A 129,317-nucleotide genomic window follows, 5' to 3' on the forward strand; every position below is an offset into this window, starting at 1 on the left:
AATCATGTATGTGGAACCACAGGAATACCAAAATATGATTTTCCAAGGGCGCGGGAATACCTAAAATTAAAACCATGGCAATACCAAGTTTTGGTATTCAAGCAATGTTCAAAAATCCAGAAGACCTCAACTTGGTATTGAAATGGTTTTATTTTGAGGTATTATTTTACCCTTGGAATAACATGGTTTGGTATTGTTGTGCCCTTCCACATACAAGACTTTGGTATGATTTCATGGTATTTCATCTATTACTGGGCAACCAAGGGCACATTTTGGTCCTGTTATTTGCCCAAGTAATACCAAAATTTGGTATTCCGTGTTATTTACCCCTGCTCGGGTATACATTCTGTACCATTCTTAATATTTGACGAATCTTTTCGCACTTTTCGGTTCCCTGGTTGTTCCTGGGTTGTTCCCTGGAACACGAACTATGAGCTCGTGAGGTTGATGAAAAATTCAAAAATCATTAAGGGACTCAAAACCAAAACGCACCGATTATACGGGTTTAAATCCCATCTAAATTTTAAAGTCAAAGCGCCAGGTCCTGTACATCCAGGGGATCATGCCCGCAAAATTCACCCATTTTGTTACATCCTACCAACATATACTCATTAATATTACAAGGTGAATATTAACAAGTGGCGCTACTTCCATTCAAATAAACACAAAAGTGAGATTTTTATTTGAAATGTTAAGCATATCCCGAGCATGGGTAAATAACAAAGGAAATGCGTAATAATACCTTTCTCTGGTATCAATACCAATTTTGGGATTTCTGGACCCTTTAAAATTTGTCTTAAGGATTATGCAAGAGCAAAATGTGGTACCATACCAATTTAAGGTATTGTTTTGATATTGCTAAATTGCAGAATTTGTCAATGGTCGAACACCACATTTTGGTATTCTTTTGGTATTACAGTATTTTATCAAATTCCTCTGAAACTATGGTAAAGTGTTGACCAATTTTACAAAATAATTAATTTTGCGCTAAAATGATGTCTCAAAGCGAATGCCTTCATTGAAAACCGGAAATTTCAAACTTGATTTTAAACATTTTTAATATACCCCCTAAAGAAATGACTTAAAATTGTGGAAAATTCAGGAAGGCACATTTTGGTATTATTTTGGTATTAAAGTGTTTTATCAAATTCCTCTGAAACTATGGGAAAATTTTGACCAATTTTGACAAAATAATTTATTTTGCTCTAAAATGATGTCTCAAAGCGAATGCTTTCATTGAAAACCGGAAATTTCAAACTTGATTTCAAACATTTTTGATATACCCCCTAAAGAAATTACTTGAAATTTTGGAAAAAAAATTCTAAGTCAGGATGCCACATTTTGGTATTATTTTGGTATTGAAGTGTTTCATCAAATTATGGGAAATTTTTTATAAACTTTGACGAGATAAATAATTTTGCGCTAAAATTACTTAAAACTCAAAAATGTTAAAGCTGATTTTAATTTTTTTTACTAACCCACAAAGTTTTGCCTTTCTTACTAAAGAAAGGTATAGGTTTTACTTTAAGCCAGGACGTCATTTCCATCTTCGTAAATATGTCGATTCAGCATGAATTTTAATCGGAAAAATCGTCAAAAAATCACACTGCATCGATTTTCGACGCTCTATCGATTCACCTTGACAGAACTCGTCTATCTCCAACCCTCGAATTTTGAGAAAATAAATTCCGTCGAGGTCGAGTGATGTTCGTATGTGGTAAAATTTTGCTAAATTTTGTGTCGCGCCGTTCTCAGCTCCCATATATCCGATTTCGATTCTTCTAAATGCAGACGAAAGCTACCCGAGCAGGGGTAAATAACACAGGAATACCAAATTTTGGCATTACTTGAGCAAATAACAGCGACCAAAATGTGCCCTTGGTTGCCCAGTAATAGATGGTAAAATACCATGAAATCATACCAAAGTCTTGTATGTGGAAGGGCACAACAATACCAAACCATGTTATTCCAAGGGTAAAATAATACCTCAAAATAGAACCATTTCAATACCAAGTTGAGGTCTTCTGGATTTTGAACATTGCTTGAATACCAAAACTTGGTATTGCCATGGTTTTAATTTTAGGTATTCCCGCGCCTTGGAAATTCTTATTTTGGTATTCCTGTGGTCTTCCACATACATGATTTTGGTATGATTTGATGGTATTTTACCATCTATTACTGGGCAACCAAGATCACATTTTGGTCGCTGATATTTGCACAAGTAATACCAAAATTTGGTATTTTCATACCATTTTTAGTGCAGCAGTTGCAGTTAGTGAAAAAACGGAAATGATCCATACGAGCAATTCTCTGAGTTTTCGGTCATTCGATTTTTTTTGTATTTTTTAATCCGGCTGAAACTTTTTTGGTGCCTTCGGTATGCCCAAAGAAGCCAATTTGAATCATTAGTTTGTCCATATAATTTTCCATACAAATTTGGCAGCTGTCCATACAAAAATGATATGTGAAAATTCAAAAATCTGTATCTTTTGAAGGATTTTTTTGATCGAGTTGGTGTCTTCGACAAAGTTGTAGGTATGGATATGGACTACACTGAAAAAAAATGATACATGGTAAAAAAAATTTTGGTGATTTTTTATTTAACTTTTTGTCACTAAAACTTGATTTGCAATAAAACACTATTTTTAATTTTTTTTTATTTTTTGATATGTTTTAGAGGACATAAAATGCCAACTTTTCAGAAATTTCCAGAATGGGCAAAAAATCTTTGACCGAGTTATGATTTTTTGAATCAATACTGATTTTTAAAAAAAATCGAAATATCGGTCGCAAAAATTTTTCAACTTCATTTTTCGATGTAAAATCGAATTTGCAATCAAAAAGTACTTTAGTGAATTTTTAATAAAGTGCACCGTTTTCAAGTTATAGCCATTTTTAGGTAACTTTTTTGAAAATTGTCGCAGTTTTCATTTTTATAATTAGTGCCCATGTTTGCCCACCTTTGATAATAATATTTTTGAAAAGCTGAGAAAATTCTCTATATTTTGCTTTATTGAACTTGTTGATGCGACCCATAGTTGCTGAGATATTGCTATGCAAAGGCTAAAAAACAGGAAAATTGATGTTTTCTAAGTCTCACCCAAACAACCCACCATTTTCTAATGTCGATATTTCAGCAACTATAGGTCCGATTAACAATGTTAAAATACGAAACAGTCGTGAAATTTTCCGATCTTTTCGAAAAAAATATTTTCAAAAATTTAAAATCAAGACTAACATTTTAAACGGGCGAAACATTCAATATTACGCCCATTTGAAATGTTAGTCTTGATTTTAAATTTTTGAAAATATTTTTTTCGAAAAGATCGGAAAATTTCACAAATGTTTCATGTTTTAACATTGTAAATCGGACCTATAGTTGCTGAGATATCGACATTACAAAATGTTGGGTTGTTTGGGTGAACAGAAAACATCAATTTTCCTGTTTTAGCTTTTGCATAGCAATATCTCAGCAACTATGGTCGCATCAACAAAGTTCAATAAAGCAAAATATAGAGAATTTTCTCAGCTTTTCAAAACTATTTTTAAGGTGGGCAAACATGGTACTAATTATAAAATGAAAAACTGCGACAATTTTCAAAAGTTACCTAAAAATGGCTATAACTTGAAACGGTACTTTATCAAAAATTCACTTAAGTACTTGATTGCAAATTCGATTTTAAATCGAAAAATGAAGTTGAAAAATTTTGCGACCGATATTTCGATTTTTAAAATCGTATTGATTCAAAAATCATAACTCGGTCAAAGATTTGCCCATTCTGAAATTTCTGAAAGTTGGCATTTATTTCCTCTAAAACATATCAAAAAATAAAAAAATAAAAATAGTGTTTTTGCAAATCAAGTTTATTGACAAAAGTTAAATTAAAAATCACCAAAAATTTTACCGTGTAGCATTTTTTTCAGTGTAGTCCATATCCATACCTTTTGTCGAAGACACCAACTCGATCAAAAATCCTTCAAAAGATACAGATTTGAATTTCACATATCATTAACAGCTGCCAAATTTGTATGAAAAATTATATGGACAAACTAATGATGCAAAATGGCTTCATTCCGAAGCACCAAAAAAGTTTCAGCCGATTAAAAATACAAAAATTAAAATTAAAGAAAAAGACCGATTCCGTAGAGAACTGCTCATATGCAACAGCCAAATCTACTTCTCTGATGATTCCATGTTGTTCTTAGTGATATTCTTCACCACACCGAATGCATTTCCCGCATAAAATTATATGATGATTTGCATTGTCAAAACCATGCAGTTACAATAGATATTATAATATTTATGGTTAGTTTATGGTTGATTTTTTTGAACTTCATTGGAATGACGATAAAGCTATCGTAGATTTCATGGTTACAGTCAATTTCATGGTTTTGTTATTGGAAATGTTATAAATTGAAACAATAAAACTACCGTAAAATTCATGAAGATAGCAAATAACATGGTTTTGTTATTGGAAATCTCATAATGCATTTTTTCAAATTTTTGTTACAGTAAGTTTAACTGTAATGTTATAGTTGCACAGTGTGAACTTTTTTGAACGATTTTTTAATAATGCGAATCATGTAATAAAAGTATTGAAAATATAAAATATAAAAATGTAAAAATATTAAAATATTAAAATATTAAAATAATAAAATATAAAAATATAAAAATATAAATATTAAAATATTAAAATATTAAAATTTTAAAATTTTAAAATATTAAAATATTAAAATATTAAAATATTAAAATATTAAAATATTAAAATATTAAAATATTAAAATATTAAAATATTAAAATATTAATATATTAAAATATTAAAATATTAAAATATTAAAATATTAAAATATTAAAATATTAAAATATTAAAATATTAAAATATTAAAATATTAAAATATTAAAATATTAAAATATTAAAATATTAAAATATTAAAATATTAAAATATTAAAATATTAAAATATTAAAATATTAAAATATTAAAATATTAAAATATTAAAATATTAAAATATTAAAATATTAAAATATTAAAATATTAAAATATTAAAATATTAAAATATTAAAATATTAAAATATTAAAATATAAAAAATATTTAAATATTTAAATATTAAAATATTAAAATATTAAAATATTTAAATATTAAAATATTTAAATAATAAAATATTAAAATATTAAAATATTAAAATATTTAAATATTAAAATATTTAAATAATTAAACATTTAAACAATTAAACATTTAAACAATTAAACATTTAAATATTTAAACATTTAAATATTTAAACATTTAAACATTTAAACATTTAAACATTTAAACATTTAAACATTTAAACATTTAAACATTTAAACATTTAAACATTTAAACATTTAAACATTTAAACATTTAAACATTTAAACATTTAAACATTTAAACATTTAAACATTTAAACATTTAAACATTTAAACATTTAAACATTTAAACATTTAAACATTTAAACATTTAAACATTTAAACATTTAAACATTTAAACATTTAAACATTTAAACATTCAAACACTTAAACATTTAAATATTTAAACATTTAATCATTTAAACATTTAAACATTTAAACATTTAAACATTTAAACATTTAAACATTTAAACATTTAAACATTTAAACATTTAAACATTTAAACATTTAAACATTTAAACATTTAAACATTTAAACATTTAAACATTTAAACATTTAAACATTTAAACATTTAAACATTTAAACATTTAAACATTTAAACATTTAATCATTTAAACATTTAAGCATTTAAACATTTAAACATTTAAACATTTAAACATTTAAACATTTAAACATTTAAACATTCAAACATTTAAACATTTAAACATTTAAACATTTAAACATTTAAACATTTAAACATTTAAACATTTAAACATTTAAACATTTAATCATTTAAACATTTAAGCATTTAAACATTTAAACATTTAAACATTTAAACATTTAAACATTTAAACATTTAAACATTTAAACATTTATACATTTAAACATTTAAACATTTAAACATTTAAACATTTAAACATTTAAACATTTAAACATTTAAACATTTAAACATTTAAACATTTAAACATTTAAACATTTAAGCATTTAAACATTTAAACATTTAAACATTTATACATTTAAACATTTAAACATTTAAACATTTAAACATTTAAACATTTAAACATTTAATCATTTAAACATTTAAACATTTAAACATTTAAACATTTAAACATTTAAACATTTAAACATTTAAACATTTAAACATTTAAACATTTAAACATTTAAACATTTAAACATTTAAACATTTAAACATTTAAACATTTAAACATTTAAACATTTAAACATTTAAACATTTAAACATTTAAACATTTAAACATTTAAACATTTAAACATTTATACATTTAAACATTTAAACATTTAAACATTTAAACATTTAAACATTTAAACATTTAAACATTTAAACATTTAAACATTTAAACATTTAAACATTTAAACATTTAAACATTTAAACATTTAAACATTTAAACATTTAAACATTTAAACATTTAAACATTTAAACATTTAAACATTTAAACATTTAAACATTTAAACATTTAAACATTTAAACATTTAAACATTTAAACATTTAAACATTTAAACATTTAAACATTTAAACATTTAAACATTTAAACATTTAAACATTTAAACATTTAAACATTTAAACATTTAAACATTTAAACATTTAAACATTTAAACATTTAAACATTTAAACATTTAAACATTTAAACATTTAAACATTTAAACATTTAAACATTTAAACATTTAAACATTTAAACATTTAAACATTTAAACATTTAAACATTTAAACATTTAAACATTTAAACATTTAAACATTTAAACATTTAAACATTTAAACATTTAAACATTTAAACATTAAACATTTAAACATTTAAACATTTGAACATTTAAACATTTAAACATTTAAACATTTAAACATTTAAACATTTAAACATTTAAACATTTAAACATTTAAACATTTAAACATTTAAACATTTAAACATTTAAACATTTAAACATTTAAACATTTAAACATTTAAACATTTAAACATTTAAACATTTAAACATTTAAACATTTAAACATTTAAACATTTAAACATTTAAACATTTAAACATTCAAACATTTGAACATTTAAACATTTAAACATATAAACATTTTTATTCAATAATAAAAACGGCAAAAAATATTAAGGATCACAAAACGAACACACCATGACACCTAAACTGGGCGACGCTCCCCTAACGAACGCACCATGACACCTAAACTGGGCGACGCTCCCCTAACGAACGCACCATGGCGAGCTGTCATTTGTTTTCAATCGCGCGTGTTCGATCATGTTTGTGTCCATCGTGTTTGGCCGCTGTTTAATCGAAAAGTGTTAGTGAAATCGCGTGTGTTCGTGAAAAAGGCAACATCCGGACAATTTTCAAAAAAGTTACCTAAAAATGGCTATAACTTGAAAACGGTGCACTTTATCAAAAATTCACTTAAGTACTTTTTGATTGCAAATTCGATTTTAAATCGAAAAATGAAGTTGAAAAATTTTTGCGACCGATATTTCGATTTTTTTTTAAAATCAGTATTGATTCAAAAAATCATAACTCGGTCAAAGATTTTTTGCCCATTCTGGAAATTTCTGAAAAGTTGGCATTTTATTTCCTCTAAAACATATCAAAAAATAAAAAAAATAAAAATAGTGTTTTTTTGCAAATCAAGTTTTATTGACAAAAAGTTAAATTAAAAATCACCAAAAAAAATTTTACCGTGTAGCATTTTTTTTTTTCAGTGTAGTCCATATCCATACCTACAACTTTGTCGAAGACACCAACTCGATCTAAAAAATCCTTCAAAAGATACAGATTTTTGAATTTTCACATATCATTTTTGTATGAACAGCTGCCAAATTTGTATGGAAAATTATATGGACAAACTAATGATGCAAAATGGCTTCTTTGGGCATACCGAAGGCACCAAAAAAGTTTCAGCCGGATTAAAAAATACAAAAATTAAAATTAAAGAAAAAAGACCGATTCCGTAGAGAACTGCTCATATGCAACAGCCAAATCTACTTCTCTGATGATTCCATGTTGTTCTTAGTGATATTCTTCACCACACCGAATGCATTTCCCGCATAAAATTATATGATGATTTGCATTGTCAAAACCATGCAGTTACAATAGATATTATAATATTTATGGTTAGTTTATGGTTGATTTTTTTGAACTTCATTGGAATGACGATAAAGCTATCGTAGATTTCATGGTTACAGTCAATTTCATGGTTTTGTTATTGGAAATGTTATAAATTGAAACAATAAAACTACCGTAAAATTCATGAAGATAGCAAATAACATGGTTTTGTTATTGGAAATCTCATAATGCATTTTCCAAATTTTTGTTACAGTAAGTTTAACTGTAATGTTATAGTTGCACAGTGTGAACTTTTTTTGAACGATTTTTTTAATAATGCGAATCATGTAATAAAAGTATTGAAAATATAAAAATGTAAAAATATTAAAATATTAAAATATTAAAATAATAAAATATAAAAATATAAAAATATAAAAATATTAAAATATTAAAATATTAAAATTTTAAAATATTAAAATATTAAAATATTAAAATATTAAAATATTAAAATATTAAAATATTAAAATATTAAAATATTAAAATATTAAAATATTAAAATATTAAAATATTAAAATATTAAAATATTAAAATATTAAAATATTAAAATATTAAAATATTAAAATATTAAAATATTAAAATATTAAAATATTAAAATATTAAAATATTAAAATATTAAAATATTAAAATATTAAAATATTAAAATATTAAAATATTAAAATATTAAAATATTAAAATATTAAAATATTAAAATATTAAAATATTAAAATATTAAAATATTAAAATATTAAAATATTAAAATATTAAAATATTAAAATATTAAAATATTAAAATATTAAAATATTAAAATATTAAAATATTAAAATATTAAAATATTAAAATATTAAAATATTAAAATATTAAAATATTAAAATATTAAAATATTAAAATATTAAAATATTAAAATATTAAAATATTAAAATATTAAAATATTAAAATATTAAAATATTAAAATATTAAAATATTAAAATATTAAAATATTAAAATATTAAAATATTAAAATATTAAAATATTAAAATATTTAAATATTTAAATATTTAAATATTAAAATATTAAAATATTAAAATATTAAAATATTAAAATATTAAAATATTAAAATATTAAAATATTAAAATATTAAAATATTAAAATATTAAAATATTAAAATTTTAAAATATAAAAATATTAAAATATTAAAATATTAAAATATTAAAATATTAAAATATTAAAATATTAAAATATTAAAATATTAAAATATTAAAATATTAAAATATTAAAATATTAAAATATTAAAATATTAAAATATTAAAATATTAAAATATTAAAATATTAAAATATTAAAATATTAAAATATTAAAATATTAAAATATTAAAATATTAAAATATTAAAATATTAAAATATTAAAATATTAAAATATTAAAATATTAAAATATTAAAATATTAAAATATTAAAATATTAAAATATTAAAATATTAAAATATTAAAATATTAAAATATTAAAATATTAAAATATTAAAATATTAAAATATTAAAATATTAAAATATTAAAATATTAAAATATTAAAATATTAAAATATTAAAATATTAAAATATTAAAATATTAAAATATTAAAATATTAAAATATTAAAATATTAAAATATTAAAATATTAAAATATTAAAATATTAAAATATTAAAATATTAAAATATTAAAATATTAAAATATTAAAATATTAAAATATTAAAATATTAAAATATTAAAATATTAAAATATTAAAATATTAAAATATTAAAATATTAAAATATTAAAATATTAAAATATTAAAATATTAAAATATTAAAATATTAAAATATTAAAATATTAAAATATTAAAATATTAAAATATTAAAATATTAAAATATTAAAATATTAAAATATTAAAATATTAAAATATTAAAATATTAAAATATTAAAATATTAAAATATTAAAATATTAAAATATTAAAATATTAAAATATTAAAATATTAAAATATTAAAATATTAAAATATTAAAATATTAAAATATTAAAATATTAAAATATTAAAATATTAAAATATTAAAATATTAAAATATTAAAATATTAAAATATTAAAATATTAAAATATTAAAATATAAAAAAATATTTAAATATTTAAATATTAAAATATTAAAATGTTAAAATATTTAAATATTAAAATATTTAAATATTAAAATATTAAAATATTAAAATATTAAAATATTAAAATATTAAAATATTAAAATATTAAAATATTAAAATATTAAAATATTTAAATATTAAAATATTTAAATAATTAAACATTTAAACAATTAAACATTTAAACAATTAAACATTTAAATATTTAAACATTTAAATATTTAAACATTTAAACATTTAAACATTTAAACATTTAAACATTTAAACATTTAAACATTTAAACATTTAAACATTTAAACATTTAAACATTTAAACATTTAAACATTTAAACATTTAAACATTTAAACATTTAAACATTTAAACATTTAAACATTTAAACATTTAAACATTTAAACATTTAAACATTTAAACATTTAAACATTTAAACATTTAAACATTTAAACATTTAAACATTTAAACATTTAAACATTTAAACATTTAAACATTTAAACATTTAAACATTTAAACATTTAAACATTTAAACATTTAAACATTTAAACATTTAAACATTTAAACATTTAAACATTTAAACATTTAAACATTTAAACATTTAAACATTTAAACATTTAAACATTTAAACATTTAAACATTTAAACATTTAAACATTTAAACATTTAAACATTTAAACATTTAAACATTTAAACATTTAAACATTTAAACATTTAAACATTTAAACATTTAAACATTTAAACATTTAAACATTTAAACATTTAAACATTTAAACATTTAAACATTTAAACATTTAAACATTTAAACATTTAAACATTTAAACATTTAAACATTTAAACATTTAAACATTTAAACATTTAAACATTTAAACATTTAAACATTTAAACATTTAAACATTTAAACATTTAAACATTTAAACATTTAAACATTTAAACATTTAAACATTTAAACATTTAAACATTTAAACATTTAAACATTTAAACATTTAAACATTTAAACATTTAAACATTTAAACATTTAAACATTTAAACATTTAAACATTTAAACATTTAAACATTTAAACATTTAAACATTTAAACATTTAAACATTTAAACATTTAAACATTTAAACATTTAAACATTTAAACATTTAAACATTTAAACATTTAAACATTTAAACATTTAAACATTTAAACATTTAAACATTTAAACATTTAAACATTTAAACATTTAAACATTTAAACATTTAAACATTTAAACATTTAAACATTTAAACATTTAAACATTTAAACATTTAAACATTTAAACATTTAAACATTTAAACATTTAAACATTTAAACATTTAAACATTTAAACATTTAAACATTTAAACATTTAAACATTTAAACATTTAAACATTTAAACATTTAAACATTTAAACATTTAAACATTTAAACATTTAAACATTTAAACATTTAAACATTTAAACATTTAAACATTTAAACATTTAAACATTTAAACATTTAAACATTTAAACATTTAAACATTTAAACATTTAAACATTTAAACATTTAAACATTTAAACATTTAAACATTTAAACATTTAAACATTTAAACATTTAAACATTTAAACATTTAAACATTTAAACATTTAAACATTTAAACATTTAAACATTTAAACATTTAAACATTTAAACATTTAAACATTTAAACATTTAAACATTTAAACATTTAAACATTTAAACATTTAAACATTTAAACATTTAAACATTTAAACATTTAAACATTTAAACATTTAAACATTTAAACATTTAAACATTTAAACATTTAAACATTTAAACATTTAAACATTTAAACATTTAAACATTTAAACATTTAAACATTTTTATTCAATAATAAAACGGCAAAAATATTAAGGATCACAAAACGAACACACCATGACACCTAAACTGGGCGACGCTCCCTAACGAACGCACCATGACACCTAAACTGGGCGACGCTCCCTAACGAACGCACCATGGCGAGCTGTCATTTGTTTTCAATCGCGCGTGTTCGATCATGTTTGTGTCCATCGTGTTTGGCCGCTGTTTAATCGAAAAGTGTTAGTGAAATCGCGTGTGTTCGTGAAAAAGGCAACATCCGGCGTTTGTCCAACACGGTCTTGGACAAATTTGCCGGGTGACCGAACCGGAACGGCTCTGGGATGGCGGAATTTTCATATTTGGGTGAGTATAAGGAGTTTTGTTGAACTTGGAGAGGGCGGAATCGCACCCGCAACAACAGCAGGCATTTTCAGGCAAATTTCTCAAGCTATTGGCTGATGCACAAAGTGATTTGTTTACCTTTTTTTGGTACCCTCCGCAAACTTCAAGCCATACAAAATTGTTGCCGGATCTTTTACGGAAGAGATCCGGAGAAAGATCCGGCAGCAATTTGTTTTGATTTGACGTTTGCTGAAGATGCGGACAAGTTTGGTTATGTTCAAAAGAGAATGGTCAAGGTCAAGTTTGCGAGAGCAATGGTCTGAACAAACTGTGTTGTTCCTCTTTTACAGGGACTTCTTCTACCAGGCCCGGCGCCTGCTGCGGACACTTCCGGCCGGATTTGTTCAGGATGGTCGTTTCGTCTGGAGGCGAAAATCGTTAGGTAAGTTGTGTGTTGATGCTCAACGGTGAACGTTCAAACAACAGTCAAGGAAAAGGTCACGAAAGAATTTTGTTGAGTGGTACGCAACTGAAAATAACAGAAACAGAAAGTAGCGTTTGACGTTTATTGGCACGGTGCCAGTGTTAAATTTGTTTTGATGAATAAATGAAATAATAGAATTTGCAAATTTGAATGCCACTGATAATTGCAAATCTCGAGTTTTTTTGAAAAGGTCCTATAAACAAATTTTCACTTTTTGCTTTTTGGGTGTTTTTGAATACCCTGACTCAAGGCAGTTCTAAAAACACTCAAAATGCAAAAATTAAAATTTTAAAAATTATAAAACTCGAGAAATGTTCACATAATTTTGTATTTAATGTAAACATATAGAGCTGCTCATCAGACCGAATCTCAAAATGCTGAATCTTGGAAGGAAATTAGGCAATTAGGATATTTGGAATTGGAAATTCGAAATTAGGAAATTCGGAAATTCGGAAATTAGGAAATTAGGAATAAGGAAATTAGGAAACTTGGAAGTTAGGAAATCCAGAAATTCAAATTAGGAAATTAGGAAACTAGGGAATTAGGAAATTAGGAAATTAGGAAATTAGAAAATTAGGAAACTAGGAAATTAGAAATTAGGAAATTAGGAAACTAGGAAATTAGAAATTAGGAAATTAGGAATTAGGAAATTAGGAAATTTGGAAATTTGGAAATTAGGAAATTAGGAAATTTGGAAATTAGGAAATTTGGAAATTAGGAAATTAGGAAATAAGGAAATTAGGAAATTAGGAAATCAGGCAATTAGGCAATTAGGAAATTAGGAAATTAGGAAATTAGGAAATTAGAAATTAGGAAATTAGAAATTAGGAAATTAGGAAATTAGGAAATTAGGAAATTAGGAAATCAGGAAATAAGGCAATAAGGAAATTAGAAATGTGGAAATTAGGAAATTCGGAAATAAGGCATTGGAAATTCGGAAATAAGGAAATAAGGAAATTTGGAAATTAGGAAATCAGGCAATAAGGCAATTAGGAAATTAGGAAATTAGAAAATTAGGAAATTAGGAAATTAGGAAATTAGGAAATTAGGAAATTAGGAAATTAGGAAATTAGGAAAATAGGAAATTAGGAAATTAGGAAATTAAAGAATTAAAAATTAAACAATTAAGAAATTACAGAATTCGAATATTCAAATTGGAAATTTGGAAATTAAAAAAATAACAATTAAGAAATTACAAAATTAGAAAATAAGGAAATGAGGAAATTAGGATATTAGGAAATTAGGAAATAAGAAAAATAGAAAATTAGAAAATTAGAAAATCAGAAAATTAGAAAATTAGGAAATTAGAAAATTGAGAAATTAAGAATTTTAGAATTTTAGAATTTTAGAATTCAGAATTTTAAATTTTAGAATTTTAGAATTGTAGAATTTTAGAATTTTAGAATTATAGAATTTTAGAATTCTAGAATTTTAGAATTTTAAATTTTAGAATTTTGGAATTTTGGAATTTTAGAATTTTAGAATTTTAGAATTTTGAATTTTAAAATTTTAGAATTTTAGAATTTTAGAATTTTAGAATTTTAGAATTTTAGAATTTTAGAATTTTAGAATTTTAAATTTTAGAATTTTAAATTTTAGAATTTTAGAATTTTAGAATTTTAGAATTTTAGAATTTTAGAATTTTAGAATTTTAGAATTTTAGAATTTTAGAATTTTAGAATTTTAGAATATTAGAATTTTAGAATTTTAGAATTTTAGAATTTTAGAATTTTAGAATTTTAAATTTTTAGAATTTTAGAATTTTAAATTTTAGAATTTTAGAATTTTAGAATTTTAGAATTTTAAATTTTAGAATTTTAGAATTTTAGAATTTTAAATTTTAGAATTTTAGAATTTTAGAATTTTTTGAATTTTGAATTTTTGAATTTTGAATTTTTGATTTGAAATTTTAGAATTTCAGAATTTTAGATTTTAGAATTTTAGAAGTTTAGAATTTTAGAATTTTAGAATTTTAGTAACAGCTAATTTAATAGCATTTGTACCGAAACAAACATAGAAAATATTCCTATGTATAATTTAGTGTGTTTCTCTTTTACAGGGGCCTATTCCACTGAGGATTGTTCTTCATAAATACATGAGTTCATCCCACGAAGCATAGTTCCGGCACCGGCTACAAACATTCGAACAACGTCAGAAAGTTCGGATTGAAGCGAATATTAAAAGAAAACGACGCGGAAAAAAGTACTATTTTTTTAAATCTACGAAAAAACTATAAAATACAATAAAACTTACCATATTGACCATTAATTTTAATGTATAAATATATGTTTTACAGTACAATTTAGTGGAGAAAAAAAAATAAATAACATTAAAATACAATAAAACTTACTGTAGTTATTATTTATTTCAATGTACGAATATAGTTTAAACCGTACTATTTAGTATGGAAAAATCCATGAAGAACTGTGAATTTACTGTGCAAACCATTGTAATGGTTACTGTTTTATTATGAATGTATTATGTTTTCTATGGTCAGGGTATTTTTGACGGAAAGGCATCAATGAAAATACGGTAGAATGTATAGTATTTGGTTTTTTTGTATAGGGAAAGTCGAAATTTTTATGGTGACTGTGCCTAACAATACCCCTTTTTTATAATAAATTCCCAAAATAAGATATATTCTATGGTGAAAAAACATAACGGCTGCTGTAGAATCATGGTAAAAATAACCATAGAATTTATCGTGTGATAACCATAACATCTACTGTAGGTTTATAGTAAAACTTTATGCGGGAATTGTCATCCCGCATAAAGATTTACTATAAACCAACAGTAGATTTTATGGTTATCACACGATAAATTCTATGGTTATTTTTACCATGATTCTACAGTAGCCATTATGTTTCACCATAGAATATATCTTATTTTGAAATTACTATAAAGGGGTATTGTTAGGCACAGTCACCATAAAATTTCGACTTTCCCCATACAAAAAAACCAAAATATATATACCGTATTTTCATTGATGCCTTTTCTCAAAAATTACCTGACCATAGAAAACATCATACATTTATAATAAAAACAGTAACCATTACAATGGTTTGCACAGTAAATTCACAGTTTTTCATGGATTTCCATACTAAATAGTACGGTTTAAACTATATTCGTACATTGAAATAAATAATAACTACAGTATGATTCATTGTATTTTCATTGTATTTATTTTTTTCTCTCCACTAAATTGTACTGTAAAACATATATTTATACATTGAAATTAATGGTCAATATGGTAAGTTTTATTGTATTTTTATAGTTTTTTTCGTAGATTTAAAATAGTACTTTTTTCCGCGTCTTTTAATATTCTGCTTCAATCCGAACTTTCTGACGTTGTTCGAAATGTTTGTAGCCGGTGCCGGAACTACTGCTTCGTATTTGGGATGAACTCTCGCGTTTATGAAGCACAATCCTCAGTGGAATAGGCCCCTGTAAAACACTAAATTAGACATAGGGAATATTATGTTTGTTTCGGTATAAATGCTATTAAATTAGCTGTTACTAGAATTCTAAAATTCTAAAATTCTAAAATTCTAAAATTCTAAAATTCTAAAATTCTAAAATTCAAAATTCTAAAATTCTAAAATTCTAAAATTCTAAAATTCTAAAATTCTAAAATTCTAAAATTCTAAAATTCTAAAATTAAAATTTAAAATTCTAAAATTCTAAAATTCTAAAATTCTAATTCTAAAATTCTAAAATTCTAAAATTAAAATTCTAAATTCTAAATTCTAAATTCTAAAATTCTAAAATTCTAAAATTCTAAAATTCAAAAGGTTCTAAAATTCAAAAGGTTCTAAAATTTCTAAAAATTCTAAAATTCTAAAATTCTAAAAGATTCAAAAGTTCTAAAATTCTAAAATTCTAAAATTCTAAAATTCTAAAATTCTAAATTCTAAAATTCTAAATTCTAAAATTCTAAAAGTTCTAATTCTAAAATTCTAAAATTCTAAAATTAAAATTCTAAAATTCAAATTCTAAAATTCTAAAATTCTAAAATTCTAAAATTCTAAAATTCTAAAATTCTAAAATTCTAAAATTCTAAAATTCTAAAATTTTCTAAAATTCTAAAATTCTAAAATTCTAAAATTCAAAATTTAAAATTTAAATTCTAAAATTCTAAAATTCTAAAATTCTAAAATTCTAAAATTCAAAATTTCAAATTCTCAAATTTAAAATTCTAAAATTCTAAAATTCTAAAATTCTAGCATTCTAATATTCTAAAATTTTAAAACTTTAAAATTCTAAAATTACTTAATTCATAATAACTCAATTTCCTAATTGCTTTATTTTAATTTCTCAATATCCTAATTTCTAATTTTCTTATTTTCTTATTTTCTTATTTTCTGATTTTCTAATTTTCTAATTTTCTAATTTTCTAATTTTCTAATTTTCTAATTTTCTAATTTTCTAATTTTCTAATTTTCTAATTTTCTAATTTTCTAATTTTCTAATTTTCTAATTTTCTAATTTTCTAATTTTCTAATTTTCTAATTTTCTAATTTTCTAATTTTCTAATTTTCTAATTTTCTAATTTTCTAATTTTCTAATTTTCTAATTTTCTAATTTTCTAATTTTCTAATTTTCTAATTTTCTAATTTTCTAATTTTCTAATTTTCTAATTTTCTAATTTTCTAATTTTCTATTTTTCTATTTTTCAAATTTTCTATTTTTCTATTTTTCAAATTTTAAAATTTTAAAATTTTCAAATTTTCAAATTTTTGAATTTTCTAATTTTCGAATTTTGAATTTTCGATTTTCGAATTTTCGAATTTTGAATTTTCGAATTTTCAAATTTTCTAATTTTCTAATTTTCTAATTTTCTAATTTTCTAATTTTCTTATTTTCTAATTTTCTAAATTTCTTATTTTCCAATTTTCTGATTTTCTAATTTTCTTATTTTCTAATTTTCTAATTATCTAATTTTCTAATTTTCTAATTTTCTAATTTTCTAATTTTCTAATTTTCTAATTTTCTAATTTTCTAATTTTCTAATTTTCTAATTTTCTAATTTTCTAATTTTCTAATTTTCTAATTTTCTAATTTTCTAATTTTCTAATTTTCTAATTTTCTAATTTTCTAATTTTCTAATTTTCTAATTTTCTAATTTTCTAATTTTCTAATTTTCTAATTTTCTAATTTTCTAATTTCCTAATTTTCTAATTTTCTAATTTTCTAATTTCTTAATTTCCTAATTGCCTGAATTCCTAATTTCCTAACTTCCTAATTTCCTAATTTTCTAATTTTGTTATTTGTTAATTTCTAAATTTCTAAATTTCCTCATTTCCTAATATCCTTATTTCCTAATTTCCAAATTTCCAATTTCCTAATTTCCTAATTTTGTAATTTCTTAATTGTTAAATTTTTAATTTCTTAATTTCCCAATTTCCTAATTTCAAAATTTCCTAATATCCTAATTTTCTAATTTCCTATTTTCTAATTTCTAAATTTCCTAATTTCCCAATTTCCTAATTTCCTAATTTCATTATTTCCTAATTTTCTAATTTTGTTATTTGTTAATTTCTAAATTTCCTCATTTCCTAATATCCTAATTTCCTCAATTCCAAATTTCCGAATTTCCTAATTTCCTAATTTTGTAATTTCTTAATTGTTAAATTTTTAATTTCTTAATTTCCCAATTTCCTAATTTCAAAATTTCCTAATATCCTAATTTTCTAATTTCCTATTTTCTAATTTCTAAATTTCCTAATTTCCTAACTTCCTAATTTCCTAATTTCATTATTTAGTAAATTTTCTAATTTTATTATTTGTTAATTTCTAAATTTCTAAATTTCCTCATTTCCTAATATCCTAATTTCCTAATTTCCAAATTTCCAATTTCCTAATTTTGTAATTTCTTAATTGTTAAATTTTTAATTTCTTAATTTCCCAATTTCCTAATTTCCTAATTTTCTAATTTCCTAATTTCCTAATTTCCTTATTTCCTAATTTCCTAATTTCCTAATTTCCTAATTTCCTAATTTCCTAGTTTCTAATTTCCTAATTTCCTAATTTCCTTATTTCCTAATTTCCTAATTGCCCAATTTCCTAATTTCCTTATTTCCTTATTTCCTTATTTCCTTATTTCCTTATTTTCCTTATTTCCTTATTTCCTTATTTCCAAATTTCCTAATTTCCTATTTTCCTAATTTCCTAATTTCCTAATTTCCTAATTGCCCAATTTTCTAATTTCCTAATTTCCTAATTTCCTAATTTTCTTATCTCCTAATTTCCTAATTTCCCAATTTCCTAATTTTCTTATTTCCTAATTTCCTAATTGCCCAATTTCCTAATTTCCGATTTTTCTAATTTCTAAATTTCCTAATTTCCTAATTTCCTGATTTCCTGATTTCCTAATTTCCCAATTTCCAAATTGCCTAATTTCCTAATTTCCTAATCTCCTAATTTCCTAATTTCTTAATCTCCTAATTTCCTAATTGCCTAATTTCCTAATTTCCGAATTTCCTAATTTCCTAATTTCCTAATTTCCTAATTGCCTAATTTCCTAATTTCAATTTCCTAATATCCGAATTTCCGAATTTCCTAATTGCCTAAATTCCAAATTTCCTGATTTCCTAATTTCCTAATTTCCAAATTTCTTAATTTCCTATTTCCCTAATTTCCGAATTTCCTAATTTCCGAATTTCCGAATTTCCTAATATCCTAATTGCCTAATTTCCTTCCAAGATTCAGCATTTTGAGATTCGGTCTGATGAGCAGCTCTATATGTTTTCATTAAATACAAAATTATAGAACCTTTGTAATAATCAGTGGCATTCAAATTTGCAAATTCTATTATTTTATTTATTCATCAAAACAAATTTAACACAGGCACCGTGCCAATAAACGTCAAACGCTACTTTCTGTTTCTGTTATTTTTCAGTTGCGTACCACTCAACAAAATTCTTTTCGTGACCTTTTCCTTGACCGTTGTTTGGACGTTCACCGTTGAGCATCAACACACAACTTACCTAACGATTTTCGCCTCCAGACGAAACGACCATCCTGAACAAATCCGGCCGGAAGTGTCCGCAGCAGGCGCCGGGCCTGGTAGAAGAAGTCCCTGTAAAAAGAGGACACACAGTTTGTTCAGACCATTGCTCTCGCAAACTTGACCTTGACCATTCTCTTTTGAACATAACCAAACTTGTCCGCACCCTCAGCAAACGTCAAATCAAAACAAATTGCTGCCGGATCTTTCTCAGGATCTCTCCCGTAAAAGATCCGGCAACAATTTTGTATGGCTTGAAGTTTGCGGAGGTACCAAAAAATGTAAACAAATCACTTTGTGCATCAGCCAATAGCTTGGGAAATTTGCCTGAAAATGCCTGCTGCTGTTGCGGGTGCGATTCCGCCCTCTCCAAGTTCAACAAAACTCCAAATACTCACCCAAATATGCGAAAATTCCGCCATCCCAGAGCCGTTCCGGTTCGGTGACCCGGTGGATTTGTCCATCAGAACCATGTTGAACGAACGCCGGAACAACTTCATTCACGAGCACACGCGATTCGATTTGAGTATTCTCGATTTCAACTGCGCCACACAAACAGGATCAAACACGCGCGCGGGTGAAAAAAAAATGACATCCTTAATGACAGCTCGATCAACTATGGTGTGTTCGTTAGGGGAGCGTCGCCCAGATTAGGTGTCATGGTGCGTTCGTTAGGGGAGCGTCGTGTTCGTTTTGTGACCCTTAATATTTTTGCCGTTTCTATTATTGAATAAAAATGTTAAAATGTTTAAATGATTAAATGTTTAAATGTTTAAATGTTTAAATGTTTAAATGTTTAAATGTTTAAATGTTTAAATGTTTAAATGTTTAAATGTTTAAATGTTTAAATGTTTAAATGTTTAAATGTTTAAATGTTTAAATGTTTAAATGTTTAAATGTTTAAATGTTTAAATGTTTAAATGTTTAAATGTTTAAATGTTTAAATGTTTAAATGTTTAAATGTTTAAATGTTTAAATGTTTAAATGTTTAAATGTTTAAATGTTTAAATGTTTAAATGTTTAAATGTTTAAATGTTTAAATGTTTAAATGTTTAAATGTTTAAATGTTTAAATGTTTAAATGTTTAAATGTTTAAATGTTTAAATGTTTAAATGTTTAAATGTTTAAATGTTTAAATGTTTAAATGTTTAAATGTTTAAATGTTTAAATGTTTAAATGTTTAAATGTTTAAATGTTTAAATGTTTAAATGTTTAAATGTTTAAATGTTTAAATGTTTAAATGTTTAAATGTTTAAATGTTTAAATGTTTAAATGTTTAAATGTTTAAATGTTTAAATGTTTAAATGTTTAAATGTTTAAATGTTTAAATGTTTAAATGTTTAAATGTTTAAATGTTTAAATGTTTAAATGTTTAAATGTTTAAATGTTTAAATGTTTAAATGTTTAAATGTTTAAATGTTTAAATGTTTAAATGTTTAAATGTTTAAATGTTTAAATGTTTAAATGTTTAAATGTTTAAATGTTTAAATGTTTAAATGTTTAAATGTTTAAATGTTTAAATGTTTAAATGTTTAAATGTTTAAATGTTTAAATGTTTAAATGTTTAAATGTTTAAATGTTTAAATGTTTAAATGTTTAAATGTTTAAATGTTTAAATGTTTAAATGTTTAAATGTTTAAATGTTTAAATGTTTAAATGTTTAAATGTTTAAATGTTTAAATGTTTAAATGTTTAAATGTTTAAATGTTTAAATGTTTAAATGTTTAAATGTTTAAATGTTTAAATGTTTAAATGTTTAAATGTTTAAATGTTTAAATGTTTAAATTTTTAAATGTTTAAATGTTTAAATGTTTAAATGTTTAAATGTTTAAATGTTTAAATGTTTAAATGTTTAAATGTTTAAATGTTTAAATGTTTAAATGTTTAAATGTTTAAATGTTTAAATGTTTAAATGTTTAAATGTTTAAATGTTTAAATGTTTAAATGTTTAAATGTTTAAATGTTTAAATGTTTTAAATGTTTAAATGTTTAAATGTTTAAATGTTTAAATATTTAAATGTTTAAATGTTTAAATATTTTAAATGTTTAAATGTTTAAATGTTTAAATATTTAAATGTTTAAATATTTAAATGTTTAAATGTTTAAATGTTTAAATTTTAAATGTTTAAATGTTTAAATGTTTAAATGTTTAAATGTTTAAATGTTTAAATATTTAAATATTTAAATGTTTAAATATTTAAATGTTTAAATGTTTAAATGTTTAAATGTTTTAAATGTTTAAATATTTAAATGTTTAAATGTTTAAATGTTTAAATGTTTAAATGTTTAAATGTTTAAATGTTTAAATGTTTAAATGTTAAATATTTAAATGTTTAAATGTTTAAATATTTAAATGTTTAAATGTTTAAATGTTTAAATGTTTAAATGTTAAATGTTTAAATGTTTAAATGTTTAAATGTTTAAATGTTTAAATATTTAAATGTTTAAATGTTTAAATGTTTAAATGTTTAAATATTTAAATGTTTAAATATTTAAATGTTTAAATATTTAAATGTTTAAATATTTTAAATGTTTAAATGTTAAATGTTTAAATGTTTAAATGTTAAATATTTAAATATTTAAATATTTAAATATTTAAATATTTAAATGTTTAAATGTTTAAATGTTTAAATGTTTAAATATTTAAATGTTTAAATGTTTAAAAATGTTTAAATGTTTAAATGTTAAATGTTTAAATGTTTAAATGTTTAAATGTTTAAATGTTTAAATGTTCAAATATTTTAAATGTTTGAATATTTTAATATTTTAATATTTAAATGTTTAAATATTTAAATGTTTAAATATTTAAATGTTCAAATATTTGAATATTTTAATATTTTAATATTTTAATATTTTAATATTTTAATATTTTAATATTTTAATATTTTAATATTTTAATATTTTAATATTTTTAATATTTTAATATTTTAATATTATAATATTTTAATATTTTAATATTTTAATATTTTAATATTTTAATATTTTAATATTTTAATATTTTAATATTTTAATATTTTAATATTTTAATATTTTAATATTTTAATATTTTAATATTTTAATATTTTAATATTTTAATATTTTAATTTTTTAATATTTTAATATTTTAATATTTTAATATTTTAATATTTTAATATTTTAATATTTTAATTTTTAATTTTAATATTTTAATATTTTAATATTTTAATATTTTAATATTTTAATATTTTAATATTTTAATATTTAAATATTTAAATATTTTAATATTTTAATATTTTAATATTTTAATATTTTAATATTTTAATATTTTAATATTTTAATATTTAAATATTTTTAATATTTTAATATTTTAATATTTTAATATTTTAATATTTAAATATTTAAATATTTTAATATTTTAATATTTTAATATTTTTAATATTTTAATATTTTAATATTTTAATATTTTAATATTTTAATATTTTAATATTTTAATATTTTAATATTTTAATATTTTAATATTTTAATATTTAAATATTTTAATATTTTAATATTTTAATATTTTTAATATTTTAATATTTTTAATATTTTAATATTTTAATATTTTAATATTTTAATATTTTAATATTTTAATATTTTAATATTTTAATATTTAATATTTTAATATTTTAATATTTTAATATTTTAATATTTTAATATTTTAATATTTTAATATTTTAATATTTAAATATTTTAATATTTTAATATTTTAATATTTTAATATTTTAATATTTTAATATTTTAATATTTTAATATTTTAATATTTTAATATTTTAATATTTTAATATTTTAATATTTTAATATTTTAATATTTTAATATTTTAATATTTTAATATTTTAATATTTTAATATTTTAATATTTTAATATTTTAATATTTTAATATTTTAATATTTTAATATTTTAATATTTTAATATTTTAATATTTTAATATTTTAATATTTTAATATTTTAATATTTTAATATTTTAATATTTTAATATTTTAATATTTTAATATTTTAATATTTTAATATTTTAATATTTTAATATTTTAATATTTTAATATTTTAATATTTTAATATTTTAATATTTTAATATTTTAATATTTTAATATTTTAATATTTTAATATTTTAATATTTTAATATTTTAATATTTTAATATTTTAATATTTTAATATTTTAATATTTTAATATTTTAATATTTTAATATTTTAATATTTTAATATTTTAATATTTTAATATTTTAATATTTTAATATTTTAATATTTTAATATTTTAATATTTTAATATTTTAATATTTTAATATTTTAATATTTTAATATTTTAATATTTTAATATTTTAATATTTTAATATTTTAATATTTTAATATTTTAATATTTTAATATTTTAATATTTTAATATTTTAATATTTTAATATTTTAATATTTTTAATATTTTAATATTTTAATATTTTAATATTTTAATATTTTTAATATTTTAATATTTTAATATTTTAATATTTTAATATTTTAATATTTTAATATTTTAATATTTTTAATATTTTAATATTTTAATATTTTAATATTTTAATATTTTAATATTTTTTAATATTTTAATATTTTAATATTTTAATATTTTAATATTTTAATATTTTAATATTTTAATATTTTAATATTTTAATATTTTAATATTTTAATATTTTAATATTTTAATATTTTAATATTTTAATATTTTAATATTTTAATATTTTAATATTTTAATATTTTAATATTTTAATATTTTAATATTTTAATATTTTAATATTTTAATATTTTAATATTTTAATATTTTAATATTTTAATATTTTAATATTTTAATATTTTAATATTTTAATATTTTAATATTTTAATATTTTAATATTTTAATATTTTAATATTTTAATATTTTAATATTTTAATATTTTAATATTTTAATATTTTAATATTTTAATATATTTTTAATATTTTAATATTTTAATATTTTAATATTTTAATATTTTAATATTTTAATATTTTAATATTTTAATATTTTAATATTTTAATATTTTAATATTTTAATATTTTAATATTTTAATATTTTAATATTTTAATATTTTAATATTTTAATAAATATTTTAATTTTTAATATTTTAATATTTTTATTATTTTATTATTTTAATATTTTAATATTTTTATTATTTTAATATTTTAATATTTTAATATTTTAATATTTTAATATTTTAATATTTTAATATTTTAATATTTTAATATTTTAATATTTTAATATTTTAATATTTTAATATTTTAATATTTTAATATTTTAATATTTTAATATTTTAATATTTTAATATTTTAATATTTTAATAAATATTTTAATATTTTAATATTTTAATATTTTAATATTTTAATATTTTAATATTTTAATATTTTAATATTTTAATATTTTAATATTTTAATATTTTTAATATTTTAATATTTTAATATTTTAATATTTTAATATTTTTAATATTTTAATATTTTAATATTTTAATATTTTAATATTTTAATATTTTAATATTTTAATATTTTAATATTTTAATATTTTAATATTTTAATATTTTAATATTTTAATATTTTAATATTTTAATATTTTAATATTTTAATATTTTAATATTTTAATATTTTAATATTCAAATATTTAAATATTTTATTATTTTAATATTTAATTTTTTTGTGTAAAACAGTTAAATATGTAAAATTTCTAGTATTTTAATGTCTTAATGCTTAAGTTTTTAATACTTTGATTTGATTTGAGCTTTTCACAAAATCGTTTGTGAAGTTTTGTATTTAAAATATAACTCGATTTCAAATACTTTTGTTACATGATTCAAATTATTTTAAAATCGTTAAAAAAGTTAACACCACGGACGAACGGACACACCACGAACAAATTTTGCTCATTTTTCTGAGGCAAAATTCAAATTTCAGCCGAATAAAAATACGTTAAAACCGCCTTGAAACACTAGCGCTACAGGTGTTCACGTTGGCGAACTATTTTTGTGTTGGTATTATTACTAATTCAGTCAAAATGTTGTCATGCTGCGGTGATTGAAAATTGTCGTTGATTTTCCCGCTTCCAATAGTTTTTCACAGCGCGCTGTTCTTTTTGCAGTGAACGGTAGTTGTACATTTTGATTGATATCAACAATACTATCTGAAGCGAATCACGGAATTTGTAAATAAACAAAGTAATAAAGATGCACACAAATTTCGAGAAATTTTGAATTCAGGGGCGATTAACAACGTTAAAAAGGTATTTTGTTTATGCTTGATCCGCAAAATGAAATAAAAAATAAATTTCGTTTTCGTCCATCAAATGTCACGCAGCTGGTAGTAAAAGGATATCCCGATGCCGTTTCTCCACGGTTCCAGATTTCAACAAAAAAATAACAGCGATAGATAGTCCTAGGCCAAATTGATCGCCATGGAAAGGCCCTCAACACACGGAGCTCGAGGAGTGGCCTCCCAACTGAAGGACACCGCAACTTCCCAAGGAGTTCAGAAACGAGCTTTGTTGTGGTCCAGATTGTTTCGCAGCGATGGTGTGAGGTTTGCTAGGTTGAAAATCAGTTTAAAGTTTGATCTACAAATAAGGCACATTCGCGCAGCTTTTCCATTTCGTTTAGACAGTTGGGTAAAGTCAACTCGTCCTTGCAGCTCAACCAAACGATGATTTATCCGGTTCAGCAACGACGTGTGTGCTGCTGGGGTTGCAGTCTAACACGTCTTCGGCAACCAGGGCGATCGAACTGTTCAGATTGCCGATCCATTTGGACTTTGTCGTCCAACACATGAGCCACCGAGGTAACCGTTAAACTCGTCCCCAGCTTCAACCCTTGTTCCAACCACTCTGCTTTGTCGAAATTGTGATCCCAATAATTGGGTTTCCTCTTGCACAAAATTTCTTGTTTCAACCGGAACCAGGGAAGGGAGGTACAGCCAAGGAACAGCCTACAATTCACGGAACGATTCTAGATTGGAGTCCTTGAGCTTGTCGACCCCGAATCCGGAAATCTTCTGCCGCACATTAACTGAGCACTCCGCCCACTGCTAAAAATTGCAGAATTCAGTAGAAATTTGTTGACGGAAGTTCGGATCTGTTTAATTTTTATTCGATTTTAGAAACTTCTCAATTTGATTAAATTACAAGCGCGAACTGAAAATTTTAAACGTTTTTTCAGCCGACGAACCAACCAAAAAATCAGGCAAACTGTCAAGTAGCGCAAACTGTCAAAGTTTGTTTTGACATGAGCGTTTGCGCACTGAAGACAAGCAGGAAAAGAAATAAGAAGAATTAGAAGAAAATCAGCTTCAAATTCAAAATGCTCGTGTCATGTCCGTTCGTCCGTGTTAACACTACGCAACTATAACATTACAATAAAACTTACTGTAACAAAAATTTGGAAAAATGCATTATGAGATTTCCAATAACAAAACCATGATATTTGCTGTCTTCATGTATTTTACGGTAGTTTTATTGTTTCAATTTATAACATTTCCAATAACAAAACCATGAAATTGACTGTAACCATGAAATCTACGATAGCTTTATCGTCATTCCAATGAAGTTCAAAAAAATCAACCATAAACTAACTATAGATATTATAATATCTATTGTAACTGCATGGTTTTGACAATGCATATTATCATATAATTTTATTCGGGATTGATGAACGGCCTGTGCATGAAGTTCTTGAAGATTCTGAAAAATAACAAGATTGAAGAAATAAGTGTTATTAAAATGGCTGGTTGAAATTCCCAAAATTCAATAATCTTTCGATTGACTCGTTTTTCAAAGTACATATTGGTTTTTTTTTAAGTCATTTTTGGCATAAATTTGTATCTTGTAAATTGGTAAAAAAATCCAATAGTTTCAGAAGATCATTGAAAACCTTTCAATACAAATAATACCAAAATGTACCATCCTGACTTGAAAATTTTCCACAAGAGCAATTTCTACGAAATCGGTCTTTTTTATTTCAATTTTAATTTTGTATTTTTAATCCATTGACTTTGGGTGCCTTATTTATGCCCAAAGCCATTTTGCATCATTAGTTGTCCATATAATTTTCCATACAAATTTGGCAGCTGTCCATACAAAAATGATGTTTGAAAATTCAAAAATCTGTATCTTTTGAAGGAATTTTTTGATCGATTTGGTGTCTTCGGCAAAGTTGTAGGTATGGATACGGACTACACTGGAAAAAATGATACACGGTAAAAAAATTTGGTGATTTTTTTATTTAACTTTTTATCACTAAAATTTGATTTGCAAAAAAACACTATTTTTATTTTTATTTTTGATATGTTTTAGAGGACATAAAATGCCAACTTTTCAGAATTTCCAGTTGCAAAATCATTGTCCTAGTTATGATTTTTTATCAATCTTTTAATTTCAGTGTCTTTTGAACCTTCGTGGTGAACGGACACTAGAGCTATGAATTTTTTACTACCTAAGCTCAGAGTTATTTCAAAACAAAATTCACAGTCTTTTTAAAGACTACTGAGTTATTTCCAAAATTCTAAACAGTCTTTTCAAGACTAACCCCGCCTGAAATTTTGTTGTATTTTACAAACGAAGCCATCTTTTAAGAGAACTTTGCTTGCAAAATGCGTCAAAACAAGGTAAACGCAAATCTTCTGAAGATTTGGTCGTTACGTCGGTGAAGCGTTTGAACGCTAAACCGGCTAACGAAACAAAAAGAAAACAGCCTCTTCTGAGGTCTGATTCTGATTCTGAATGTGAGGTCAATCCTCAATTCCATTGACAAACAGTTTCGGTGTTTTATCCGAAACTGATGACAGAACCTTCTCCTCGTACTGAGCCTCTGCCGTCGAGAAACAGTAAAGGAAGCTCCAATTGTAGTGACTTCCGTCTCCGATTGGCCAGCTCGAACGCAACTGAAGATTGCAGAAACTTGCAATTTGAAGTTTCGTTCCAGCAGTCGAAGAGGAGAATGTCCTTGTTGACGGAATCTTTACAAGATCACCAAACTTTTGTTGGTTATTTGAAAACCACAAACACAATTTCACACGTATGAGACCAAGAATGCTCGGCCATTCAGGCGGTCTTGAAAGTCTCTCCAACGACTTGTCGGTGGATGAGATCAAAAACGAACTTAGGTGTTGCTTGGCTGCCCCATCCCAAATAATACCAATGAAGAAAAATCAAACGGGAATATTTCTCGCTTTGGTTTGACTTCACAATTTTATCAATTCATTTCAACAAATGAAATCAACAATTGAAACTTTTGGACAAAGTTCAGTTTTTGTTCCATGTACGGGTAAAGTGGGAGCATTTTTAAGAAACATGGCGTAATGGCTGAAATCTGACCCAGTGCCGTTGCCAGGCATTCGGTCACGGTACTGATCATTGCGCCATGGTTTAAAATGCATGTTTGCGGGGTTCTTCTCACGACAAGGACAATTGTCCCGTGAAAGAAGTCACCCAATTTAAATGTGCAAATTGTGGTGAAATCACAAATCAAATTTCTGGGATTGCCCCATCAGAAAAAGGTTTTGGATTCTCGTGCTAAGCATCAGCCGAAATCAAACCGAAAATTTTCTCAATCAGGTTGTACCTGCATCTTTAAATCAAACGTTCGTGCTGTCTCACTCGAACAATTCTAGAAATACCCCTACCGTGGAAAAGTTAGGTAACAACAATGGCATTTCTTATGCTAACGTCGTTTCGGGTTCATCCACGAATTTTAAATCCTCTACCAATCTTTCTGAAATTGGGCAGGTACCTCAAATCTCATTTGAAAATTCATTTGTTATCCGAGCATTCGTTGGTGAAGGTTGTCTGAATCAACATGACTCGTCGCGTCCCGGCGCAAAACGCCGGCAATATTACTCTGCGTCAAGCAGGCAAAAGTGGGATTTCAAAAGGAAGGTTGAGGCCTCTGATGGCCAAAAACCGGGGATTTCCAAAGGAAGGTGCTGGAAGTGACATCGAACAGCAAAAGACGAAAAGAGCGATTGCTGTACCGATGGATGAGGAGGAGAGAACTCTTCGTCCCACGAGGAGCAGCTATTGAAGAACAACAAGTTCGCTGGACTGCCTGACGAGGACCAGGTAGCGGAAGCAAAAGAAGAATGAAACAGCGAAAGGAGAAACTGCCTCCTTTTTATGGCGGCAATCAGCAGCAACGATCGACTTTCGAGCGGGGCTGGTTGAACTCATCAAGTCTGGGAAAGTCCTAGGCAACATTCGTCTGTGTCAGGACGGATTTAAGGTGCTGGTGCAATCCAGGCAGCACTATCAACTGGTCAAGTTACTTGACCGAAAACGAGGCGCGAGATACTTTACCCATGATGTCGCCATGGATAAGCCGTACAAAATCGTCAGAGGTCTGTACGACATGCCAGTGGAGGAATTAGCTGCCGAGCTAAAAGTTTTGAAACTGGATGTGTTGGCCGTGCACAAAATGAGCCGACGCAACAAAGACATCAAGTACCGTGACCAGCTCTACCTGCTGCATTTGGCTAAGGGATCGACGACGCTTCCTGAGCTGAAGGCAATTCAGCGGTTTTCAACATTATCGTGTCGTGGAGCGATACCGACCAGTGCATCGTGACGTCACACAATGCAACTGCCTGGGCTGGGCACGGAGGTAAGAACTGCCACCTGAAGCGTCGTTGCGCCAATGTGGTACCGATGCACATCATCCCAGTGCATCCAAGATTCGCTGGTGAAGTGCCTCAACTGCAACGGTGAGCACTCGTCAACCGACCGAAAGTGCCCCAAGAGAGCTGAGTTCGTGAAAATTCGGCAGCAAGCATCGACGAAGAATCAGCCTCAGCGTCGTAGAACTCCTCCAGCCCTGGTGGAGAAAATTTTCCACCTCTTCAACCGCGACGCCAGGTCCCAAACTTGGCACCGTTGCCGTTGGATCCCAGGAAGAGAGCTGAGTGAATCATCCACGGCCGGGTTCCAGCCAGGAGCCGAGACCGCCACCACCGGGCTTCAGCCAGGAGCCAAGACCAACCCAAGAACCAGCAGTTGAGGAAAATGGTAATGATCTTTACACTCAACCGAACTCCTCAATATTTTCAAACAGATGTCCGCTGCACTGCGTGGATGCAAAACCAAGACCCAGCAGATTGAAGTGCTGACCTCGTTCGTCATCCAGTATGGATCGTAGGTCCCTCAAGCTGCTGAATTGGAACGCTTGCTCCATTAGGAGGAAGAACTTAGAGCTGGTGGATTTTCTTCGCGAGAAGGAGATCGACGTAGCTGCCATCACGGAAACTCATCTGAAGCCCGGTGAAAAAGTTTATCTGCAAAACTACAAGATCGCGACGCAGCTCGATAGGACCACCTCTGGAGGAGGAGGTGTGCTTGTCGCTGTTCATCGTGATCTCAAGCCACGCCGGCTGCCACACTTTAAGCTGGACATCATCGAGGCCGTTGGAGTGGAAATTCCCACTTCGGTTGGCCCAGTACTCTTCATTGCTGCATACTGTCCACGTCAGGTGAATGCCAGAGATGGTTCAGCAGCAAAACTGAAGAGCGATATCCAGAAGCTGACACGGCGGAGCGCAAAGTACATCATTGCTGGTGACCTCAACGCGAAGCATGAAGTTTGGGGCAACAGCAGGAGGAATCGGAACGGAGTGATTCTGCACAACGATCTGCAAAACGGATACTACAACGTTGTGAGTCCGGATCGTCCAACGAGGGTGGCTCGGTCTGGGAATCACTCAATCATCGACTTCTTCATTACCAATATGGCTGAGAACGTGGCTCATCCTGAGGTGTTTGAAGAGTTGAGTTCTGATCACTATCCGGTGGTTGTGGAGGTTGGAGCATCCGTTACTCCGCAGCGGCAACCAACCCGGAAAGATTACCACAACGTTGACTGGCAGCAGTTTCAGCAAGTGGTCGACAGCAACATCGACTATGATCAACACCCGGAAACTTCTGCCGATATTGATCGTTCGCTGGAGGTGATCCAGCAGGCTATCAACCAAGCAGAGGCTGCCAACGTTCGAGAGGTTCCTGTTAATTTTAAGGTAACTGATATTGACGTAGATACTAAACACTTGATTAGACTTAGGAATGTTTATAGGAGACAATATCAACGGACTGGGGACTATGACAAAAGATTTCAGTGAACAATTTGAACAAAATCATACAAGACCGACTTGACAATATCAGAAATCAAGAATTTTCAAAACATGTAAGCCAGCTTGGGAATTATTCAAAACCATTTGGAAACTTTCAAAAGTTCTTAAAAACAAACCAAAGCCTATTCCTCCTCTTATTGTTGAGGATTCTCCTTTGATTACATCCGAGGAAAAGGCAAATGCACTTGGGCTTCATTTTGTTAGTTCACATAATCTTGGCGCTTCCATGACCAGCCGTAAAGAAACATCAGTTGCCAATAGTATTTCAACAATCAATGACTCTACCTTTGAATTTCCTGCAGATTCCCATGTTTCTGGAAGTCAAAGTTGCAGTTAAACAAATGAAAATATGAAAGCTCCAGGCTTTGATAACATTTTAATCTGGTGTTGAAAAACAGAGTGATCAGTTCTTTCAACATCTAGCCAATATTTTCAATAAATGTTTGCAACTTGGTTACTTCCCCACCAATTGGAAGCTGGGCAAAGTCATACCAATTTTGAAGCCTCAAAAGATCCAACATCGCCAACAAGTTATCGCCCCATTAGTCTTTTGAGTAGTCTGTCCAAACTCTTTGAGAAGGTCATCTATTCAAGGCTTTTGGATTTTACCAACGATAATAATATAATTTTGAACGAGCAGTTTGGCTTCCGAAAGGGACATAATACTGCTCATCAGCTTACGAGAGTAACCAAAATCATCAAGCAGAACAAGCTTGAGTCTAAATCAACTGCTATGGCTTTGTTGGATGTTGAGAAGGCTTTTGACAATGTTTGGCATGATGGTTTGATACATAAACTTATTTATACGGTTTTCCAATGTATCTTATCAAAATTATCCAGCACTATCTTTCGGAGAGATCGTTCAAGGTTTTTCTGAATGGGATTGCTTCTGGATTATTCAACATTGATGCTGGGGTTCCCAAGGAAGTATTCTTGGCCCACTTCTGTACAATATTTTTACATCTGATTTGCCTACTCTTCCTGGTAATGGTGTGTTGTCACTTTTTGCTGATGACACTGCCGTTATTTATAAGGGTAAAATAACCAGATATTTAGTTGGCCGTCTTCAGAAGGGTCTTGACGTTCTTTCCGAATACTTTGGCGACTGGAAAATTCGCATAAATGCAGCCAAAACTCAAACCATCATTTTTCCACTTTCCAAATCGGCCAGATTTGTCCCAAAGGATGATGTTTTGATTAAAATGAATGATGTTTCGATACCCTGGTCAAAGGAAGTTGTCTATTTAGGTCTCATACTTGACTCGAAACTTTTGTTTCGGCAGCATGTAGATAAAATATTGAACAAGTGCAGCATTCTCATCAGGTGTTTGTATCCTTTAATTAACAGAAAATCAAAGCTATCTTTGAAAAATAAATTAGCAGTTTACAAACAAATAATTTACCCCGTTATTGAGTATGCAGTACCTGTTTGGGAGTGTTGCGCTAGAACTCATAAATTGAAGCTCCAGCGTGTCCAAAATAAGGTACTCAAAATGGTTTTGAATGTTCCTGGCTGGACAAGATCAAGTGAGGTTCATGAATTAGCAGAAGTTAAAATGTTGGATCAGAAGATTCAAGAAAAATGTTTGAAATTCAGGGAAAAATGTGCTATATCTGAATACCCCTTGATTCAAGGATTGGTTTAGTTTATGGTAAGATTAAGTTAGTTTTAGGTTAGGTTATGTTTTCTTAACATTTTTTCCTCATTGTACCTAGTGTTACAAAAATGATAAATCATATACTTTTAAAGTTATAAAATGAACAGTGTTTAAATCACGAAAAGCAAACTAAAGCTGAAGAGCCACAGCTGACCACTTATTATGTAAACCAAATGTAATTATTATAAGAAAGATTCAATAAAGTATATTTAATTCAAAAAAAAATTCATTTGAAAATTTTTCTGCTGGCAACGCTTTGGGATCTTCTGATCTCGGCGATGTTACGTTTGAAAAATGACTTTTTGCAAAACTCACTGTTTGGTTTGATTCAAACAATGAGTAATGCTACATCCATGATGGAAGCAATCCAGATTGGATTAAAATTTGCGAATGATGTTGTTCTTACCCTGAAGTTTAATCATGGATCTAAGTAATTCCATCAATATTATGAATTTTAATGCTCGCTCTTTAAAAGCGAAAGAAAATGAATTTTTCAACTTTTACGAGTTCATAACGTGCATGTTGCTGTTATAACCGAAACATTTTAAAAACTGGCACTTATTTGAAAAGTGATCCAGATTATAAAGTTATAACTAATAACCGAATGAATCGAAATGGCGGTGGAGTTGCAATAGTTATCCTCCGTAGTATGACTTATAGCACGTTACGTGACTTTAAGTTAAAAGTTATTGAAAGTTTGGGCATTGAACTTGAAACTTCTTTTGGGAAAATTATGATTGCAGCTGCATATTTGCCATTCCAATGCACTGGGGAAAATAAAAATTATTTCAAAGGGGATTTGAATAAACTTACTCGGCATAGATCTCGATTTTTGATCATCGGTGATTTTAATGCCAAACATCAATCTTGGAATAATTCAAAAGTAAATTCCAATGGTAAAATTCTGTTCAGAGATTGCACTTCTGGTCTTTATTCGGTTTTATACCCGAATGGGCCAACTTGCTTTTCTTCTGTTAGAAATCCATCAACAATTGATTTGGTGTTGACAAATCAAAGTCAGTATTGTGGTCCTTTAGTGACTCATGCTGATTTTGATTCTGATCATCTTCCAGTAACTTTTTCACTTTCTCATGAAGCAGTTACCAGACCCAATAGTTCTGTGTTTAATTACCACAAAGCTAATTGGGACAGGTATCAGCATCATATTGAGAATAATTTAAATCATGATTTTGTTTTAGAAACCAAAGCTGATATTGATTCAGCCTTGGAATCTTTAACTAATGCAATTTTGGATGCTAGGAATATTGCTATTCCTAAAGTCCAAGTCAAATTTGATTCTCCCATTATTGATGACGATCTTCAGCTTCTGATTCGTCTGAAAATGTTCGCCGAAGACAGTATCAACGTTCTCGTGATCCTGCACTGAAGCGAATTCAAAAGATTTGCAAAAGGTTATTGACCACAGATTCACTCTCCTGCGAAATGAAAAGTTCGCAAGAGATGTCGAACAAATTAAACCTTATTCCAAACCTTTTTGGAAACTTTCAAAGGTTCTTAAGAAACCTCAAAACCCATCCCTTCTTTAAAAGATGGTGATAATATTCTATTAACTAATGGGAAAAGCTCAAAAACTTGCTCAGCAGTTTGAGAGTGCTCATAATTTCAACTTGAATGTTTTGAGTCCTATTGAAAATCAAATTTCAATAGAATTTCAGAATATTGTTGAACAAGAATTTTCATCAGATGAAGTTTTTAATACGGATCTGAATGAAATTAAATCTATTATCAAAAAATTTAAAAATATGAAAGCCCCTGATGAGGATGGCATTTTTTACATTTTAATTAAAAAATTACCAGAAGTAACTTTAAGTTGCTTGGTCAAAATTTTCAACAAATGTTTTGATTTGGCATATTTTCCCAGTAGTTGGAAAAATGCCAAAGTAATTCCGATTTTGAAACCGGATAAAAATCCTGCTGAAGCCTCAAGCTATCGGCCCATTAGTTTGCTTTCATCTATTAGTAAATTATTCGAAAGAATAATTCTTAATAGAATGATGACGCACATTAATGAAAATTCAATTTTCGCTGATGAGCAGTTTGGATTTCGCCTTGGGCATTCAACTACTCATCAGTTGTTGAGAGTTTCAAATTTAATTCGAAGCAACAAATCTGAGGGCTATTCTACTGGCGCTGCTCTTCTAGACATAAAAAAGCATTTGACAGTGTTTGGCATAAAGGTTTGATTGCGAAATTGAAAAGGTTTAATTTTCCGATTTATATCGTGAAAATTATTCAAAATTATTTGACGGATCGTACTCTGCAGGTATGTTATCAGAATAGCAAATCTGATCAACTACCTGTACGTGCTGGCGTCCCTCAAGGAAGCATTTTGGGTCCAATTTTATACAATATTTTTACTTCTGACTTGCCTGATTTGCCCCAGGATGTCAGAAATCACTTTTGCTGATGACACAAGCATCTCCGCCAAAGGCAGAAGCCTTCGTGTCATCACAAGAAGATTACAAAAGCTTGGATATTTTCAATTCTTATTTGAAAGAATGGAAAATTACTCCAAATGCTGCAAAAACTCAACTTATTATTTTCCCTCACAAACCAAGGGCTGATTTTCTTAAACCAAAAAGTCATCACATTATAAAGATGAATGAGGTAAATTTAAAGTGGGAGGATCAAGTGAAATATCTTGGACTTGGTTTTGACAAAACCTTACTTACAAGGATCACATTGAAAGTATCCAGGTTAAATGTAACAAATATATTAAATGTTTGTATCCACTTATAAACAGGAATTCTAGACTTTGTCTCAAGAATAAACTGTTAATTTATAAACAAATTTTCAGACCTGCCATGCTTTATGCTGTGCCGATCTGGACAAGCTGTTGCTTAACCAGGAAGAAAAACTTCAGAGGATTCAGAACAAAATTCTGAAAATGATTCTGAAACTTCCTCCTGGTTCAGCACCAGTGAACTTCATCAATTAGCCGAAGTTGACACTTTGGATGTTATGTCCAATAAGATAATTGATGCATTTCGACAAAAATCATTGCAGTCTTCAGCTGCATTGATCCGCTCTTTATATAGTTTATAAGTTAGTTTTAAGGTATCCCTTTTCCCTTTTGTACATGTAGGACCTCCTACATTTGAAATCACTGAATAGCGAAAGCTACAATATTTCATGAATAAATGAAAGTTGCTAGTATTTAAAATTGAGGTGAAAAGTCATCGTTTGTGATTGGACACTCAATAATATTTTAATTAAATGAATGTACAGTATGTAAAAAAAGTATTTACACCCCTTGGGCACTATGCACATATTGTGATGAAACATCTAAACAATTTAATGTTGACAGAAACCTAGTACTACGTTTTGTTCAGAAACTCATGCCAGACATTTTGCTACAAAAAACTCATGAAAAGATGATTTCTATAAAAAGTTATATAACAAATACTATTACGAAACTAAAAAGGTGCAAAAAGTTTGTACACCTTTCGAAAAATTAACATAAATAATGTTATTTGTTGACAAATCACCATAAATCCAGTCTCCCAACTTCAAATAGGCATCCTTGACTGATTAAAAAATAATTTGGATTGAATATAAAGTTTACTAACTACTTAGTATAAGTTTATATAACTCTGGAAATTCTATATAAAACTTATCTAAATTTAATTTTGCAAACTTTTAATATAACTAAATGTCAAAATATTACCATAGAATTGATAAATAAACATTTTGGAGTGGGTATAACACCGTTTTGGGGGTATTTGTATCGATAGAATAGATTTTTCGTTGGAATTTCGTACCAACCCGGAATTACGTCGTCGGAAAATCCGCCGGCATCCGAACCGGTCCACAATTCTAAGTCAACCTATGTGGCATCGGAAGGGCATAATTTCCGATCTTTTGATACCCATACATCTAGGTTTTCTATAAAACCCACGATTTTAAATGCCTAGGTAAAAACGTTTTTACGGTTTTGTTTGAGCAATCTGCCAAAAATGTATGGAATTTCGTAATTTTTGTTCTCGTGGATCAAACTTACTTTTGCCCAGGTATTTAAAAACGTAGGTTTTAGAAAACCTAGATGTCTGGGTATCAAAGATCGGAAATTTTATGCCCTTTCCGATGCCACATAGGTTGACTTAAGAATTGTGGACCGGTTCGATGCCGGCGGATTTTCCGACGACGTAATTCCGCTTGGTACGAAATTCCAACGAAAAATCTATTCTATCGATACAAATACCCCCAAAACGGTGTTATACCCACTCCAAAATGTTTATTTAGCAATTCTATGGTAGTATATTGACATTTAGTTGAATTAAAAGTTTGCAAAATTAAGTTTAGATAAGTTTTATATAGAATTTCCAGAGTTATATAAACTTTTATACTAAGTAGTTAGTAAACTTTATACATGTCGATATCTCAGCAACTAATGGTCCGATTTTCAATGTTAATATATGAAACATTTGTGAAATTTTCCGATCTTTTCGAAAACATTATTTTCAAAATTTTCAAATCAAGACTAACATTTTAAAAGGGCGTAACATTGAATGTTTGGCCCTTTTGAAATGTTAGTCTTGATTTGAAAATTTTGAAAATAATGTTTTCGAAATGCTCGAAAAATTTCACAAATGTTTTATATATTAACATTGAAAATCGAACCATTAGTTGCTGAGATATCGACATTTAACCCGGGCATGGTCTTCGGGTCTATAGGGCCCAGTAGCACTATAAAAGTGATTGTAACTTTTGACCAAAAACACCTAGAGATCTGAAATTTTGTGACTTTGTGTAACTTATTAAGACACCCATTCTGACCAAAAATGAACTTCCGGTGGCCACCGGAAGTGTCCGCCAAAAAAAAACTGACACCAATGGTATTCCGGGTCTATAGGACCCAGAAATGTTTTCGGCTGCCAAAATTCGAAATTGTAACCGATTTTGGATGTCTTGGCCGCAAATGAAAGGCTAGGATGTCTACTTTCTGAATCTGACCGGCAGAACCGGTTTTGGACACCGTGGCCACCGGGAACCTGCTATAACTGAAAAAAGTCCTTTTTGAGGCCCCTACTTTGAGGAACTGTATCTCCGAAACGATTGCACATAGCAGGTTGCTTCCGGTTGTATTCGACAGATAATAACCTGAATTTTAAGCCCCAGAAAAAATAATTGGTCCATAGTGGCCACCGATTCCGGTAACCCGGAACTTCCGGAAAACTTGATTTTTGCAGTTTTTGACATAAAACCGTCACACGGACCAGTCTTTTGAAACGGATTATTTTGCAAATCATTGCAGAAGGATAGTATGTAACCCTGACTGTTTGGTATCGGTTCTGGCCAACTGTGGCCAATCCGGAACCGGTTCCAGGGTACCCTAAACGGTTCCAATAATTGGCACGCTAGAAATCCGTCATGTTGCATATCAAACTTCATGAAATTGCAAGTTATGACCATCTGAGGTCATGCCGATGTCCTCTGACCCAACCTGGTCACTCCGGAACCGGTTACCGGTGGCCACTGAGGAACACTATCAGAATACGCAATGAACCCTATCATCCGACGTATCAAACTTCATGAAATTGCAAGTTATGGCCATCTGAGGTCATGCCGATGTCCTCTGACCCAACCTGGTCACTCCGGAACCGGTTACCGGTGGCCACTGAGGACACTATCGGAATATGCAATGAACCCTATCATCCGACGTATCAAACTTCATGAAATTGAAAGTTATGAACATCTGAGGTCATGCCGATGTCTCCTGACCCAACCTGGTCACTCCGGAACCGGCTACGGTGGTCACTGAGGACACTATCGGAATATGCAATGAATCCTGTCATCCGACGTATCAAACTTCATGAAATTGAAAGTTATGAACATCTGAGGTCATGCCGATGTCTCCTGACCCAACCTGGTCACTCGGAACCGGCTACCGGTGTCCACTGAGGACACTATCGGAATATGCAATGAACCCTGTCATCCGACGTATCAAACTTCATGAAATTGCAAGTTATGACCGCTAAAACGGTTCCAATAATTGTCACGCTAGAAACCCGTCATGTTGCATATCAAACATCATGAAATTGAAAGTTATGATCATCTGAGGTCATGCCAATGTCCCTCTGACCCAACCTGGTCACTCCGGAACCGACTACCGGTGGCCACTGAGGGACACTATCGGAATATGCAATGAACCCTGTCATCCGACGTATCAAACTTCATGAAATTGCAAGTTATGACCGCTAAAACGGTTCCAATAATTGTCACGCTAGAAACCCGTATGTTGCATATTAAACATCATGAAATTGAAAGTTATGATCATCTGAGGTCATGCCGATGTCCCTCTGACCCAACCTGGTCACTCCGGAACCGACTACCGGTGGCCACTGAGGGACACTATCGGAATATGCAATGAACCCTGTCATCCGACGTATCAAACTTCATGAAATTGCAAGTTATGACCGCTAAAACGGTTCCAATAATTGTCACGCTAGAAACCCGTCATGTTGCATATCAAACATCATGAAATTGAAAGTTATGATCATCTAAGGTCATGCCGATGTCCCTCTGACCCAACCTGGTCACTCCGGAACCGACTACCGGTGGCCACTGAGGGACACTATCGGAATATGCAATGAACCCTATCATCCGACGTATCAAACTTCATGAAATTGCAAGTTATGACCATCTGAGATCATGCCGATGTCCTCTGACCCAACCTGGTCACCCTGGAACCAGTTACCGGTGGCCACTTGGGGATACTGTCGGAATATGCTAAAATGAGCTAAAGGACCAGGTCCGGATGGAATTCCACCGTCGCTGATCAAAGCCTGTGCTGATTCTCTCACCGTTCCAGTTAAGAGGATTTTCAACGATTCTCTTCGAAAATGCGTTTATCCCGCGATGTGGAAAGTGGCGTCAATCACTCCGATTCATAAATCAGGAGCACCAAGAAAGTCGAGAACTACCGACCGATATCGATCCTGAACTGTCTTGCCAAGGTTCTGGAGAAGATTGTGTATGATAGGCTGTACGCGGTGGTGCGTCCGATCATTTCAGATGATCAGCACGGATTCATGCAGAAACGTTCGACGACAACCAACCACCTAACATTTGTACACTCAACTGTAAATGACCTTGAATCCGGTGAACAGGTTGACGCCATTTACATAGATTTCGAGAAAGCCTTCGACAGGTACCTCACGCACTCACCGTTCGAAAGCTCCGCAAGCTCGGTCTTCCTGCTTGGATCACCAACTGGCTGCTTTCGTACCTGACGAATCGGAAAGCTTGTAACCTGCCTGCTGCAGTTTACCATCGCAACAGTGTAAGTCTGCGAATAATAAGAAGAGTGCCCTAAGCCATCCCAATCAGGGCAAAATTTAATCTTTTGTCTTCTAGAATTTTTATAAAACCACTACACTTACAACACAAACAAGAAGCCAAGAACCATCATCATCATCGATTGCGGCTTCCCAGCAGCCGATCGGTGCGGATTGCGCGCTGACTCTCGTGAGTGCGTGATCTCTCAGCTAACCGTACGCACATAAGGCACGTATGCACTAGATATTGGGCAATTTCAAAACTGAAGGCCGATCGTTGATTAATTACCCTAGCACAAAACACAACAAGCACATCCACCGATTATGTTTATGCTCATCACCACATCAACATACCGGACCAACATTAACCATGCCAGCATCAAACTAATTTCCCGAGGAAATCAAGTCGAGCAGCCACCCTGGCGACGCCCCGGTACTCACTCTCCAATCTCTTATCGGCCAACGTCAAGCAGAGCCGTGAGTGATAAGACGAGGCGCGATCGGTCAACCAATATAGCCGATCGTCGCCCGCAGATCGTCATCAGTCACTGGTTTAGCGTAAAGGAGACCGCGTCGATCGTCAACCCGTCAACTTTTCCGCCGGACGATCGACCTCAGGAAGAAGTTTTGTTCGAGGATTTATGTGGTGAAAACCGTCTCACCAGTGTAATGTTTGCGGATTTTGTGGTGTTAGCATAATAGTAATTTTGATTGTTTCGCCTAGGAGGAAGAACAACCCGAGCAGGGGTAAATAACACAGGAATACAAATTTTGGTATTACTTGGGCAAATAACAGGGACCAAAATGTGCCCTTGGTTGCCCAGTAATAGATGGTAAAATACCATGAAATCATACCAAAGTCTTGTATGTGGAAGGGCACAACAATACCAAACCATGTTATTCCAAGGGTAAAATACTACCTCAAAATAGAACCATTTCAATACCAAGTTGAGGTCTTCTGGATTTTGAACACATGCTTGAATACCAAAACTTGGTATTGCCATGGTTTTAATTTTAGGTATTCCCGCGCCCTTGGAAAATCATATTTTGGTATTCCTGTGGTCTTCCACATACATGAGTTTGGTATGATTCCATGGTATTTTACCATCTATTACTGGGCAACCAAAATCACATTTTGGTCGCTGGTATTTGCACAAGTAATACCAAAATTTGGTATTTTCATACCATTTTAGTGCAGCAGTTGCAGATAGTGAAAAAACGGAAATGATCCATATGCAACAGCCAAATCTACTCACCTGATGATTCCATGTTGTTCTTAGTGATATCCTTCACCACACCGAATGCATTTGTCATTGATGAACGGCCTGTGCTTGAAGTTCTTGTAGCTTCTGAAAAATAACAAGATTGAAAAATAAGTGTTTTAAAATGAAACTGGATTGAAATTCACCAAAATTCAATAATCATTCGATTGACTCATTTTTCAAAGTATTGGGTTATCCTGACTTAGAGAAATTTGAACGATTTTTAAAAAAATCTTAGTGGGTATATAAAAAATGTTAAAACCAGCTTTAAAAATTTGTTTTCAAGTCATTTTAGCGCAAAATTTATTATCTTGTCCAAATTGGTAAAAAAATCCCATAGTTTCAGGAAAATTGATGAAACCTTTCAATACCAAAATAGAGCGAGTTGTGGCGCTATAACCACGGCAAATAGTGTCCAGGGCATTCGTGGAAATACAATGTCCCATCCCAGAGGGTCCCGGAGTACCAAACCTTCTTAGCATGGTGCTCCCAACGAATACAACCAAATCTCGGAGCGTATGGTGGTGTGTCCCCACGCTTCTTCCTCCTGTCGATTCAGAATTGTGTTGTTGTTCGAACACTCCGTGCTCAAACTCAACCCAATTACGAGTCATCTCTGCGATACGGCTTTACGCAGTAGGTCTGGCCGCTTTAACGCTTGTGTTGTTTCAATGCATTCCGATGCAATGGCGCACTACAAATGTTAATAAATGACAAGAAGAGTGCTAGGCGTCATCTAACCTAAGGCACTCTCCAGGATCCCTTCGAAAGATTGGCTGCGCTAGGGTCTGATTAGATTAGATTAGATTAGAAACCTTTCAATACCAAAATAATACCAAAATGTGCCATCCTGACTTAGAAAATTTTCCACAAATTCAAGTCATTTCTTTAGGGGGTATATACAAAATTTTTAAAATCAAGTTTGAAATTTCCGGTTTTCAATGAAAGCATTCGCTTTGAGACATCATTTTAGCGCAAAATTAATTATTTTGTCAAAATTGGTCAAAATTTTCCCATAGTTTCAGAGGAATTTGATAAAACACTTTAATACCAAAATAATACCAAAATGTGCCATCCTGACTTAGAAAATTTTCCACAATTTCAAGTCATTTCTGTAGGGGTATATCAAAATATTTAAAATCAAGTTTGAAATTTCCGGTTTTCAATGAAAGCATCCGCTTTGAGACATCATTTTAGCGCAAAATTAATTATTTTGTCAAAATTGGTCAAAATTCTCCCATAGTTGCAGAGGAATTTGATAAAACACTGTAATACCAAAAGAATACCAAAATGTGGTGTTCGACCATTGACAAATTCTGCAATTTAGCAATATCAAAACAATACCTTAAATTGGTATGATAGCACATTTTGCTCATCCTTAAGACAAATTTCAAAGGGTCCAGGAATACCAAAATTTGGTATTGATACCAGAGAAAGGTATTATTACGCATTTCCCTTGTTATTTACCCATGCTCGGGCATTCGGACACTTTGGCCACGTGGAACCGGTGAATCCGGAAGATGGTTCATGGTAGAAAAAAATTATCTGTAATTCCCATAGTGCGACATGTCAAAAAATATTTATTAGCTCTGAAAAGTTGAAAGCTACCCCTCAATAGAGTGTCCGATGCCATCCGGACACATGACTTTTTAGACCAAAATAAAATAGTTGGCTTTAATTTGGAGTAGATTTGCGTTTTTAAGTATGTAAGTAAGTAACAGTATGTCGAAATTCGACGTTTTCTTAAAATTTTCCCAATATAAACAAAACAATACCAAAATTTGATAGAATTCCAAAGATTGGTATTAACTTACACTTTACACATTTTTTCAAGGGCTCGCGAAAACCAAAATTTGAAATTGATACCATTGAATGGTATTATTTTGCATTTCCCTTGATGTTTACCATATTTACCCATGCACGGGGTGACACTAATGAGGATACTTGCTAGCTTTGCTGCAAAACTTCTATGACGTTTCGAACCGGGGCTCTGCACAGAAAAAAAAGTTGAATTTTGGAATATTGAAAATTTGGTAGGTTGAATGGCGCGTGGTCGTAAAAAATATTCGGAGTGAAAAGTGATTTTTTTTTGTGTGTGCCTTTTGTTTCGCATTTTTGTCGTGAAGTGTGCGCTTCGAGGAAAAGATTACCCTCCGAAAATGCAGCGTCATCAGTGCATAATTGACAAAGGGAGCGCGTGGTCGTAAAAAATATTCGGAGTGAAAAGTGATTTTTTTTTGTGTGTGCCTTTTGTTTCGCATTTTTGTCGTGAAGTGTGCGCTTCGAGGAAAAGATTACCCTCCGAAAATGCAGCGTCATCAGTGCATAATTGACAAAGGGAGCGCGTAGTCGTAAAAAATATTCGGAGTGAAAAGTGATTTTTTTTGTGTGTGCCTTTTGTTTCGCATTTTTATCGTGAAGTGTGCGCTTCGAGGAGAAGATTACCCTCCGAAAATGCAGCGTCATCAGTGCATAATTGACAAAGGGCGCGTGGTCGTAAAAATATTCCGAGTGAAAAGTGATTTTTTTGTGTGTGCCTTTTGTTTCGCATTTTTGCCGTGAAGTGTGCGCTTCGAGGAAAAGATTACCCTCCGAAAATGCAGCGTCATCAGTGCATAATTGACAAAGGAGCGCGTGGTCGTAAAAATATTCGGAGTGAAAAGTGATTTTTTTGTGTGTGCCTTTTGTTTCGCATTTTTGTCGTGAAGTGTGCGCTTCGAGGAGAAGATTACCCTCCGAAAATGCAGCGTCATCAGTGCATAATTGACAAAGGGAGCGCGTGGTCGTAAAAAATATTTGGAGTGAAAAGTGATTTTTTTGTGTGTGCCTTTTGTTTCGCATTTTTGTCGTGAAGTGTGCGCTTCGAGGAAAAGATTACCCTCCGAAAATGCAGCGTCATCAGTGCATAATTGACAAAGGGAGCGCGTGGTCGTAAAAAATATTCGGAGTGAAAAGTGATTTTTTTTTGTGTGTGCCTTTTGTTTCGCATTTTTGTCGTGAAGTGTGCGCTTCGAGGAGAAGATTACCCTCCGAAAATGCAGCGTCATCAGTGCATAATTGACAAAGGGAGCGCGTGGTCGTAAAAAATATTTGGAGTGAAAAGTGATTTTTTTGTGTGTGCCTTTTGTTTCGCATTTTTATCGTGAATTGTGATATAGTTTTCAATAAAAACGATCCGAGTTCGTTAGGTTTATCGCGTAACAAAATTATTTTGATTCATCAAGAACGTATTCCGTAACAAATTCATGAACTAAATGATTATATAATTAAAAATCAGACTACGCTATCATTGCAGCATTGCGTTTAACACCTCATTTTATAAATAAATATTATTTGGTTTTATCTTTCCACAGCCGGCTGTCTAAGATTAAACCATTTCATTTAAAATTTAACAACAGTTAAACGGGAAATGTCTCATCCGCAGCAACCGATTGTTTGCCTTGAGAATAAAATATAATACCTTTCAACAAACACTATGATTTTGGGTCGCATCATCATCTTCTATGATGAATCCTGACCAAACACCCTATCCTACTAACCAATTTTCAGGTTCCTGGCGCTCGTGGGGTGTAAGCACAGAGTAAATCAGCTGCCCTAGTAGCAACCTGCGCTAACTAACATTCCCGTCCCTTAAAATCGAGATCTACAAACTGACATGGCGGGCGCCGTTGGTGGCCAATGACTGTTACCTATTCGCAACTGATCTTGTTTTGGAAATCATGGTGTTTTATCTTTTCAGCGCATTCATACATGCTGTTGATAAGGGAAATACCACTTGATAGTCGAAGCCTATGATCAGTAGTGCTGAAAGGATATTACGGTTCTGTTCAGCAACGGAGAAGGACAACCATGGGTGGTCTCTCATGCTCATGCTCATGCTCATGCTCTCTCATTGAAAATTTGGTAGGTTGAATATTACCTCTTTATTTGTGTAATATTACATAAAAAATGTAAAAATGTGAACCTGATGAATATTCATCAAAAACTGATTTTCTGAAAATTCATCGTTTTCTAGGGAAAATTTATCATTTATTTTGCCACAAAATCTGTCACCATTTCCTGATGAATATTACCATCATTTTTTTTCTGTGTAGTTTTACTTTATTCATTTAGTTTTTACAAACTGTTTTCCATAATCATGTCGCATGTTTCACCAATCCAATAATGACATTTATTTTTTCAGTGAAAAAGACCTCATCAAAATATCTGAAACCGATATTTCAACCAATAGAGATGGTTGGATCGAAATAAATGTGACTAGTGTTGTTGAGTTATGGAAAATGCAGAAAATATCGAACAATGGCTTTTACATTGGTGCATATTACAAAAGTCGACCAGGTACCGAAATATTTTGTTGAGTATTGCGATTTAGAATTAGCATTCGAAAGCCAAACTTCATACGAGTGATAAAATAGAGCGGAGCATGACGATTGAAACTTCCACCTTCCCATCCCAATTAGCACCGTCGGGATTTTGAGCGGTCTTGGGATCGGATCTTTCTTTGGCTTTTCGTGTGTTTCGTCATTTCTGGGAATCAGCAACAGGTAGGTAGGTGGTGCTACGTCATGGAGGTCGGTCTCTTGTCGCCGGTCAGCGGTTTGCTGCAGCTTGGGCTGAACCTCTTCGTGACAAATCACTTGAACGTCAAACTTTTTTCCCACGTCAAGTCGATTGCCATCTTAGCAGGATGCAATTGTTCTGTTCCGAGTCGTCGGGACTTGCCGTCTGCTTGAAGACCATGGTTTGGACACTTTCAGGGCAATCGGGACAGAGCAGCGGATGAGGCCGAGTAGGACGTATAGCGTCGCCCAGTTCGAGTAGTTGTAGAGGGCAACACGGGTCACCCCAGTTAACTCAATCCGAATTCTTGTTGCGTTTGAAACGGAATTTGTGTACGATTCTAATTAGATTCCATTTCAGAATTCGGATTGATTTGGCTGGGACCTCTCTGTTGGTAGCCACAGCAAGGATCACTAGCAGGACTGCTCGCAATCCTACGATCTTCTGCGGGTTGATGTTTCTGATCAAGGCTTAACTGCGATAAACTGTCTCTGAACCGGGGTTCTGTTCCCGGTAATACCAGGACAGCAAGTCGAAGAAGTAGTCCCACGAGATGGTCGCTGCGGTACTTCCACATCCCTACTTTATCAAGTTGCGCATCCCGAGTGGATTGTGGCAAGCATTGTCAGACACGGATTGAAAAGAATCTGAGGCAGAATATCTCCGGCCAGCGAGTGGCCTGAACTGTTCACTCAGCGAACAAATACATCGTGAAAATATTTGCCTACTCCGTCGCTCGACGACACTCACACACTACCATGCTCAGCGAAGAGCCATTCTCATAAAATGCCAGAGCGGCAGTCTTTTTGTCTTCACGCCCTCAGTTTGCCATCAATTTAATCTTGGTGGAAGTTTCTTTGAATGGTGTCTATAATGTTATGAAATCAAAATAAATGCAAAATTTAATTGATAACATTGATTTTAAGCAACCCAAATGAATGAGTATTAGGATGGCTCGACATGATCGATTTTTCAGAACAAAGTTTTTTCGGTCCCTTTTGGGTCCCTGAACAACCCCCCAAAATTTGGGAGCGATTGGTTCAGCCCACACTTTGCGCAAAGCGATTCAATTTTGTATGGGATTTAGTATGGGAAAACCAACTTTTTTGTATTTTGATTTTTATAATTTTCAGGTTTCACTGAATTTTAAAACCAATACCGTAGGAGTGTAGCCCTGATTGTCCTCTAAAACTTTCCCGAAGAAAGTATGGTCCTATCTCTCTACTGAAAAAAGATATAGCGTTTTCAAAAGTTCGATTGGAAAATAAGTTAAGAAAATTATATTTTCTGACAACACTGGCAGTACATTTACGTATTATGAGTACGACATTTATTTCTAACTCTTTTCAAGTGCATCCTAGGTAAATAGTGTCTTCTGGAAAGTTGTTGTATATGAACAGGGCTATCTTTTAAAAATATAGACGTACAGGGTGACACCACTACAGGGTGTCAACTCAACCCTTACTCTTTCTGTTGCCCATTTAGAGGATTGGTGTATTCGGCAAAGTTGTTGAGAAAGTTATTTAACGTAACTTTTTATCATTATGGGAACAGGGTGACACCACTACAGGGTTTCAACTCAATCCTAACTTTTTCTGATGGCTATTTGGAGCATTAATGTGTTCGGCAAAGTTGTAGAAAAACTTATTTTATGTTTCCTCCAACAATGAGTGACGCGATGACACCACAACAGAAGGGAGGAGGATACTCAACACAATAAATTCTCATGATGGTCTTTTAAAATATTGATTTTTGCAGCAAAAGTGCATAGATATTAATTTTATTTTCTTCAAGCTACATAAATTTATTTCGATGTTTTAGCTTATCTCGTGTTCCGTCATAAGCCCAAGCTGAACCTCCTTCCATCAGAAATTTTCCCAGGTTTTGGATTCCCTGGGAAACGGGAAACATAAATTTAAATCCCGTCAATTCCCGGGATCCCAGGTATTTTTTTAAATTGCCATAAAAACTATTTTTAGTACATATGTTTTTAAACCTTAAAATCATAGAATAAGTTTATTGTCATGAACTGGTGAGAGTCTAGACTACAATCTTAAAGGGAAAGCAGTTGGTATTTTTAATGTACTTTGTTATGCTTTAGATTTTCAATCAACTGCAATTCTTGTGTGTTTCATGTGTTTCAGATTAAATAAGTAAATATAAGCTTATAGAAAAATGTATTTTATAAGGTATGAGAAAAAGAAAAAAAATAAACAATGAAAATTACATCCAGTCATTGTTACATTTTTGATAAGTTTAGAATTTTGGTTTTTAAAACTTATATTTTAATATTATCGTTTATCTTCATTTAAGTCCGTCTTTTGGTGCAAATCAGAACTTCAATATAAGTTGGAATAGTAGATTTTACAGCATTATTTGGTGTACTAGGTTTTTGTTTTGTTGTTATGTTAAATTTTAACCAAATCAATCAGAAATATCAAAACATTGTGCAAAAATGTGGATTCAACATTTTTCCCAAAACGATACATTTGTCCCAATTCACAGAAGATGATTGTACCGAAATATAAATGGTAAACTATGAAAATTTATTTTTATTAAAATAACATTAATTAACGTAAATTATAACCTAATATTTAAACAATGCATAAAATTACACAGAATTTTTTATAAATTTGTACTCTAAAATTTCAACAATTTTCCATAAAAAGTAAAAATCACGCTGTCTCAATAACATTTTGAACGCTATAAAAAAACTAATCAATTACTCAGTATTCAACTGTTCCACTATTTTCATAACAAAATTTAAATTTCCTGACCAAAATATGTATTTTTTCAAGTTCCGGAAAACCGGAACAAAATATAAAATTTCCCGGATTCGGGAATTCCCAGTTTTCAAAATTCCCGGTCATTCTGTCCCGGGAAATCTCAGGAAGGACGCACTAGCTGATTAATTCAAAGTGAGGAACAGAGTTTACTGGTATTAAATGGATTAAGTAAGTCAACTAAGGAGAAAATTATCTGATAATTGAGCATAATTATTCCAAAATTTAGTGAAGTTTGATGAAACTTGTTTGAATGCCTTTGATTTAAAAGTAAGCCTTATCTCAAAGTGAAATTAGATCAAATGAAACAAAAATGATGCAAAGAAAGGTTTGAATTTGTCAATTCAACAATAGACCGATTCTTAGCAAAGCTACACTAAAAAGTCACTTTATGAAATTTTCAATACAATATTTTAAATTAAAGATTTAATTATTGTTATGATTGCTATGTTCTTCAAATACGTTTTCTTACCTCAAACGCCAAAAATATTGACCAAATAAGGACTGCAAGCCATTGAATGGGAGATGAGTTTTTTCATAAATCTGCTCCTTTCGTTGTCCCGTCGCGCTAAGAAATGGCTAGCAAAACTCAAATTTCAACTAATTCGTTCAGTTCATGGAGCATAAGATTCGTTTTTCAATTTTTGATAATGTGTAGAAGAGCAAAATAAAAATAATATATGCTGGCAAAACTGTAGCGATTATATTGGAGTGCCTTTTTAAAATTCCAGTTTTACGATATTGTCCCGTTACGCTACTTTTTTTATTCAGGGTAATTCTCCGCCAACTCACACAGCAGTTGCCCCGACCCCTCTTCGATTTGCGTGAAACTTTGTCCTAAGGGGTAACTTTTGTCCCTGATCACGAATCCGAGGTCCGTTTTTGATATCTCGTGGCGGAGGGACGGTACGACCCTTTCATTTTTGAACATTGTCTGCACTACAACTTTGTAGAACATTGTTACACTCTTAAAAATAACCCTGCAAAATTAGAAATAACACGAAATTTTAAAATGAAAAATTTTGTTCTAAATGAAAAAATGACCCTTCGAAAAGTACACTAAATTTCCCTTTAAATTACATGTTCCAAAAATGTTTACAGTTGAATAACGGAAAATGGCAGTGTTTTTAAAACTTTTTTAATGTTTTTTCGATGAATAATACGGAGTTCTGAGTACGCTATCAAATTGGGCGTACAATTTTACATAAAAGTCCCTTTGACACCAAATTTCTATCTCATCACCATTTCAGGCTGCAAATTATTGAAAAACACCACTTTTTTGGCATGTTCGAAAATGGAAGGGGTCGTACCGTCCCTACGTCATGAGATATCGAAAAACGGACCTCGGATTCGTGATCAAGGACAAAATTTACCCCTTAGGTCAAAGTTTCACACAAATCGAAGAGGGGTCGGGGGAACTTTTCCCGAAAAGCACAGGTACAATATTCTTCATTCTACATAAAATTAATTTGTAGGAAAATGAATTATCTTTCCAAATATGTAAAAAAATTAGGGGGGTTTCTTCTTTTATTTTGCAGTAGTTTTAAAACATGTTCGGATTACTCTTTCAAAACAAGGAGATAAGTCAATGGCATCAATTCAAACATATTTTATATTTCTATTTTATTCATTATTGCAGAGTTGTTTAGCCGAAAAAATGTATGATTTGAAATGCACTTGAAACAAGTTGTATTTAAATGTTCCAAACTCAATGAATAACTCGTGAAGGTTTCTAGCAAATTTTTCATGAATATTTTAATTTTAATTTAGCTTTAAAAGTTTCTAGAACATTATGACATTTTTATTGGAAATTAAAAAATCAAAGTTTATCATTCATCTTCCCTTTAAAATTGCCTTCGAAAGCATCAAGCTCCTGAAGCTTGATAATTTTAAATTTTTTACACTTTACCATAATTTGGCATTCGTATCATATTTTCAAAATGATTCCCAATTTTTGATGTTATTATAAGTTTCAACAGTTTAAACACTGCAAAATCCTCTTTTATTCGATTACACATTTGAGCAAATTTTAAAACCTTTTGGAAATAGTGATTTTTTTTGCAGCCCACAACTTTTAAACTAAACAATTTGTTTTCCACAACAACATTTTTGGCATGCTAGAAAATATTTGAAAAAAAGGCTTGATATACTAAATTTAAAGATATTCCCTAATGTTTGTTTTACCTTGGCAATGATCAATGGAGGATCAATGGAAGGCTAAAAACAAATTTAAAAATTCAAGCCGAACTTAAAAAAATGCAATTTGTTATAACTTTTTTTGCTTAAGGCTCTGAAAGGCATCATTCCCGATCGGCCGTTTGGAGGCCATGTTTGTTTTGGAAAAACTTTCAAATCTTGATTCAGAATGTTTCATGCAAAAATTGTTTACTTGTGTTGTTTGTAGAAGCAATTTACATAAAGTGAAAAATAAAGTTTTTTTCATTTCAATTTACTATTTCTGGACCCTGAATTCAGAATCATCATTGACAGTCATTGCTCCAAAAGTAAAAGACACCATCTACCACCTTAATATGGCTAGAACTATGGGACAATTTTGAGTAGTTTTTAATATGCATGCATGCTTTTCTCGGTATTTGGAAGAATTTTCAGAAAATCTTAGAAATTGAAGCTTAACATTGCTAAACCATGCTGGAAAATTTGAGCATCGCAGTATAAAAACAGCTAAAGTTATTTGCAAAACTTTAAAATGTTGTGTTTTCATCTAATTTTCTTTGCACTTTCATTATGATTTTGGACAATATAAGCATTTATTTATATTGTAAGTGTTGAGGTAAATAGTTTTGCCATAATCTTCATTATTCTGTAGATAGATGAGTCCAAAACATCAAAATGCATTTTTAATTAAATTTTCTGCAAAAGCGTGGTTAAAATGCACCGCTGTGAAGCTCCTTAGTAAAAACAGCGGTGACATCTAGTGGTGACTAGTGAAAACTGATTTTACATTTTGCCCCATGTTGTGGTGCATTTTGCCCCGTTGTTGTAGTGCATTTGTTGCGGTGCATATTGCCCGCATGGTTGTTTGAAATGAATCAAAATGATTTTAGAAATTTGATATTTTCGAACAATTTTGAGGTTTTAAGACTTTTTCACATGGATGACGAAGAATAATAGTTGTTTTAGAACATCAAACAAATTCTTCCACAGTAATGCTGTAATGGTTGAGAAATCACAGTTTTCCCTTAGATATTATATCAAGGACATTATTCTGGTCATACAATAAATTGCAAACGGATTATTTAATTATTGATATCCCGCCCAAGGTAACCAATAAATTGTTCGAAAATTTTCTAATTGCGTGTAGCGAAATATTTATTTTTTTTTAAATTGCTGAACCTTTACTTAAGGGTACTTTCAGACTTAAGTAAAGTTATTGAAGTCTTTTTCAAGATCACTATTTTGACTATTTTAAGTATTGTTATATTTTTGTCCTCTGTTATTGGATTTTTGAAATAATTTTAGATAACAGAATGAGCTATTTTTCAAACAAATCTTTGTTTTTTATGTTATTAAATTATTGTCGAAAAGTATTGTTGCGTACATTATTCCCGACTGTATTGAACTTTCAAGAATCATTGCCAACATTGAGCCAAAATTGTAAGTTTTATTGATTAAACATCTTTTTTATAAAATCATTTCAATTATGGTTCCCTCGATTTGCATAAAGGAGTACCGTAAACCGGGGTGACTTTGATAGGATTTCAAATTGTTTTTAGAATATTTTCCAACAGGTAAGGGTTTTCTCAAGATTATTATTTTTAAAACATGTACTGGGGTAGGCCACACTAAGTCCATGCACTATTTTGGAAAAAAAGTTTTTTCAGTAGTGTTTAGAAAAATAGTTATGTTAAAAATTCTTAGTTTTAATTCCGGGGTGACTTTGATAGTCATTGTTTTTCTTGCTAAAATCATATTCAAGATGTTCCAACTTTAATTTTACGTTAAATTTACCATCACTAAAGTAGCTGATATAGTTTGTAAGAAAAAAATCAATGTTTATGTTAAGTTAACTAAGTTTATAACCTTTTTAACAAAATACATATAAATTTTAGGTAAAATTGCTAAAAAGTCGGAATTTTGCCTGAAATTTGTTAAAACTGGTTTTGTTTATAAAATTATTGATTTATATTGCATTTTATACTGAATTCGAAGCACGAATCACAAGTTTAAACATTTTACATGAAATTTGTTCAAATGAAAATGCCTATAAATTTGAAGATTTTTTTTAACTGTGTTTCAAAAACACATATTATTTATTATTTACAAACTTATTGAATCTTCTCCTAGTGGAAAATTGTCCAAAGAATCCGAAAATGCATTCCGTTTTCCGATTCAAAATCATGTTCATTGAGAAAATCATGACACTTTGAGAAGTTTAAAATAATGACTTTTATTAACATTTTCTTAACTATAGTTAACTAACTTTTAAACTCTTCAAAATTTTATGAAAACTTCTTCTTGAGGAACTTTGAACACTTCTCTACCACGGTCAGTATGTTTCTGAACCATTCCTTACGTTTTTAATTGTACTCTTCATTTTTCGGAAAAATCGCAAACCTATCAAAGTCACCCCGGCTATCAAAGTCACCCCGTTTTACGGTATCAAAAGATCTAATTTAATCCACTTTTTTTCCTTTCAATAATATTCAATTAATTATTTGATAATAATTTAAGTAATTCCGAGCACATTTAACTGATTAACATAAAATTCACCCATTAAAATTTTAGAGGTTGTTGAGGTACTCTATTTGAAATTAAAATTCTTTAGGGATAGGATAATTTAACTTAAATTACAGGTTTGAATGAAAGTTATGAAATAACAGGCGGTTGTCGTGTGATCCTCTTAACCGAATGTCATGAAATAAGCTTCTTTGCACTTTTGCTGCAAAAATCAATATTTTAAAAGACCATCATGAGAATTTATTGTGTTGAGTATCCTCCCCTCCCTTCTGTTGTGGTGTCATCGCGTCACTCATTGTTGGAGGAAACATAAAATAAGTTTTTCTACAACTTTGCCGAACACATCAATGCTCCAAATAGCCAACAGAAAAAGTTAGGATTGAGTTGACACCCTGTAGTGGTGTCACCCTGTTCCCATAATGATAAAAAGTTACGTTAAATAACTTTCTCAACAACTTTGCCGAATACACCAATCCTCTAAATGGGCAACAGAAAGAGTTAGGATTGGGTTGACACCCTGTAGTGGTGTCACCCTGTTCCCATAATGATAAAATGTTACGTTAAATAACTTTCTCGACAACTTTGCCGAATACACCAATCCTCTAAATGGGCAACAGAAAGAGTTAGGGTTGAGTTGACACCCTGTAGTGGTGTCACCCTGTACGTCTATATTTTTAAAAGATAGCCCTGTTCATATACAACAACTTTCCAGAAGACACTTTTTACCTAGGATGCACTTGAAAAGAGTTAGAAATAAATGTCGTACTCATATTACGTAAATGTACTGCCAGTGTTGTCAGAAAATATAATTTTCTTAACTTATTTTCCAATCGAACTTTTGAAAACGCTATATCTTTTTTCAGTAGAGAGATAGGACCATACTTTCTTCGGGAAAGTTTAAGAGGACAATCAGGGCTACACTCCTACGGTATTGGTTTTAAAATTCAGTGAAACCTGAAAATTATAAAAATCAAATTACAAAAAAGTTGGTTTTCCCATACTAAATCCCATACAAAATTGAATCGCTTTGCGCAAAGTGTGGGCTGAACCAATTGCTCCCAAATTTTGGGGGTTGTTCAGGGACCCAAAGGGACCGAAAAACTTTGTTCTGGGTTGATTTGATCAATTTGAAAATTTTCCATATAACGACGAGCCAGTCTAATGAGTATAACGCATTACATCAGAGAAAAAATGTTTTCAGTTAAGAGTGATCGGAGACGATCGGCCTGCCGGAGCCGTTCGGAGACTGAGCCGATCAGAGAGAGGAGAGTAGAAGAGAGTGAAACGAAACTATTGGCACTAAGCCCCGGGGCATGGCCTTTCTCTAACGTGGGATTTCTGCTCCAGCGCCTCTGACGAGACAGGAGAAACCCGGACCGACGTTTTACTTCACCATCCGATAGAAGCTCAGTGGATAAGGCGGGAATCGAACCCGCGTCTCATAGCATCATCGGGATCGGCAGCCGAAGCCGCTACCCCTGCGCCACGAGACCCCGAAGAGAGTGTTCGGGAGCGAATCCCGAGCATGGGTAAATAACGCAAAATAATACCATTCAATGGAATCAATACCAAATTTTGGTTTTGGCGAGCCCTTGAAAAAATGTCTAAAGTGTAAGTTAATACCAATCTTTGTTATTATACCAAATTTTGGTATTGTTCTGTTATTGGGCAAATTTTAAGAAAATGTCGAATTTTAACATACTGTTACTTACTTACATACTAAAAATGCAAATCTACTCCAAATTAAAGCCAACTATTTTATTTTGGTCTAAAAAAATCATTTGTGATCTTTATAAATTAGGGAACACCATGCATTGGTATTGTAAAGGTATTTTAAATAAAAATATTATAAAATAAAGGTGAAAAAAAGGTAAAAAAAAATTTAAATGATGTTTAACATTCTTGAAATTATGCTGATACATTTGAAAATGATAAGAAACACATTTATATATATATATATATATATATATATATATATATATATATATATATATATATATATATATATATATATATATATATATATATATATATATATATATATATATATATATATATATATATATATATATATATATATATATATATATATATATATATATATATATATATATATATATATATATATATATATATATATATATATATATATATATATATATATATATATATATATATATATATATATATATATATATATATATATATATATATATATATATATATATATATATATATATATATATATATATATATATATATATATATATATATATATATATATATATATATATATATATATATATATATATATATATATATATATATATTTCAGTTATAATATAACCGCCGACCTTACAAGTCGCATTATCAACGCCAGTCCGCAGTTTGTGTGCGCGTCGCCGCTTTTTTAAAATGTGCACCGTAGACAAAAACAGTGTGGTTCTGGATTTTTGTCAACTCAAACCCAACCAAGCCCGAAGCTTGTAAAAATTCCTCGCAGACCTTCAAGTAAACCATGAAAACTTGCGAGCATTGCAATTATGCAATAGAAGAAGAATAGCCGTGTTGCAGTTCGCCGACTCAGCAGTGGCCTCGTCCATCATCGACAAACCTCTGGTATACCAGGGTTGCAAAATCCCGATTTACCAGGACAACAACGCTACGGAAGTTCGTGTGCTTGACCTACCTCTAGGCACAAGCAATGACGACGTAGTAAAAGTGATGAGTAAATACGGCGAAATTTTGACCATCACCAACGACCGCTGGATTAACTTCTTCCCAGGAATCCCAAATGGAGTTCGGACCCTGCGGATGTTGCTGAAACAGCCAACGCCGAAATCAATCACTGTAAACAATGCTGCTGCAACAGTGACGATTATAGGCAAAAAATCGCTTTGCAAACTCAAAGCAAAGAACAAAAAAATGTGCGGATTCAACTAAAAAAGGTGAACCAAAAAAGCAGTACACCACCGATTGAATTTGAGCCAAGTAGCAGCAGCAGCAGCAGTAAAAGCAACAACAGTAAATCAGACCAACATCCAATGCAACCAAGTCAAATTGACGAGGAAGACAACGATGGATTTGAGACCGTGCTTTCTAAGCACACTCGCAAAACCCGGAAACGCCTTCAAGCATATTTGGACGCGGATGACGAATTGACGACAAAACGAAGAGAGATGGCTGAAGAAGAAACAACAGATGAAGAAGACGAAGATGTCATAAAAGCAAAATATTATAGGAATAAGTGTTATGAGATAACTGTTAAATCCCTGGAGGAAAAGGACGAAGATAAAATTGAAGAACTTGATAATTTAAGATCAAAATTTTCCGCTAAATATTTGCAACATAGACAGAAATCGTTAGAAAAAAGGCATGGTAAAAATTATTGAAATATAGCCAGATAAGTGATTTAAAACTCTGTAACCTTTCCTCTTCCACTATCCACCTTGAAGAGATGAATGCACAATGGTGTAAAGTCTCTATAATAAAACAAAAAAATACTAGCAACTTTCATTTATTCATGAAATATTGTAGCTTTCGCTATTCAGTGATTTCAAATGTAGGAGGTCCTACATGTACAAAAGGAAAAGGGATACCTTAAAACTAACTTATAAACTATATAAAGAGCGGATCTGTTGAGATGAACAACCCTGTAGTCGTCATCGAGTCGACCTAGTCGGCCGAACCCCCTGTCGACCTCACGCGCAGCTGTCAGAGCTACAAAACAACAACAGCAAATGTGTTGCGTCATCCATTGTAAAAGCACGCGTTCAATAAAGATCTCCAGTTTAGTTAGACAACTTACGCGTTTTTCTTCGGAACAAATCCGACCAACCTGCCACTCTGCTCATCAGGTTATGAGCCCAGGTTGCGCGAGTGCTGAAAAGTTGTTTTTCGCGGCGTTTTAGTGAGTGAAGTTTGGAAGATGGTGAAACGGATTGAGGATGGAGACCAACGGCGTTGTTGCGGGGTGCCACTCTTCGTTGGCTCGAACTACCGGTCGTGGAAGTGCCGGATGCTGGCCGTGCTGGACGAGCACGAGCTGGAAGAATGCATCCAGCAGGAGGCGGCGGAAGTGGAGGAGCTGAAGGTGAAGGAGGAGGACACGGCGGCGCAGAAGGAGGTAAAGATGAAGGCGGCGGAGAAGAGGAAGAAGAAGGAGAAACGGTGCCGGTCGTTTCTGTTTTCACGGATGGATGACGACCACGTCGAGCAGGTCCAGGACAAGTCGACGCCGAGGGAGATTTGGCTGGCCCTGGCTGCGATGTATGAGCGGCAAAGTTTGGCGAAACGTTTGCACGTGAAGCAGGAGCTAATTCTGCTGCGCCAGGGGGCGACACTCTACGGGAGCACTTCACGAAGTTTGACCGGATCATTCGTGAGTTGAAGTCTACTGGAGCGACCATCGATGAACTCGACGTCATCTGTCACCTACTGTTGACGGTGAATCCGAGGTTCGCGATGGTGGTGACGAGCATTCAGACGGTTCCGGAGCGAGATTTATCGCTGGAATTCGTCAAGTGCCGTTTACTCGACGAGGAGACGAGGAAGAACTCCAGCGAATCGGTTGGTGTGAAGACGGGGGAAGTGGCTTTCTCGGGAACGAGTGCGCTGAAGTCGCAACAGCAGAAAAAGAAGAAGGCGTTCAAGTGCTTTGTTTGCGGAAAAGAGGGCCATGAAGCTGCAGACTGTCCGGAGAAGAAGTCAGACGCGACGAAAGCGAGCGCACGCTACGGGTCGAGTGACGACGAGGTGTGCTTCGTCGGCGTGGAGAAGCTTCCGGAGCTGCGGGAGGTGAGCTGGATCGTGGACTCTGGTTAATCGGAACACATCGCCAAGGATCGTGAGTTGTTCGAGGAGCTCGTGCCGCTGAAGAACCCGGTGACAATCGCCGTTGCCAAGAAGGGGAAGTCGATCGTTGCTGAGCATCGTGGCGTGATCCGTCTGACCTCAGCCGTGGACGGGAAGACGATCCCGATCGCGCTGAAGGACGTTCTGTACATCCCGGAAGCCAGCGCGAACATGTTGTCGGTTCGGAAACTGGACGAGCGCGGGCTGAAGGTGGTGTTCAGTTCGGGAACAGTGAGCATCAAGCAGGAGGCGAGAACTGTGGCGATCGGAAAGCAATCGGAGAGGCTGTACCTGTTGGTTCTACACGAACGTGGACCAGGTCGCGTGCCTGAAGATCCGGAGGGATGCTCCGAGGGCGCAAGCGACGAAGCGGAGAAAACCGAACCACTACGAGGCCGAAGCAAGCGAGAACCGAAGCAGGACAAGAAGGCGAACACGGGCTTCGCCTTGAGTGCAGCTGACTTCGCCCCTGTTGCGTTGTCGAAAATCGAGGAGCAGCCTGACGCATCGAGGAAGAAGACTGCTGGTTCTGCGCGGAAGCCGGATGCCGGAGCGGCAGAAACGTTTTTGGAAGTCTGCGTCCCTGCAGCAACGAAGATCAAGGAGAAGTTGAGAATAGAGAAGATGCGAGCGAGGCATCGACGAGCGAGTGGAGCAGGAAACGGGCAAGGAGCCGGTGAGACCTGCTGCGAAGGAAGACCGAAGGAAGATCATCGAGGTAATCGGCCTGGAGCAGGCGGATGTCGTGGGTGTGCTGATTCAGCGGGGGCTGATCATTGTGATCCGGTGGCATCGTGCGGGACATGGCGACTCCCAGGATTGAGCGGGAGGTGTTGAGATGAACAACCCTGTAGTCGTCATCGAGTCGACCTAGTCGGCCGAACCCCCTGTCGACCTCACGTGCAGCTGTCAGAGCTGAAAAACAACAACAACAAGTGTGTTGCGACATCCGTTGTAAAAGCACGCGGTTCAATAAAGATCTCCAGTTTAGTTAGCAAACCACGCGTTTTTCTCGGGAACAAATCCGACCAACCTGTAACTCTGCTCATCAGGATCAATGCAGCTGAAGACTGCAATGATTTTTGTCGAAATGCATCAATTATCTTATTATTACATCCAAAGAGTCAACTTCGGCTAATTGATGAAGTTCACTGGTACTGAACCAGGGAGGAAGTTTCAGAATCATTTTCAGAATTTTGTTCTGAATCCTCTGAAGTTTTTTCTTCCTGGTTAAGCAACAGCTTGTCCAGATCGGCACAGCATAAAGCATGGCAGGTCTGAAAATTTGTTTATAAATTAACAGTTTATTCTTGAGACAAAGTCTAGAATTCCTGTTTATAAGTGGATACAAACATTTAATATATTTGTTACATTTAACCTGGATACTTTCAATGTGATCCTTGTAAGTAAGGTTTTTGTCAAAACCAAGTCCAAGATATTTCACTTGATCCTCCCACTTTAAATTTACCTCATTCATCTTTATAATGTGATGACTTTTTGGTTTAAGAAAATCAGCCCTTGGTTTATGAGGGAAAATAATAAGTTGAGTTTTTGCAGCATTTGGAGTAATTTTCCATTCTTTCAAATAAGAATTGAAAATATCCAAGCTTTTTTTGTAATCTTCTTGTGATGATACGAAGGCTTCTACCTTTGGCGGAGATGCTTGTATCATCAGCAAAAAGTGATTTCTGACATCCTGGGGGCAAATCAGGCAAATCAGAAGTAAAAATATTGTATAAAATTGGACCCAAAATGCTTCCTTGAGGGACGCCAGCACGTACAGGTAGTTGATCAGATTTGCTGTTCTGATAACATACCTGCAGAGTACGATCCGTCAAATAATTTTGAATAATTTTCACGATGTAAATCTGAAAATTAAACCTTTTCAATTTCGCAATCAAACCTTTATGCCAAACACTGTCAAATGCTTTTTCTATGTCTAGAAGAGCAGCGCCAGTAGAATAGCCCTCAGATTTGTTGCTTCGTGTTGTGTACCCGGGGGCGCGAACCAAACGAGCGGCCACAAAGTCGCAAGAATAAACTAGACTTAAGCTTAACAAATAGAAGAAACGACACTTGGAGAGCTGGAGGTGGAAACCGTAGTCGCGGATGCGCTCGAGCACCGCGTGCAGGTTGTGTAGATGCTCTTCCTCAGTGGCCCCGCCAACCAGAATGTCGTCCAAATAGACGCGAACTCCGGTCAGGCCAGCGGTCATGGAGTCCATGATCTTCTGGAAAGCGCCCGTGGCTGGACGCACGCCCGGTGCCAAACGGTTGAACTTGAAGAGCCCCCGGTGCGTGTTGACCGTGAGGAGGTTCTTCGAATCCTCGTCCATTTCGATCTGTAAGTAGGCGTTGGAGAGATCAATTATGCTGAAATGGCGCATTCCAGCAAGGGATGCGAAGATGTCGTCCGGCACTGGCAGCGGGTAATCGTTCGGCTGGAGCGCGTTGTTGAGCCCGGTGGAGTAATCTCCACAGATCCGGATGCTGCCGTTCGCCTTCCGTACAGCCACAATCGGCGCGGCCCAGTCGGAGTGCTCGACGAACGAGATGATCCCCAGGTTCTCCAAACGCTTCAGCTCGTCCTGCAGCGGTTCGTAGGCGGTCTGCGCAACTGGCCGGCGCGGCACGTACACGGGCTGTTGATTCGGCTTCAGAAACAGCTTCACCTTCGTTTTCGTGCAGAGGCCCAGAGTGTCCAGAAAGACCTCCGGAAACTTTCGCTGCAGCTGGTGAACTCGGTCCAGAACGCCGTCCGCGACAGTCACCCGGTTGCACACAGAAGATAGCGGGACGGACCACAAGTCGAAAGCGTCGATCAGGTCCAACCCGAGCAGGTTTAGGTTGCTGTTGGGTGCAACGTAGCAGACGGTTGAGCGGCAGGAATCCTGCAGCGTCACGCTGCACTCGAACTCTGCCTCCAGCTTGACGTGGCCTCCAGACGCGCTAGTAGCCTCGTGACTTGTCGGGCGAGTTGCGGGAGATCCAAGAGCCAACCAATTATCGCGGCTGATCACCGTGATGTCCGAGGCCGTGTCGATTTGGAGCTTGATCGGCTTACCGTTGATCAGGATGCTGACAAACTTCCTTCTGCGACGGGCGCTGGTCTGGTCGCTCGAGACCTCCTTCACGCTGGAACGCTGCGGTTTCCCGGACGGCCTCGCGAACGCGCAGTAGCCGTCTTTGTGCCCGATTTGTTTACACTCTTTGCAGACGTGTTTTACAAAGGGCAGGCCTCCGTGTAGTGTACACCACCACATAGCCAGCAAGGGGATTTTGGCGTCTTCCTTGCGTCCGACTTCTGTTTTTGTTGTGGTTTGTCTTGCCGTTTCTGGTTTGACTTGCCACGATACTTGTCAGAAAGAGAGTTGACAACAGAAGTGGAGGAGTGTGTGGCGTTCTCGATCAGTGCTGTGTCCTGCTTCAGGTTGAGGAGCCGCTGACATTCGGTTGCGAGGGTGTCGACCGTAAGTGTAGCAGCATCCGTCTCGAGTTTGGACAGCAGTCTGGTGCGAATTTCGGAGTCCCGGTGCGAGCGTAGTCCGCAAACGAAGATCAGCGCCTTGAACTCGTTCTCCTTCAGGCTGCTCAGCTTGAAATCCTCGCAAAGTCGATTCACCGCGCCAGCGTAGGCGATGAAGTCGTCCGACTCCGGCTTGATGAACTGCAGGCACTTGCAGCGCTTGTTGAACAGGGATGTTCGGCGGGAAAAAATCTCCTTCAGCTTCGTCACGGACTCCTCGAAGTCGTTATCCTTCGGCTTTTTCGGCAGGATGAAGTTGGCGTATCTGCTGTGCGCCCGAGTGTCCAGCTTCCGCAGTAACAGTCTCACCTTGCTGGCATCATCGAGCTTGCAAGCATCCTGGGAGAAAGTGTCCGCGTACCGCGAGTACCAGACGTCGAACAGGCCGTCATCGCTGTCCGGATCGTAATGAAACTCGACCATCGTGTTGGCCAACGACTCGAGTAGGAACTCCTTGTTGTCGTTGGTGTTGGCGTTGAGCTTCGGTGGCGCGATGATAGGCTTGGCCGTGACGGTCTTCACGAGGTCCTGAAGCGCCTTCTGCTGGGCTTGCTGCTCCTTCTGGAGGTCCTGGTTCTGGAGGCAGACCTCGGTCAGCTTCTCCAGGAGGCTCTTCAGATCCGGGTCACTCATTGTCCGGTTGAGGTTAGGTTCGGCGGGTAACGTAGAGCCGGGTTCTTTTCACGTTTATTCTGTAACAGCGACTAACAGTAATGATATGCAGAAAAACTAAAGGTACAATTACATCTCCGATCGCGCCTCTCTCGACCTGGGTGCTACCAAGGAGTACAGCGAGTCGCAAAATTGTTGGAACGGCTGGTGGTTCTGTGGGAACCCAACACTTCGAATCAAATTTGAAACTCTCAACAACTGATGAGTAGTTGAATGCCCAAGGCGAAATCCAAACTGCTCATCAGCGAAAATTGAATTCTCATTAATGTGCGTCATCATTCTATTAAGAATTATTCTTTCGAATAATTTACTAATAGATGAAAGCAAACTAATGGGCCGATAGCTTGAGGCTTCAGCAGGATTTTTATCCGGTTTCAAAATCGGAACTACTTTGGCATTTTTCCAACTACTGGGAAAATATGCCAAATCAAAACATTTGTTGCAAATTTTGACCAAGCTACTTAAAGTTGCTTCAGGTATTTTTTTAATTAAAATGTAAAAAATGCCATCCTCACCAGGGGCTTCATATTTTTAAATTTTTTGATAATAGATTTTATTTCATTCAGATCCGTATTAAAAACATCATCTGATGAAAACTGTTGTTCAACAATATTCTGAAATTCTATTGAAATTTGATTTTCAATAGGACTCAGAACATTTAAGTTGAAATTATGGGCACTCTCAAACTGCTGAGCAAGTTTTTGAGCTTTCTCCCCATTAGTTAATAAAATATTATCACCGTAAACTGGGGTCAATCGGGACACATGGGGCGAATTGGGACAGCAGTTTTTACCATGTTGGAGCACAATATTTTGATTTTTCTGGTTGGTTTCGGTTAGAACAGACTCAGGCCTACAAAATGTGTACATCCGTTTCTAAATTTAAAAGTTTTAAGTGCTCTAAAAACTGCTGTCCCTATTCAGACTGTAGTCCCGATTCACCCCAGATTACGGCACCATCTTTTAAAGAAGGGATTGGTTTCTGAGGTTTCTTAAGAACCTTTGAAAAAACACATTTATATATTTAGACGATTAACTTTACGACAACAATAGGTTTAACGTGAAAAATTTAAAAATTTAGAATGGATTTTGCTTAACATTGTGTACCTTGTTCGTCATAATCGATAAACTCAAAAAAATAATGTCAATCTTTGTCAATTTGATAAAAAAAACTATTTCAATACCAAAATGTTGGTATGCATGTGGTATTCGAAAATCCTTTTAATATTGGATTTGTATTGAATCCAATTCAGTTGGAATCATGCATCCTCGAAAATTCCACGAAAAATGCCACGCTGCCTGGGCTACCCAAGAAACCAAACAGCACTAAAACAAGTCAGTGTTCAGCACTACAAGCGCTTTACCAGCTGTGGATTATTGTTTTGTTTTGTTTTGTTTGGAGGGAAAAGCCCGTTTGAGTGGATCGCCAACCGATGGGTCCTTCTCAAATAGGCACAAAACCTCTTTTTTTATTGTCAACAGATTTACAGTCCAAATGACAAAAAGGCTTTTACATAATTACTTAAACTAACCTATTAAGCTAACGAAAATTACATACAATATAAATAAATAAATAAATAAATAAATAAATAAATAAGCTACAAGTGTAAACCTAAACTAGAGGGTTAAGGGGTCGGGAATTTTCTTCTCGGAGAAACGTCAAGAATTGAAGTTTTGAACAGGACGAGACAAATTAAAATCGAAAGACGAGTAGCACCGATTGAAGACTCTGCACATGCTGGAGAATGGTTCATTGAAGGCGTAATTGGTGCGAGCAAAGGGTAGGGTCAGAAAGGCAAATGAGCGAAGTGTTCGCCGGCGAATGTTGATGTTGAGTTGTCCGACCAAGTAAGGACAATCAATGTTGGATCTCAACAGATCAGAAACAAACACGGTTTTCGCTAAATCTCTCTGACAGACAAAAATCAAGATGAAGGAAATCACATCGACTGGCATAATCCAAAGATTGATTGGGAGAGTAGCGCAATGCGAATCGAGTGAATTTGCGTTGAACAGCTTCAATTCGATTTATCTCGTTAGCATAAAATGGCGCCCAGACGATAGAACCGTATTCCAAGGTGGATCTGACTAGTGAACAATATAAAGTTTTTAAACATTGAATATCTCGAAAGTACTTAGTCATTCTGAAGATCATACCGAGCAGTTTGGATGCCTTAGAAGTCATGTAAGCCACATGATCCTTAAATGAAAGTTCTGCGTCAAGCATGACACCCAAATCTTTGACACAACGATCACGTTTTAAAGAGTTTTCAAATAGTGTGTAGTCGAAGCAGACCGGCGACCTCTTCCGTGAAAACGTTATAACTGAACATTTAGTGGGGTTTAACACCATTTGGTTCAGCTGACACCAATCGGAGAAAACTTTGATTTGCTGTTGAAGGAAGCGACAGTCTGAGGGTTTCTTGATGATAGTGAACAGTTTGAAATCGTCAGCATAAGAAAGTTTCGAGCACCGAAGTTGATAGTTGACATCGTTGATATAGAGCAGGAATATAAATGGACCTAAGTGGCTGCCCTGAGGTACCCCGGATGTCACAAGGAATGGCGATGAAAGGCAATCCGCGATTTTTACCTGCATCGATCTTCCGGTTAGGTAGGAGTAAACCCAGTCAATGAAAGTCCCGTGTAAGCCAATACGTCGAAGTTTTGCGATTGCGATTCGATGATCGATCTTGTCGAAAGCTGCAGAGAGGTCGGTGTAGACCGCATCGACCTGGTACCCACTTTGGATTGCTCGTTGTATTGTGGAAACATAAGTCACAAGGTTTGTGTTAGTTGACCGTTTGGGGAGAAATCCGTGCTGGTCGTAAGCAATGCCCGAAGAAAAGTTATGCAGAAAAAAGTTAAGCACGATAACCTCGAAAAGTTTAGACATTGCACAGAGGGCTGCAATTCCGCGGTAGTTGCAAATGTCTCGTTTACAGCCTTTTTTGAATATCGGGAAAACAAATGACTCCTTCCATCGGTCAGGAAACACCCCGGAGCTAAGAGACATGTTATAGATTTTTGTTAGAGGAAGGCAAATGCTGTTAGAACAACTTTTCAAGACAACCGAGGGGATACCATCAGGTCCGGCGGAGTGGGAGCATTTTAGCTTGGCGCTTGCAGTTCTAAAGTCTTCGTGCGAGATGACAACGTTCGAAGGGATGGGTAGCGATTCTGGAACTCGAGCCGCAGCGTTGGATATTTCTTGTTCAGAAAGATTTTTATGGGTGAACACGCTAGAGAATTGGGCACGGAACGCATCACAAATTTCTCTCGTATTTGTTGCATCGACGCCGTCACGAACCATGGAATTAGGAAGGCCGGACTCACACCGCTGTTTTTCACGTAGTTCCAAAACCCTTTAGGATTTTTCTTCAGGTGTTTTTGAACTCTAATCTGATGCGCGAGAAACAATTTCTTGTTAAGGTGCTTGTACCGATTGTTTATGTTGTTGACCTGGAGACGGTAGAAGCTAGAATGGCACTTCGAGAAGCATTTCAACGCAGAACGTTTGGAGGATTTTAGTCGTTTGAGAGCAGGAGTGGACCATTCCGGAGTGACAGGTGGTTTCCGACACTTCTTGGGGACGAACTGATCAATTGCGTACAATAGAACGTGAGAAAAAACCTCCGCAGCAGAATGGACATTCCGTGATGCAAGCAGTTCCTCCCAATTCATGTTGTTCAGGAAGGTGTTCATTCCAACGTAGTCAGCTTTTTTGAAGTTGTAGTATACAGCAGTCTTACTATCGGCGAACTTACAGGGAGCGCTATCGAAAATACTCAGGTGCAACGGAGGATGATGCCGAACATCTTTTACCAGAGGTGCAGGCGCGCGGGAAACTCGGTAATATTCCGTAACATCGTTGCTGACAAAACAAAGATCAAGCAAAGCGTTGTTTTCGTTTGTGATTTCACTAATTTGAGCAAGATTTGCCAGGTGGTGGTCGTCCAAAAAGCGCGCTGTCACTGTGCTAACGGTAGACCTGCTAACGTCGACGAAAAGGGAACCATCTGTGTCGGAAATCCATTTGAGGCAGCTGAGATTAAAGTCGCCCAGGACGCAGATACTGTCATTAGCTTTCAATTTAGATACGACCCACAAGAGGGACTGGGTATAACGCTCGACAAGCTCAGAATCGTTGACACGGTCCGGTGGAAGATAAACGACGCAAATGTGAACGGATTTTTCAGTTAAAGGGAGAATTACCCAGACGAGTTCGACTTCGGAGGTGTCGGGGACCTTCATTTCACGTGGTTTAAGTTCTTTGCGTACAGCAAGAAGAACACCGCCCCGCTGGATTTCGAACTAGTAGAACTTGACCTATCCTTCCGGTAAACTTCGTAAGTGTCATCAAATAGCTGGCTGGATAGGGTATGAGACTGTAACCAAGTTTCGGTAAAGGCATAAAGGTCATAAGAAGCATCGGAGCACGCGAGCTTGTATTCAGCTAAGGAACTATTCAGGCCGCCAAGATTTTGGTAGTAAACAGAAAGAATGTCTCGTCTGGTATTCGATGTTACGGAAGCGAGAGCTGAGCAGGGCTTTGATTGCTATGAACGACGCCTTGAAGTGAACGAATCGACGCTAACAAAGTCGGGCCAGAATGCTGAGTTGGTAATAACATTGGTAAAAGCTACAACATCGGGCACGGTAACTTTGAACGACACGAATGTTAGTGGTCGAGAGTCTGAACGAGACTCAGAAGTCAGTCGTTGACAGTTAAAGTTATCATAGCACCAGCCGGTACGGCTTTGGATGTAATTAGCGATTTGCTCGGCCGTTGTTGCGGGGTCAAACGGTTTAACATAGAAATGCTTCCAGGTAAAAGCCGGGGCAGTTTGCTGAAGAGGAGGAGCCAAATTGTGTTGAACTAATGGTGGTTGTAGGAAGGGCTGTAAGTGGGGCTGTAGCTGCTTCCGGTTCCGGGGACGAGCAGCTTTTGTTGTGGCACAGATTGTGGATTGTTGTTGATTGGTTGCACTCTAGTGTTGGCAGCAAGCGAAAATGCCGTACTTCTGTTGGCTGCAGGAAGATGGAACCCAGCCAATGTTGATTGTGATGTTTGGAAGGCATTGTGAGCTTGTGGTTGTCCAGACGCTGATCGAGAGCTGCCAGATTGCCGGTTGGTAGTGGATCCGAAACGAAAAACTGGAACGGTTGGGAATCCAAATGAGGGGCGGCAGCACCTGCGGCTTCGGCCGGACATATACCCGAACGAGCATTACCTGCACGGAAGGTTAAAGGTGCGGAGGGCGCGACTAGGTTCGGCGTCGGTAATCCAGGTAGGGTGGTGATAGTTGCGGCGCTGGATGAGCAGCGGGTCCCGAAAGCACCGGGTTGCGTCGAATAGTTTGCTGGAACGTTTTGGAAACCGAATGAGGGGGCGGCAGCACCTGCGGCTTCGGCCGGACATATACCCGAACGAGAATTACCTGCACGGAAGGTTAAAGGTGCGGAGGGCGCGACTAGGTTCGGCGTCGGTAATCCAGGTAGGGTGGTGACAGTTGCGGCGCTGGATGAGCAGCGGGTCCCGAAAGCACCGGGTTGCGTCGAATAGTTTGCTGGAACGTTTTGGAAACCGAATGAGGGGGCGGCAGCACCTGCGGCTTCGGCCGGACATATACCCGAACGAGCATTACCTGCACGGAAGGTTAAAGGTGCGGAGGGCGCGACTAGGTTCGGCGTCGGTAATCCAGGTAGGGTGGTGATAGTTGCGGCGCTGGATGAGCAGCGGGTCCCGAAAGCACCGGGTTGCGTCGAATAGTTTGCTGGAACGTTTTGGAAACCGAATGAGGGGGCGGCAGCACCTGCGGCTTCGGCCGGACATATACCCGAACGAGAATTACCTGCACGGAAGGTTAAAGGTGTGGAGGGCGCGACTAGGTTCGGCGTCGGTAATCCAGGTAGGGTGGTGACAGTTGCGGCGCTGGATGAGCAGCGGGTCCCGAAAGCACCGGGTTGCGTCGAATAGTTTGCTGGAACGTTTTGGAAACCGAATGAGGGGGCGGCAGCACCTGCGGCTTCGGCCGGACATATACCCGAACGAGAATTACCTGCACGGAAGGTTAAAGGTGCGGAGGGCGCGACTAGGTTCGGCGTCGGTAATCCAGGTAGGGTGGTGACAGTTGCGGCGCTGGATGAGCAGCGGGTCCCGAAAGCACCGGGGTGCGTCGAATAGTTTGCTGGAACTGATTGCGTCGAGTGGTTTGCTGATCGGGAGGTTGAAGATGCGGCATGCCTGGCTCGTTTAGACGTTGGTTGTAAGAAGGAGTTTGGTGTCTCACCAGACAAATGGCTAGCATCGGCTTCGAGAGATGAAGGTGTGTTCGATGCTGTGGGAGGTGCGGAATTTCCTTGAGGCAGTGCGGTATCTTGTCCAGCTTCGGCTGGACATATACAATTTGTGCAATTACCTGTGACAAAATGTTGAACTGCAGGCAAAGGTGCACAGGATGAGATTCCACCATCAGCGGAAGCAGCGGGCAGAACAGATTCGGCTTCCAGTGGATGCTCGGCGCTGGTCTGTAGATAGCTCGCAGGGCTTGTCGAAACATCCATAGCGAGCTCGATGGTAGGTGAATTCGGAGTGGTGGAGGTCGTTTGAGTCGGTGGGTCGTAAGTGGTGGAGGTCGTTTGGGTCGGTGGGTCGTAAGATCGACGAATCACATTGCCGTTGTCGTCGAATTGAACATAGTACTGGTGAAATTCGGAATAACTTATTTGTGGTGCAGTATCACGTCCTGCTTCGGCTGGACATATACTTGTTGTGTAATTACCCGTGGAAACTGAAGGTTCTTCAACCACAGGGTCGGTAGCTTGAACAGGGAGTTCAGGTTCAGGTTGAACGGGGGGAGCAGCGAGCGGAGGTACTGCACTTCGGGCTGGCTGTTCAGGAAGCTCGGTAGGTGAGGTTACACCAGCAACTACAGAAGCGAAGGTAGGAGTGGGAAGGTCGGCAAGATCTTCAGCGGCAGGAGAAGGGCTGTGCTGGAGGTTCCTTTTACGCTTCGAAGGGCATTCTTGAACAGCATCGTCGTCACCGGCAGCAACTTCGTCGTCTACATCAACGCTGCCCTCGCTGAGTTTGCGTTTCCCATTTGCGTCAGCAGCTGATTCGACGGCCTTATCGCCAACCGAACGAATAGAGAGATCCAGGGCAGCAGTGTTGTGTAAGTCACCATGGCAGGCTTCCAGAGTAGCGTACGATAGCTGGTTCAGCTTGGAGATGTTTCCAATCATGTTGTAGCAAGTTTCGATTTTCGACTCGAGGTTGGTTTCCACACGTCTCAGGAGAATGCGGGTGGCCTCAACTGTTTCACAAATATATCCCACCTTGCGGTGAAGCCGAAACAGAGAGTTGTTCTTGCAATTTTCACAGAACCAAAACATTCCTGGGTTGTCTCTCAGCGCTGAAGAGCCGGCAGCTGTGAGTCCAATACACTTCCAGTGGAAGCTTTTGTCGCAACCGCCGTAGCACTGAATGAGTTTGTTGTTGTGCCTCACGCCAGGGTTACTGCAGACATCGGCCGCGCAAAGCTGCGGACGCGTCATGTTTGTCTGTATCGCCGAGCCCAAGGCTGGCAGCCAGATGATAAAGTAGCCAAGCGATAGGTGACGAGCAGGACAGAAGGTAACAATAGCAGAAATTTCTCCAAAATAAACTTAACTAAATTAACTTAATTGTCACTAATTAGTTAAAAACTTCACTTCGCCGAGACGGACTAGAGCGCGATAGTCGCGATGAATCACGACGCGGGTGAAAATGATCGGTTTAAAACACGAAAAAGTACTTCGAAAGTGTTTGCTATATTGACACGATGTAAACAGACTTGCTATAAATTTTACAGTGCCTGGGCTACCCAAGAAACCAAACAGCACTAAAACAAGTCAGTGTTCAGCACTACAAGCGCTTTACCAGCTGTGGATTATTGCTAACAAGTTTAGACATCTGCACTAAAAGCGCTTTTACAACTGATCTGCGATCGGTTTTGGACTTTATATTTCTGATTTCCAGCTAGCCTCTACTGTTGTTGATCCAACCCTGCACAAAACGTCAAAAAAATGAGAGAAGCAAAATGTGGCTCTCTCGGCTCTCTCTATTTCCCTCCCCTCTTCTGATCTATTTTTGGTTTGTTTACTACCACGTTACCGACTCAGCTGTCCGTGTGGGGAAGAGCCGATTTTTGCGTGAAAGGTAGATGTTGGAGATGTGATGCCTTGATGCTTGAGTTTGCCGCCGATGTGTTGAATTTTCTGCGCCTTTATCCATTCGCCCAATATGGAGTTGGCTTACCGCAGCTGTTTTTAAACCTACCAATGCTTGTACTTTGCATGATACCTAAAATAACTCTGTGGTATATGCTCCGTCAGACTCTGCTGGGGCAGGTTCCTCCTTTATGACCAGTACCCCTGTACCCACGGCGAATTCTGAAGATTCTTTAGGCACCGAAGAGGCCCGAAAATGTCAACCTTTAGGCCAACCTACATTTTTCAAAAGAAGCGATTCTCTTCCATAATAATCGCAACATTAGTCTTCATTTTGTTTATTCAGCTCTTACGAAAAATTTCGATAAGGACTGTAAAAATCTACAGCACCTGCTAAAGCATGAAATCACGGTGAATCTCAGCCACCAACTGACAGCGGAAATTTTCTCCGCAGGTTTGTGATGGTTGTTCTAGTTGAAGGGATGAGCGAGTAAGAAATGTGTTTATTTTCGTTTGCTTCTTTCTCTCTCTTTCACACCTCTACTGTGTTGCCAGTTAATGGGAAAAAAATCCAGCAGTGTTGCTAGGAGTAGCATTAATTCAGCTGCATTTCAATTTTTGTAGAGCTGATTTGTTCTGATCTTAGCTGTTTTATGACTAACTAGCTGGTGAATGCTGATGAACAGCTAATTTATGATTTATATTAATGCTGGATGGTTACTTGGGTATAGCCTTTCTCGTTCTGGTTTAGTTTGTTTCTCTTTCTTTGAATTTCCTGATATTTTTGCCTGCAGCTAAAACATGGTGATGCAGCAGCAGCTCGTATTCAACAAGCGTTGATAGCTCAGTTGGTAAACGGGTAGCTAAAATGGTGTCTGCACCTTACCTGTCATGAGTTCGATTCCAGTATTCCTCTAGTTTTCTTTACCTGATATTTTTTGGCTCTCCAAGCAAGACTTCGTTTTCCTGCGAGGGGGATGACACTCCGCGATTTCATTGAAATCGCACCAAATCGCGTTAAATTCTTCCATCTTTGCTCATCGTACCTACATCGCGGTCTTTTTTCGCTCATCGCGCCAAATCGCGCCAGATCGCGCTCATCGTGCTCATCGGGTTCAGATCGTGCTCGAATGAAAATTTACATTCATGCAGTCAGAGTTGCCATACAAAATTCGTTCTAGCAGTTTTCCATGAAACTGGCCATACTGTTGAAATGTTTATTTTCATTGTTTCGAGCAGTCCAAAAAGGTAAATAAACCGAAATTTTTCGTTGTTTCGGGACGGAAACTGGATCGTGAGGGCCTCCAGCCTGCCAGTTAAGGCAATAAGCCGGACCTGTTTTGCCTGCGATGTTCTAGAGCATATTTCGGTATATATTAATTGTTTAATTGTTTCTTCAGCAGATGATCGTTGGCGAGGACGGCGGATCTGGATCAGAAGCAGTCTGCACACGACCCAGGCAAGCACGTCTAAGTTGCTGGTTAATGCCTTTACACGTCAGCACGAAATGTCCACAAGCGCATGCTGCCGCGGCCGTCGGTCCGTACTCTGCCAGTAGTACATTACCTTGCACAATCCACGTACAGCACTAGTGATATAACCGGCACTGCATCCGATCCCGCTTTGCGCTTTCCGCCTTCTGAGGGCATGGTGCCCTTCTGGGGCAGATGACCTGTTCCTCGCGAAACCGAAAGGGCGGGCCAACGAGAAGTGGAAATCTTAAAGTGGCTATATGGCCAGCAGGAAGAAGCCAACAAGCACGTACGACAGAATCTCTTGCTCCTGTAGAAGTTTTCAGCGTTTATGCTGGCTGATGTTTCCGGATACTACGAACCACTTCCGATTTTTTTTATGGCCACGGTCTGCTTGCATAAGGAGCGCGCCGGAGATTTGCTCTTGTCCAGCAACATCCGGTTCAATTTCGCCAATGAACGCCGTCACCTGGCTTACGACGAGCTTTGTGTTTTTCGGCTGGCAGTGACCGCGGCTAGTCAGCTGATGACCCGAACCATCAGATCTCGCAAAACAAGCTTCAGGTGCAGAGTCTCGCTGCAGCTATTATGAACATTTTTGATACTCCTGCAACAATCAAAGCAACTCGAGTGATCAACCACCGCAAAGTAGCGAGAACAGTCGGCGAATATGAAGAAGTAGGATTAGGATTAAACGGCCCGCAGTCTGCGGAATGAATCACTGCTACAGCTAGGATGAGCGACTTCCTTCGGCTTCCCAAAAGCATTGTTCGCCTTTCACATCCTACCCGCGCTGATGGATTTACACCACTACTGTAGATAAGGTACACTTCCAGGACGAGGATAATCTGCCGGAAGAAGGCGCTTCGGTGAAATAGATGTATAGTGCTGGTGTGCAAAATCAGCATAAATAAAAGTGCGCATGGACAAAATAAAGTGATTATGTTGAGATTATAAGTTAAATTTATTTCCCATGGAAATTTTGTGATTTTTTTTTGATATTTGGAAAGAACAAGCACGCGTGTTCAATAAGAAAGTATTTTTTTCTGCTACGCCTCGTTCACTTCCAACTGATTAAACAACGCCGCTACATTCCTAGTCCCGATTCAGTTGATCCTCACGAGCTCAGGAAAGCGCAGCGCATGAATTTTAAAGGTGGTTCAACCGTGGATGACATCATTACTTCATTCACAACGCTGATAGGTACGAATGATTGAGTTTAGGATATGTGCTGTCGCGTCAGAAATCTTGGGTTAGTTTTCAATAGGACGTAAGAGCCCCGTGACCTCCGACTTTAACTTTAGTGTTTCTCTAAATTAAATAGAACAAAATTTAATGTATTTTCAGTTTCTCTGTGTGGACGGGGCGGGCTAGATTGATGAAGATTGAGAGCGTAGGGAATTGAGTCTGTGATGCCAGTCGTCCGAAATATCTTACGCCGACCGTACCGTGGCACTAAAAATGCAATGAACTATATTTGGTAACGTATTAAATCAGATTCACTTTATATTCTTAAGAATTACATTGGAGAAGCAGAATTTTCTTATAGTGCAGTGTTAAGCGTATTGCTAGTTGAAAATTCCGTTGGAGTTCTTCGGGATGCATAATGCTCACGTTGCGCGCAATCCGGTCCGGTTGCGGCGTTTTCAATCGGCGGCTTCGTCTCGTGCTCGGGAATCTCCTCGTCTCCAAAAACATTTTCGTTCAAGTCTCACCCACACTACTTCCGCCACCACTGCCGGTTCATCGCGTCTTGCGAGTTCATGCCAATTAGGTTGACGTGTGCGTCAAAGTCCTGGTAGCTGAGATTGGCCGTCATTCCCTGAGGATGTTGAAAAAATCGTTATTACATTAAGCCAGATTCTTACAATGATGGATTCTTTACCTGTGGGCAATCGGGACATCGGTGCACCACTTGAGCGCGTGGATTAGCTCGAACCACTTTTAGTTGTCTCTGCCCAGCGGAGAAACGTAAAGCTCGTCGTCGGCCAGGTCATAGTCGATCGTTACGGACGTCCGCTTGGTCCTGGACCCACTCGTAGTTGCGACTGCTAGCGCGAAAACACGAAGCTCGTCGTCGGCCAGGTCATCGTCGATCGTTACGGACGTCAGCTGGTCATGGTGCCCGGCCCATCTCGTCTTGCAGAATAAGTTCATTCCGATTGGGTTGACGTGTGCGTCAAAGTCCTGGCAGCTGAGATTGGCCGCCATCCCCTGAGGATGTTGAAAAAATCGTTATTACATTAAGCCAGATTCTTACAATGATGGATTCTTTACCTGTGGGCAATCGGGACATCGGTGCACCACTTGAGCGTTGCGTGTCCAGATGCGAATGAGAGTTGCATTAGTAAAAAAGCTTCACATCATAATCAAGGTGTGCGAAATTTGTGTTGTTGTTGAGTCGATAATCGGGTTTCAATCATTTTGTTTGTTTATGGTTCGTGTTGGGTGGCGGTTAAAATCATTCAGCTCTTCTGGAAAAGAAAAAATCTATCAATATTATATCAGCTAAAGTTAACCCATTTTTTTTTAATTAATTAAATATGTCTTTATTGAACATTCTTATAATAATTACATTTCTTTTACATGATAAGTGGTATGGCCTAATGCTCTTCATCTTTGTTGTATTTTTCGTTTTATTATTAACTGATCACATTTATTTATTTGCTTCAAATTGTTTTACATTATTGCATTGAATTGAATACATTTGGGTAAAAAAGAAAAAAAAAAAATCACTTTAACAACTAATCCTAACCTAAAACTAAAAAAAAATAAATCCATTGAAATATTCTAACGAGTAAACTACGAACTGTATTTTAGGATGAATGCTCCAAGAGTTCTTACTTGTTCCTGGCGAGTTTTGCACCCACGCAGAGTTGTTGTCATCTCGATGAAAATGTTCAGAAGTTCTTGTGGTGAAAACAGGTCACTACTGCCTTCATCCGTTGATGCTGGTTGGTTTTCCCTCGGTTGCTGACTGAAGCCTGGAGGTGTTGTATGCTCTGCAACTCTTTGCCGCTGATTCAACGGCAATGGCTGCAGATTTGGAACCACTCGAGTAGATCCTGCTCCTGGTGACGCCAAAGCAGGAAAATCCACGTCCGTGTATGCTGGTGGTGTTTTGCGATGATTTGGTTGGTGCCTCGTCGTCGCTTGCTGCCGAATTTTTACAAACTCAGCACGTTTTGGGCAGCTTCGATTCTTGGTAGAATGGTCGCCGCCGCAATTGAAGCATTTCGCTTCGATGTTCTCGTTGATTGTGTTGCACACTTGAGTTTTGTGCTCACCTCCGCAGGTTGCACAACGACTCTTGATGAAACAGTTCCTTCCACCATGTCCAAACTGCAAGCAATTCGAACACTGTGTCACGTCACGGTGCACTGGACGATAACGTTCCCAAGTCACGATGATGTTGAAAATTGCCCGAACTGCTTTCAGCTCAGACGGTGATGTCGATCCTTTCTCGAAATGAACCAGGTACAGTTGATCACGATACTTGATGTCCTTGTTGTGTCTCATCATCTTGAAGACTTCGATCACGTTCAACTTAAGAGTTTTGAGCTCTTCTTTCAGCACACTCACATCCATGTCATACAGGCCTCGGAGGACCTGTTTCATGGGGCGTTTACCTGGATCGTCATGGCTGTAGTATTCAATCTTGGTGTTGTTCAGGAAATCCCGAACGTAGTTGTAATCCTTTCTGGTAGGTAGCAGAATTTTGAGTCCATCAGCACACAAGCGAATGGAAGCTCGTAAAGCACCAGATTTGATAAACCCGGTCAGCCACTTTCGCACCGATTCCGATGACGATGTTTTCACAAAAATGGGTGGCAACTTTTCCCGTCGTTCAAATTCTTCCTTCTCGCTCACGTCCACAGGGAGGGTAGCGAACTGGTTTCCAGACAATTTTTGAGCGTCCTTGCCCAAACTGCCTGGCTTTGCAGGTAGCGCTTCGGCATTCTTTAGCTTCTTCAAATCTGCCGATCCTGCTGGTGAGGACCGCCTCTTTTTCTTGCCCTGAGGCATTTTTGCACTTTTTAAGCACTTTTCAGGAGCTAAAATCCAGGAGTACCTCACTGAATGATGGTCCACAAAGGAATAACCCATTTATAGATTAGTACCTTACTAATCAAGGTTGCTGTTCTACAAAGGATTTAAGGTAGTCTAGTTGACGGGATAAGAGCATCCAGCTAGATCCATTGTGTACTGGAGGTTGTAGATGCGTTACGTAGTTTGCGATGTTTATGTTTCTGTTTAGTACATTTGGTTTCAATTCTAGCGCCAGTGTGTCTCCAACCGAAAAAAACAGGCCCGAAACTCCTACGCCTTTCGAAGTACTGCTCGTGGGTGCGACGATAGGACACTCATCCAGAGTAAATGTGGTTCTGCTACCCGATAAGTATTTAAATCCATGTACGTGAACGATAACAAACTTGCTGTAATACCGCATTACTACCCATACCTCTTCGAATCGCTGATTTTGTCTCGTCGGTCGTGTTTAGCGGCAATACAGCTTTGTTAGATTTTTCTTGGAAACGCTTAGTCCGGTCGGTATTACACCGTTCAATGTTTGGCTTGCAGATCCACAGGAATGTGCTTATGTTTATTGAAATAATTTTTCCGTTTAAGTTTTTGATTTTAAACGAATGATTTTTGTTCGCCTTTCGCGACTCCTCAAGGTTAACGAATTCCGACAAGTTTGAAAATAAAGTCTCTGCATCGTAAACGACGTCAGACCTTATTTCGTCGGGTTTTGCAACTGTCTGACTTAAATGCTCCTCGTTGTCGTCTATGAGATGGTCTTCATCGTCTACAATGACATGGCTTTCGTCGTCGTCGAAAAGATTGTCCTCATAATCGTTCTCGTCCTCGCTGGTTATACTGTCCACATTAATAAATTCAAAGTTACCTGCTTGTTTTTTTGATTGCTGGCTTGACCCTTGGCGTAAAACAATAGATTCGTCAAAATTGAGCTCTTCTCGTGTTAAGCCAAAACCAATAAGTGTGTTGGCAGCTCGTTCTTTAGATTCCATAATTAAATGCTTTACGTTTTCCGTACTTGGGAAGATGTGCTCGGTGATGGTTCGTTCAGTCTCTTGCGTTCTGGGGAAAACAAACCCGTTCGAGGAATCGTGTGCTATTTCAGTCTTGGCTTGTATGCGGTTTAGTTTAGATTCGAATCCCATCATCGTGAAGTTAATTACAGTGGATTCAGTAGACGTAAACGATCTAGCGGTTCGAAAGAATGCTTCACAGGTTTGGCTTTGCAGAAGTTCTGGTTGGTATTTTAAATGTTGCACATTGCTATGTAGTTAATTAAACTGTGCGCGTTAATTTCTATACACCAGTAAGCATTCGTGGTTATACTATGTTTGATCGTATTATACTTCGAAATGCAATGGTTTCTCCACGCTCGGACAATGAATAAAACATACCTAAAAGATGAAATATGTTGATAGGTATTTTTATATATATAAAAAAAACTGTATAATCATACCATAGTTTCGAGATTGCATCTTTTGGTGTCGAAATTTGCCGAGAGAGATGTTTAATAAACACTTCCATCATGTAACGCATCATCGTTAAATACAACACGGTACCTTCAGATTCTGGGACAGGTTTAATCAAACATTCGGTTACTCGCGTCTTCGTAATTTTTCAACAGGTGCAAACTTCATTTTGTCTGAGTCGTTTAAATCAGTATGCGTCAATCCGTGAACTATTATGGATTCTTGGTCTATCATGCACTCCAAATGGACACGAGATATTCTTTTATCACCTATAACATAAATGAAATAATTATAATTACATGTTTGAGTCGAAACTTAACTAAAACTAACCCAACAGCAGTTCAACTTCCTTTTTCATCATTCGCGTGCGTAATTTGATGATTTTGTGCGTCGGATCTTGTAGAGGGCAGGACTTGGGTGCAGTGGATGCAATAAAATCATCTCCGTACTCGTTCAAACTATGATTCGGCATTCCCATATCCTCTATCATAGCTCCGATCGGCCTTGGATCACCATCACTTGATATGCTTATAATTCGCACACCGGATTCATCACACCTTTCTCTAAAATATTTCCATCTTTTGGAAACCTGCTCAGTGGTAAAGCGGTTGTCTGTACAAAAATATTGTACACAGAACGGAGGAGCGCCAATTTGATGAGGTTGGGCCATCACGACGTACACATTTTGTCCGACAGGGTATGTGTTCAGATACCGCAAGATGTTTGCGGGGTCCTTTGCTTTGAAAATGTGGCATTGGGGCATCCCTTCTTGGTTTATTGGGCAGACAAGACCGCGAACTTGTTAAGTGGTATAATCATACTCCACGCGACCGTTTATTTTGGTCGCACCTTCACTCAGAACAATGTCCATTGGAAGATTGTTTTTCTGCAGAAAGTCGATCAGCTCATGCAAGCGGAATTCTCCTTCCGTGATGGATTTAGCTCTAGCTGCATGTTTTCTTTGCATGGTTCGCAAGCATGGTGCCGTTGTGTTTCCTCGCTGCCACTTCAAATATTCCTTTCCTCCTTGTATAAACTGGTACAAAAAGATTTGATCCTGGGCGGGCGTGTAACGCATCCCGTTAGCCGTTTTTGTATTCCGAGATCTATTGTGTACATTTTGCAACATGTCAATGAGCCGCGTGGTACACAGAAAAAAATATTCCTGTAAATTTACATTATTTATCATGTACCAAAAGGTATCATGATAAATGATGTATATTTACATTAGGTTCATTGAAATTTACATTAGATTCATTGGAAATTTACATTAGTTTTGAAAATTTACATTAGTTTTGGAATTTACATTACTTTTGGAATTTACATTAGTTCAAATCAACTAATTCTGATTGGCCAATGGGAATGAGAAGCTCGACTTGGAATGCAGTAGGAAAAGGGTGTGGTCTATGTTCTATTTTAAAATGATTGAAGCGGGCAGCAAAAGGAAATTCGGATTTTAAAAAGTTGTTTCACAGGTAGGGACGTCTCGTCGACGGCCAAGTGGAATAACGCTGGACTGGAATCGAACGGACGACGGGTAGGATGTTCGGTGTTACTGCTGCTACCCGCTGCCGACTGAGCCATCTTCGCATTTAATAAACGAGCGGCTAAAGCATCAACTTGTTCAGGTCGAGGCTCAGGCAGTGGGCAAGCGAAATATGAGATCGATAGAAAGAGAACCAAATATAACTATTTTTAGTTCGGGTAGTTTTGAAGTCAACGTTTGGCAGAAATACATTGGATATATGATTTACATTAAATAGGAATTTACAGGAAGCCGGACACGGGTAGAAATTCATCAGATTTGAGTTTCCATGCTCAACGTTTCCATTAGATTCATGATTTACATTAGATTTAGATTTATTCAATTCAATTCAATTCATGTTTATTTGTAATAATCAGAATACAATTTGCTTAACTAATAACAGAATGCAGAGTTTTGGAGATCCTTACAACTACAAATAAATTCAAATATAATCAATTGGATGAAATAAATTCAGTTTCAGTCGGTTAAGCGAGAGCAGAAAAAACTTTCTAAAATAACTGCTACTATTACTATGGAAGAGAAGGAGGATAGGAAAGCTTAAATATATATCACAGAAAAAAAAATCAGTTCTTTACTGAAGGCGAAGACTGTTCCACAGTGTGTGAGCTTGCACCTATGCAGGGCATAGGTACTTCCCCATCAGCTCTTGCAGCGCAAAGAACTGCTCCAGCTTGTTTCGGCAAGTGTTGAGTCGCGTAAACATGTCCCTCGCAAGGGAGAGGAATTCAGTGAGGGTGAATAAATCACCATCACTGTTGCTGTCCGGGGTTGGACCGTTTGCGGTAGCCGCCACGCTGGCGTCAGTACGCCCGAATCCAGGAGGATTCGTTTGACGGGGTTCGGTCGAGGGTTGACCTGTCGAAGTCCTTGAGGAATGTGGTACTGGCTTTTTCCTCTTCTCCAGCGCCTCGAGGTAGGTCTTCCTAGCGGTGCACCCGCGGTAATTGGCAGTGTGGTTACCGTCACAGTTAACACACTTCACGTTCCGCTTGATCTGCTCGGCTTGGTTGTCCTTTCCCAGGGATGCTTTCTTGGGCAGCGTGCATGCAGCCGTGAGGTGGGCTGCGCTTCACTTGACACACTTCGGCGCCAAAGTGCAGTTCCGGGAACCGTGTCCAAAACGTTGGCATCGGTGACATTGGGCAGCATCGGAAGGCCGTTTACTGAAGTATCTCCAGCTCACCATGAATCCTTCCAGTGATTTAACTTTGCGCAGGTCCTGGATCTTAACGGAACCGCGTTCGAAGTACAGCAGCCAGAGAATCTGGTCTCCGACCTCGGTTACCTTATGCGAGAGTACTTTAGCTTCTCGCGGATAAATATTTTTTTTCGCGAGAATTACATCCACGAATCCCTTGGGTGGTACTAGGATGGAGAACCCAGTCACCACTACCTTTACCGGAAGGTTTTCCGGCGAATCATGCGTGTAGTACTGAATGTTTGCATCTTTCAGCGTTTTCAGCACTTTCTCGAAACGCGGGCGATCTCGTGTGATGATGTTTACGGACGACTTGTTAATACGCATCAGGTATTGACAGTCGGCATCCGCCAATGCTCCCTCGATTTCAACAGCTGGGCGACCAGGCACTGTAATCGGTGGCATTTTTTTGTTCGATTTTTTTGACTCTTGCTCCCCCGCGGTGGAGGTCTCCTTAGCCTGCGATGGTGTAGTTTTTTTTTTTTTTTTTAAATTTATATTTATTCAAATTTCTTTTCCATGTACATTCATTCAGTTAAAATATTATTGAGTGTCCAATCACAAACGATGACTTTTCACCTCAATTTTAAATACTAGCAACTTCCATTTATTCATGAAAAATTGTAGTTTTCGCTATTCAGTGATTTCAAATGTAGGAGGTCCTACATGTACAAAAGGGAAAAGGGATACCTTAAAACTAACTTATAAACTATATAAAGAGCGGATCAATGCAGCTGAAGACTGCAATGATTTTTGTCGAAATGCATCAATTATCTTATTGGACATAACATCCAAAGTGTCAACTTCGGCTAATTGATGAAGTTCACTGGTGCTGAACCAGGAGGAAGTTTCAGAATCATTTTCAGAATTTTGTTCTGAATCCTCTGAAGTTTTTTCTTCCTGGTTAAGCAACAGCTTGTCCAGATCGGCACAGCATAAAGCATGGCAGGTCTGAAAATTTGTTTATAAATTAACAGTTTATTCTTGAGACAAAGTCTAGAATTCCTGTTTATAAGTGGATACAAACATTTAATATATTTGTTACATTTAACCTGGATACTTTCAATGTGATCCTTGTAAGTAAGGTTTTTGTCAAAACCAAGTCCAAGATATTTCACTGCGATGGTGTAGTAGTAACACCATCGCCACCACTGACGTCGTCGTCGTCGTCTTCTTTGTTGTCATCAGACAACGCAGCGAAACCGTTTGAGGTTGGAACCGCCGTCGAGGAAGTTCCCGGCTTGTTGGTGGACAATCCACTGGTTCCGGGTTGATCCGGGATGGCAAGTGCCGCTAGTCCACGCGTACGTATGGGGCTACGTGCAGGAACGTAGTTGGATGGCAGCTTCAGCAGGTTTGTTGACCGTTTGGAGCCAGACGAGGAGGTCTTTCCGATGATGCTGCAGGAACTGGCCCGGCCACGTCCTCGAGGTGCACTCGAGCTGCCACGGCCGCGGGTGTTCCTGCCCATCGTGCGGGGAAGAACTCGCGATTAATACAACGCGCTTTCACCGTAAATCGAAAAAAAAATCGCGGAGCATCAACACAGGCGATGTTGCTGCGAACAGGGTAACGACCCCAATAGCGAGATTTAGATTTACATTGGAGTAATTTCCATGACTTTTTACTCTTTACATCATATTTCAACATTACATTGAGTGAGTTTACATAAGAAACAGTAATTACGTGCTGTGTAAATTTACATATTTTTTTCTGTGTAGATGATGGTTGGCCACTGCTTTCGGTGTCAACATTGGCCGCTTGTTGACACGGCGTCAGTTTAAATCTTCAACGAGAGACGATTCGTCGCAAATGATACCATCAGTGCTAGTGCTGTTAGTATCAGAATGTTCTGCGTCCTGTTCAAATATTGTGTCGTTCAGCGTTTCGTGTACCTCGTTGTCCTGAGGTCGGCCTTGTTCTAGTCGCCGTGGATCTTCCTTATCGACATCTGGAGAATTTAGCGGGTTAGGATTCAGTGTCCTTCGCTGTCGCTTTTTTGTGCTGCTGTTGATTGATTGTCCTCCGTCGCGGTCATCCATTTCAATGCTTAAGAGCGAGTTTTTCACCGATGTGAAACAGGTCGTATCGAGGTGCTCCGATTTGGATGAAACTTTCAGCGTTTGTTTGTCTATGCATGAGATGAGCTCATGCCAAATATGAGCCCTCTACGACAAAGGGAAGTGGGGTAAAACGAGCATTGAAGTTTGAGGTCCAAAACACATGAAAAATCTTAAAATTGCTCGCATTTCCGTAAAACTTCATCAATTCCAACTCTCTTAGATGCATTCGAAAGGTCTTTTGAAGCCCTTCAAAATGTGCTATAGACATCCAGGATTGGTTTGACTTTTTCTCATAGCTTTTGCAAATTACTGTTAAAAATTGATTTTTTTAAAACCTTAATAACTTTTGCCAACAGCCTCCAAAAGTTAGGGAATTTCATGGAATATAAGCCTACGGTATTAAATTTTTGGCCAATCGCAGTTTTTCTCATAGTATTTCGATTTTTCTAGAACAAACATTTTACAACGTTAGTTTTTGCCCTGTAGGCCAAGAAGACGGCACTTTTTGGTCTCAATTTTGTCATATTCGGAATCCTCGGTCAATTTCACGTAAGTTAGAAGTATTGGAGTTGTAATTTTGATTTAAAAATAATTAAATAAAACATTTTTGAAAAAGAAATAGATCTTATTTACCCTATGATAAATACGTCAAATGCTGTATCAAGTAGGCGAAAACTTGTTTACCCCTAATCCGACAAAATTCTAAATAATATTTTAATTAATTCTAAATGGCATTTTTTACAATCAAATTCAAAATTCCAACACCTCAATCTAATGTAAAATTTTCTGAGGATTCCGAATATGTCAAAATTGAGACCAAAAAGTGCCGCTATGGAGGCCTTTAGAGCAAAAACTAACGTTGTAAAATGTTTGTTCAAGAAAAATCGAAAAACTATGAGAAAAACTGCGATTGGCCAAAAATTTAATACCGTAGGCTTATATTCCATGAAATTCCCTAACTTTTGACCTATGGGAGTATGGGTGTTGGAGGCTGTTGCCAAAAGTTATTAAGGTTTTAAAAAAATCAATTTTTAACAGTAATTTGCAAAAGCTATGAGAAAAAGTCAAACCAATCCTGGATGTCTATAGCACATTTTGAAGGGCTTCAAAGACCTTTCGAATGCATCTAAGAGAGTTGGAATTGATGAAGTTTTACGGAAATGCGAGCAATTTTAAGATTTTTCATGTGTTTTGGACCTCAAACTTCAATGCCCGTTTTACCCCACTTCCCTTTGTCGTAGAGGGCTCATATTTGGCATGAGCTCATCTCATGCATAGACAAACAAACGCTGAAAGTTTCATCCAAATCGGAGCAACTCGATACGACCTCTAGAACAAACCGAGCAGAATCTACAAATACTGCCTCTTAAAGTCAACGTTTCGTGTCCATCATTCTCCTGTGCTCGGCCTGGCTCTTGTCGCGGTTGATCTTCTTTATCGACATCTGGAGTATTTAGCGGGTCAGCAGTCAGTGTCCTTCGCTGTCGCTTTTTTGCACTGCTTCTGATTGAAATTTCTCCGTCCCGGTAATCCATTCCGATGTTCGAAATCAGCGTTTCGTGTCTGTCATTATCCTGTGCTCGTTCTTGTTCCGGTTGAGTCTGATCTGCGCCGTTCTCCTGATGTCGGCCTTCTTTCGGTCGCTTTTTCGACAGATGTGGAGTATTGTTGAGATGATGTTTGCGCATATGCGCGGTGTAGTTTGATATTTTCCACGACCCACTTTTCTCGATGTTGCATGTAATTGCCTCCTGACACATCACACACGTAGCGAAAAATCGATGGTTAGACTCCGAGTCAAATTGAATGATCAAGTTGGGTAGCCTTTCGAGCACGTCGGCATATTTTTCTGTTCCGTCATTTCTGCAAAGTCATAAAAAACACAATTTGTCTGAAATCCCCCTTTCCTATTGAGAATAGCAACAAATAACAAAATTATTTTTTGCATATTTTAGATTTTTTTTTTATTAGGAACAGGTTTTGACCCAAGAAGATTTCTAGGTTGCTCGATCTTGGGCTTTTCACGAAGCTTTCCCGTCCAGATTCGCTGCTGAGTATCGTTTTAGCCATCCGCTTGTCCGACATTCTGACTACATATCCAACCCACTTCCCATGTCCCCGTCGTCCAACATCCCGCTGACGTCGTTTTCCCCCTTCCTTGGTACTCCGCCAGTGGGCTGCTTCCACCTTTCGATCACCTCGCGCATCAAGATTCCTCCGTCTTTATCCCGGCACATTTCGGCTCGCGGCATGAAGCCGTTCTGGGATTGACTAAGTTCTTGTAGAACATTTCGACATTTCGTCTAGCGCTATAAAAGCCCAAGCTCGTGTGTATCGCAGCCTTCCCTTACCAGCACACCTTCTGATCGCGAACTTGTAATTCGTTGGAAAGAAAGTGGGTGATCCCATCAAAGTTGAGATACTTACGTCCACGTCCCGAGTTTCCAATCCCTGGATTCCCAAAAATTGGGTCGGCAATTGGATCGGGTCTGGAGCTCTCTGCGCTTGGGTTTTACGGCGGGGGCGTGTAGTCATCACCAACCCCTTGTCTCGCCAGATAAATGTCGTACCAGGGCTGTTAAGAGTCCCACGTTGGCTAACCTATTTACTTTATCAGCAACGGAACTATAAACTCAACGCTGAACTAATCAAAGATTTCCAGAATGCTCGATCTTAGGCCGCTCGTCTCTAATCGCCCACAATGTTGGCCGCTCTTGCGTCTTCGTCGAATGCACCGACGACTCGCTCCAGGTTAGCTGCTGAATATCGTTCAGGGATTGACTAAGTTTCTTGCAGAACTGACGCGTTTCGTTGTCTTCTCGTCCCAAATCGCTTGGCATTCCTCCGGTCCGTTGAACTCGGTCCACGTACCCATTTCCCATTCCCGAACTGTGCACGTTGATGATGCTCAGGTTGAAAAATCGACCCTTGATTACTAACTGGCATATTCTGTCATTGACTGGTCGCCTCCTAGGGTTGCCTCCCAATCACGTGCTTTGACATTTCGTCCAGAGCTATAAAAGCTGTCCCCAGCTCGTGTGTATCACAGTGATCAGAAAACAAATGTTTCAGATTTTTGAAATTTTTTAAAATTTAAATTTTTTTTCTATTTTTTTTTAAATTCAAAGTTATGAAAATTTCATTTTTTTTTTTGATTTTTAAAAAATTTAAAAACTATGAAATTTTTAATTTTTTAAATCGTTGAAATTTTTGAAATTTTTGAAATTTTTGAAATTTTTGAAATTTTTGAAATTTCTGAAATTTTTAAAATTTTTAAAACTTTTAAAAAATTTTAAATCTATGATTTTTTTTTAAAACTTTGAAATTTTTGAAATTTTTAGATAACTTGAATTTTTTAAAACACATATCGAGATTTTCTCGATCGTCAGTCGTGATTTGTCAATGGTAGATCGAGAAATTACGATCGAATGATATCAATCTACTATCGACGACAAATTACGACTTACCATCGACAAATTACGATCGAAATATTACGATCGAATGCAATAATCATCACGCAAATTTCCAGTTTTTGCTTTTTGGGTGTTTTTGAAACCGCCTTGAGTCAGGGGTATTTTTTTTTTTATTTATTAACCCCTTCCCGCCCAGAGCAAAATCGAGATTTTTTTACGTTTTTCTACATAACTCGTTAGTACATGGACCAAATTGAATGAAATTGTCATGGTTATAAGTTAACATTCTATATAAATTGACGCAGGTTGAACTAGATTGAAAAAAATCATGATTGCAAAGAAATTTATTTTTAAAGAAAATAATTTGTGGTGCTCTAGAGTAACCATGGGCGTCGAGGGTTTAGGATCTTTTAAATATGAGTGTTTCGGGTCCTACAGTCAGGTGTATTAAAAAACACCCAAAAAGCAAAAACTGAAAATTTGGTTTAGGGACCATCCATAAACCACGTGGACACCTGGGGGGCATGGGGTTGGCGATTGTCCACGCTCCATTCAAAAAAAGATTTTATTTGTATGAAAATTGTCCACGATAGGGGGGGGGGGGTTGAGAATTCCAAAAAAGTGTCCACGTGGTTTGTGGATGGTCCCTTACTGGACCTTTTCAAAAAAAAACTCCAGAAATTTGCGCTTCTTGCAAATTCACCTGGACCTGCTGTGGCAACCGTTCCGCGGAAAGATTCAGGGAAACCTCAAGGCGGACCTCGATGTACTCATCAAACGTGGCCTCAAGGCCACCCTGAAAATCGTCGTGCCGTCGAAGCCCCACTTCAACGCGGTACCTCCGCCAGAAGAAAACTGCGTTCAAAGTGGTCCTGAGGGGCCTCTACGGTCCATAAGATCCGCCGAAAGGAGACAAACACCACGACCAACTCTACCTCCTCCATCTGGAGAAGGGGAGCACGACGCTGAAGGACCTCAACTAAATCAAGGCCGTCGCCAACGTGGTAGTCGAGTGGGAGCAGTATGGCCCGGTCCATCAGGATGTTACGCAATGCTGGAAGTGCCTGAATTTCGGCCATGGCGCCCAAAACTTCTTTCTCACCTGTCCGCAACCGCAATAGAGTTCTGAAACCAATTCCGCTTCCGGGCCTACGGCCTAGCTAGCTCCGAATCCGGTTCCATCCGGCTTCCAAAGATTTGAACGCACTCCAGAGGACAAGCTCAACCCGCCCGGCGAGAACCAAGCAGATGCAATGCCAAACAGTCGAGGAACAGAGTATGGCGGTCCTCGAGTTCACCTATCAAATCGTTTATGGATAATTACACCCCAACCCGCATCCTGATCTGGAACTCCTGCTCTATTGGCAGGAAAACATTAGAATTAAGCGACTTTCTTCGATCAAACAACATTGAAGTCGATGCCGCTTCGGAAATGCACCTTAAGCCGGGGGATAAAGTCTGGGTACTTGGTACAATTCCGAGTCCTACCCAGTCTACAGACCAAGTTCATTGAGGCGGTTGGAGTTGAGGTCGACTCCTCGACGGGCCCTGTCGCAGTAGTGGCTGTTTACTGTCCCAACCAATGTCGGATCGTTGACGGATCGCTAGCCGACTACAAGAACGATCTACTTAAGCTGACGTGTCACTTCCCACGATTCATCATGCAGTTTTCAAAACATCTCAAGTCCATCCCAACCTACTCTAAGCCCTTCTGGCGCCTAACTAAGATCTTGAAAACAAAACCCAAACCAATCCCGCCCGCTGAAAAAGACAACCTTATCGCGGGTCACTTCCTGACCTCGCATAACCTGGGACGAGACATCGTAAGCCTAATGGAGGGTCCCGTGCTTGAGAGCATCCATCAACTTGCCCACATGCTGTGCTGCCGGACGACCAAAAGATCACGCTCGAGGAACTCTCCGGCTGGCTGAAGGAACTGAAGAACATGAAGGCACCGGGGTTCAATGGGATCTTCAACATCGTACCAACACCTGAGGGAAAAGCGCGAACCATTCTTGTGGCCATCTTCAATCGCTGCCTGGAGCTGGGATACTTCCCGACTGCCTGGAAGCGGGCTAAAGTAGTCCCAATACTCAAGCCCGGCAAGTATCCGTCTAGCCCGACCAGCTATCGGCCCATCAGCTTGGTGTCTTCCCTAAGCAAGCTGTTTGAGAAGCTGATCTACCGCCGCCTCCTTGCCAACGTCGAGGAAAACAACATCCTGCTGGACGAGCAGCTCGGCTTCCGTCGGGGTAATTTGATTTCAGCGTAACCAGACAAATCACATCGTAACTTAATACCAAAGTAGACTAATTAAAGGAAAATCTGATATGAAAGGGGATAGTCCGAAATTGCATGCAATCAATTGCTAACAATAAAATTGTTCTACCTGTCGAAACATTCCTGAGAGGTTTTAAATTTGTCGGATATTAACGATTTGTCATCGAATGACAAAATGGTGGGATAGTTTTTCTATTCTTACCTTTGCATGTAGTAGTCCAAAATCCGAAGCCGCAAAGATTCTTCGTCTTTGGTTCTACTGAGCTGATCGGAACAGGCGACTCGCTTTTCCGACGGCCTTTGCGTAAAATAGGACCAGCCCTTACGCTTGACTGCTTGCGCCATTTTAAGGAGCAAAGCGCGCTCGCCGGCCATCAATCGGAAATCCCTTATGTCCTGAGTATAGCAATCCAGATACTTGTGTAATTGCGGGTCCGTTGGAAACCTGGTTGCTTCCGGAAGCGTACGGATGTTTATCTCGATCAGATTTAGCCCATCGCTGTTGAGATCCTCCAGAGCCGGGTTGACGAACCCCGTTCTCTCGACCACATTTTTGATGTGTTCGGGAATCATGCACTTTAAAACCGAAGCCATTTTTTGCCAAAATATCTGAAATGTAGGTAGTTTATTGTTTTAATTAATAAATAGAAAATGAATAAAACTAACCTTTTTGTCGTCCATTTTTGTTTTGCTGTGATTGAACTCATGAAATCTGAATCTGGTGGCAATATACCGTTAGGAACCCAACAATGATCTTGTGATCGTTATTAGAACCGGTGACTGAAATGGCCACTCGTTGCAACCCGTAACATTAATTTACAACCGGCACCGGGATAAAGAAATCCGTGCACTTCTGATACAGCAGACGAAAAAAAGCACATGGTTTTTGACGTTTTGGCATTTGAAAGTCAAACACTCAAACAAAATAAAGGACATTTTGCTTATTTTCACACATTTGAATACATTTTTTCCAGTTAAAATTACCAGTTTTTGGTTATACAGGGGTTTGGCATGAATTATGCGAATAAAGCGGAACTTCTAGGTTCTTTCAGTTTTCTGTGTGGCTGTGGCTTTGCCGATTAATTTCCCAGCCAAATAAGTCTCTTACCGGATCCGGAAGGATTTAGAAGATATAGGTCGTTTGCGATGATCTGGAGCCAGCATATTCCGGATTTCTAAATTGTTTAATTGTTTCCTTTTGTTTTGGCAGGGCGTATATCAGCAGGAGAGCGATGGCGAAGACAGAGATGGCTCTTGGAAGGCCGCTTCCAGCGTTACTAATAGTACGATGGTTAAAGGGCCGCAACTCAAGCCGAACAGCGTGACAACGATCGCGGCGCCAAATCAAATCGGAAAAACCGCATCTCCCGATCCGACGAGAAGCCAGCCTTGAACCGGACTACATCCACTTCCGGCGGGCCCCGCCAGCCCAAAACCACTGAGGAGCCGTTTGCCACCGCAGCAGGTGACGACAAAGGCGCTACCTAACCGGACGAGGACGAGAATGGCATATTGAACGCGGACGTCATGGACAATCTGACCAACGATGAAAGATCGTGGACCAAAACGATAACCAGTCGTCGGGCGGTCCGGAAAATCGTGACGATGCGCTGGAGAGTCCGTACAAGAAGGAATGTGGTGTACAAGTTGAGTGTCGATGGCTCGGACAACATGATAAGATCCTGTCCTGCCTGAACAACAGCAGGCCGTTTGCGACCCAGGCTAGCGCGTCCGAGTGGTGCTGTTTGAAAGCGCGAGTAGTTTCACGAAGGTGGAGGGCGGACCAGCGCAACGCGGAGATCTTGAAGTAGCTGTTTTTTGACGTTGTAGATGGCCATCAGAAAGAAGCTGACTAGCACGTACAAGAGGAGGTAGTGGAGAAGGTTGCAGGAGAAGCTCTGGAAGGCGGCCTCCGTGTAGATGGTGTTGACGCGCTGCGTGAGCTTCAGGAAATTGTTGTCCAGATCGTCGAGTTGGTCAACGGCGAACGATCCGCGGTTTGCTTCGGCATACTGCTGGAAATTTCCAGCTTTCCAGTTCCGTCTAGCTGACCGCCGACACCACCGAACCATCCTCTTGAGTGACTCCGACATGGTTTCGTTCACCGAGTTGCCAATGTTGGTCATATGCAGATGTACGCCCGAACCGTCCTTCATGTACTGATGGTGATGCTATGGACAAAAAAAGTACTTAGACTAATTTGAAGAATTGTGAGGAAATATTTTACAAGACTATGTTTTTTTTTTCAAAATATAGCATTTCTTAGGGACAAATTCTTGTTGAACTGCTTTATTTACTTTTGAAGAAGTTAAACGGTCTCTACTACTTTCTAGATTATGAGTCAATTGTCATGGAAGTCTGGGTAGGGATGATTACAACGAAAAACTTACATAGTTGCCATTTAGGAGCTGAATGACGTTGAACACGCTGCCGCACCTGGCCAAACTCGGACGTGGGGACTGGGCCATTCGGCAGAATGACGGTCGGCGGAATGACGTTCGGCAGACAACCAGAAGGCAGAAAAGGTCATTCGGCAGACAAACATTCGGCAGAAAGTACATTCGGCGGAAAAGTACGAATGGCAGAAAAATGTTCGGCAGAAAAGGTCAAATGGCAGACAGGGTCATTTGGCGGAACGTCGATTGGCAGAAAAGCACATAAGGCAGAAAGGTTCATATGGCACAAAAGTACAGAAGGCAGACAAACAAATGGCAGAAAAGATCATTAAGCAGAATATATCATAAGGCAGAATATTATTTGGCAGACAAAGTCATTTTTGTCTAACTTCCTACCAGCAACTTTATCGAGACAGAACCCAGTGAGACAACCTGGACTGAGCTTACGACTTAACCTGTAGGTCCGACGGGGGCCAACATCCAATTTCCCGTCCGACGGAAGGCGTGACCAGACAAATCTTTAAAAGGGCATAAAATTTCCGATCTTTTGATACCAATACATCTATGTTTTCTATAAAACCCACGTTTTTAAATACCTGGGCTTTTTGCCCAGTTTGATCCACGAGAAAAAAAATTACGAAAGTCCATACATTTTTGGCAGATTGCTCAAACGAAACCATAACAACGTTTTTGCCTAAGTATTTAAAAACGTGGGTTTTATAGAAAACCTTGATGTATGGGTATCAAAGATCGGAAATTGTATGCCCTTTCCAATGCCACAGAGATTGACTTGTGAATCGTGGACCGGTTCGGATGCCGGCGGATTTTCCGACGACGAAATTTCGGGTTTAAACGAAATTCCAACGAAAAATCTATTCTATCGATACAAAGACTCCCAAAACGGTGTTATACCCACTCCAGAATGTTTATTTAGCAATTCTATGGTAATATATTGACGTTCAGTTAAATTAAAAGTTTGCAAAACTAAGTTTAGATAAGTTTTATATAGAATTTCCAGAGTTATTTAAACTTTCATATTAAGTAAGTAGTAAACTTGATCAAAAATCAAATTATTCGCTCTACAGCATTGCCTTGGCGTTCTCGATTGTGAGATTCCTACTCGAAACTAGGTGTCCGAAGGCTTGATTGTTGAGGCAATTGCAAACCTCTTTTTACACCTAAGCTTCCATCCACCCCGGGATTCGAACTGACGACCTTTGGATTGTTAGTCCAACTGCCTACCAGCGACTCCACCGAGGCAGGACCCAGGGAGACGACTCCTGCACCTGGACTGAGCTAACGACCTAACCACTAGGTTAGACCGGGACCAACATTTACTTCCCTGTCCGACGGAAGGCGTGATCAGACAAATCTCGTCTCAAAATTTGCCACCGGGACCTTCTGGGATCAAACCCAGGACGACTGGGTGAGAGGCAACCACGCTTACCCCTACACCACGGTCCCGGCCAGTAAACTTGATATTCAATCCAAATTATTTTGTTAATCAGTCAAGGATGCCTATTTGGAGTTGGGAGACTGGAATTATGGTGATTTATCAACAAATAACTTTATTTATGTTAATTTTTCGAAAGGTGTACAAACTTTTGTTGCACCTTTTTTTTATTTCTTTTTATGGAAATCATCTTTTCATGAGCTTTTTATAGCAAAATGTTCGGCATGAGTTTCTGAATAAAACTTAGTACTAGGTTTTTGTCAAACTTTTAATTGTTTATATGTTTCATCACAAAATGTGTATAGTGCCCAAGGGGTGTAAATATTTTTTTTTACATACAGTATTTTCTTTTAATGTGTACCAACATTGACCAAAATACACTCAAACCCCGATGGTTTGACACCAACTGTTGTCAAACGAACGGGGTCACTTTTTAGTTTGACACCCCTTTTACACGAAGTTCACACACACTACTGAACGTTTGTTTTGATAGTGTGCGTGAGCGCCGTGTAAAAAGTGACAGTACAAACTAAAAAAGTGTCAAACGAAAAAGTGACCAACCACCGGGGGTTGAGTGTATGACATCGGTATTACGTCTACAGCCCGAGTTATTCAACTGTCTCATTATAGACGCACTTGGCAGGAACAATGAGACACTCTACGAAAATCAATTATTTTCTAATAAAATGTCATGTTTTAGTATTGTTCCGTTGCAGGTACTTGCCTTAATTATTTTAAAACAATTTTACCAACTTGAAACTTTAATTAACAAAAGTTATACCAAAAAGTATTAGAATTTTGTAAAATCCATATATTTATACCAAAAAACTTTATATTTTTTGTTAAATGGAGTTAAAACTCAATAAATTTGCCAAAAATCACTTTCAATTAATATTTTGAAAGTGTTACATATAGTGCGTCCATCCCGGGAATTCCCGAGACAAAATTCCCGGGATTTTTCCAAAACCGGGAATTTCCGAATCCCGGGATTTTTATATTTTATCCCGGGAATCCCCGAAATCGGTAAAAATATCAAATTTTGGTTTGGAAATTCAGATTTTGTTGTGGAATAGATGAACAACGATTAAAAAATAAAAATAAAATATTAAGCATAATTTTACTTATAGAGAATAATTGTTAGATCCGTAAATTGCCGTAAATTGCCTAGCGCTTGAAATATTTTCGCTTCACTTTTATATTCATGAATTTAAATTGAAAAAAAGTAATTTTAAATATTTTTTTATGAAACATCTTTGGCAACAAAGACGAATGTATCCAATCAGAACAGCTGTTTTAGTTTATTTTTTGCATAATGTTTTGATTTTTCTGATTGATTTCGGTTAAAACAGAAACAGAACAAAACAATTAGTACACCGATCTCCAAATTAATTGCTCTGAAATCTCTTGTACTTATTCAGTTTGTACTTCAGATTTTCTCCAGTTGGCGGTAGGGACATTAAGATAATTTGTAAAATATTGTTTGTTATGATTTTATTTGCTGTTTTTTTATTTGTTGTTTTAGACATTTTAAAAAAAATTTTGAAGCTTTTCTGGTCATGTCATATAAAAAATTAAAAATATGTATTTATAAGAGACTTATTTAATTTGAATCACACTGGATTAAAAATTTTGATACATTTAAAAACCAAAGCACAACAAAGAGCAAAAACTAATCTTTCAAGCTATCTAAAACGGCTATTCTTGTTCAGATTGAAGAGTAGATTTTCACCAATGAACAGTATTGAGCTAAATCCATGATTTTTATCGCCCTAGTTACATAGATTTTGAAAAGAAGAAAAATCAAAGTGTCTCATTGTTACCCATGGGCTGAAAGGAGTGAGAAACAATAAGGTAGCCCTGGATTCTTGGTATATTCTTAATTTTGGCCAAACCAAATGAAAGGACATTGTAGCCCAACTCATTCCCTATGAAACGTCAAAAAAAAATCTGGAGAAATGTTAGTTTTGGTGTTTATGGCTGCCTATGAGCGAAAAACTAATTTTTGTCCATAATTTACTTTTACACCCCAGAATCAAACATTAATGAATAACTTTTCAAGGGAGCTTCCATAACCAAAGCCACTATTATGGCAGACGTGTATCGTGTAGACACACCTTTCCCCAAAATATGAGCCTGTTTGGTTGAAACTACTACTTTTTTTTTTTCTTAACTTATTTTTATTAGGTCCTTTTAGGTGCTGTGACCAGGTTGGGACCGAGGATCAGTAAAACAATATATAATAACAAAAAAAAACTCCTTAAATTCCATACTTGGAGATCATGTAACTGACGAGGGTTACTTGGTCCAAGCGGGTCTTGCAGGTCTTGAACTATAGAGTATCTCCCCGGCTTCCTTCTCCGTGGCTCCATCGTCTCGGGGGCCACCTTGGCTGCTTCCTGCGGGACGAGGGCGATCCTTGGATTTTCCGTCCGGAACTGCGCCCGGCAGCGGAGGGAACTCCGCCGGCGTAAACGCCGGAACTGCAGGACTCTGCTTCTCCGCCTTGCCGGCGGTTTCAGATTCGACGCCTGCTGGCGCCTCCGGATGAAGTCCGCACGCTTAGGGCAGCTGCGGTCCGTGGCTTCGTGGGCTCCAGAGCAGTTGGCACACCGCTTTGGCTCGGCTTCTTGGACTTTGCACTCGTCCGTCTTGTGGGGACCCCCACAGTTGTTGCACCTGCCTTTCAGGTGACAGTTCCTGGTTCCATGACCCAGCTGCAAGCAGTTCCTGCACTGGGTCACGTTCGGCCGCTTGTTCTGGTAGGCCTCCCACCGGATGATAGTGCTTGCCACAACTTTCATTGCAGTGAGCTTCTTCAGATTGGTGTATCCCTTGGGGAAGACCACAATGTACGGAATTTCGTCCACGGTGGACTTTTCCTTCCGCTTGATGATATGCACCTCCAGCGCGTCCAGCTTGAGATCCCTCTTCAGAAGGTACTTGACCTCGTCCGGTTTCAGTTGATCAGGAAAACCACGAAGAACCACCCGATGATTTCGTTCGCTCCGCCGATCGTGGGTGTAGAAATCCACTTTCTTCTTCTTGAGTAGCTCTTGCAACTTGTCAAAATCTTTGACAGAGAAGCAGGTCACCTTGGTTCCAAATCGGGTTAGTTTGTAAATCGGTTTGAAACCTAATTTACAACTTTCCACTATCGCCACGAGCTTGTAAAAATCCGTGGTGTTCTTCACCACCAAAGGTGGTTGCTTTTGTTTACCTGCCGACTGGCCGGGTGGTGGAACCGCCGGGGCGTCCTTTCCTCCTGCTGGGCTGGCATTGTTGTTGTTTTTGTTATCCACTAGCGGGCTGAACTTGTTGTTGTTGAGCAGGGTCTTCTCAACTGTTTCTCCTTCGATGCCGATTCCAGTGACCTCGCTGGACTTCTTCCGCTTCCGATTCCCGCAGACGGGATGAAAATCTTCCTCCTCGGATGATTCCTCCACCTCCATCTGTCAAAAACTTCTGACTGAGTGTGAAAACTACTACTTGTGAGAGCCATTTTATCATTGTTCCCCGTGTCTCATTGATGACTACTCTACCCTAACCTACATTGTCGTATTTGCCATTATCATTAGAATTGTGAATTTTTGTGCAGTACAAGTGAAAATTATTCCCAGTCAATCAATCGGAATTCTGAAACGGAATTCAATTCGAATCGATTACGTATTCCGTGTCAAACGCAACAACCGATTTTTTTTTTTAATTTATATTTATTCAAATTTCTTTTCCATGTACATTCATTCAGTTAAAATATTATTGAGTGTCCAATCACAAACGATGACTTTTCACCTCAATTTTAAATACTAGCAACTTTCATTTATTCATGAAATATTGTAGCTTTCGCTATTCAGTGATTTCAAATGTAGGAGGTCCTACATGTACAAAAGGAAAAGGGATACCTTAAAACTAACTTATAAACTATATAAAGAGCGGATCAATGCAGCTGAAGACTGCAATGATTTTTGTCGAAATGCATCAATTATCTTATTGGACATAACATCCAAAGTGTCAACTTCGGCTAATTGATGAAGTTCACTGGTGCTGAACCAGGGAGGAAGTTTCAGAATCATTTTCAGAATTTTGTTCTGAATCCTCTGAAGTTTTTCTTCCTGGTTAAGCAACAGCTTGTCCAGATCGGCACAGCATAAAGCATGGCAGGTCTGAAAATTTGTTTATAAATTAACAGTTTATTCTTGAGACAAAGTCTAGAATTCCTGTTTATAAGTGGATACAAACATTTAATATATTTGTTACATTTAACCTGGATACTTTCAATGTGATCCTTGTAAGTAAGGTTTTGTCAAAACCAAGTCCAAGATATTTCACTTGATCCTCCCACTTTAAATTTACCTCATTCATCTTTATAATGTGATGACTTTTTGGTTTAAGAAAATCAGCCCTTGGTTTGTGAGGGAAAATAATAAGTTGAGTTTTGCAGCATTTGGAGTAATTTTCCATTCTTTCAAATAAGAATTGAAAATATCCAAGCTTTTGTAATCTTCCTGTGATGACACGAAGGCTTCTGCCTTTGGCGGAGATGCTTGTGTCATCAGCAAAAAGTGATTTCTGACATCCTGGGGGCAAATCAGGCAAGTCAGAAGTAAAAATATTGTATAAAATTGGACCCAAAATGCTTCCTTGAGGGACGCCAGCACGTACAGGTAGTTGATCAGATTTGCTATTCTGATAACATACCTGCAGAGTACGATCCGTCAAATAATTTTGAATAATTTTCACGATATAAATCGGAAAATTAAACCTTTTCAATTTCGCAATCAAACCTTTATGCCAAACACTGTCAAATGCTTTTTCTATGTCTAGAAGAGCAGCGCCAGTAGAATAGCCCTCAGATTTGTTGCTTCGAATTAAATTTGAAACTCTCAACAACTGATGAGTAGTTGAATGCCCAAGGCGAAATCCAAACTGCTCATCAGCGAAAATTGAATTTTCATTAATGTGCGTCATCATTCTATTAAGAATTATTCTTTCGAATAATTTACTAATAGATGAAAGCAAACTAATGGGCCGATAGCTTGAGGCTTCAGCAGGATTTTTATCCGGTTTCAAAATCGGAATTACTTTGGCATTTTTCCAACTACTGGGAAAATATGCCAAATCAAAACATTTGTTGAAAATTTTGACCAAGCAACTTAAAGTTGCTTCTGGTAATTTTTAATTAAAATGTAAAAATGCCATCCTCACCAGGGGCTTTCATATTTTTAAATTTTTTGATAATAGATTTTATTTCATTCAGATCCGTATTAAAAACTTCATCTGATGAAAATTCTTGTTCAACAATATTCTGAAATTCTATTGAAATTTGATTTTCAATAGGACTCAAAACATTCAAGTTGAAATTATGAGCACTCTCAAACTGCTGAGCAAGTTTTGAGCTTTTTCCCCATTAGTTAATAGAATATTATCACCATCTTTTAAAGAAGGGATGGGTTTTGAGGTTTCTTAAGAACCTTTGAAAGTTTCCAAAAGGTTTGGAATAAGGTTTAATTTGTTCGACATCTCTTGCAAACTTTTCATTTCGCAGGAGAGTGAATCTGTGGTCAATAACCTTTTGCAAATCTTTTGAATTCGCTTCAGTGCAGGATCACGAGAACGTTGATACTGTCTTCGGCGAACATTTTCAGACGAATCAGAAGCTGAAGATCGTCATCAATAATGGGAGAATCAAATTTGACTTGGACTTTAGGAATAGAAATATTCCTAGCATCCAAAATTGCATTAGTTAAAGATTCCAAGGCTGAATCAATATCAGCTTTGGTTTCTAAAACAAAATCATGATTTAAATTATTCTCAATATGATGCTGATACCTGTCCCAATTAGCTTTGTGGTAATTAAACACAGAACTATTGGGTCTGGTAACTGCTTCATGAGAAAGTGAAAAAGTTACTGGAAGATGATCAGAATCAAAATCAGCATGAGTCACTAAAGGACCACAATACTGACTTTGATTTGTCAACACCAAATCAATTGTTGATGGATTTCTAACAGAAGAAAAGCAAGTTGGCCCATTCGGGTATAAAACCGAATAAAGACCAGAAGTGCAATCTCTGAACAGAATTTTACCATTGGAATTTACTTTTGAATTATTCCAAGATTGGTGTTTGGCATTAAAATCACCGATGATCAAAAATCGAGATCTATGCCGGGTTAGTTTATTCAAATCCCCTTTGAAATAATTTTTATTTTCCCCAGTGCATTGGAATGGCAAATATGCAGCTGCAATCATAATTTTCCCAAAAGAAGTTTTAAGTTCAATGCCCAAACTTTCAATAACTTTTAACTTAAAGTCACGTAACGTGCTATAAGTCATACTACGGTGGATAACTATTGCAACTCCACCGCCATTTCGATTCATTCGGTTATTAGTTATAACTTTATAATCTGGATCACTTTTCAAATAAGTGCCAGTTTTTAAAAATGTTTCGGTTATAACAGCAACATGCCTGCCCAGTACCTGCCCAATTTCAGAAAGATTGGTAGAGGATTTAAAATTCGTGGATGAACCCGAAACGACGTTAGCATAAGAAATGCCATTGTTGTTACCTAACTTTTCCACGGTAGGGGTATTTCTAGAATTGTTCGAGTGAGACAGCACGAACGTTTGATTTAAAGATGCAGGTACAACCTGACTTTGAGAAAATTTCGGTTTGGATTTCGGCTGATGCTTAGCACGAGAATCCAAAACCTTTTTTCTGATGGGGCAATCCCAGAAATTTGATTTGTGATTTCCACCACAATTTGCACATTTAAATTGGGTGACTTCTTTCACGGGACAATTTTCCTTGTCGTGAGAAGAATCCCCGCAAACCATGCATTTTGGAACCATGGCGCAATGATCAGTACCGTGACCGAATGCCTGGCAACGCCGGCACTGGGTCAGATTCTGGCCATTGCCGCCATGTTTCTTAAAATGCTCCCACTTTACCCGTACATGGAACAAAAACTGAACTTTGTCCAAAAGTTTCAAATTGTTGATTTCATTTCTGTTGAAATGAATCAGATAAAATTGTGAAGTCAAACCAAAGCGAGAAATATTCCCGTTTGATTTTTTCTTCATTGGTATTACTTGGGATGGGGCAAAGCCAAGCAACACCTTAAGTTCGTTTTTGATCTCATCCACCGACAAGTCGTTGGAGAGACCTTTCAAGACCGCCTTGAATGGCCGAGCATTCTTGGTCTCATACGTGTAGAAATTGTGTTTGTGGCTTTTCAAATAACCAACAAAAGTTTGGTGATCTTGTAAAGATTCCGTCAACAAGCGACATTCTCCTCTTCGACCAAGCTGGAACGAAACCTTCAAATTGCAAGTTTCCTTGCAATTCTTCAGTTGCGTTCGAAAGCTGGCCAAATCGGAGACGGAAGTCACTACAATTGGCGGAGCCTTTACTCGTTTCTCGACGGCAGAAGGCTCAGTACGAGGAGAAGGTTCCTTGTCATCAGTTTCGGATAAAACACCGAAACTGTTTGTCAATGGAATTGGAGGATTGACCTCACATTCAGAATCAGAATCAGACCTCAGAAGAGGCTGTTTTCTTTTTCTGTTTCCGTTAGCCGGTTTAGCGTTCAAACGCTTCACCGACGTAACGACCAAATCTTCAGAAGATTTGCGTTTACCTTTGTTTTGACGCATTTGCAAGCAAAGTTCTCTTAAAAAGATGGCTTCGTTTGTAAAATACAACAAAATTTCAGGTGGGGTTAGTCTTGAAAAGACTGTTTAGAATTTTGGAAAATAACTCAGGTAGTCTTTAAAAAGACTGTGAATTTTGTTTTGAAATAACTCTGAGCTTAGGTAGTAAAAAATACCGCAGCTCTAGTGTCCGTTCACCACCAAGGTTCGCAAGACACTGAACGCAACAACCGATACGTACACGGAATAGGAGCGCTAGTTTATTGTAAACTTATGGTACATTCGTTTAAAGAGCCGGTGCGGCACTGAGTGACGCACTCGTCGGTGCCAGTTTTGGTTCAATCGAACGTCATTTGTCAGTGTGCGTGGAACTCGCATGAAACTGAAAAATATATTGAAAAGCACTAGAGTTTCTGTTTGTGATTGGGTCTTCGAACTCGTGGACTGTAATGCTGCTCGTCGTAGTTGCTACGCGCTGAGCGCGCGCTTTTTTCTCTCTCGTTCTCTCTCTCCACAACTCTCCGCTAACGGCGCGCGTTTCTCGAGGGGTTCGTCGATGGGTTTGGCTGGGCGATCGTAGCAGGCTTGGGGCTGGACACTGCGCAAATTTTCACTTTACTTCAAAACTTCAAACAATTCGGTAGCAAGACCGAACATCCTCCCGCCGGCGAAGCGGCAACTCTAGACTCGATCGGAAGCGGAGAAATCTTCGAGATGGGGCGCCGGAAGCTTGAATCTGCAGCCTTCAAGTCCACAACCCTCACTGCTCCGTCCTCCCCTGGGTGAGTTTTGATGATCACGGCGAGCTTCCAGGTTTGTGGCGGCAAATTGTCCTCCCGCAAGAGAACGACCATGCCTTCCTTCACGTTCGGGGTCCGGGTGGACCACTTCGCTCGATTCTGCAGCTGGGTGAGGTACTCGGTGGACCAACGCTTCCAGAAGTGGTCTCGCATGGCCTGTAGGTGCTTCCAGCGGCACCTCAAGTTTCGATTGTCGTCGTGCATTGGCTCCGGGACTGCAGTCAGCTCTCTGCCGATGAGGAAATGGCCGGGGGTTATGGCAGTCGGTTCCGTTGGGTCACTGCTGTGAGCGAAAAGCGGCCGAGAGTTTAAGATCGCCTCCACCTGCGTCAAGACGGTGGCGTATTCTTCGAAGCTGAGTGGCGTCTTTCCAAGAACTCGTTTGAGGTGAGTTTTGACACTCTTTACTCCGGCCTCCCAGTATCCACCAAAGTTTGGGGCTCTTGGCGGAATGAAGTTCCATTCGATTTCTCGTGGCAGAACTCATTTATCTCTTTCAGCGTTTGTTTCTCCTTGAAGAGCCGCACCAGTTCCTTCAAGTCCTTGTTAGCGCCAACGAAATTCAGACCGTTGTCGGACAGCATTCGGCAGGGGTATCCTCTGCGGCTCGTGAAGCGACGAAGTGCGGCCAGAAAGGCCTCCGAGGTCAGGTCGGAAACCAGCTCTAGGTGGATGGCCCTCGTCGTCATACAGATGAACACGGAGATGTAGGCCTTCACAACGGCGGGACGCCGAATTCCGTACTTGATGTACACCGGTCCAGCGAAGTCTACTCCGGTAGACTTGAACGGTGCCGACGGGACAACTCGGCACTCTGGCAGATTTCCCATCAGCTGGTGCGATTCACTCGGGTTGAAACGAAAGCACGTCACGCACCTGCGCGTGACTTCTCGTACAGCGGATTTACCGTTGATCAGCCAGAACCGCTGGCGGACGGCCGCGAGCAACCCAGATGGGCCCACGTGAAGATGCTCCTTGTGGAGTGCTCGGATGAGGCTGGTCACGATGGGATGCTTGTGAGGTAGGATCATCGGATGCTTGGTCTCGTCAATAGGTTTGATTTTTGTATTCTCCCACCAACTCGAATCACGCCGTCCTCGATGAATGGATTGAGCGACTGAACCTGCTTGCAAGGGTCACCTCGCTCCATCCGCTTGAAGTCGCTTCCAATTGAGCTGGTATGCTGCGCCAAGCGGACCAACGCCTTGAGGGACCGCCGAAGCTCTCCAATCGTCAGATGGTCCGACACGACTCTGTTGTCCTTGCGGCGGCAGTTGTCTACGAACCGGAGCACGAAGCCAAACACCCTCTGGAGTTTTCGAAAGCTGCTGATTTTGGTAAGAACGGGGAAGTCTTCCAACGTTAGCGATAAAAGTGGTGCACTGGCTACGACGGGTTTGAGCTCGGGGATTTCTTCGTCTGGCAACTCAGGTGGGCTCTCGGCTTGGTAGTTTGGTTGGCCTAGTAAAACTAGTCCGTGCCTCCAGAGATTGTCCTTCTTCAGCTCTCTGGCCGGCTTTCCTCGGGAAACAATGTCTGCAGGGTTCTCCTTCGATCTGACGTACTTCCACGTGAACTGGTTGGTTAGGGCGACGATGTCGGCAACTCGATTCTTGACAAAGGATCCTGACAGCTGGTGTAGGTCCTTTTTCAACCAGACAAGGACAATCTGGCTGTCAGACCAGAGGACGATGTCGTCGAAATCCATCTTCACTGCTTCGATTACCTTCACCATCAGTTCCGCCAGAAGCTTCGCGGTACAAAGTTCCAGTTTCGGGATGGTGATCTCCGGTGTAGGTGCGTTCCGGGATTTGCTGCACAGATCAAACCGAGTGGGTCGAAGATCCTGGCAACCGTCGACAAAATCAGCCGCTTTGTGGTTGGAAAATCGTCGAAGGATGTGTCCATGCTTGAGCGAAACAGAAACTGGTCGGTTTCGGGTTCCCACAGTAACCCCAACGTCTTCACGGTTTGATTGACGCTAGAGTGCAGTATCTCCGCTCGTTTCTCCCACTCGTCCTTGGGCACCAAATCCAGTAGCTGCTGCGAGTTTGAACACCACTTATGAATGGGAAACCCACCTTTGCTGAGGATTCCCCTGAGCTCGTCGATAGCTTGTGCAGCCTCTTCCAACGTCTCGAATCCACACAGACAATCGTCCACGTAGAAACTCTCTTTCAGTAATTTAGCGCCGATGGGAAACTCCTTCTGTTCGTCTTCTGCCAGCTGGACCAGAGTGCGAGTAGCCAGGAAGGGTGCCGACGCCGTTCCGTACGTGACCGTGCTCAGACCATACACCTTGAGTGGGTCAGTGGGCTTCTCTCGCCAGAAGATTCGTTGGAAGCTCGAGTGGTCTGGGTCGATGCGAATTTGCCGATACATCTTGGAGAGATCGGAACTGAGAACATACGGACAGAGGCGGAAGCGCAGTAGGATGGCGAACAGACTGTCTTGAACCGGGGGACCAACCATCAGCAGATCGTTCAACGATGTTCCAGACGAAGACTTGGCGGACGCGTCAAATACCACACGCAGTTTGGTCGAGGTGCTCGACGGTCGCAATACCGCGTGGTGCGGCATTTAGTAGGCCTTGGTCCCAGGTTTGTCCTTAGTCTCATCCACCAGCTCACAGTGACCCAACTCTTCGTATTCCCGCAGGAACTTCGAATACTCGTGCTTGAGCTCGGGATCCTTTTCCAACCGCCGTTCCAGGAACAAGAATCGTCGCAATGCCATTGAACGACTCTCACCCAACTCAACCACACCTTCTTTGAACGGCAGACCAACGACGTAACGCCCAGTGACGTCCCGCTTGTGGGAACGCTGGTAGAACTCTTCACATGACTCTTCTTCGGACGACAGGGTAGGACTGTCGGGGACCTGCTCCATCTTCCAGAACTGCTGGACCGCACTGTTGAGATCTTCGAGCGAGAGAACGTTGCAGCTCAACGTTTGGACAGTGGAGAACCCCTTCGAGCGAGCCCCCACTATCACCCAGCCAAATTGTGTCTCCCGCAGCTCCGGAAATCCAGGACCAAGTTTGCGTTTGCCACTCTTCATGGCACTCCAGAAGAGTTTGGCCCCCAGAAGGAGGTCTACCTAGGTAGATCCAGCTTCGCGGCAAAGCCAGCACGAATGGTGCTAACCTGCGAGGCGCAGTCCAGGAGGATGCGACACTGATGCTCTACGCCGCTGTTGTCCACTACCTGCGCGATGGCTGTCATCAGGAACACCTGGGAGTCTTGAGGCTGGTTGCAAACACACGACGTTGCGGATGATCCACTTGGTAGCGGCTCCACGGACTCGGGCTTTGGTGACACGTTCGGCTTCGACTCCTCCTGCTTGGGCGCCGACTGGGCGTGTGACGATCTGGCTGGCTGAGCGTTCTCGAAGTGCAGCAACGTGTGGTGGCGCTTCTCACACTTTCTGCAGGAGTTCTTCGACCTGCACTCTTTGGCGCTGTGCCCCTTCTGCAGGCAGTTGAAACACAGCCGGTGCGCCTTCAACTTTTCGGTTCTCTGGTTGGTTGATAGCTTGGCGAAATTGGGGCAACTGAAGTTAATGTGATCGCCGGCGCAGAAGTCGCACTGCGTGGATGCCTTCTCTGCTGTCGTGACCGCGTGTGACTTGTACGACGTCGTTTTTGGCGCCGCAGTAGGTTTTGTTTGTGGACTCTTAGTTGACGCACTTGCAGCCTCGCACCGCTCCAACACGTTGCACTGCACCTTGAGGTAAGCCACGGTGTCCTCGTAGGTTGGCAACTCACCGCGAGCGAGCGTCGACTCCCAATTCTTGCGCGTTCCCTTTTCCAGGGCATCCGACAGTAGATTTACTACCATCAACTCCGACACTCCGGTCAGCTCTTGACCGTGGTACTCGAGGTTCGCGACGTGCCGCGTGCACTCGTCCAGTAGCTCTTTCAGCTCCTTGTACGACTCCTTGGTCATCTTCTTGAGACTGAGGAGGCCACGGATATGGGTATCCACGATGATCCGCAAGTTCTCGTATTGCTCCTCCAGCATGTTCCATGCGTGCTCGTAGTTGTTGTCGTTGATTGTCTTCGCGTCGATGAAGCCGGCAGCTGAACCAACGAGAGCCTTGTCGAGGTGGTACTACTTGATTGCGTCGGAGTCTCGCGATCGGCTCATCAGGTCGAGAAACATGGACTTAAATTTCGGCCAATTCTCGTACTTGCCGTCGAAGCTCGGCATCGGAACTTTCAGCGGCTGCTGCTGAAAGACGACTTTCTCTTCTTGCCGGGCCGGAGCTGCTTGCGCCAGGGACACGGTCTCCAGGACGGTCAGCACCACCGCGTAGTGCTCCTCGAATTTGTTGCAGTTGTCCATGTGGTCCTGCACCTGCTCATCATCGACCAGATCCAGTATCTGGTCGTGGTAGAAGTGCCACTCCGAGTAGTAGTTGTTGAGCTGCTTCTGGAACACGAGCAGCTGCGCTGGGGTTAGGTTTCCGATCGTGTCGACGGTTTTCTTGGTGTTGGTCACCTTCGCCATCGCTTGGCCACGCTTCCGGACAAGCAACTTCACTTTGTTCGCCACCTCATCGTCCTCTTTGTTTTTGGCGCTTTTTGTGCTCTTCACGCTCTTTGCGCTTGCCGCGCTCGAAACCACCGACATTGCTCAATTGAAGAATACCACCAAGAAGAAAACGAACGCAATCTGGTTGCTGTTCACCACCACACTTTGAGCAATGCCGGGACCACTTTTCATTTGCTGGGCTGTAGCCGCTTTTCCTTTCGCAGGAACCACTTTTTTGCACTTTTTCTCACAAGACGCTTCAAGTAGCCATCTTGTTTTCACTCGGTCGAAAGCTTTCAGGCCGCCATCTTTGTTTGCAATTTTGTCCTCACTTTTTCACCACGGCTTCCGCCGGATTCCGGAAGATTTCCGTCCAACCCGTGCTCGCGGAACTTATCCGGTTCGGAACGGACCAAATGTTTGTGATTGGGTCTTCGAACTCGTGGACTGTAATGCTGCTCGTCGTAGTTGCTACGCGCTGAGCGCGCGCTTTTTTCTCTCTCGTTCTCTCTCTCCACAACTCTCCGCTAACGGCGCGCGTTTCTCGAGGGGTTCGTCGATGGGTTTGGCTGGGCGATCGTAGCAGGCTTGGGGCTGGACACTGCGCAAATTTTCACTTTACTTCAAAACTTCAAACAATTCGGTAGCAAGACCGAACAGTTTCAGTTCCAAGATGGCGGTGAAACTCGTGCGGCACTAGCGCGAGTTTCTTCAAACAAACACTTTGACAGCTCTGAGTGCGGCACTCAGTGCGAAACTAGCCCTCAAACGAACGTACCATTATAGAAACAGACCCCCAAAATTCGTTTTAAATACTGAGATATTCCACAAAAACCAAAAAAAAACTTCGTGCATTTTTGTCATTTTCCACATGAAAGAAGTTTCAAACTTGTCGTGCTATCTTGACACAGCCTGAAATTTGATGTAAGTGCGACAATTGGGTACTAAAGCCCTATGTAAATTTTTATGAACAACTGTAAAAAACACGATAAAAAACCATTTGTGATCACTTTTTTTCAATTTTAATGCAAAAAAATATTGACAAGACAACATTTTGTCGATGGCTCAAGTATGGTCCCCTTGGAACGGGCTGTCAAGTAGGACCTTTCCTGTCAAGAAGGACCGTGAAGTTAATGTTTTAACTGGTGGATCAATTCTCAAATTTAGTTCTCGGCTTATCAGTCCCAGTAGCAAGTAAAACGAAAATTTTGTTTTTTTTTATATATAATATCATTTTCAAGGGTTTTTTGCCTTCCTCACGTTACTGAGGAAAGGCTATAAAATCACTCGAAAAATGAACTTCTCAATTAGACCTCCTAGACCCACCTTCATGTATACCTATCGACTCAGAATCAAATTCTGAGCAAATGTCTGTGTGTGGTGGGATGTTGATCAAAAATTTGTCACTCGATTATCTCGACATTGGCTGAACCGATTTTGTCCGTTTTGGCGTCATTCGATCCGTCTTCGGGTCCCATAAGTCGCTATTAAAAATTATGCAGTTTAGTTAAGTACTTCAAAAGTTATGCTAAAAAAAAATTTTAGCAAATGTCCGGAAGATTGTAAAAAGGGTGGTTTTTGTAAGAAAACCCGTCATGCTATACATTTTCAGAAAGGTATTTAAAAGACCTTTCCAACGCGTCCAAGACATTGAGATCTGACATTTCTATCAAAAGTTATAAGCACTTAACTGCCCATAATTGAAAATTCGGCTATTATGCCAAATCAAGTATTCCGAGAAAAACGCGTTTAAGTGTTTGTCACAAAATCTCCGTCAATGCAATTTCCCATAAGAGTGGCATATTAGCCGTTTGGTTTTTCGGATCGGCAGCCGAGTCTTAACACTATTTCAGTGAAATTCAAGTTCCAGGAGATGTGTTGGAACATCCTCTACCGCCTGGTGCTGATATCTCGTTATTGCCAAAAGTGGATATTAGCCGTTTTTTCAATGGTGGGCAGTTAAGTGTTATTTATACGCTTTTTGGAGGCCGGATCTCAGATATGTTGATAAAAACGTTGTCCAGATCTCTCATGCGAGTTATCATTGGATAGGTATCCAAAAGAGTCCAAAACATTGAAGATCTGACAACCCTATCAAAAGTTATAAGCACTTAAGTATAATTTACGCCCTTTTTCGAGGCCGGATCTCAGATATTTTGATGAAAATGCTGTCCGGATCTCTCATGCGACCTATCGTAGGATGGGTATTCAAAAGACCTTTCCTACGCGTCCAAAACATTGAAGATCTGACAACCCTATAAAAAGTTATAAGCACTTAAGTGTTATTTACGCACTTTTTGCATTATGGATAGTACCCTTTAAATGTGAGGAAGGCGCCAACCACCTAAGGGTGGATTAAGTAGCGTTTTTTTAAATTGAATTAAAAATCCGTTGTCGTTGTACTCAGAAAAATAAGCTTTATCGTTATGACCAATAATATCACAAATTTAAACTTCATTTTAGGACCCAATTGGCCAAAGGGATTTCAGGTCAGAAAACGTTTGACACAGATACGAGCTCGACTACCGACGTACGACGTACGACAAAACAGCACGACAGCGATAAATAATTGTAAAGAGAGGTTTGGATTATCTTTACTTGAAGGCTTCCATCATTGTCATGATTTTTCGTTCAAAGATATAAATTTTGCGTCGCTTTCATTATTTTGACAAAATTCCTCCAACAAGTTGTTTAGAATAGTGCCCTACACATGCTGATTCCTTTTGGTAACGATTATCCCATTCCTTGAAAATTTATGGAAATCGTCATTAATCAATGACTGCCAAGTAGGACGTCAATGACTGTGCCACAAAATTTTATAAATTTTGAAGCACATTTGATTTAGATCAAAAATTCTTTCAGTGGCTTCAAGAAGGTAACAACCGGCACATGCTGATTCCTTTTGGTGCTGAAATTCGTTAAATTGAATTTAATACAGAATCTATATATCTCGGGTGAGTTTTCAAAAAGCCGTAAGAGCCACTGTGACCTCTGACACTAATTTTCGTTTTTCTCGAAAATGAAACAAAATTTCATTTTTTTCAAGTATGGGGCACTTGAAGGACGTGTAGATGAACAATCTCGAGCATGATTGATATTGGTTTTTCATAAGTAGGTCAAATATCGATGCAAAAAGTACTTTGTTTACCAATGGCTCTTACGGCATTTTGAAAACTAATCCGAGATATATAAAAAAATTTCGACGGTTTTGTTCGAACGCGAATCAGTTCAATACGGAGCGTCGGATTGAGGTGCTTTTTGTTGCGTTAGGTTCGTGTAAGCCCAAGGAAGGTTTATATGCTAAAAAATTTCCACTTTGGCCACTCTTGGAGCGATTCCGGAGCATCTGCAGATTGTATGGAAAAATGTACGTAAACTCAAATTTTGATCACAGGAGGCTGAATTAGCAAAAAAGCAAAAAACGTCAAAAAACGAAAAAAAAAAAGCAGAACGAAGTTTGTCGGGTAAGGCTTGTATTTTATAATGATGATGATCAATTTTCTTCGAAAAAAGCAAAAAACGTCAAAAAACGAAAAAAAAAAGCAGAACGAAGTTTGTCGGGTAAGGCTTGTATTTTATAATGATGATGATCAATTTTCTTCGAAAATGATCAACGGCTTCACCTCAAGCTAAGAACCAGATTATCCGTTTGACGCAGTGATGGACGCAGAACTTTGCGGCTGTCATCATAGCCTGCCTGTCATCGACCATTGAACATAGTATGCTCTGTAGATTGTTCAACTGACAGATCACAGAAAAATCGAACTGGCGCAAAGTGCTGCGTCCACCACTGCGTCAAACGAATAATCTTGTTCTCACCTTTACCGTTTCAAACCTGTGGACACCTAGTTTCGAGTAGAAATCACTCAATAGAGAAACGCCAAGACAATGCTGAAGCTCGAACAAGTTATTTGTTTTGTATGATTGACCTGAAAACCGAAATTACAGCACACCACAATGGTCCTGAATAACAAAACCGTGCGTCGTCGCTAGAAAACCGCTTAACAATGTCGAAAAATATTGATATTTTGAATTTTGACGTCGTACGGTTGCACGGACGACAAACGATGGACGGACTCAGCAAGGTGTACAAAAGTACCGCGAAAATGTGATCTTTTTGTACTTTGATTTTGAGTCTAAACAAATAGATTTTTTAATTCATTATTGTTTTGTGTATTGTTTTCGAACGTTTCCAACTAAGAAGAGATCCTGCCAAACAAAGCTTTCTGCTGAATGGTTTTCTGCTGAACGTCTTATTCGGCCCAATGAGTTATTCTGCCATTTGTACTATTCCGCTCAACGACATTCTGCCAAACGACTTATTCGGCCTAACGAGTTATTCTGCCATTTGTACCATTCCGCCTAATGACATTCTGCCAATTGATTTTCTGCCGAACAAGCTTTTCTGCCAAACGTATTTTCTGCCGAATGACCCATTCCGCCGATTGTTTTTCTGCCGTTCGGCTTTCCGCCGAATGTCATTCTGCCGAATAATTTTCTGCCGAATGGCCCAGTCCCGCTGTTGAATCAGCGGCAAAAAGTTGCAGAGAATACAACACCTCCAGGCTTCAGCCAGCAACCGAGGAAAAACCAACCAGCATCAACAGATGAAGGCAGTAGTAACCTGTTTTCACCACAAGAACTTTTGAACATTTTCATCGAGATGACAACAACACTGCGTGGTTGCAAAACTCGCCAGGAACAAGTAAGAACTCTTGGCTGCAGATTTGGAACCACTCGAACAGATCCTGCTACTGGCGACGCCAAAGCAGGAAAATCCACGTCCGTGTATGCTGGTAGTGTTTTGCGACGATTTGGTTGGTGCCTCGTCGTCGCTTGCTGCCGCATTTTTACAAACTCAGCACGTTTTGGGCAGCTTCGATTCTTGGTAGAATGGTCGCCACCGCAATTGAAGCATTTCGCTTCGATGTTCTCGTTGATTGTTTCGCAAGCTTGAGTTTTGTGCTCACCTCCGCAGGTTGCACAACGACTCTTGATAAAACAGTTCCTTCCACCATGCCCAAACTGCAAACAGTTCGAACACTGTGTCACGTCACGGTGTACTGGACGATAACGTTCCCAAGTCACGATGATGTTGAAAATTGCCCGAACTGCTTTCAGCTCAGACGGATCGTCATGGCTGTAGTATTCAATCTTGGTGTCGTTCAGGAAATCCCGAACGTAGTTGTAATCCTTTCTGGTAGGTAGCAGAATTTTGAGTCCATCAGCACACAAGCGAATGAAAGCTCGTAAAGCACCAGATTTGATAAACCCGGTCAGCCACTTTCGCACCGAATCCGATGACGATGTTTTCACAAAAATGGGTGGCAACTTTTCCCGTCGTTCAAATTCTTCCTTCTCGCTCACGTCCACAAGAAGGGTAGCGAACTGGTTTCCAGACAATTTTTGAGCGTCCTTGCTCAAACTTCCCGGCTTTGCAGGTAGCGCTTCGGCATTTTTTAGCTTCTTCAAATCTACCGATCCTGCTGGTGAGGACCGCCTCTTTTTCTTGCCATGAGGCATTTTTGCACTTTTTAAGCACTTTTCAGGAGCTAATATCCAGGAGTACCTCACTGATTGGTGGTCCACAAATGAAATGAAATCTTTGTATTAAACTATCTTAAAACTAAACAAACGTGTCGAGCTCCTGTGGTCTAATGGTTACAGGTTTCGCTTTACGAGCGGAAGATCGTGGTTTCAAACCCACATGGCTTGGCACATCCTTTCCCCTGTACTCTTCACATGTATAAGGACCAACTGTTCTCTGTATAATTGCCCTACAGAGCTCCACGGCCCGATCGCAAAAAGTGCTTTGAAGGGACGAGTTTTCCAGAAACCAGAACTTAAGGGCTAGCTGGGTATAAGTAAACGTAAAATGTGCACTTCGGTTCTAGCGATACATTTGGACAGTACAGAATGGAAAAGGCAGAGCCAAAGAGGATTGAAAAAACATTCAAACCTCTTCGGTGGCGAAGTTACGGCAGTGGATCGCTCGACACAGTCGCTCAACAATAGCGTGTGTGCGTGTCCCATCTGCCTAATAGCAGAAGAAGCCTTTGTGATTCTATAAATAGAATTGCAAGTCCGCAATAGATCTAATTCCTGGTCGCAGTGGATAGTGGCATCAAACAAAAAAAAAAACGTGTTTTGGAATATCACATATAATCCTGAAATAGGCAATTTCATTTAAACCTGCCTGCATAATATGGAACGTTTTCTCTATTCCACTACAAAAATCCATTCAATTTTCTAACTCTTTGACTAAAGCGTCGCAGGTTTGAAGAAGTTACTTAAAAAATGTATATAATCAGTAATTTTGACAGCAAATATTGAAAAAAAAACCTCAATAATATTTGTACTCAGGATTGAACCAGGAACCTCGTGGTTAAAAGACGGAGACAACAACCGCCAGGCCATCCCGAAGTTGTGAATGATGGCTGACAAACCTCAATCAAAACAATGTCGCCTCCGGTTTACTTGGATCAACCATATGTTGAGTTGCATCCTTGGTATACAGTTTGGGTGCACCGGTGGTGCACCAAGGTGCTTTCGGTACAGTTGCTATGGTGTGACAATAAACAATTCGGTTTGGTTTCTAGAGTGACACGAACACTGCACCACGGCGCACCAGATCTTGGTGCTCAGTGAAGCCTTAATTTGACTTTTTGGCAGAAGTGGCTACCACCTGGAGTGGCCGGAGGCTCTGCTTAAAACATGATTCAGATCCCAAAATTGTATTATCCGTTCTTTTCTAGCAAAATTCTGGCAGGATTCTAGCAGGAATTCCTGCCATATCATTCTAGCAAAATTCTTACAGAATTCTAGCAGGATCGTCTGTCAGAATAGTTCTAGCAGCATTCTAGCAGAATTCTTACAGAACCGGTTGGTTTCGTAGGCTTCTGCTAGAACTGGTTATTGCATTTGAGCTAGAATTCTCAAAGAATTCTTAAGAAAATCTAGCAGGATGATGGCAGCGTTCTAGTAAGAACATTTTCGCTCTGTAAGATTTCTCTAAGAATCCTGCGAGAACGCCGTGACTGGGAAGTGGACGCTGGATCAGGTTGCGTCAGACGTGTCCAGTTCTAGCAGAGTCCGTTCGTCGCGAAGATGTTCCGGGACGTCGAGTAGTATGTCTCGGGAGTTTGAGTGCCACTTTCGCAACGAGAATCCGCCAGATTCCATCAGATCGACAATTTCGGCGACTAGCTCTTTTCCTTCAGCGACCGTGTGCGCACCTGCCAACATGTCGTCAACGTAGAAGTCACGTTAGAGGACCTTGGCAGCGGATGGGTGCGTCTTTTCTCCGATTTCACCGAGTTTTTGCAAGCACTTGGTCGCTAAATACGGCGCAGACGCCGTTCCGTACGTGTGAGTGATCAACTAGTACGTGTGGGTTCGTCCACATTGTCTCTCTAAGCAATCATCTGCAGTCGTCTGGCTGGACGTCTGGCTGGACGCGAATCATACGGTACATCTTGGCGATGTCAGCGACGATGGCAACAGCGTGGAGTCGAAAGCGTAGCGCAATGTCCAGTAAATCGTCCTGCACAACTGGTCCCACCATGAGCGCATCGTTCAGAGCAGAGCAACTCCGGTAGACGTGCGACACGAAGCATCAAACACCACGCGGAGCTTCGTAGTGGTGCTGACCGGCCTCAAGACGCATTGGTGTGGTAGGTAAGGGGTCGTGCATAAACCACGTGGCCTTCTTAGGGGGGGGAGGCGGTCCGGCCATGGGGGTCGACGGCTGACCACGTGGCCTTTCAAAAAAAATCTTTTATGAATACAAAGAGACGAGTTGTTCCTTTTAATTCCGCTATATATTTTTAGTATCTTGACAGATACGTATTTCGTCTACTACTTGCAGACTTCATCAGTGTTCTGTTCTCTGTTCGTCTAACATTAAAAAATAACCAGTCACGAAAAACGATACTTAATTTGAGATTCACCAAAAAATTGGATGAATATTTTGGTCTAACAGATATTCCTTACTTACTCCATGGGATACATAATTCGGATAGTTATATTACATAACATTTCATAAAATACACGTAGTGTTTGGTTGGAAAGTTAAAATAACTCGCCACCCTGCCGTGTAGCATAAATTCATACATACCATACCAATCAGCATAGCGCACCAGGTACGCGTGCTGTAGCAAGAAGACGCTTCCATTTTTCTCGGTCTTGTGCTGCTACTCTCCAATTTCCCAGGTTACTGATCTTCCGGATATCACTATTCACTTGATCTCCCCACCGTGCGCGCGGTTTCCCTGCTCTCCTGCCTGTACCGCCAGCTGGTTCAGCGCGGTCAAATAGCAGTTTGACGGGCTGGCCCTCGTCTATTCGGGCGACATGGCCGGCCCACCTGAGCCTCCCGATCTTCGCCTGGGTGGCGATGGTCGGTTCTTCAAGAAACGCGTGCAGTTCGTGGTTCATGCGTCTTCGCCACACTCCGTCAGACACCTGCACTCCACCGTAGATCGTTCGTAGCACCTTCCGTTCGAAAACTCCAAGGGCACGTTCGTCCTCCTGCCGCATCGTCCAGGTCTCGTGGCCTCTATGGACTACCGGTCTAATCAGTGTTCTGTACATCGTCAGCTTCGTGCGGCGTTGCACTCGATTCGATGTGAGGGTCTTTCGTAATACGTAGTAAGCACGATTCCTAGCAAAAATACGAGTCCGGATCTCTTTGCTGGCGTCGTTGTCGGCGGTTACCAGCGATCCAAAGTACACGAACTCGCTCACCTCCTCCAACTCATCATCATCCACAGCTAGAGGGGTGAGACTTGGGGGGGTGACTACCTTCGAGCCCTTTCCTCTCATGTACTTTGTCTTCGTCGTATTCATGCCAAGCCCTACACGCCTTGCTTGTACCTTCAGTCGGGTGTAGATATCTTTCACCGTCTCCAAGTTTCTTGCCACAATGTCGATGTCATCGGCAAAAGCAAGCAACTGGTAGGACTTGTTCATAATCGTGCCACTCGTGTCAATGCCCGCTCTTCGAATGATGCCCTCAAGGACGATGTTGAACAGCGCACAGGATAAGCCATCACCTTGAGGCAGCCCTCGGCGTGATCCAAAGGGTTCCGCTAAATCCCCCGAAACACGCACGTGGCACATCACATCATCCAAGGTAGCCTTGATCAGCCGAGTCAGTTTATCCCGAAATCCGTTCTCGTGCATGATCTGCCATAGCTGCTCGCGGTCGACTGTATCATAGGCCGCCTTGAAATCGATGAAGATGTGATGTGTGGGCAAGTTGTACTCACGACATTTCTCAAGGATCTGTCGGAGACAAAATATTTGGTCCGTGGTGGCGCGCGCGCCGGTGAAGCCCACTTGGTAGGGCCCCACGAACCTCCTTGCATGGGGTGACAGCTGGCGGCAGAGGATCTGGGAGAGGTATGTTTTTTTAATTTATATTTATTCAGATATTCTCTTCCATGTACATTTATTCAGTTAAAATAATATTGAGTGTCCAATCACAATCGATGACTTTTCACCTCAATTTTAAATACTAGCAACTATCATATATTCATGAAATATTGTAGCTTTCGCTATTCAGTGATTTCAAATGTAGGAGGTCCTACATGTACAAAAGGGAAAAGGGATACCTTAAAACTAACTTATAAACTATATAAAGAGCGGATCAATGCAGCTGAAGACTGCAATGATTTTTGTCGTAATGCATCAATTATGTTATTGGACATGAAGTTCACTGGTGCTGAACCAGGGAGGAAGTTTCAGAATCATTTTCAGAATTTTGTTCTGGATCCTCTGAAGTTTTTTCTTCCTGGTTAAGCAACAGCTTGTCCAGATCGGCACAGCATAAAGCATGGCAGGTCTGAAAATTTGTTTATAAATTAACAGTTTATTCTTGAGACAAAGTCTAGAATTCCTGTTTATAAGGGGATACAAACATTTAATATATTTGTTACATTTAACCTGGATACTTTCAATGTGATCCTTGTAAGTAAGGTTTTTGTCAAAAGCAAGTCCAAGATATTTCACTTGATCCTCCCACTTTAAATTTACCTCATTCATCTTTATAATGTGATGACTTTTTGGCTTAAGAAAATCAGCCCTTGGTTTGTGAGGGAAAATAATAAGTTGAGTTTTTGCAGCATTTGGAGTAATTTTCCATTCTTTCAAATAGAATTGAAAATATCCAAGCTTTTTTGTAATCTTCTTGTAATGACACGAAGGCTTCTACCTTTGGCGGAGATGCTTGTATCATCAGCAAAAAGCGATTTCTGACATCCTGGGTGCAAATCAGGCAAGTCAGAAGTAAAAATATTGTATAAAATTGGACCCACAATGCTTCCTTGAGGGACGCCGGCACATACAGGTAGTTGATCAGATTTGCTATTCTGATAACATACCTGCAAAGTACGATCCGTCAAATAACTTTCAATAACTTTTAACTTAAAGTCACGTAACGTGCTATAAGTCATACTACGGTGGATAACTATTGCAACTCCACCGCCATTTCGATTCATTCTGTTATTGGTTATAACTTTATAATCTGGATCACTTTTCAAATAAGTACCAGTTTTTAAAAATGTTTCGGTTAAAACAGCAACATGCACGTTATGAACTCGTAAAAAGTTGAAAAATTCATTTTCTTTCGCTTTTAAAGAGCGAGCATTAAAATTCATAATATTGATGGAATTACTTAGATCCATGATTAAACTTCAGGGTAAGAACAACATCATTCGCAAATTTTAATCCAAACTGGATAGCTTCCATCATGGATGTAGCATTACTCATTGTTTGAATCAAACCAAACAGTGAGTTTTGCAAAAAAGTTATTTTTTCAAACGTAACATCGCCGAGATCAGAAGATCCCAAAGCGTTGTCAACCGAAAAATTTTCAGATTGAATTTGAGGTACCTGGCCAATTTCTGGAAGAATGGCATTGTTCATCGAGCATTCGTTGGAGAAGGTTGTCTGATTCAACATGACTCGTCGCGTCCCGGCGCAAAACGCTGGCAATATCGCCCTACCTGCGGCTCAAGCAGGCAAAAAAGTGGGAATTTCCAAAAGGGAAGGTTGAAGCCTCAACTGATGGCCAAAAACCGGGGATTTCCAAGAGGAAGGTGCTTTTGGAAGTGACATCGAGCAGCAAAAAGACGAAAAAGAGCGACGGTACTGTACCGATGGACGAGGAGGAGGAGAACTCTTCGTCGCACGAGGAGCAGCTATTGAAGAACAACAAGTTTGCTGGACTGCCTGACGAGGACCAGGTAGCGAAAGCAAAGGAGAATGAACTGAAACAGCGAAAGGAGAAACTGCCTCCTTTTTATGTACGGCAATCAGCAGCAACGATCGACTTTCGAGCGGGGCTGGTTGAACTCATCAAGTCTGGGAAAGTCCAAGGCAACATTCGTCTGTGTCAGGACGGATTTAAGGTGCTGGTGCAATCCAGGCAGCACTATCAACTGGTCAAGGATTACTTGACCGAAAACGAGGCGGATTACTTCACCCATGATGTCGCCATGGATAAGCCGTCCAAAATCGTCGTCAGATGTCTGTACGACATGCCAGTGGAGGAATTAGCTGCCGAGCTAAAAGTTTTGAAACTGGATGTGTTGGCCGTGCACAAAATGAGCCGATGCAACAAAGACATCAAGTACCGTGACCAGCTCTACCTGCTGCATTTGGCTAAGGGATCGACGACCCTTCCTGAGCTGAAGGCAATCCGAGCGGTTTTCAACATTATCGTGTCGTGGGAGCGATACCGACCAGTGCACCGTGACGTCACACAATGCTTCAACTGCCTGAGTTTCGGGCACGGAGGTAAGAACTGCCACCTAAAGCGTCGTTGCGCCAAATGTGGTACCGATGCGCACATCACATCCCAGTGCATCCAGGATTCGCTGGTTAAGTGCCTCAACTGCAACGGTGAGCACTCGTCAACCGACCGGAAGTGCCCCAAGAGAGCTGAGTTTGTGAAAATTCGGCAGCAAGCATCGACGAAGAATCAGCCTCAGCGTCGTAGAACTCCTCCAGCCCTGGTGGAGCAAAATTTTCCACCTCTCCAACCGCGACGCCAGGTCCCGAACTTGGCACCGTTGCCGTTGGATCCCAGGAAGAGAGCTGAGATGAATCAACCGCGGCCGGGTTTCAGCCAGGAGCCGAGACCGTCACCACCGGGCTTCAGCCAGGAGCCAAGACCAACCCAAGAACCAGTAGTTGAGGAAAATGGTAACGATCTTTACACCTCAACCGAACAATATTTTCAAACAGATGTCCGCTGCACTGCGTGGATGCAAAACCAAGACCCAGCAGATTGAAGTGCTGACCTCGTTCGTCATCCAGTATGGATCGTAGGTCCCTCAAGCTGCTGAATTGGAACGCTTGCTCCATTAGGAGGAAGAATTTAGAGCTGGTGGATTTTCTTCGCGAGAAGGAGATCGACGTAGCTGCCATCACGGAAACTCATCTGAAGCCCGGTGAAAAAGTTTATCTGCAAAACTACAAGATCGCGACGCAGCTTGACAGGACCACTTCTGGAGGAGGAGGTGTGCTTGTCGCTGTTCATCGTGATCTCAAGCCACACCGGCTGCCACACTTCAAGCTGGACATCATCGAGGCCGTTGGGGTGGAAATTCCCACTTCGGTTGGCCCAGTACTCTTCATTGCTGCATACTGCCCACGTCAGGTGAATGCCAGAGATGGTTCAGCAGCAAAACTGAAGAGCGATATCCAGAAGCTGACACGGCGGAGTGCAAAGTACATCATCGCTGGTGACCTCAACGTGAAGCATGAAGTTTGGGGCAACAGCAGGAGGAATCGGAACGGAGTGATTCTGCACAACGATCTGCAAAACGGATACTACAACGTTGTGAGTCCGGATCGTCCAACGAGGGTGGCTCGGTCTGGGAATCACTCAATCATCGACTTCTTCATCACCAATATGGCTGAGAACGTGGCTCATCCTGAGGTGTTTGAAGAGTTGAGTTCTGATCACTATCCGGTGGTTGTGGAGGTTGGAGCTTCCGTTACTCCACAGCGGCAAACCAACCCGGAAAGATTACCACAACGTTGACTGGCAGCAGTTTCAGCAAGTGGTGGACAGCAACATCGACTATGATCAACACCCTGAAACTTCTGCTGATATTGATCGTTCGCTGGAGGTGATCCAGCAGGCTATCAACCAAGCAGAGGCTGCCAACGTTCGGGAGGTTCCTGTTAATTTTAAGGGTGCCTACAGAGTGGACGCTACAAGCGATGCTACAAGCGACGCGACTAATTTGACAGACCAAGCGACGCGACAACGCGCGACTGGATTTTTGCCCCAGAGTGGACGCGACTAGAAGCGACTCCAAGCAACGCGATTAAAAGAAGCAATTTCGATGCAAACATAATATCTTTTGATGTTAAATGCAGTATTTGTTGTGCTCTAGTTCCAGAAATGGTTCTCCAAAATAATTTGGTGGCCACTGGCCACTCCAGAACCGATACTGAATGTCCCCCGGGGAACCACCGAAGAGGCCAATATCTGATCAGAGCAAAACTTGTCATTATTGGAATCTTTTTTTTTCATTTTGGAAGGACATCTCAGACATGAACAACCTAAATAATTGAATAGCCACTGGCCACTTTGGAACCGGTTCTGAATGTCCCCCAGGAAACCACTGATATGACCAGTATCTGATCAGAGCAAAACCTGTCAAAATTGGTATTGAAATTCTTTATTTTAGAAGAACATCTCAGAAAAAAAATATTTTGGAAGAACATTCTGAAAATTTAGATTGACCTGGCCACTCCGGAACCGAATTTAAGAATTTAAGAATTTAAGAATTTAAGAATTTAAGAATTTAAGAATTTAAGAATTTAAGAATTTAAGAATTTAAGAATTTAAGAATTTAAATTTAAAATTTAAGAATTTAAGAATTTAAGAATTTAAGAATTTAAGAATTTAAAATTTAAATTTAAATTTAAAATTTAAATTTAAATTTAAATTTAAGAATTTAAAATTTAAGAATTTAAATTTAAGAATTTAAAATTTAAAATTTAAATTTAAATTTAAAATTTAAATTTAAGAATTTAAGAATTTAAAATTTAAATTTAAAATTTAAATTTAAGAATTTAAAATTTAAATTTAAGAATTTAAAATTTAAGAATTTAAATTTAAGAATTTAAGAATTTAAATTTAAATTTAAGAATTTAAGAATTTAAATTTAAGAATTTAAATTTAAAATTTAAGAATTTAAGAATTTAAATTTAAAATTTAAAATTTAAGAATTTAAAATTTAAAATTTAAATTTAAATTTAAAATTTAAAATTTAAATTTAAGAATTTAAAATTTAAAATTTAAATTTAAATTTAAGAATTTAAAATTTAAGAATTTAAAATTTAAAATTTAAGAATTTAAAATTTAAGAATTTAAATTTAAGAATTTAAGAATTTAAAATTTAAATTTAAGAATTTAAAATTTAAAATTTAAGAATTTAAAATTTAAATTTAAAATTTAAATTTAAGAATTTAAAATTTAAATTTAAGAATTTAAGAATTTAAATTTAAGAATTTAAGAATTTAAAATTTAAATTTAAAATTTAAAATTTAAGAATTTAAAATTTAAAATTTAAGAATTTAAATTTAAGAATTTAAAATTTAAATTTAAATTTAAGAATTTAAATTTAAAATTTAAAATTTAAGAATTTAAAATTTAAGAATTTAAGAATTTAAAATTTAAGAATTTAAGAATTTAAGAATTTAAATTTAAAATTTAAGAATTTAAGAATTTAAAATTTAAGAATTTAAGAATTTAAATTTAAATTTAAGAATTTAAGAATTTAAAATTTAAGAATTTAAATTTAAGAATTTAAGAATTTAAATTTAAATTTAAGAATTTAAATTTAAAATTTAAGAATTTAAATTTAAGAATTTAAAATTTAAGAATTTAAAATTTAAATTTAAATTTAAGAATTTAAATTTAAAATTTAAGAATTTAAGAATTTAAGAATTTAAGAATTTAAGAATTTAAAATTTAAATTTAAGAATTTAAATTTAAATTTAAAATTTAAAATTTAAATTTAAAATTTAAGAATTTAAGAATTTAAATTTAAATTTAAAATTTAAGAATTTAAATTTAAATTTAAGAATTTAAATTTAAGAATTTAAGAATTTAAATTTAAATTTAAATTTAAAATTTAAAAATTTAAAATTTAAATTTAAGAATTTAAGAATTTAAAATTTAAAATTTAAGAATTTAAGAATTTAAGAATTTAAAATTTAAATTTAAGAATTTAAAATTTAAAATTTAAAATTTAAAATTTAAGAATTTAAATTTAAATTTAATTTAAGAATTTAAAATTTAAAATTTAAAATTTAAAATTTAAATTTAAAATTTAAGAATTTAAATTTAAGAATTTAAATTTAAAATTTAAGAATTTAAGAATTTAAATTTAAATTTAAGAATTTAAAATTTAAATTTAAATTTAAGAATTTAAGAATTTAAATTTAAGAATTTAAAAATTTAAGAATTTAAATTTAAAATTTAAATTTAAATTTAAGAATTTAAGAATTTAAGAATTTAAATTTAAATTTAAGAATTTAAAATTTAAATTTAAGAATTTAAATTTAAAATTTAAATTTAAGAATTTAAATTTAAATTTAAATTTAAAATTTAAGAATTTAAATTTAAGAATTTAAGAATTTAAGAATTTAAAATTTAAATTTAAATTTAAATTTAAGAATTTAAATTTAAGAATTTAAATTTAAGAATTTAAAATTTAAGAATTTAAATTTAAATTTAAAAATTTAAATTTAAGAATTTAAAATTTAAGAATTTAAATTTAAAATTTAAAATTTAAGAATTTAAATTTAAATTTAAGAATTTAAAATTTAAATTTAAGAATTTAAAATTTAAAATTTAAATTTAAGAATTTAAAATTTAAGAATTTAAAATTTAAGAATTTAAATTTAAAATTTAAAATTTAAGAATTTAAGAATTTAAGAATTTAAGAATTTAAATTTAAATTTAAATTTAAGAATTTAAATTTAAATTTAAATTTAAGAATTTAAGAATTTAAATTTAAATTTAAAATTTAAGAATTTAAATTTAAGAATTTAAATTTAAATTTAAGAATTTAAGAATTTAAATTTAAATTTAAATTTAAGAATTTAAGAATTTAAGAATTTAAGAATTTAAAATTTAAAATTTAAGAATTTAAGAATTTAAAATTTAAGAATTTAAGAATTTAAAATTTAAAATTTAAATTTAAGAATTTAAGAATTTAAATTTAAAATTTAAATTTAAATTTAAAATTTAAGAATTTAAAATTTAAAAATTTAAGAATTTAAATTTAAAATTTAAAATTTAAGAATTTAAATTTAAATTTAAGAATTTAAAATTTAAATTTAAATTTAAATTTAAGAAATTTAAGAATTTAAATTTAAAATTTAAAATTTAAGAATTTAAGAATTTAAGAATTTAAATTTTAAATTTAAGAATTTAAGAATTTAAATTTAAAATTTAAGAATTTAAATTTAAAATTTAAGAATTTAAAATTTAGAATTTAAGAATTTAAGAATTTAAGAATTTAAGAATTTAAGAATTTAAGAATTTAAATTTAAAATTTAAGAATTTAAAATTTAAGAATTTAAGAATTTAAATTTAAAAATTTAAGAATTTAAATTTAAATTTAAGAATTTAAGAATTTAAGAATTTAAGAATTTAAAATTTAAGAATTTAAGAATTTAAATTTAAGAATTTAAAATTTAAATTTAAGAATTTAAATTTAAGAATTTAAATTTAAGAATTTAAAATTTAAGAATTTAAAATTTAAATTTAAAATTTAAAATTTAAGAATTTAAATTTAAGAATTTAAGAATTTAAATTTAAGAATTTAAAATTTAAGAATTTAAGAATTTAAATTTAAATTTAAGAATTTAAAATTTAAGAATTTAAATTTAAGAATTTAAAATTTAAATTTAAGAATTTAAGAATTTAAGAATTTAAATTTAAATTTAAAATTTAAATTTAAGAATTTAAGAATTTAAGAATTTAAGAATTTAAATTTAAATTTAGAATTTAAATTTAAGAATTTAAGAATTTAAAATTTAAATTTAAGAATTTAGAATTTAAATTTAAAATTTAAGAATTTAAAATTTAAGAATTTAAGAATTTAAAATTTAAGAATTTAAATTTAAGAATTTAAGAATTTAAAATTTAAGAATTTAAATTTAAGAATTTAAATTTAAAATTTAAATTTAAAATTTAAGAATTTAAAATTTAAAATTTAAGAATTTAAGAATTTAAGAATTTAAGAATTTAAAAATTTAAGAATTTAAATTTAAATTTAAAATTTAAGAATTTAAATTTAAGAATTTAAGAATTTAAGATTTAAAATTTAAAATTTAAATTTAAAATTTAAATTTAAGAATTTAAATTTAAAATTTAAAATTTAAAATTTAAGAATTTAAATTTAAAATTTAAGAATTTAAGAATTTAAATTTAAAATTTAAGAATTTAAATTTAAAATTTAAAATTTAAATTTAAAATTTAAATTTAAAATTTAAAATTTAAGAATTTAAATTTAAATTTAAAAATTTAAGAATTTAAGAATTTAAATTTAAATTTAAAATTTAAGAATTTAAAATTTAAATTTAAATTTAAGAATTTAAGAATTTAAGAATTTAAGAATTTAAGAATTTAGAATTTAAATTTAAGAATTTAAATTTAAGAATTTAAGAATTTAAATTTAAGAATTTAAATTTAAAATTTAAGAATTTAAGAATTTAAATTTAATTTAAATTTAAGAATTTAAAATTTAAGAATTTAAATTTAAAATTTAAGATTTTAAAATTTAAAATTTAAAATTTAAATTTAAGAATTTAAGAATTTAAGAATTTAAATTTAAAATTTAAATTTAAAATTTAAAATTTAAATTTAAGAATTTAAGAATTTAAATTTAAGAATTTAAGAATTTAAATTTAAATTTAAAAATTTAAAATTTAAATTTAAATTTAAATTTAAAATTTAAGAATTTAAGAATTTAAATTTAAAATTTAAAATTTAAATTTAAGAATTTAAAATTTAAAATTTAAGAATTTAAAATTTAAATTTAAGAATTTAAAATTTAAGAATTTAAAATTTAAAATTTAAGAATTTAAGAATTTAAAATTTAAAATTTAAATTTAAGAATTTAAATTTAAAATTTAAAATTTAAAATTTAAAATTTAAGAATTTAAATTTAAGAATTTAAGAATTTAAGAATTTAAGAATTTAAAATTTAAAATTTAAATTTAAATTTAAAAATTTAAGAATTTAAAATTTAAATTTAAAAATTTAAATTTAAGAATTTAAGAATTTAAGAATTTAAATTTAAAATTTAAGAATTTAAGAATTTAAATTTAAATTTAAAATTTAAATTTAAGAATTTAAGAATTTAGAATTTAAGAATTTAAATTTAAATTTAAGAAATTTAAAATTTAAATTTAAATTTAAGAATTTAAATTTAAGAATTTAAGATTTAAGAATTTAAGAATTTAAGAATTTAAATTTAAATTTAAATTTAAAATTTAAGAATTTAAATTTAAGATTTAAATTTAAATTTAAGAATTTAAATTTAAATTTAAAATTTAAAATTTAAATTTAAGAATTTAAGAATTTAAAATTTAAATTTAAGAATTTAAATTTAAAATTTAAATTTAAGATTTAAGAATTTAAATTTAAGAATTTAGAATTTAAAATTTAAAATTTAAATTTAAGAATTTAAAAATTTAAGATTTAAGAATTTAAATTTAAATTTAAATTTAAATTTAAGAATTTAAATTTAAGAATTTAAATTTAAATTTTTAAAATTTAAGAATTTAAATTTAAGAATTTAAATTTAAGAATTTAAAATTTAAGAATTTAAGAATTTAAGAATTTAAGAATTTAAGAATTTAAATTTAAATTTAAAATTTAAGAATTTAAGAATTTAAATTTAAATTTAAATTTAAAATTTAAATTTAAATTTAAATTTAAATTTAAATTTAAATTTAAATTTAAAATTTAAAATTTAAGAATTTAAATTTAAGAATTTAAAATTTAAATTTAAATTTAAGAATTTAAGAATTTAAGAATTTAAATTTAAGAATTTAAATTTAAAATTTAAAATTTAAATTTAAGAATTTAAATTTAAATTTAAAATTTAAGAATTTAAGAATTTAAGAATTTAAATTTAAGAATTTAAAATTTAAATTTAAAAATTTAAGAATTTAAAAATTTAAGAATTTAAGAATTTAAGAATTTAAATTTAAATTTAAATTTAAAATTTAAGAATTTAAATTTAAGAATTTAAGAATTTAATTTAAATTTAAATTTAAATTTAAAATTTAAATTTAAAATTTAAAATTTAAATTTAAGAATTTAAATTTAAATTTAAGAATTTAAATTTAAATTTAAGAATTTAAATTTAAATTTAAAATTTTTTAAGATTTAAGAGAATTTAAAATTTAAGAATTTAAATTTAAGAATTTAAGAATTTAAGAATTTAAAATTTAAATTTAAGAATTTAAATTTAAAATTTAAAATTTTTTAAATTTAATTTAAATTTAAATTTAAAATTTAAATTTAAGGAATTTAAATTTAAGAATTTAAATTAAAATTTAAATTTAAATTTAAATTTAAGAATTTAGAATTTAAGAATTTAAGAATTTAAAATTTAAGAATTTAAAATTTAAGAATTTAAAATTTAAATTTAAGAATTTAAAATTTAAAATTTAAAATTTAAAAGAATTTAAATTTAAGAATTTAAGAATTTAAATTTAAGAATTTAAGAATTTAAATTTAAGAATTTAAGAATTTAAGAATTTAAATTTAAATTTAAGAATTTAAGAATTTAAGAATTTAAGAATTTAAGAATTTAAGATTTAGAATTTAAATTTTGAATTTTTTTTTTTTTTTAAATTTCAGGTTTTAAAATTCTATAGAATTTTAGAATGATGATCTGTTTTCCTTGAGAATTAGTGACGGCTTCACCTGGATTGCTTACTACATTACCATATTAGTCCTACATTTTTACCAATGAATCAAGATTTTGCATTGTGTCCAATGTCCATAAAATGTTTTCAAAATACAAATTCAAAAGACGCTTACTGAAAGTGTTCTGATCGATACGATTTCTTTGACAAAGTTATGCAGTCAGCCTCGATTATCCGAAGGTTTCTATGGGACTTTGGGGTTCTATGTGGACTTCCGATATTCGTATCAAATTTTTGTTTTGTTTTTTTGTATTTTGTTTATTGAACAAATTTAAGTTCTGCAACTCCATTTTATTAAAAATTCAAATGGTTGATTGTCATCCAAGTACATTTTTTTTCCTTATGAATTTATGGACCATTTCCGAGATGTCCTTCCAAAATGAAGAATTTCGATACCAATATTGACAGGTTTTACCTGATTAGATTTAACCACTTTAAGATTGTTCAGGAGTGGCCAGAATTTAAATTATTCGGTGGACCCTTTCTGAAGATGTCCTTGCAATATGAAGAATTTTGATACCAATAATGACTGGTTTGCTCTGATCGGATATTGGCCACTTAAGTGGTTCCAGGTGGCCAGTGGCCTAAATTATTTAAGTGGACCAATTTTTAGAATTCTTTAAAATGCAGAATTTTGATACCAATATTGACTGATTTGTTTGATCAGATATTGGAACTTAAGTGGTTACCCGGAGGACATTCAGAACCAGTTGAGTGGCCAAATGAAGAATTTGATACCAATTTGACTGGTTTTTGCTTTGATCAGATATTTTACTTTAATGGTTCCGGAAGACATTTAACCAGTTCCGGTGGCCAAATGAAAGAATTTCGATACCAATATTGACTGGTTTTGCTGATCAGATATTGGCCAATTTCAGTGGTTCCAAGAAGTTTCAAACCGGTTTAATTTAAGAAGTATTTATCAATTTTCAGAATTTAACCCTTTTTGATTTAAATTTAATGAAAATTTTGATTTAAACATGACTATTTTCTTCAATTTAGATATTGGCCACATCAATTGGTTCCCCGGAGGACATTTAGAACCGGTTTAAGGTTTAAAGTGGCCGAAATTATTTGGTGGACCATTGGTTGGAAGGCGCTATCCGGCAATCGCTCGTTCGCCGACCCTGCACACGCACACGCGCTGTCGGATGGAAAAAACAACACATGAAGTGCTAATCGATGGTGTCGCTAAGAAACAGCTTGCATCAATGCAATTTCGTACCCAATCATCAGAACAGAATCCTTGACCTTATCTTCATCAGTGATGGCGCTTTAGAACGCACTGCAGTGTCTGAAGCGAACGACTCTCTAGTTCCTTTAGATGATTAAGAATGCACTGGTTTCGATCTCTCCGCTGTTTTGGACGCAGAATTCGAAGACGTTCACGACCCCTCGATCTGAACTTCCGGAAGACAGACTTCAGCGAACTTGATTCGGAGCTTGGAAAACACTGAATGGACAAGTGTTTTAGGATCTTCAGATGTTGATGCAGCAGTTGATATCTTCGGATCTGTCGTTTACGAGAACTTCTCGCGAGAGCACGAATTTGCCGGCGACCTCCTCGAAAACCGGCTTGGAGCAACGCGAGTTGCGCGAACTCAAAATTTAACGATTTGCTTTAAGGCGATACACCCAGCACCGCGGACCGATTACACAAGCTGTGTTTAAGCTGCCAGCCGATACAAATCTTACAACAAGCGCTGCTACAAAAGCTACATTTAAAAACACAAAATTTAAGAATTTAAGAATTTAGAATTTAAGAATTTAAGAATTTAAGAATTTAAGAATTTAAATTTAAAATTTAAGAGAATTTAAGAATTTAAGAATTTAAAATTTAAGAATTTAAAATTTAAGAATTTAAAATTTAAATTTAAGAATTTAGAATTTAAGAGAATTTAAATTTAAATTTAAGAATTTAAAGAATTTAAGAATTTAAATTTAAAAATTTAAGTTTAAATTTAAATTTAAAATTTAAATTTAAATTTAAGAATTTAAGATTTAAAATTTAATTTAAGAATTTAAGAATTTAAATTTAAATTTAAAATTTAAGAATTTAAATTTAAATTTAAATTTAAGATTTAAAATTTAAAATTTAAAATTTAAGAATTTAAGAATTTAGAATTTAAAATTTAAATTTAAGAATTTAAATTTAAGAATTTAAGAATTTAAGAATTTAAATTTAAGAATTTAAGAATTTAAGAATTTAAAATTTAAATTTAAAATTTAAGAATTTAAGAATTTAAGGTTAAAATTTAAATTTAAATTTAAAATTTAAGAATTTAAATTTAAATTTAAAAAATTTAAATTTAGATTTTAAATTTAAGAATTTAAAATTTAAAATTTAAAATTTAAGAATTTAAAATTTAAATTTAAATTTAAATTTAAGTTTAGAATTTAGAATTTAGAATTTAAATTTAAAATTTAAATTTAAATTTAAAATTTAAATTTAAGAATTTAGAATTTAAGAATTTAAGAATTTAAGAATTTAAGAATTTAAGAATTTAAAATTTAAGAATTTAAAATTTAAGAATTTAAATTTAAGAATTTTAAATTTAAATTTAAAATTTAAATTTAAGATTTAAGAATTTAAATTTAAAAGAATTTAAATTTAAGAATTTAAATTTAAGAATTTAAATTTAAAATTTAAAATTTAAGAATTTAAGAATTTAAAATTTAAGAATTTAAATTTAAGAATTTAAGAATTTAAATTTAAGAATTTAAGAATTTAAGAATTTAAGAATTTAAGAATTTAAAAAAATTTTAAGAATTTAAATTTAAGAATTTAAAAATTTAAGAATTTAAGAATTTAAGAATTTAAGAATTTAAATTTAAGAATTTAAAATTTAAGAATTTAAGTTTAAGAATTTAAGAATTTAAATTTAAATTTAAATTTAAGAATTTAAGAATTTAAATTTAAGAATTTAAAATTTAAATTTAAAATTTAAAATTTAAGAATTTAAAATTTAAATTTAGAATTTAAATTTAAGAATTTAAAGATTTTAAATTTAAGAATTTAAGAATTTAAGAATTTAAGAATTTAAGAATTTAAATTTAAATTTAAGAATTTAAATTTAGAATTTAAATTTAAATTTAAATTTAAGAATTTAAATTTAAAATTTAAATTTAAGAATTTAAAATTTAAGAATTTAAGAATTTAAATTTAAGAATTTAAGAATTTAAATTTAAATTTAAATTTAAATTTAAAATTTAAATTTAAGAATTTAAGAATTTAAGAATTTAAGAATTTAGAATTTAAATTTAAAAATTTAAGAATTTAGATTTAAGAATTTAAAATTTAGAATTTAAGAATTTAAATTTAAGAATTTAAATTTAAAATTTAAAAAATTTAAAATTTAAGAATTTAAAATTTAAGAATTTAAATTTAAGAATTTAAAAATTTAAGAATTTAAATTTAAGAATTTA

General features: G+C 35.5%; 7 protein-coding genes and 2 long non-coding RNA genes across 10 annotated transcripts; 1 reads left to right on the forward strand and 8 right to left on the reverse strand.

The window, feature by feature from the left end:
- The first annotated feature begins 12,366 nt into the window (after window positions 1-12,366).
- Window positions 12,367-15,049, forward strand: LOC119766881. Its single transcript, XR_005277188.1, has 3 exons — window positions 12,367-12,490; window positions 12,820-12,911; window positions 15,013-15,049. It is a non-coding gene; the product is annotated as an uncharacterized LOC119766881 (long non-coding RNA).
- A 45,038-nt stretch (window positions 15,050-60,087) lies between these two features.
- Window positions 60,088-63,350, reverse strand: LOC119770002 (uncharacterized protein K02A2.6-like). The gene is made up of 3 exons (XM_038264024.1): window positions 62,453-63,350; window positions 61,187-62,375; window positions 60,088-60,106 (listed from the first exon to the last, which is right to left on the reverse strand). Exons 1-3 carry the CDS (start codon window positions 63,348-63,350, stop codon window positions 60,088-60,090), a joined length of 2,106 nt encoding a protein of 701 aa, XP_038119952.1.
- A 4,917-nt stretch (window positions 63,351-68,267) lies between these two features.
- Window positions 68,268-71,185, reverse strand: LOC6052321 (mucin-19). The gene is made up of 4 exons (XM_038264034.1): window positions 69,037-71,185; window positions 68,830-68,958; window positions 68,411-68,751; window positions 68,268-68,333 (listed from the first exon to the last, which is right to left on the reverse strand). The coding sequence occupies exons 1-4, from the start codon at window positions 70,946-70,948 to the stop codon at window positions 68,268-68,270; spliced, it is 2,448 nt and encodes an 815-aa protein (XP_038119962.1). The 5' UTR covers window positions 70,949-71,185.
- Window positions 71,186-74,555: 3,370 nt separating this feature from the next.
- LOC119766882 lies at window positions 74,556-79,343 on the reverse strand. The gene is made up of 6 exons (XR_005277189.1): window positions 78,915-79,343; window positions 78,572-78,853; window positions 77,196-78,509; window positions 75,352-75,548; window positions 74,960-75,288; window positions 74,556-74,896 (listed from the first exon to the last, which is right to left on the reverse strand). It is a non-coding gene; the product is annotated as an uncharacterized LOC119766882 (long non-coding RNA).
- A 159-nt stretch (window positions 79,344-79,502) lies between these two features.
- Window positions 79,503-90,648, reverse strand: LOC119766869. Of its 2 annotated transcripts, none has more exons than XM_038253141.1 (3): window positions 89,751-90,648; window positions 89,287-89,693; window positions 79,503-79,641 (listed from the first exon to the last, which is right to left on the reverse strand). In XM_038253141.1, exons 1-3 carry the CDS (start codon window positions 89,763-89,765, stop codon window positions 79,593-79,595), a joined length of 471 nt encoding a protein of 156 aa, XP_038109069.1. In that variant the 5' UTR covers window positions 89,766-90,648; the 3' UTR covers window positions 79,503-79,592. The 2 variants fall into 2 exon arrangements, with proteins under 2 accessions (XP_038109069.1, XP_038109060.1); XM_038253132.1 differs by having other exon boundaries at window positions 79,503-79,749.
- A 10,455-nt stretch (window positions 90,649-101,103) lies between these two features.
- On the reverse strand, window positions 101,104-102,209 carry LOC119770011. Its single transcript, XM_038264043.1, has 3 exons — window positions 101,808-102,209; window positions 101,235-101,745; window positions 101,104-101,177 (listed from the first exon to the last, which is right to left on the reverse strand). Exons 1-3 carry the CDS (start codon window positions 102,207-102,209, stop codon window positions 101,104-101,106), a joined length of 987 nt encoding a protein of 328 aa, XP_038119971.1.
- A 172-nt stretch (window positions 102,210-102,381) lies between these two features.
- On the reverse strand, window positions 102,382-103,981 carry LOC119766868. The gene is made up of 2 exons (XM_038253123.1): window positions 103,513-103,981; window positions 102,382-102,730 (listed from the first exon to the last, which is right to left on the reverse strand). The coding sequence occupies exons 1-2, from the start codon at window positions 103,957-103,959 to the stop codon at window positions 102,407-102,409; spliced, it is 771 nt and encodes a 256-aa protein (XP_038109051.1). The 5' UTR covers window positions 103,960-103,981; the 3' UTR covers window positions 102,382-102,406.
- Window positions 103,960-104,439, reverse strand: LOC119770014. Its single transcript, XM_038264053.1, has one exon. It carries the CDS (start codon window positions 104,437-104,439, stop codon window positions 103,960-103,962), a length of 480 nt encoding a protein of 159 aa, XP_038119981.1.
- A 35-nt stretch (window positions 104,440-104,474) lies between these two features.
- Window positions 104,475-106,013, reverse strand: LOC119770017. The gene is made up of 2 exons (XM_038264062.1): window positions 105,575-106,013; window positions 104,475-105,460 (listed from the first exon to the last, which is right to left on the reverse strand). Exons 1-2 carry the CDS (start codon window positions 106,011-106,013, stop codon window positions 104,475-104,477), a joined length of 1,425 nt encoding a protein of 474 aa, XP_038119990.1.
- Between the last annotated feature and the right edge of the window lie 23,304 nt (window positions 106,014-129,317).

Source organism: Culex quinquefasciatus, chromosome 1, assembly GCF_015732765.1.
Source record: "Culex quinquefasciatus strain JHB chromosome 1, VPISU_Cqui_1.0_pri_paternal, whole genome shotgun sequence".
NCBI classification, from domain to species: Eukaryota; Metazoa; Arthropoda; class Insecta; order Diptera; family Culicidae; genus Culex; species Culex quinquefasciatus.

Excerpts from the sequence above, each read along its gene's own strand:
- LOC6052321 (XM_038264034.1), bottom strand. The coding sequence starts at position 70,948 with ATGACGCGTCCGCAGCTTTGCGCGGCCGATGTCTGCAGTAACCCTGGC. Across the intron at positions 68,959-69,036 it reads ACCTTTAACCTTCCGTGCAG|CAAACTATTCGACGCAACCC; the intron begins GTAATGCTCGTT and ends AAAACGTTCCAG. Across the intron at positions 68,752-68,829 it reads ACCTTTAACCTTCCGTGCAG|CAAACTATTCGACGCAACCC; the intron begins GTAATTCTCGTT and ends AAAACGTTCCAG.
- LOC119770017 (XM_038264062.1), bottom strand. The coding sequence starts at position 106,013 with ATGTCGGTGGTTTCGAGCGCGGCAAGCGCAAAGAGCGTGAAGAGCACA. Across the intron at positions 105,461-105,574 it reads TCCGATGCCGAGCTTCGACG|CTGCCGGCTTCATCGACGCG; the intron begins GCAAGTACGAGA and ends TCGTTGGTTCAG.
- LOC119766869 (XM_038253132.1), bottom strand. Across the intron at positions 79,750-89,286 it reads TTGGACTACTACATGCAAAG|GAATATTTTTTTCTGTGTAC; the intron begins GTAAGAATAGAA and ends GTAAATTTACAG.
- LOC119770011 (XM_038264043.1), bottom strand. The coding sequence starts at position 102,209 with ATGGGAAATCTGCCAGAGTGCCGAGTTGTCCCGTCGGCACCGTTCAAG. Across the intron at positions 101,746-101,807 it reads GCCAAGAGCCCCAAACTTTG|ACGCCACTCAGCTTCGAAGA; the intron begins GTGGATACTGGG and ends GTTCTTGGAAAG. Across the intron at positions 101,178-101,234 it reads CGCTTCGCCGGCGGGAGGAT|TGTCCAGCCCCAAGCCTGCT; the intron begins GTTCGGTCTTGC and ends AAATTTGCGCAG.
- LOC119770002 (XM_038264024.1), bottom strand. The coding sequence starts at position 63,350 with ATGAGTGACCCGGATCTGAAGAGCCTCCTGGAGAAGCTGACCGAGGTC. Across the intron at positions 62,376-62,452 it reads AAAATCCCCTTGCTGGCTAT|ACGGCTACTGCGCGTTCGCG; the intron begins GTGGTGGTGTAC and ends TCGGGCACAAAG.
- LOC119766868 (XM_038253123.1), bottom strand. The coding sequence starts at position 103,959 with ATGCCGCACCACGCGGTATTGCGACCGTCGAGCACCTCGACCAAACTG. Across the intron at positions 102,731-103,512 it reads GTCTGTGTGGATTCGAGACG|TTCCCCGTTCTTACCAAAAT; the intron begins TTGGAAGAGGCT and ends ACGTTGGAAGAC.
- LOC119770014 (XM_038264053.1), bottom strand. The coding sequence starts at position 104,439 with ATGAAGAGTGGCAAACGCAAACTTGGTCCTGGATTTCCGGAGCTGCGG.